The sequence below is a fragment of the Xiphophorus couchianus genome, chromosome 16 (assembly GCF_001444195.1).
Source record: "Xiphophorus couchianus chromosome 16, X_couchianus-1.0, whole genome shotgun sequence".
Taxonomy (NCBI): domain Eukaryota; kingdom Metazoa; phylum Chordata; class Actinopteri; order Cyprinodontiformes; family Poeciliidae; genus Xiphophorus; species Xiphophorus couchianus.
The window spans coordinates 7,955,371-8,099,549 of NC_040243.1; the positions used below are offsets into that span (position 1 = coordinate 7,955,371).

General features: G+C 37.4%; 6 protein-coding genes and 2 long non-coding RNA genes across 14 annotated transcripts; 6 read left to right on the plus strand and 2 right to left on the minus strand.

The window, feature by feature from the left end:
* Window positions 1-2,761: 2,761 nt before the first annotated feature.
* On the plus strand, window positions 2,762-5,438 carry psmg3 (proteasome (prosome, macropain) assembly chaperone 3). 2 transcript variants are annotated; one of them, XM_028042107.1, is made up of 3 exons: window positions 2,762-2,910; window positions 4,133-4,355; window positions 5,095-5,438. In XM_028042107.1, the coding sequence occupies exons 2-3, from the start codon at window positions 4,143-4,145 to the stop codon at window positions 5,245-5,247; spliced, it is 366 nt and encodes a 121-aa protein (XP_027897908.1). In that variant the 5' UTR covers window positions 2,762-2,910; window positions 4,133-4,142; the 3' UTR covers window positions 5,248-5,438. The 2 variants fall into 2 exon arrangements, with proteins under 2 accessions (XP_027897908.1, XP_027897909.1); XM_028042108.1 differs by having other exon boundaries at window positions 2,765-3,005.
* Window positions 5,290-9,601, minus strand: LOC114159871 (uncharacterized). Its single transcript, XR_003598675.1, has 2 exons — window positions 8,542-9,601; window positions 5,290-6,342 (listed from the first exon to the last, which is right to left on the minus strand). It is a non-coding gene; the product is annotated as an uncharacterized LOC114159871 (long non-coding RNA).
* A 201-nt stretch (window positions 9,602-9,802) lies between these two features.
* On the plus strand, window positions 9,803-31,396 carry tmem184a (transmembrane protein 184a). Of its 2 annotated transcripts, XM_028042103.1 has the most exons (9): window positions 9,803-10,160; window positions 10,308-10,511; window positions 17,369-17,534; window positions 18,319-18,409; window positions 20,692-20,767; window positions 24,355-24,446; window positions 25,369-25,538; window positions 25,658-25,855; window positions 28,241-28,470. In XM_028042103.1, exons 2-9 carry the CDS (start codon window positions 10,308-10,310, stop codon window positions 28,468-28,470), a joined length of 1,227 nt encoding a protein of 408 aa, XP_027897904.1. In that variant the 5' UTR covers window positions 9,803-10,160. The 2 variants fall into 2 exon arrangements, with proteins under 2 accessions (XP_027897904.1, XP_027897905.1); XM_028042104.1 differs by lacking the exon at window positions 9,803-10,160 and having other exon boundaries at window positions 28,241-31,396.
* Window positions 31,397-31,410: 14 nt separating this feature from the next.
* Window positions 31,411-42,096, minus strand: mafk (v-maf avian musculoaponeurotic fibrosarcoma oncogene homolog K). Its single transcript, XM_028042106.1, has 3 exons — window positions 41,709-42,096; window positions 33,762-33,840; window positions 31,411-33,677 (listed from the first exon to the last, which is right to left on the minus strand). The coding sequence occupies exons 1-3, from the start codon at window positions 41,870-41,872 to the stop codon at window positions 33,243-33,245; spliced, it is 678 nt and encodes a 225-aa protein (XP_027897907.1). The 5' UTR covers window positions 41,873-42,096; the 3' UTR covers window positions 31,411-33,242.
* Window positions 42,097-43,606: 1,510 nt separating this feature from the next.
* Window positions 43,607-44,855, plus strand: LOC114160347 (uncharacterized). The gene is made up of 2 exons (XR_003598749.1): window positions 43,607-44,112; window positions 44,193-44,855. It is a non-coding gene; the product is annotated as an uncharacterized LOC114160347 (long non-coding RNA).
* Window positions 44,856-48,353: 3,498 nt separating this feature from the next.
* On the plus strand, window positions 48,354-67,127 carry ints1 (integrator complex subunit 1). 4 transcript variants are annotated; one of them, XM_028042403.1, is made up of 48 exons: window positions 48,354-48,508; window positions 48,823-48,943; window positions 49,029-49,319; window positions 49,411-49,607; window positions 49,973-50,110; window positions 50,193-50,352; window positions 50,440-50,545; window positions 50,676-50,862; window positions 51,561-51,706; window positions 51,818-51,959; window positions 52,335-52,511; window positions 52,593-52,701; window positions 52,778-52,898; window positions 52,989-53,066; window positions 53,151-53,308; window positions 53,519-53,615; window positions 53,706-53,797; window positions 54,046-54,106; window positions 54,186-54,383; window positions 54,472-54,601; window positions 54,751-54,930; window positions 55,035-55,184; window positions 55,273-55,452; window positions 56,075-56,179; window positions 56,289-56,456; window positions 56,547-56,658; window positions 56,768-56,926; window positions 57,015-57,161; window positions 57,245-57,343; window positions 57,549-57,673; window positions 57,793-58,047; window positions 58,141-58,300; window positions 58,380-58,511; window positions 59,398-59,566; window positions 59,780-59,906; window positions 59,999-60,114; window positions 60,213-60,300; window positions 60,415-60,665; window positions 63,817-63,946; window positions 64,483-64,616; window positions 64,718-64,910; window positions 65,041-65,165; window positions 65,253-65,362; window positions 65,496-65,609; window positions 65,701-65,771; window positions 65,854-65,945; window positions 66,060-66,169; window positions 66,289-67,127. In XM_028042403.1, exons 2-48 carry the CDS (start codon window positions 48,889-48,891, stop codon window positions 66,402-66,404), a joined length of 6,561 nt encoding a protein of 2,186 aa, XP_027898204.1. In that variant the 5' UTR covers window positions 48,354-48,508; window positions 48,823-48,888; the 3' UTR covers window positions 66,405-67,127. The 4 variants fall into 4 exon arrangements, with proteins under 4 accessions (XP_027898204.1, XP_027898207.1, XP_027898205.1 ...); XM_028042406.1 differs by having other exon boundaries at window positions 59,783-59,906; XM_028042404.1 differs by having other exon boundaries at window positions 48,451-48,508; window positions 48,826-48,943.
* A 5,878-nt stretch (window positions 67,128-73,005) lies between these two features.
* LOC114160216 (short stature homeobox protein 2) lies at window positions 73,006-75,481 on the plus strand. The gene is made up of 3 exons (XM_028042694.1): window positions 73,006-73,779; window positions 74,069-74,226; window positions 74,937-75,481. The coding sequence occupies exons 1-3, from the start codon at window positions 73,443-73,445 to the stop codon at window positions 75,348-75,350; spliced, it is 909 nt and encodes a 302-aa protein (XP_027898495.1). The 5' UTR covers window positions 73,006-73,442; the 3' UTR covers window positions 75,351-75,481.
* A 3,673-nt stretch (window positions 75,482-79,154) lies between these two features.
* Window positions 79,155-90,091, plus strand: micall2a (mical-like 2a). Of its 2 annotated transcripts, XM_028041311.1 has the most exons (17): window positions 79,155-79,526; window positions 79,707-79,755; window positions 80,790-80,931; window positions 81,046-81,212; window positions 81,294-81,424; window positions 81,507-81,998; window positions 82,074-82,258; window positions 83,100-83,160; window positions 83,586-83,773; window positions 84,668-84,772; window positions 84,910-84,974; window positions 85,129-85,252; window positions 87,710-87,812; window positions 87,971-88,044; window positions 88,606-88,720; window positions 88,821-88,867; window positions 88,946-90,091. In XM_028041311.1, exons 1-17 carry the CDS (start codon window positions 79,384-79,386, stop codon window positions 89,023-89,025), a joined length of 2,271 nt encoding a protein of 756 aa, XP_027897112.1. In that variant the 5' UTR covers window positions 79,155-79,383; the 3' UTR covers window positions 89,026-90,091. The 2 variants fall into 2 exon arrangements, with proteins under 2 accessions (XP_027897112.1, XP_027897113.1); XM_028041312.1 differs by lacking the exon at window positions 79,707-79,755 and having other exon boundaries at window positions 79,437-79,526.
* The last annotated feature ends 54,088 nt before the right edge of the window (window positions 90,092-144,179 follow it).

A 144,179-nucleotide genomic window follows, 5' to 3' on the forward strand; every position in this document is an offset into this window, starting at 1 on the left:
AAATTAAGAAGTTCCTTATAGTTAGGGTAATTTTGTCCATTTCAGTGACAGATTTAAAGCTCTTAATGTGTGTTTTGGTGTCATTGTTAAGATGAGTACAATTCCACATGCCAAATAGAAAAATTGTGCCTTTTAAGCCACTCTGCAAATTTGCTGATGTTTAATTAATGTTTGTCAGCTCTTCTCAATCTTGAGATTTAACTATAGAATGCATAATATTTAAAAAAGAAGACTAAATAATTTTTTTCATTTATAAATCACATATTTTACATGGAAGTGCTATTCTATGTGAATTAATCATGAATAAAATGACTGGTTATGAGCTTGAACAAATGTATTCCTGAGATATATCTAAAGTATTATAAAAACAAGTTATTAAAATTAAGACCATGTCTCTGTTTTATTCCTTTGGATAAAAGGAATAAAACAGATTTATTATTTATTATTACTGAATAAATGGAATATTCAGTAATATAATTTTTCAAGTTAAGATGTAGGTACAGAACCAACAGACGCTTCAAATATGCTGCATATCATTACTGACTGTTGCTAAAACTAATTCTAAAACACAATTTGAACAAGACGATTTATTCACTTCTATTCTGAAATCATAGGAATATTTGGATTACAATTTAAGCTTAAGATGATCCTTCAAGGACACATATTGGGTTGTGAGGATGCAAAAGAATTGGTCCAACCAATTTCAAAGCTGCTGCCTGCTCAGAATGAGTAACAACTCAGCAGACCTGGTACTTTGACATTGTGAATGCATCATGTTCACAAGAATGCTTTCCCCCATCCTGTCGAGGAAGTCTGATGCAGCACTCACAGATTTCTGAGGAGCCTTACATCCACCTGAAAAAAATGTAATGCAAGCACTTTTCTATCAGTGAAAAGTCCTCAGCTGTCCATCTCTGCAGTTGCAGGAAAAGTAATTGATCTAGAGTAGTTTCTCAATTCATGTGTGTACTAATTCCTAAGCTATTTGTGTTACACTTAATTACCTCATTATTGTCTTCTTAAAATATTGAACTGATTTCATGTCTCCTGGGTTTAAAGCATAGAAGCTTATATTTTGTCTGATCTTCTTAAAATCGGAGGTCTGGTTAATCTGGAATGTACTGAAATTTGTTTTTAATCAAATGAAGACACAAAGATGAAAATCAACAGCCACACATCATCTGCTACTTTGAAAGCTTCATTGACAGCTATAATTAAAACACACCCTGACTGTATAGCTGCTTGCCTTAGAACAGCTGGTTCAGTTGACTTTATTTAAACCCAAATAAATTAAGTTTGCAAAATACTTTATGAAAGCCTTGTTTAATCTCTCCTGCTTTGTCAGTTATTTGCAGGGTAATTACTGCAAAAATTGTTTAATAACAGCCAACTGTGGAGGAGCCTTAAATTCAGTTTATTATGAAACTCAAGGGAAACTTAAAGTGCTTTTTATTTAAAGCATCATTATGTGAGCAGCTTTTGACTAAACAACAAGGGCATTTTCCTCTCTGTGATTATAGTAAATAATTAAGTATCAATTTATGACAAAAAAAAAAACAACAACACAATTTTATAAATACAAACTTGGGAAACTCATGAAACTACTCAGGAATGATGTGTCCTTGTGACAAAATGAAAGGAATAGAGCACTTTATTTAAAATGTATGTATGTATAGTTGATTGAAATGTCAGAACTGGGGTATAAGAAAGCAACCAGCAACCATTTTGCTGGTCAAACTGCTAACAGACCCACACTAAGCCAAAGGAAATATTCTGGAAGACCACTTAAATTACAGAACAGCACAGAATGGACAAAAAACCCATACATGTACACACCTATATCAAGGGTGATTTTAGACAGACCAATTTACATAAAATGTACATTTTTGGTACCTAAACATATATAGGCTGAGGACATGCATACTACACACTAATGTGCGCACACATTCATACATAAGGGCAACGTAAGATTGATTAAAGCAAATCAATTAACAGTAATGTTTTTGAACCGTGGGTGGGAGTAAGGCTACCCCACTTTGATGGGAAAACAAAAAAGACCCCAGGACCTTCTTGCTACAATATGATAACAGTACTAACTGTGACACCATCGAGCTCCATCCAAATAATTTTATCCTAACTAAGCCATTTAAAGGAACAAAAACAGATTAAATTGGAATCACAGCTATTGAAAATAACGAAAATCACACACTACTAAAGTTGAGCTCAAGCGAATGAATGAAAAAAAAATATTTAGTTCACATGATTTCTTCTTTTTTCATGGTTTTTTTCGGCTGGCAAAAAATTATCGTATGCAATTATCGTAAATTATCGTCTGACAGTATCAGAATATGTTAATAGTTCCATCTTCCACAATAATCACATCTATCTATATTTCCCTACGACTAAGGTACTATTTAATCCTGTATGTCAGAAACTCAGATGTGATACGACTTTCTTCTCTCCTCATCTCTCACGTCTTCCACTGAATAATATATACTCTCCTACACTTTCTTTTTCTTCATATTGCTTTTGCTATCGCGCCTTCATTTTCTTCTTTATGATCCTTTTTACTTCTGTTCGACTGAGTTTTAGATATATTTCAACTAAAATGTGTCTAGTAGCCTCCTTTGCAAGTTATTTACATTTAAAAGAGAAACTTAAACAGTTTCTGTCACTTCTGTCATGCGTCTCCAACTTAAAAAAAAAGAAATTGGACCCACTTTGTCCACGAACCACACGATAGGTGGAGATTTGGTGTGACGTTATCACGCAAAGTACGTACTCTCAACACAGCGGAACACGTTTGTTTCAGTTTGTTGTCATAGTGGTGGGAGATTTAGCAGAGCTGAGCTAAAACTAACAAAAGTCGTCCTATTCCGTACAGATAAACTGGATAGACAGAAATTTATGGTGAGAGTTTTATGCGTTTGTACTTCTTTTTAATAGCGATATTCGTTTTTCTACCGGAGCTCGTCGTAGCTGTGAAGCTAACGTTAGCTTCCAAGGTGAAACATCAGTCATTCTGATGAAGCTTGTCTTTACTCAAAATACCTTAAATGATCCGTTTGGCTTGCTTGTTTGTGGATTTGAGTATGCAGTGCATACTCCCTTCTGCCGTAGTTGTAGTCTATTTAGCCATTTCAGTTGCGCAATCTCCGTAAAGAAAAATACTAATTAATGTGGATGGGTAATCGCCGTTTTGGTCTGTTTCATGCCCCGTTATCTGAAAATATCCAAAGATATCATCTGGTATCATTATACTAGACACGTTGGGAAAATGTCTAAAAAAATGTGTAAAAAGCTTTTTTTCTTTATTTGCTATGCAGCATGTTGTTTATCCATCCTTGATTAATGATCTGTTCTTTTAGTGATCAGAATAACATGTCGGTTATTTCACTTGTAATAGTGTTTTTATTCCACCAAAATAAAAATATGGTAATAAATATATTTTCCCCATTAAATACTAGAACAGAGAATAATCTGATTTGAAAAGAAATCAATTAAATGATGTTATTCAAAATAAACATACAATTCTGAATTTAAGCTGTACATTGTTGTCGTGTGGACTAGATAAAGTCATATACAAGTACAGACAATTTCCCTCTTTCATACTAAAGGAAAGGTTAAAGGAGTATTTAATACATGTATTAAATATGCAAGTATACCAAAAAAAGTCACTGTCTGGCTCAAACTGTTGGCCATCTGAAAGTAAAACTACTTATCTTCAAAATTATTTTTAGATATTGTGCAGTGTTCAACAACACTTCTGCTTCAGGTCTGCTTTTTTAAGTATTTAAAATTATATATTTGACTGGTGTTTATGGAGCATTTATGTATGAAACATAGTTTAGTTCTAAAGCTGAAATAAATTATTTAAATTTCTGTACAAAAACAGAACCTTTAACTGGCCAGTCAAATCACTAGGTTTTTGCAATCAAAATACTTTTGGAATCTAGATGCTTGATAACATTAACTAGCACACTGTTTAATTAGTTTAAAATAAAATAACTCATTGTCAGTAAACTTAAATCTGTTTAAGTTGTTCAAAAATGTTCAATAATAAGACCCAGCTACTTTTCAGAAATATACATATATTAATTTAGCATCTTTTTTTATTTGCTTCTCTCTCCAGGATTAACAAAATGGCTGAGCCCATCATCAAATCGAGACAAGCACAAAAAGAAGTGAATGGAATCTCAACAGAAGTTGTCTGCACACAGTTCAGTAATTACATATTTGTGGTCCTTACCCAGTACGGCAAAATCGGGACATTGATTTCGGTCACACCTGACTCCCGATCTAATGATATCAGCACCCCCACGTTCTCCACTAAAGTGCTGCTGGGCAAAGATGAGGTACGCTGGGTGAAATTGGTCAGATTAATATTGCATCAGTGTGATTATAGACTTCTTGTCACATGGGGTAACTCATTTTACGTGGCGAAAGGCCAGATGAGATCAGTTCTGAACTACTCTGGCAGATTGTAGAGAAATGAGATGCACGGAGTTCAGCGGTCTTTTAAAATTTACTCAAGAAAACTAATTTCATCTCTGCTTGAGCTTGTCATTTTAATAGGCACACAGTGCATAAGGTGTGTCATCCGTGGAAATATAAATTGTTACAAAGTTTGCGCAAGATGTTGATTAGACTTTTAATTTATTTTAAAAGAATTATTCTGTCTTGAAAAGACAGAAGAAGATAAGGACATTTCACCTTTGTAATATACTAGATATATGCATTACACAGCATCTTGAAGACACATGTACAATTTAATTAAAACAGAATAAAGATAAATTATTGTTCTATTTGGAGATGTATGATAGCTGCTGTAAAACAGCTTCAAAAAGCAATTTTCCTTTGACTTGGTTTTTATTGAATGAATTATGCTATATTGTTGAAGACAGAATAATGTAACAAATTTTTAACAGCAGTGACCGGTTATTTGATTAGGCTTTTTCTCAAGTTACAATTGGGAAGTGGTTTTAAGTTAAGTTCTTATTTACCAGGTGTATGGATTTAGAGCTCTTGCATGCTATATTAAGAGTTTTATATCTAATTTGTGTTTTTGTTTTTTTCTTTTCATTTTTTCAACAGCCTTTGACTCATGTCTGTGCTAAAAACCTGGCCACGTTTGTATCCCTCGAAGCTGGAAACAGGCCGGTCTTACTGGGACTGGCCCTGAAGGATTCCTCCATAGACACAATACAAGAAATCAAAGAGATCATCAAAAGTTGTAAAGTGTGGTAGAAAGTCAGAGCCCCAAAAATAATGTCGGTAACTAAAAAGACCTGGTGAAATAACGGTAGATGCTCCTACCAGTGTCATATTTTGTAAAATGATATAAAATATTACTTTTTTGTATTTTGAAATTCATTAGCAAGGTTTTGTATTACTTGGAATGTTCAGAAATAAAATTCTTTAATGACAAGTTCAAGATACTATTTTAAGTCTAATGATTTTTTTGTTGCTTCATTTGCCTGTTATAAATGACGAGTTCCTTCCATACACATTGGACTGCGCAATGTGTGGTGACGTCTTTTTATTGCAGCACTCTTATCACAGAAACATGAAGTAAAGGTCAACAGTCATTTCTCATTTTCTCAGAGCTGGATATTGCTTTATTACTGGAAGTGGAGGAGGATTGTTTATTTCTCTAATAATAATGATAGTCTGTGAAAATTGAAGGATTTTAGTGAGCTTGGAAATGACTGACTGGAACCTTTTTGGTGTGAGACAGATGTTGATCCAACATGTGGTCGTCTTGGTTTATGTTTATGTTTCATTATTTCATGAGGATTGAGTTGATTTTTTAAAAATTATTATGAGATAGTGCAGAAAACTCAGAAATATACAATGCCGAACACATTTATTGATAGTGATATATCTTTAATGGCCGTAGCATAATCTTGCACTGATAAATTTAGAAAGTTCCAACATTGGTAGCCCTGCTGGTAGTCCATATTTTTGCACAGCCAACAGAACAGTAGAACAAAACAGAAGTTGAAAAGACCAGTTGATGAACTATCTTCAGTTTATTGGCACTCAGAATTTTATTTAAAATGGTCCTGGCAGTAGTAATATAATATCATGAATCCTAACAAGGTTCCAAGGGTCTTTGGAAGAAAACCACATCACATTTTCTCCACTGTTGGTATACCTTTCTACATATTTACTCTTTGTTTCTTGCCAAGGATACCTAGAGCTTAGGCCAAAAAACTTTGCCACAACTGACCAGAGCACATTGTTCTATTCAAAGTCTTAGCTGGGTTCAGCAAACTCCACAATCTGTGATAATAAGACAGAAAATGTTTTTTTGAGTGGGTGGAGTGGGGTCACTTAACCCTATAACGCCAAACGTATCATATATGATACATGAGTTTTTGAGACCTCCAAATTAGCAGTGTGACATTTTTTTCCCTAAAAAACCCGATGTATACAATTAGACACATGTAGTGCACTGATAATCCAACAGGGGGTAGTAACTTTCTCGCCAGAGGCCTTTCCACTGATACTACAAGACTGCCATGGCAAAGGACTGGGACACATGCGTTTTCAGCAGGAAAACTTTGCCAATTTTAGAAGGTTAAGGTAAGAAAAAAAAATTGTTTTGGGGTGAACTATCAATAGGAACACTTACTGAGTTGATGCAATGTAAAATTACTTAGTATTTTATCATAATTTATTTGTAAAACCGTGTTGAAAAGTGATGTATCAAATTTGATACAGTGGGTCAGTTAACTCGAAAAATCAGTCAATTGTCTTTTATTGTACTTCGTGTATTTTACATCATGTCAAGCAATGTACAGTCTTTTTTCATATAAACTAATGACATGTTTGCATGTTCATAATTTTGGTACATTTATAGCTTAAAAATAGATATGCAATTTGCACCTTTTGCTTATTTTCAATGAAAACTGACCAATTCAAAGATAAAATAAACACTCTTTTTTGTGCCTGTGTTTTTTTTAGATGGCAAAGACATACACTGTTGAAGATATTCTGAATATGATTATGGGTGGGAATTCAAGTGACATTGAGCAGCTAGGGGAGGATGAGGATGAGGAATGGACTCCTGCAAGGATTGAGGAACACCCAGATAGCGGCGATGATGACCACCTGAAGAATGTCACGCTGTTGACGAAATCATGGTGCCTTTCAAAGGAAAATCACATCTACGGTGCTACATGCCAGGAAAACCTCACAAGTGGGGGTTCAAGATGTGGGGACGTGGTGGGCAAAGTGGCTATCTATATGACTTTGATGTGTGCCAAAGGGCAGGAAATCTTGACCAAGAGAAATCTGATGTTGGTGCTACAGGAGATGTTGTCCTGAAAATGACCTCAACCCTTCCAGCAGGAAAGAATCACAAAGTTTTTGCTGACAATTTCTTTATGTCAGTTCTATTGGTAGAGCACTTGAAACAAAGAGGAATCTACTACATAGGCACAGTCCGAATGAACAGGGTGAAGAATTGCCAACTGATGGATGAGAAAGAACTGAAGAAAAACGGAAGAGGGTCACTGGATTTCAGAGTAAACCAGGAAAACAACATCATTGTGAGATGGTATGACAACAAAGCTGTGAACCTGCTCTCTTCTTTTGTTGGTGTTGAACCACTGGGCAGTGTGAAGCGTTGGGATTGAAAAGCCAAAACCCACATAATGGTTCCCAGACCGGCCATTGTTGACACTTACAACAGGTTCATGGGAGGCATTGACCTTCTTGATATGCTTTCTGCACTGTACAAGTTCAGCTTCAGATCTCGAAGATGGTACATCTACATTTGGTGGCACACCATCACAGTGGCAGTAATCAATGCATGGATCCGCTACAGAAGAAACCTGGAGAAACTGCATCCCGGGCAGAAACACCTGCCCCTGCGAAGGTTTCAGGCCTCTGTTGCCACTGCCCTCACAAGTGCACGAAAGGTCAAAAAGTGTGGCAGTCCTTTGTCCTCTCCGGAAGCAACGCCAACCCCTCCTAGGAGGAGGAAAACCACTGAGTTGCCCCCTGATGTGAGAAAGGATGGCCTCAATAATTTCCCAACATGGGGAACCCGACAGAGATGCAAGCACTGTGTGGGCCACTTTGCCCATGTGTTCTGTAAGAAATGCAGAGTGCATCTTTGTCTGAAGAAGGACAGAAACTGTTTCCAAGCCTATCATAATGCAAAATAAAAAGGTTGTGAGCCACAATATGTCTAGAAAATAATTGAAATGTTATGTTCTCGAGACTGCCACCCTGCCAGTTCCATTGGTGGATTTGTTATTGCTGCATTGTTGTAGCACTTTTTATGTTTGGAATTAACAATTTATCTAACTTATTTGTGTTTTATTATGTTTTTGTTTGTTCAAGAAAAAATAATCTTTGAGCATTGTGACCCGATGTATCAAATATGATACAAAATGAAACTCATATATGGAAAATGATATTTGAAAAAATTTTTTTTTGTTTGTTCAGAGGGACCAATAAAGGCTCCAGTTTCAAAGAATTGGAATTTTCTGTCAGTTATTTCATGGTGTGGGCTTTACAGGGTTAAACAAATGGCTGACTCCAACATGTCAGTCTTTGTTATGTTTTTTTTTTTTTTTTCTTGCAGTGAGCTTTGAAGATTTTAATTTTACCCCTCCAGACATCCTGACTGTTTGATTACAAGATAACCAGGGGTTGTCATCCAGCCTACTGGCCATTTGGATAAAAGAAATGGGCCTTTTATTTCTGCCATATTTATACCCCATGGAAAAAAACATGTGTAGATTATTTATTAGACATTCCTAAAAATGGCTGAACTTGAAAAGTAAAACAAAGCACAATTGAATGAAATGCTTCATTTCTTTCAAGAGGACTTTTAGGTACTCAAATTAAAGCTCATATTTTTCCTAGCTTTTTTAGTGTGAGACTTTGCTACTACAATAAAATCTGAATGTGTTTCAAAGCTGTCAAGTAGTTCCAATAAATTCAATTCAATTCAAAATTGAATTGAAATAAAGCTGACCATGCAAACAGTCACAATATAATTTTTTCCCAGTAAATGATACAGCAAAGATGAATGTTGCAAGTTTATACATAAAGTTAATGGTATCCAAGTTATTGATCAAATTAAGGCTGTGTATTTTTGGCAGCTCCAGGTAAGCCACAGATTATTAATAGATCTGGCAGTAATTTTTACACTTAACTTTTGACTGGAATCAATTATTTTTGAGTGGCAGAACAGTCCTGACTTGGAGCTGTGGAAGGAATACTTATATAAGGTGGTGTATATATGCTAGGATAAGGTAAAGTTATTCATTTTCTATTGTTTTAACCATATATTCACTTGACCTGCACATACAACTACGTATACCGAAAATAACAATAGAACAGTTTGTGTACAAACAAGCCACTTTAACATAATAAACTTTAAGTGTCAGTGATATTTTGTTTAAACCATCCTTGTTCTTCGTTTAATGAGATGTTTAGAGAAGGCAGAAATACTCAAGAGATTACCACTAATAATAATAATTATATATGGCGCAGTGAAACTACCACATACAAGTATGTTCCTTATAAAGTGTATATATAGTGAATAACTGAGTAAAGCTAAGCAGTTACTATCCACCTCAGCTCAAATGTCACGTTCTGATTCATGTTAACCGGAAATGCTGGCAATGTATAAAATGTAAGGATAAAAACGGTCTCGCACCTGACACGCCAGTAAGGCTACTTGTTGAATAAAACTGATTGCACGTTGTTAGTCAACGTGATGACGACATCCGTTAAGTCGAGACCACGTGATTCCTTTACCTGTGCCCAGCCTATTTACTTCTGCTGAGACGAGCCGCTGCGCACACATAGGTTTCAGTTAAGTGTTTCTTAGAAAACCTTTAGATGTTTATCTTGGTGTTCTGAACAGCATTCTGTAGTTCCCTTTATTGTTGTAGCCTTTGTTTAAGTTTTTCATCTCCTACTGTGTGGACTTCGACCTCCGCTACTGGGGCACCTGTTAAAAACAAGGAAGTCTATTCCTGCTCAACCCGTCTCGTAAATGCAATTAAAACGCGTTTTGTAGATGATCACGGTCGACAAACGGGTGTTTTGTGCTCTATGCTGATCCTTTAACCCTGACCCGGGACGATCACGGTCATCTAAACAGGATAAAGCTGCTTTCCACTCGGAACAAGGTGAGCCGCTTGTTGACAGTGGAGAGAGATCAAATGAGTGACATTTACCGAACAGCGTCTGAGATGTTTTTCAAATGTTATCTGTAAAATCTATCGCTGCTAGAATAAATTCACTTCACGGTGACTTTCTTTCCTCTCGTCTTTTAGATGAACGGCTCTTTGGACATGGATTCATTGTCCAAAAATAACTCGATTGTTCACCTGGATGAACCAATCCTTCCGGAAAACATAACTATCATTCGGACAAGGAACGGGTCACTCACGGAGGGTCAGATGTTTCTGAACACGATGACTGCTCAGGCCCTGTCTGGCATATTTGTCTGGTCCGCCTTGCTCATAACATGCCACCAGGTGAGTTTGTGGTGCTCTACTAAATAATTTTTCACACACCCCATATCCAGAAAAACAAAAATCTCATAATCAAATAACAGCAGAGAGAAATACACCCTTAAAGCTCTGCAGCCACAGTTATGTAAAAATGTAATCAGAGATGCTTGGGGACTCCTCCTTTGCCTTAAGTAAGAAATGTATACTTTAAATTCTGCAATAAAGGGTTGAAGCATTGTTTTTTTCTAAGTTTGCACCATGAATCTGAGGTTTAAGGTCACTTCTGCTTTCATACTGCTACTTATTTTACCGGTGGGTGTTTTTGTTATTGCCTTCAAGGGTGTTGCTATACTGAAGGCTGCACCAAGGCACAAACCCCGATGACGAAATGTGATTGAAATGAAATGGAATTGTTTTAGGTGCAAAATTTTAAGAAGAGCACAAGAGTTGTTGTTTGCCAAAACAACCAACTTTATCTGATGGAGCATTACTGAAATCTGTAAGACAATAAGTGAGACTTGATGTATTTCCATTAGATCATCAATATAATAGTTTCCAAAAACTGCAAATATTTTATTTATTGATTTTTTTTGAGGGAATCGCATAACTAATAGCATCATTACCAATATAGCGATTGAAGCACAAATTGGAGCTGCAGACTCCCATTTGAATCTCTGATATTAACAGGCCTAATTCCAGTTTTCATTGCTTTGCACTTTGCCACCGTATCCATGCTAAAAAAGCACTGGTAAAGGTAAAAAGGCAAAGATAAATCTCACAAATGATCAACAGCTACATTAAAAAAATGGCCCTTTGACTTACAATGGTGTACTTGATAAGGACTTGATGGAAATGTTTATTTATTTATTTTTTTGCATATATTCAAACCTTAACTTTAGCAAGTCTGGCTTTGTTGTCAGTGTGTTCCAAACACATTAACTTGAAGGGAACATCCATTTACTACACCTGCTTAAACCTTGCGTTGTTTAAAAATTGCCATGCATGCATACACTTAATTGTACCTAAGGGCAACTTAGAGTGGCCATTTAATCTAAAATGCATGGTTTTTTTTGAGTGTGGGAGGAATCCAGAGTATTCTGAGATATCTCGTGCATGCACAGGAAAACATGCAACCTGCCACCATGTAGCCCTTGAAGATTATACTTATTGCAAAATATACTCTTTTATTTAACTAATATACGATATAAAATCATATGCTTTAAGTTTTTTGTACATTATATATTTTTAAAGAAATATTTCCAGTTTTAAGATGGAACACCTTTGATCCCTCTCAGGAACTTGGTTAATTCAAGCGTGTACCTTGACAGGATGCCATCTGTCTACACCATAAAATGTCCTTGCTACTGAATGTTCAACAGTGAACTGTTGGTAATATAATAACAAAGTGGAAATGATTAGAAACGACAGGAAGTCTGCCACAAAGCGGTAGGCCATGTAAAATCCCTGAGTGGCTACCCTGGATGCTGAGGCACATAAAGAAAAGAGGTTGCCATATTTCTGCTGAATCAATAGCAACACACTCTATGCCTCTTGTGGCCTTTAGATTAGCTCAGGAACAGTGGAAAGAGAGTGTAATGAATGGAATAGGTTTCCATGGCCCAACAGCTAAATCAAAGCACTTACATCAAAAAGTGCAATGCAAAACATTGGAAGCAGTGGGCTCTTGAGTGACAAATTGTGTTTCTCTTAGTCTGGTGTTATCACTTGCCAGGAGAACAAAACTCTCCTCAATGCATTGTGTAAAGTGCAACATTTATTAAAGAGGCAATTCTAGCATGGGACTGTTTTTCAGGAGTTTGACATAGACCTTTAGTTCCAATAAAATGGAATTTCTAATTCTTCACCATGGCCTTGTGCTTATATTTTTTTGGAAAAATTATTGCTCGTAATGTTGTGGAAATGGTTTGAGGAAGGCCTCTTCCTGTTTCAGCATGACTTTACACCAGTGCACAAAGTGTTGTCCTAAAACGACACGGATGAGTTGGTTTATAACAAAAGAACTTAATTCTGACCTCAACCACCATTTGGAATGAATTAGACTGAGTCAAACCTTCTCGTCTAACTTCAGTGTCTGACCTCACAAATGCACTTTTGAAGGCATGATTAAGAATCCCCCTAAACCTTCTGAAAAACCAATTGCAAAACATTGGGATGTCACTCGGACAGCGAGTTGGTTTCTGTATTATATTGTGTTGCGTTTTCTAAATATGCTTTACAGTACATTATACATATTACCTTGATCTACGCAAACCGTACAGTGCATAATTAGTTAGCTTCTTTTTACTCTCATATGTCTTCAAAGTTTGCTTGTTCTAAACACAAAAGTGACCTTAAGTTAAAAAAATAAATAAATAAAAAATCCTAACTGATTACAAATAAACGGAAACACAGCAAGCCCTCTCTGCATGGCAGAAGTTGATGGCCAGGAGAAATAAATGGTTTACTGTGGACCACCTTTACCCGCTGCTATCTCATCATTGTTGTAAAATTAGTGTTTCCTCATGTGAGCGAATGTTGCCCACTGTGCAGAGATGATAGCTTATCATTACAATTTTATCATTTGCTGTGAATATAAAGGAGTGCTGTGTTTTGTCAGCAGGGAAATCAGTAGATACTGGGATAATGTTCACAGCTGTTTGAAGCTGTCTGACCTTGTTGTTTTTCAGGTCACTTTTTTTTTTCGGATTCAGCCAGAATATCCATCTTTTAAAAAAAAAAATAAAACATGAAAACATTTAGTAAGCAGCCACACAGAATTTCTTTAATGCTTGTTAACATGTATTTGTATGCTGTGTTGTGGAAATAATTAATGAGTAATCTGCGCATCAGGGAGACACAACAACGGCAGCAGCAACACCCTCGTTTAGGGATTTGTAACTCAATATCCTGCAAATTGGTTTCTATGTTTTTAATATAGTACGTGTTTGGCCAAACACTTGCTAGCAAGACATTTTAATTGAACAAATAAATAGCAAGTTTTCTGCTGGGGGACTAGAGTTTGCAACAGGCATCTCTTGTGTCACACTGGGGGAATAAAACGGTCTGTTGGACCAGCGTTATAATGCTGGCAGTGTTTCATCTGACTTGGCTTCAGAGAATGGCTATAAACTGCTAAATGCTCTTTCTGAATATTAAACACTCTTTGACCTTAAATCTTTTTTCTGTGATGTTGACAATTCAGTTCATACTGATATTTAAGTGTTTGTCCAGGGGGTCTTATTAGCCCCTTTGGAACTTGAAGTGTTGGAAATGAAAAAGAGTAGATATGTTTCAACTGCTCCCTGTTTCCTGTGCGTTGTCTCTCCATTGTCAGGTGGGAAATAGCAGAAATAAGAACTAGCTGGAAACAATTGCGCTGCTGTCGTCAGTGGTCAGCGTTTTCCAGTCAGAAGGAACTCTGGTTCTGTTCTGGATTGTTTGCCAAGTGGAGTCAGTCCACAGGAAAAGATTGATCACATTCCCAGTCTCGCAGTGATCGGGATTTAATGAGCAGCTTTTAATGGAAATTTAATCAAGCAGCTTTTGTTCATGAAATAATTTTTTTTTCATGCATTTAGAGAAAACAATCTGATTAATACAAAGGTTTGCATTAAACTAATACAAAAAAGAAATAACTTGTTTTCTAAATATGTAGTACTCCTCCCAAAAACCCTTTATTACAAATACTTAATGACTACTAATTATTGTAAACAATTGAATTGAAATGAATATATACTTTAACTATATACTTTGACTAGGCTGGAATTTGATACAGGACCATTGGACAATATTGATGAAGTTCATTGAGTTTAGAGTCCAATGTGTTCTAAAACAGCTTAAATATGATCATTTTCAGGACTAACAACAGTTGTTTTTTGTAAATGACTTAATGTCAATAGCTTTTAATTGTATGTCTTAAGAGATAAAATCTAAGTAAACATAAGCTTGCATTCAATTTTACCATGACATTTAGTCAACTACATAACCAGTCATTTATATGTTGTTTTACTCCAAAGCTTTTTTGTTATTTCTTTCCAATGGTTTTAACCAAACTTCCTTGGTAGTAAGAAAAATGTTCAATAAGAACAGGGACCACAGCAGTTTGTGAGCACATGGACTTTTATTTACAACTCCATTAATCTTCAGATGAAGAAATATTAGTATATTAGTCAGATATGTTGGGTTTTTTGCTGTTAAATTTAATTAGGCATAATCCGGGTATTTGTAATCTGTTAACATTGTGGCTGTCTTATTCCCATTTGTGATCGTAACTCTTATACAGAGAAGTTTGAAAAGCTGTAGTGTCAAAGTGGAATAATTTAGGTAAATCCCTGCGTGTCTGAATAATTTTATAATTTTTTTTTCATACATCCTACTTTATGTTTGCTAGTTGAATACCAGTATTACCATTTTATTAGAATATAACAAACATTTTTTGTTTGTATTTAATTTCTAAAATTCATTTCTTGAGTGTTAGTTATTGTAGATATTTTGTACAACCCAGAGGTTACTGTTGAGATCAATTTCAGCATTGCCGGACATTTGCGGTGTGTAATTCCCAAACTAGTCAGATGAGCCATGTTACATATATGGAGGCCAAAGGGGGCCACATGGGAGACTCGTGTGTTAAAACCTTAATCAGCCCATGGAAACAGCATTGGTATGCTGTATTGGTCTCTACTCCGGTGTGAAAATTCAATTGGAATTACTCTTGATGTAAACAAGGTGTGCCCTGCAAGTTTAAAGCACGAGTGTCGGGCAGGTTGTTAAAATGCGAGTTGGGTAATCTGTTTAGTCAAGACAATGTTAAAGCTTCATTTCATAATAGCAGACAAACAGTGGGTGGAAGTTAATCTGTGGCTATAAATTATACCTTCCTGATAAAATCCAGAGCTTTATAAATCTAAACGTTGGCTATGTCACAATCTTGTTTTTAGGGTTAGATCAAGCAAGCTTTTGCCCTTCTGCATTATTATCAGTCTTGATAATGATGTAGCATCATGTTCTTTGTATACAATACTCAAAAAAAACAACAAAAAAAAACATGACATCTGGCTTCTGACCGCAGTGAGAAGTTGACATGGAAATGCGGCATATAACTCGCCAGTAGCTGCAGGTATTTATTTGACTCAATTCAACAGAAGAGGCATTGATGTGAACACAACAGAAAGATGTGCAGAGATTTTCAATGAGGGTGCTGCTCGCTTTTTTTTCCTTACAGAAATATTGACAGTGAGGACTCGTACAATGGCTTTGAAACTGAGAGCTATAAATCATTTAAAGAATCCCAATAACTGGAATTAACCATTTATGAATGCCGCATATAAACGAGAGGAGTCCATCCTTTAATCTCATGCAAAGTCAGACAAGAACAAAGTAACACATAATTTTCGTGTGCATATAAATGCAATTAAAATTTTAAAATGTGTTCATTTCTTATTTGCAATTGACATAATTTACTGAATAAAAATTACAAGTGATGCAAGATCTAAATTGGGCCGGCAGGCTTTTGAATATTGATGCTTAACTTTGCTGATGTTTAATGATGGCAAATTACACCCATGTCTGATATCCTATAAAGTTACTGCTTTCTGTTCATGTTTTGAATTAGTATAATAAAATGTCTTTTTTTTTTTCAAATTTTGCCATTAGCTATTTTTAAAAGGCCAATTTCCCTTGTCACAAAGTTGTACCCCTATTTGCCATATCATCTCAATCTTATTTCACTTCATACTTGTAAACAAGCTGTTTAGTACCCATGTGCTTAACCATTACTTAACTGTATCATTTGATAAGATTAACAGATGAATAATTACACAACTAACTATTACTCTATATGGGCTTATGAAGATTTTATATTTCCATCATTTTGGTTCAGATTCTTCTTTGGGGGAGTCAATTCTTATTTGGTCCATGATCAGTTCTAATTGTCCAAGCAACTTCCTATTGATCGACCTCATTAGTTTCATAAATACATCTTTTTATTGTACTATAAAAACTAGCTGAAAAATGTTTTCTCGTTATTTTTTTTGTACACGTCAGGGATGTTTAAACCTTCTTTGTACAGACTTAGTTGTTTGTAGTGGTGTATTTTTGACACTGGCTTTCAAAAATAGTCTGTAAGGGTTGTTAGTGGCAAGAGTACTTTTCAGCACAGCTTTTATTTAGATCGAATACTTTTTTTTTCTCTCCATGTGACAGAATTTGCAAAATACTTTTTCAATGCAGTGTTTTCTCAAACTGTCCCTTTATTTTATTCTTAAATCTCCCATTTGTATGCTGTTTGAAAGCAGAAGTTCAATAAAGTAGATAAAGCTTTAACTAATTGGTTGACAAAGCAGGTAGGAAATGCCTCTAAGGTTGGTAGAAATTACAGCTCAGTTGGTATGAAACGTCATTTTGAAGAACCATGGATGTGTAATACCTTATCAGGATGCAAAGAGCTTCAGAGCAACTTTTGTTGCTAGTTAAGCAACAAAAGATCTAAATTAAACGTCATTTTATGAATAATCATCAACACTTTTTTGGGACCTAAAACACACCACTTTTTCTTTTTTTTATTGTCACAGAAAGTTTTCAAGCTTGCCTGAAAAGGCAGCTTTGTCAGGTTGTTGGTTGATTTCATTGCAGTATCAGTTAATAATGCCGTGATTACCAAACCCCAACTAAGACAGTCTGACTAAGGCAGCACATTTTCTTATCTGTTGTTTTTACAATGCTTTTCTGATTTCAGAAATGCAGTGGTCCGATTTTATTGCGGTGCTTTATTCCATGTTCAGAAGCAAAGTTCACACATTGTAAAATTCCTAAGCAAATTCGATGGTTTTCTAACTATATTCTTGTTTCTAACTGATGCCTTATGTTTTGTGTTTTTATTCTAGATCTACACACACCTTCGGTCCTATACTGTCCCCAATGAGCAGCGCTACATCATCCGCATACTGTTCATTGTGCCAGTTTATGCCTTTGACTCCTGGCTCAGCCTCCTATTCATCAGCAACGACCAGTACTATGTTTATTTCGATTCCGTTCGAGACTGTTATGAAGGTATATATACCACCAAAAGTATGATCTGGTATCTGGTAGATGTCTCCCTTTTTTTTTCTCTTTTTTTGTGCAAAAGGTGTTTTCCTGCCCTCATTGCAGATGTCACAGAGTGACCAAACTAGTTTTTCTTCCTCCAGCCTTTGTTCTCGTAACTAAAAACCTCATTATATGACGTGTTGCATTTCTTGGAGGAGTAATTTTAGTAGCATCCCTTTTTTTGGACTGTGACAGACTTTGCTTTTGTTAGTTTTGATAAAGTGTGACATGTAGCACTGGAGTCTACGATTATACATCTTAATTATTATTTGTAGACTAAAATATAAAAGTACATTCTAAGTTGCAAAGGTGATTGTCATTCTAATTTAAATAAAAGCTATTTGTAAGATTAGATTGTGAAGATTACAAAAAGCCCCATATTGTGACTGCACCAGATAGCACTGAAACTATTTGCAGCTAAAGCATAATGAACCTTCTTTACACCAGACCCATCTGCATTTGCTTCATTTAATCCTCCCTTAAATAGCAACAAAGGATTAAGAAGGGATTTTCGAGACGCAGAACCTTTGGAAAAGCCTTAATGTCAGTACTGAAGCATTCATTGTTCTATAAAGTCGAACTAATGATGATTATTATTTTTTTTGTTATGTGGGAGTTTATTTCCATCTCATGTTCTTTGACCTTCACAGAAAAGTAAGACTTGAAGGGGATGGGAAACTGTTCGCCAGCTGCAGTGGTGCAAAATATAGTTATTTTATTAAAGGAAAAACATTTCTTTGTGTTTCAGCTTTTGTTATTTACAATTTCCTGAGCCTGTCCTTCGAGTATCTTGGAGGAGAGAGTGCAATCATGTCTGAGATTAGAGGGAAGCCTATACAGTAAGTACAGACTGAATCACTTTACCTATTACATGTATTTCCTTTTCATTTTATATTTAAAATGCCAATTCAGGACAAATAAATGCATCAGCTGGGTTAGTGCAAATAATTCTATGGCTATATAAGCTGGAGAATTGTCTTTCTGGCCTTTATATTAACATTTAGTTTGAAGTTCACTCTGAAAGTATTAGTAGTAAACAACTCTCATAGGTGGCAGTTGCTTCATCTTTCAGTGTCTGAAATGCCCTTTATAGTCCGTGTTTGGGACACAGGCTCTTTGCCAGGTTCTAAAGACAGAGCTATAATGAGGAGATCTTTAGTTTAAGACTTTCTTTGTCAGAAACATTTGTTGTTTCACCTGGTTCATATGAAATGTGTAAAAAAAATGTCAATGTGTCTGAAGTCAACCCTGTCAGGAATTTCCTGCAAATAAATTAATTCATTTATCCCACAGATTTGGAATATGGTGGAATATCCCTGGCTAAGGATAGAAGTGATGATAAACTTTAAGTTTATTAGGATTTTAAAAGCTGTGCTTCAAGTGGAACAACTTTCGTAATGGACTGAAAACCTTTGGAGGCGGATGGTTGTGACTCAGCGGGAAGAATAGTTGTGTTGCAATTTGGGAGTGTGGATGGGTGAATGTGACTCATAGCACTCAGTGGTCAGCTTGACTAAATCAATACAATAGACAGAGGCTCTACAAACCACTGTTAAAATGCCAGGTTTTTGAAATTTAAACTATTTAAAATCTTTTTGAAAGTTTTTTTTACTCTGGGAAATGGGACAAAATCTTGTATATGTATGGAACATTTCGTACAAGATAATGTTGATCCTTATAACCACTTTGCAAACAATGACTTTACCTAAAATATGCAGGTGGGCTAGTGTCAACCTTCAAGACAATTGAAGGTTTAGTTTAGTTATTATAATTGATTGTAGGTGTGAATTCTTGACACCGAATGCTGTAAATGAATCTGAACATGGTGCACACCTTTATAACGAAGTTATGACAACTTTTTTATCTTGTACGTTGTTTATTGAATTGTTAAAAAATAAATGTCGCACATGTGGAAAAGGTTTAGAAATTATTAATCAGTCTATTTTTTGACATCACAGAAATTAGGCATTTTACCAGCAGTGTCTATATTTTGAGTCCTAAAACATTTACAGTATACTATTAATAATTATATATCATGACAACATCTTTGTCATGATAAAGTTCCATTTACATTAACCTTAGTAAACTTTAGTTTGGCAGTAGCACTGCTAAAGACTTAGCACTTTAAGTGGAAATTTCTTATTTTTTAAATTTTTTTATTTTTTTATTATACTTCACATATAGTTACACAGAGCTGAACTCTGCATGCTATATGCTACCGGTATCACACATTAATACATTCGATTTAATTTAAGCATCAAAATATTATTTTACAATTGTTTATGCAACCCCATTTTTGTTTAAACACAAATAACCTGTATCCCATCTCTAAATAATCCTGCAAGATGGATGGTATGGTGATTTTAAAAATATATTGACTTGCATTTTTATTTCTGGTAATGCAAAGGACTTTTTCTTACCTTTTTTGCTACTTTTATCATTTTTATGTGCTCAGGCCTACCCGTCAGGCTGATTGGCTGCCTAGATAAAGAAAACCCACAATAAGAGGTTTATTTGCACTTCAGCAGACTAATTTTCTTAATCTTTCCCAGACTTGAGGCCACAATAAAAGCTTAAACAGCTCATCAAGAAATGAAAATAAAAAGACTACATCTGTAAATGAATGAGTAACACTGCCATTTTGGTAGAGACAGGTATTGTAGCTCAACAGATATTCTGTTGATTTTCTGTAGATTGTTAAATTAGTTTTTGCTACTCAAACTTTTGTTATTCTCTTATATAAATTGTGTTGCAATAAAATGTTTGAAGTTTAATGTGCGCTAGTGAAGGGAAAATTGTCAAATGTGTGGGCGATAAACGATCATTGAAATAACTTGGGGTCATTGTTGACAGTAAATAAGCACGTAAGCAATACAGTAATCAAAATGAGTGCATGAAACGCAGAACTGCACTTAGAAGTGAATTAAGTGACAATTTTTGCTCCTTGGTACATTGTCAATATATCACGTAGCCTAATGGTATATATTAAAATGCTGATTTAGTCTTTGTTTTCTTACACATGTGCTCTCGTTTATGTGATAATTTACACTTAGAATTTGCATGCTGGTTTGTTTCCTGTTTGGCAATGCAAAATCAGTCCATCTCTGTGCTGTCTACACAGGTCAAGTTGTTTATATGGGACGTGTTGTCTGGTTGGAATGAGCTACTCCATCGGCTTCTTAAGATTCTGCAAACAGGTGAGCCTCAGTCCTCTCCTCTACTCTAGAGATAGTCCCTCTGATCTCTGGAATAAACTTGCTCATGCTGAAAATAAAAATACATTAAATTGTCATTATTAAATAAATAAACAAAAACCCTGAGCTGTTATTTAAAGCCTCCAAACTGCTTACAATTGACAGTTGTGGTAATTGGATGCTCTGTGGGTTTAAAAACATTGGAAAAGGAAAGCAAAAGCGGGTGAGGGTGGGTGAAGGCAGCTTGATGATGTACACAGAGAGAGGATGTGATCTGTCAGCACAGAGCTCCTTCTGTGTCTTGGGATGCTGCACAGGCTTCCTCTCTAACACTGATGGATATTGAAACTGAGAGATGTCTTCAGAACAAAATGCATGGTGAAAAGGACTATTTTTTTCCCCACAGGCAGATGATAAACTGTGTACTTTGACAGTGTTGTGTACACAGGTTTTAAATTGAAAACCTTTCAAATTCTCTCTAGAGGCATAACTGAGAGAGTGGTAAAGGATATTTCTCTAATAGAGTGGAACGTAGTACTTAATATTTAGGTTTATCACAAATAAAGTAATTCATTTATTTCTTGTAATTTGAGAATGAATACGTTGCAGTTTGAAATGTATTATTCTGCATAATTGTCACCGCTGTCGAAGTACTTTAGTGACATTAATAAATGCTGATTTGCCCAGCAGGACCAATGTGAAAGGAGTGCTGAAGAGATTCAGAATAATATAATAATTCTGCCTTGCATATTACGGGTGTGCCTGAATGAAATTGAATAGCATCCAAGTTAACTTATTTCAGTAACTCAGGTCAAAAAGTGAACCTTGTACTGTATAGTTTTATTATACACTGAGCTATGTATTTGAAGCATTTATTTCTTCTCATTTTGATGGCTTTGTTTTACAGGTAATGGAAAACTTGAAATTGTCTGAAAATTGTGATAGTCCATTTGTTTTTTAGCACAAAAAAGTAATGGCCTGCACAGTCATGGCCAAACTGCTGACTTGACAGTTGTCCAGCAGGCAGTCTATTGCTCCTTTCAAAATTAAGGAATACTGCAAAAGGTCATTGCTAAAGAAGCTGGTTGTTCTGAGGACTGTATGAAATTATAATAAGGGGGAGATGGGTGGAAGGAAAAAATGAGATGGAAAAAAATTGCTGAAGGAACAGAAGTAACTGCAGTAAAACCCATTCAAAAGTTTGGAAGCGATTTATAAGGGTCTGAACTGCGACCTAAGTTGGTGCTTTATGAGCAACCACACAGACGTATGCAGTAAATCAGTGGTCCCCAACCCCCTGGCCGCGGACCGGTATCGGTCCGTGGACCAATTGGTACCGGGCTGCGCAAGAAATAATTAAATACTTCCGTTTTATGTATTGAGTCTGGAGGATCTTTTATTTTGAAAATCCTTTAACCGGATTCTGTCGGTTACGTCTTGAGCGGCAACATTGAGCCCACAAGCAGCAGAATGATTTAGAAACAGCAGCAACAGCATCGGTGTCGGTCCGCAGCAAATTTGCAAAGTCTTGACCGGTCTGCTGCACTAAAAAAGTTGAGGACCACTGCAGTAAATGGTATACATCCATTGAACTCCTTGTGTTAATCACAAACCAGCGTTCTCAGAAGTGTCTGTCTTTATTCTGAGCTTTTTATGCCCTTATTTTAGAAGTAGTCCTGGAGTTCTGGAGTTTACAGGAACAAAATGGCACAGATGAGAACAAATCTTTTTAAAAGTGCCTTTAAGCTAAACTTTTTAAATCAAACCAATGCAGCAGATCCGATAGACCTTCCCTCCTATTTAAATACGGAGTGGGGAGGTTATTAACATGAGCAGTCTCTGCACATTTGGAAAACGTTTTAGGGTCATTAGAAGGCAGTTTACCAGTTCAATCACTGATATGGGAAAGCAGCTTGAAGTTACTGTGGGTTTTGATGATAAGGGTGAGGGTGGGCTGCTCTTACATGCTAAACTGCTTTTTGACATTTCAGTGTGTCATTGTTATACGCTTGAGGAAGGTTTTATTTTATTGGGCAGAAAAAAGAACCCTGCAGACCCCTGCAAGGGTCTGCAGGGTTGTTGTACAAGATCCAAATAAATTAGGAATTAAGTGCAGAGTTTTACTGTTTAATAGTTTATATTACACCAGAAAGAGTATTAACTAATGCCTGTCTAACCAACACAAAGTAGCAATTTCATGGGATGACAATCATGACAAAATGTAACCTAAATTTTACAGCTCTACATGTAGAGTAATAAAAATCAACGTTTTGCATCGACTTGGAGATGATCCTAATTAGGCATGCATAAGTGACATTTTATCATTTTTCATGAAGTGTACCAACATGTAAATTTACTATGAAGTTCTGATACATCTCCAAAGAGTGCAAGTTGCAGGTTTTGTTAAGTTTTGGGAGAAACCAAGAACATGCTTTGTATTTTTGAACTCCAGACATGTCAGCGTTTCATGTTGAAATCTTTGCTTTGAGAATTTTTAGAGTGACAGACTGGCACTGCAACAAGTTAAAGGCAAATAATGACTGTCAGCACTGGAAACTTCAAAGAAAATCAGTTTTTCTGCAGTTTGAATACTTGTTCGTGGCAATTTGCAAAGCACAGGAAGCTTGCCTCTGACTAATCAGACTGAATACTGCTGGCCAGTTACTTTCATGTGAGAAGTTCTGTTAGATTTGCTTATTCAGACTTCAATAGATGACACAAAGTACTACTTTCCTGCCATTGGGAATGCTTTGGATCCTATGGCTTGCATTTTCCTCTCTCCAGGAGTCATTGTTCTTCTAAATCAACATCAGACTAAGACAAAATAATTATTTTAAAGAAAAGACCACCTTAACAATTAATTTACTCACTAATATACTATATGTACAAAGAGGGAGCTTTGCCAACCATAAGTTCATACAAAACTGCAATTGGATGGTTTGGACAAAAACAATTTCATTCTGTCAGAATGGCTTAGTCAAAGTACAGATCCAAATTAAATTCAGAAACAGGCAAGAGATGAAGGTTGATGTTCAAATGGTTTGTAGCTAATCTGACTGAGCTTGAGCTGTTGTACAAGTAACAATCAGGTTTTAAGTCCTCAAAGCTGGTATAGACTAATTAAAAATGACTTGCTGTTGTAAATAATTCAAAAGGAGATTTTATAAGTATTTACTCAAGTAGACACAGCAAAACCAGCTTCAAATTGTTTAGATGCTTAGTAAGAAAACAGTTACAAAAACAATAGTTTTCTTCCAAGAAGCATGAAATTCTTTGTAATGCCATGCTTCGTTTTGTTAGTCTATAACATAAAACTTGAATACAGGGACATTTTTAATGATATGACAAAATTGGGATCTTTGGTATGAGGCATTACTGACAAATGTATGTCTATTAGTAACCAGCTATATTTGTGTATTTCAGCAAAGTAAAATCAACATGTTTTTGTTTGTGATGATGAGAAAAAACTGCTTGTCATTGAGCAATCCTAAACATTTTCCCAACCTCATTCTGATGCCCCCGTCCTTGTTGGTTTTGCCCTTGCTTGCTGTCTCTTGGTATGCCATTCTGAATTGTCGTGTATCCTCCAGGCGACTCTCCAGTTCTGTGCTGTCAAACCCATCATGGCGGTCATCACCATCATCCTACAAGCCTTTGGCAAATATCACGACGGAGATTTTAAGTGAGCAGCACCTCCATTTTTTTTTTTTTTTTTTTTTTTTCATTGCATTTCATTCTCTTGTGTATCCCACTGATGCATGTAGTTTCCTGAGGGTTTGTTTTGCTGCTTCTGTGAACATGTAAACAATTTGGAAATGGAGATAGGCATATCACCTCTTTGCAGAGAGAATGATAAAAATGGTTGACTTGAGCTCAAAGTTATGGAATCAAACTTTGCAGCTCAAGTCTGTTATATTTGGTCAAATGTGATATTGCAACTTTTGCTCTGGAACAAAGGGTTGTAATTACCTGGTGTACTTTAATTTGAAAAAGATGATTCCATTTTACACTTGTATATAATTCATGTAAAAGATGGGCATAAATTGCACTCAGAAAGTTTAGTAAAATTTCAAGGCTTCAGATAAGAGCAAAGCTCTTAACATAATAAGGAGGGTATATTAGTATAAATAAATTCTTCATTAGATATCTTCTGATCCTTCTCAGCTCAGTGTCTCTATCTGAAGAGTCAGCTGTATAAACACCTCTTTCAAAACTACATAATGGAAGCAGACCTTAATGAGTGCTTGATACATGAGTTTCCAGTTAGCATTCTTCTTCACCCTCATATCAAACCTAAAGATATTCTTAATTCATTCCTTCTCTTATTCATCCACATCCGCCACATCTTCCTCCAAGCTTTGTTGCAAAACCACAATGAATCACTCATTGTTTTCTTATGCTTTCATCCAACCATGCACTCTATTCTGCATTGGTTTATAAAGCGCCGTCACAGCTGAATCATCAGAGCGGCTCTGTTGCAGTGCAACAAGAAACAATCAAATGTGGAAGTCTGCCTGCTTCTCTCATGCACTCATGGAATTACACCTATGCTTAGGCGAATATTTAAATGCTGTTTGACGCTGTTCCACTTCTTCTCAATGCAGTGTTAATGGAGGCTACCTGTACATCACAATCATCTACAACTTCTCTGTGAGCATGGCCCTCTATGCACTCTTCCTTTTCTACTTTGCCACAAGTGACCTGCTCAGACCGTATGAACCAGTGCTCAAATTCCTCACAATAAAGTCTGTCATATTTTTATCCTTCTGGCAAGGTAAGTCCATCCCTGTTTTTTTTTGTGTGTGTGTGTTTTTGTTTTTTATTTAATAGAAAACTGGTCATCATGGTGCATGAAACCACAAATTAACAGGTAAAATGTTGCTTTTTTCATAGGAATGGTCCTTGCTATCCTGGAGCGGTGCGGCGTCATTCCCAACGCACTTTTTATTGAAGGACATGAAGTGGGTGCTGGAACCGTTGCAGCCGGCTGGCAGAACTTCATCATCTGCATCGAAATGTTCTTTGCTGCCATTGCGCTCCGATATGCCTTCCCCTGCACCGTCTACCAAGAGAAGAAAAACGACGTGCCAGGTGAGCTGCGTTAGTTGAAAATAGGCACTGCTGTCGCAACAAATAAACTACATTGAAGTGTTTTCAGGCTAATTGCCCTTCTCGCATTTCCAATGACATTCTTGAAAGTGTTTCTAGCAGCATTTCTTTGGTGATCTCGTTCTGCTGGCCCAGTCACACTGACCTTTAACTCATAGCTTGGCCTTTTAAACAGTGTTGTAAAGCCGACACGTTCTTCAAAGCCTGACAGAATAGTTGACATTAACTGAAGCTTTTATTTCTCCAGCTCTGATGTTGATGAAGGTAAAAGCATTTGAAAGATTATACCTTAGGGTTTTATTGCTTTTTGTTTATTTTTCTCTTTACGGCTGTAAGAAAATACTTCTGATTGTATGCCCTGAGAACACGAAAAGACTTCAAAGAATTTGAGATTCTCGCAAACATCCCATCTGTTCCTAAATTATGTCAAGTCTATTTCTACAAAAGTTGAGATGTTATTTTTTTTTTTAAACAAACAGCACTGTTTGGATCCATGTCACATGAATGGTGTGGGTGTCTAGGTTGGATCTTAAAGGAGCTTCAACTACATGAGTTGCATTTATTGAACAGTGAAAGGGAGAAGAACAGAGTCTATGTGAAGTCACAAAGAGGGTTCGTTCCTTTAACATCTGGGAGGCACAACAATGAAAAGATTTAAGGATTCTTCAGAAAATGACTGCAAAGGTTATGACTGTTGGGTGCAAAGGGCTGCAAAGTCTTCAGGCGCTATGAAATGTGTAATGGTAATTCTTTTGCCTGGTCTGGTTTGTGATTGCTTCTGCAGACCTCATTCTGCACAGCTTACAACAATGTGTCTTTATTGATGCTGTGTACCTTGATTTGCTCAATGCAAATTTTTTTTTGTGCAGCCGAGCTGAGGCCATTGAAGCCTTAGTACATATAATTTATTCTACGCTGTCTTGCAAAAGTATTCTCTCACCATCAAAGATCTGTTATGTTTTTCTGAGACCCCCTCCTTGCACCATAACTCCTCCATAAAATAAAAAGCTTTATGCTAGGATTTTTTTTTGTTAACAATCCAAAAACCAAAATAAGTATCTGATTTGTAAACTAGAAGAAAATTAGTTTGTACTAAAAGAAATATGTGCAAAGTGTGATGTTAAGGTCAATGCGTTGTAGAACTGCATTTCGCAGCAATTACAGTTGCAAGTCATTTGGAAAATATCTACACCAGCTGTACACACAAACTGAAAACTAAATTAATTTGCCTTGGAAAATTGCTAAAGTTTGATCAGATTGAATGGATTGTCCTTGATGAGCAATTTTAAGTCTTGCCACACAGTTTGGGCCATTCTAATACAAAAACATTCTTTGCTTAAAACATTCATGTCGTTGCTTTTTTTTCATTGTTGTGTAGTGACAAAATGTAGAAAATCTAAATGGAGTTATGAATATTTCACTTTTGCAATGTGCTGTAACAGAATCATTTAGTGGTAAAAAGAACATAAAGCAATGAAACCCATAAGCAAGCAACATTGGTTTAGATATGCTCTATAGACATTCGTAAGGAAAAGCACCGTTTTTAAATATATTTAACCAGAGTAAACCTTCAGAAGAAACTGGCTCACATACTAGGAGCCTGAGGGGAGCTGGGAGGTGGAAAAGAAAAGAGAGATAAAGCAAATTACCGTCCAAGCTGGGTACAACAAAACGATGCATGAAAGTGAGGCATGGTACGTAGGAGACTGACGGAGGATAAAATAAAGGGAAAAATATCTAGCATTCAAGGTAGTAATTATGGAAACGCTTTTGAAGGTGCACATTGTTCTCATAAGGATTACTGTTTTAATCCTATGAACAAGTCGTTATTACTGTCACTGCTAATTGTCAGTTATATTACAGCTGAGTGGGCTGGCATGATAATGAATATAGGATGTCTCAAAGCAGAGATGAACATTGGGCATGACAGTTTGGAAAGAATGGGCCGCAGAGACCAGCAAATGCTCTGAAGGCTGGATTTACCATCAGTCACAGATCAGGAACAAGCAGCCCCGGGGCCTGAGATGGCCAGTGACCGCACATTAGGACATCAAGCTTCAGTTTTCAGAGCATTCTTGGTAAAGGACACAGAAGAAATGTGGCGACAGAGAAAAGCACAGATTAAGAGGATAAAGAGGAACAACCCAGATAATAAAACAAGAAAAGGCAAAAAAACAAAAGATTGTAACAAACACATTAAATGTGATATAATGATATAATTACCATAATATTTCTGCTTCCAGATAAGTGACAAGCTTCTTGCTTTTTTTCACCTACCTTACCTTCACTGGTATTTATGCCATGCAAAAGTAACAGCACAGTTTTGTACATTAAAAAAATACTTTATTTATTGTTTTGTTTCTGCAGAGAATCTTCCCCCAATGCAGAGCATCTCGAGCGGCTTAAAGGAAACCATAAACCCAGGCGACATGGTTCAGGACGCCATCCACAACTTCTCGCCAGCGTATCAGCAGTACACTCAGCAATCCACACAGGAGGTCAGCCAGCCCAGCACTAATGGAAAAGTGGCCACGGGCAACAAGAGCTCTCGCAAGTCCGACAAAATCATGCTGATTACATCAGATGATGAGTTCTAGGCATTTTTCCAGCAAGAGACCCAGGTGTTGGTGCCCTTTCCACCTTTGCCTCTGACCCCCTGGGGAAAAAGCTGTGTTGCATTACTCGCAGAACTGGGTTGAACACAAGCGGTTTACTTTCGCAAGTACTTAGACAGGACTACCTGCTTTTATAATGATGATTTTAATCAGAGGATGTGCATGAAATTTTAAGTTTTAAATTTCGTCGCTGAATGTGTCGAGAACTGATCCGTCTCCATCTTGCTGCGGTAATCTAGAAAATGACATGTCATCTTCACTTCATCACACGAGTCAGGAGCCACGCGCTTCCCTTAAATCAAGCTGCCGGATTTTCAGCTGCGTCCCCCGATGCCGACTCCGTCTGCGCCATCTCGCCATTGCAGCCTCTCTGGCTGTCTGAAGTGTGTTCCATCTGAATCATGTCAGTTTCAAAGAGCAGATGATTAATATGTGACTCCAGGTGGGAGGCAGGGGAAGCCGGCAATGACTGAGAATGGCACTTCATGGACCGTTACTCACATCTGCTTGTTTGAAGTATTTGCTGAGCATTCCTCAGCATGGTTTCCTGACGAATGAAAGGCTTTTTTTTCAATGACGTATTAGTTTTGGAGCAGGCAATTCGAACTGCACTTCACTATCCTTTGTATCCACCATAGCAGGCACAAATTACATAAATCTGTTGTCTACAAAGAGGGAAGTTGGATCATCTCATTAATTTTCTCAGCATGCTAAAGAGTAGCCCAAATAGATAGCCAGATTAAGCATTTTTTTTTTTCTTAAGGAATATTCTCTATTGTGACTATTTTTTGTGTAGCTTTTATGATTTCATTTCGATGCTCATGTTATCCCATCTTGCAAGGGTCATGAAATGTGTTCACAAGCTGATTAGTGTTAATTTTACTGCTCAGTATGGTCTGTGTACAAATATGTAATTGTAAAAATTTTATTCTATTTATTGTGAAAAGTTCAGGCCATTTCAGTTATTGAACATTTATACATTTTACTTTTTATTCTCAATTTTTATGGTTAAACCTCTATATGTAAGTATAGCTTTTCAGGGACTTTTTTTGTTAAGTTATTTTTTTAACTTGTGCCAATGTGTATGTGTTTTGTTTTTTTTTTCTGGGAAGTCATTTATTATTATAAATGTACAAAGTAGTTCTAAATTAGCTTTAAATTTGACTTTTTTAAAACTTTAATGCAACAAAAACTGAACATTTTGATGAGGAAAATTTTATTTCGAGGTATAAAAGCACAACAGTACTATTAAAATGAATAATTGACCATATTTTCTTTTCTATCAGGGCAGAAAAAAATGTTTTATTTGTACACAAGGGTAGTTCATTGAGAAAACATGTAAATAAATGCAAAATAAAAATAATTTAGCTGTTCTTCTTTTATACAATTACACAAATCAATGAAATAAATACAAAACATATGAGCAGACTGACAAGTTTAAAGGGTAAGTAACTGTTATGCTACCATTTACTGTCCTCGTTCAAGGTTAGCATTGATGGCAACTAGTTGGCCTGAAATCTTTGCTGTGAGACTACAAAAAACTCTTATTTTTCAATCTAATTTGGCTAAAAAACAAACTGCAGTTACTAAAACCATATTTGATTTTTGTCATCCTTTCTGTATTCTAGCATATTCTCTACATGGCTGAATTTAAACAGTAGCTTGTAGACTGGCAAAGCTGGTGTTAAAAGCTTATTTAATCAGACATGTTAAAAAAAAATCTATAAAAGTTCTTACATTTTCATCAAAATCCAAGTTTTATTTATATTTCTATATATATGTACAATTCATATAAAAGTATTGGGCGAAGGGTAACTTCTGGATGTTGCCAAATATATTCACAATCTGTAAGAGGAAAGAAAAATGTCTGGACTAAGTTCAGTAAACATCTATGGCAGGAAGATAGCTGTGCCTCGTCTCACAAATAAATCCTTCTAGATTTTTGTCTTACATCCGTTCAATTTAAATGGAAAAACTTTTTCTACTGATTTGCATAAAAGAAAAGACCATCATGTATCTTGGCCTGGATACAGTGATTGTGTATTTAATTCACAATCACTGTGATTCAGAGAAAGGTTTGTCTCTTATTTGACTAAGGCATTTTTGATTTTACGTGGGAAAATAGGACACAAGACGTATAATACTAAGGTGTGCTCAAAATCAATCACCCCAGTCTCAGATTCAGTGTTCAAGTGTGTATAAATAGTTTTGAAGATTTACCACTAGAGGTCAGCATAATGCTTTGCAATTTATTTGTCATGAATATGTAAAAATTGACCTATGCAAACAGAACAATATTGGTTTTGGCTTTAGGACTGAAACACACCATCACATTAACAGGTCTGGGTTAACAGTGCTGAATACATAAAGCACTAAAAGCATTACCATCATGGAGTACACTTTAAAACCCATGGGGTCTGCACCAGGTTTACACATAAAACTTAGAAACTCTTAAGAAATGTTAAACCTGAAAGTTTAAAGACTCTCTGACGATGCAGTTTCATTTTCCAAGTTTTCACAACACTTGTCTCTGGGAACGTAAATGTGTGCTTTAAAATTTGCACTGAAGGACTCTAATTTGGTTTATTGTTTGATCACATTCTAGTGAGGTCCATTTCACATCTCTCTAACAATAGTACATTACCAATAGTTTTAAATGAGCTTTTATTTGACTTATCTGCAATTTCCACTGTTTGCAAGGCTGCAGAATATGAGCCATCTAAATGTAACCTTAAGCAGTTAATTGTCGAGCATAAATACATAAAAGTTTTAAGTTATAAACACAGTTGTCTCGTAAATGTGAGTACAATTTGAAAACGGTCAGCATCAATGTCACTAACTTCAGTGAGTGTGATTACACAGACACACCACTCCCAGTATAGTGAAAGACAGAAAAATAAGTAATATACATATATATATATATTTACGTATTTTGTATGTGTATTGTATAAAACTGATATCAGAAAAAGAACAAAGGACATAAAAGAACTGGGTGAAAATTCAAGGAGTAAGAACACAGCAATGCCCCTGCTTAAACAAAATAAAATCACAGCAGGTTGTACAGCAGCATAGTTCCCCATTCTGTTCTTTGCAGCTTTTGAACAGGGGAAGAACAGTCATGTCTTCTTACACAAGAAAAAATCCTGACATGAGCAGTCTCTATTGCATTGACTCCAATTTAGGAATGGATCCTCTGTAGGAACAGCTTGTTTTCAAGTCATCTTTATATTTAAATAATGCAAGATGTTCGTAGAGAGAAAGGCATTTACTGCATTTAATATATGTTTTTTATGAAGACAGGCGTCAGGAGTTTCTCTTGTAGAAGAGTGTGTCAAATGCAAAGTAAATAGCTACTGATTGTAAAAAATAAAAAAATACCAACACCGGCGGCAGCAGCACTTCTTGTGACCCAGCGGTAGGAATGATTTTTTTTTTTTATATGTCTGGACGGAGTTTATCAACGTAAGTGACAACATAACTAGCAGAGGATTTGTCACCTTTAATCTGTAATATACAGGAAGAAAGTTGATTTTTGTAAGGACTACTTTCATTATCACTATATCCAATATGGATTACCCACCAAACATTGCAAGTGCAGCAAAGTTTACCATCCTTGCTAACTTTAGACTTTCACTAAATATTCCCATCACATTATCATCACACATTAAAGCCCCAGTAAATACAAGAATAATTTCTGGTACATTGTTGCATCTTGTAATTTACTTTATACTGTATCGTTACAGTCATAAGTGCTATAATAAAGTAAACTCTATTATTACATGCAAATTTAGCTCAATCTGCTTTCTAAGCACATTCAAATGTAAAAAGTTAGTTGTAAGTTGAGTTGCGAAAAGGCTTAAAACCTGTTAATACTACCAAAAAAAGTCAGGGGGCCATAAAATAGCCATCAGAATTACATCCAACACTTCCCAAACAAACTTTGCAATGTCTTTAATACCTTTTAACCTTTTTAACAAAATAATCTAAAATGGCGAACAAATCAGAACCTTTAGGTATGTTTCATAATTGAAGCAAACATGGAGGAGACATCCTCTAGATTTGGCAATGCTTTCCAATTACTGTTACCGACACTAAGGTTTTCGAAACATGAAGCACAAATATATGGTTGTCAGTTTTCCCCTTAACAGCATATTTTATGGATTAGCATAAGCTAAACAAGCTCAAGAACAAATTAAAATCTGAGAAAACTTCAGTTTCATCCATCTCTTATATCACTGGAAAATCTTGAGAAACTTCTAGACTTTAATCCTGGGAAATTTAACACCTTATTGTGCTGAGCTGCATGTTAGTTGTAGATTACTTATAGATCTTTAAGGCAACAGCTTCAAAATGTACAGTTTTTATGTAAATTTACACAAATAGCAAATAACTATACTCCCATAAAGTCAAATCATTTGTATTTTATGTTCTGCAGCATCAAGTATTACACCAGTAAGACAGACTGTAATAAATCTCTACCATCAGTCACAGAGGTAGGGTCACAGAGGCCCAATACCCTGCCGGTGCTGGGGGTCGGATGGGGTTGTGAACAGTGTGCAGACAGTATAGACTGTGTAAGAGGCAGGCGAATGGAGACAAAACTGTGAATGCAGCATTACGTGACAGAGCTTGGCACCCAATCCTTGAGTCTAACAAACTACTGAGGATCCTCTCAGTACAGGATGACTGGGTACAGGATGCGTCAGAGCCAGCAAAGATCAGGCAAAAGAATGGAAACTCCAGTCCTGTCAGCACTAAGAGGGAGCTGAGAATGGGGTGGGGCTGGTGTTGTGGTGAGCGGACTTGACAATGGTGATGACGCTGGTGGTGGCCACTTTGCCGGGTGAAATTGGCCCCCGGGTTACAGTCCTGGCGAAACACTGCAAGGCCTCGTACTTAGCTCGCAGTGCATCCAGCTCCAACCTCATGCTGGCATTCTCTCTGGCCAGCTTGTCCACCTCCTGCTGCAACTCTGTCTTTTGTCTCTCCAGCTCTTCCTTCTGGGTGACACGCTTGATGCGACAGCTGGCTGCATAGCCTCGGTTCTTCAGGGTCCGTCGCCGCTGCTTCAGCCGGACGACATCTTCCTTCGTCAGTCCACGCAGATGCTGGTTTAGCTCCCGCACTGACATGGCCACCAACTCATCGTCGCTAAGCGCCGGGGCATTCTCGCCCGTCTCCTTCTTGACCTGTTGGAGGGAGGACGTGAGTAAAGAACAACTCCACATGCAAAAGCAATTTCATAAAAAATGTCTTAAATTCATGAGGCTTACCCTTAAAGCTTTGCTTGTCTTGAAATGAGTCGTCATTCCCTGCATGCAGAAAACTGACCAGAACCTCACAGTAGTTGCACTGAAAATGAAACGGATAAAAACAGACTATTTAACTTCAACTACCTGGAGAGCAACATGTTAAAGGTGATTGGCAACACATTTAGTTAACCCTATCAGTACCAGCTACCCGTTCCACGTTTGTCAAAGAAGGACAATTTTCAGAGTTGTCAAATCTGATTCATTTGGACTGAGAATCTAGATTTTCTTTTCATTTCTCACTCTTCCCAGACACATCTCACTCCCAATAATGAAAGTTGTCAATGAATGGTCATAACCACCATTTTTTGATGCCATTTGTTTTAGACTATTGCTAAATATCTGAACAACATACAATTATTTGGATAGATGAAGAAATACTGTTGGAAATAAAGCTTATTTATTTATATATCTGATTTTATATAACTATAAAATTCTAATATAACACCTATACAAGTCTAAAGAGCTTTAATTGTTCTTTATCAGCAAAATCCATCACATTGGTTAAAAGCAACACTTGTCCATGTAAAATCTTGTATGTTTATAAACTGGTTGCCATGTATGCATAAGCTAGGTTAATTAAAGTTTGGTAATTTCACTTTATTGTATAAAGACTGACAAATGCCCCAATCTCACTATAAGCTTTACTGAAGACCAGGTCTCCTTAGTGTATTATATATTTTTTTAACGTAATAATTTTGACAGTAGCTTGGCTACACATGCCAGCAGATGGCAGCAAGCCTCCACGTTAAACCTCAGTTTTTGACAGCGTTTTGTCTTTTCTGTTAAGAGTGATGTGAGCCAAACTTGTTCATTAGAACAAGCAGAAATAAAACAGCTAAGCCCCACCAGGTTTTTCTTTCACAGAACTCTTTAAAGATTTAAACTTTCAGTGTGTCTGCCAGAGCTGTGTTTTTAAGGCCCCTTGGCACTTATTATACAGCAGAATAGGTTTCTCAGGCTGCTCTTATGACCAAAGAACAAGAAAAAGAAAAGGGGAGAAAAAACTGAGCTAGTGTGGCACACATCCCCCCAAGGCTCCATTTCAGAATCTGCAGACCAGCCTGACTGGGAGTTCACTGTTCCATGCTCCACAGCTACCATGGAAACGCCCTGTGAATGGGCGTGGGAGCATGAGTCACATGGTCAGCAAAAGGGTAAACAACTCTCATTCATAACCACAGTATGGCCCTTAGATAGTGTTAACAAAAAATTCAAACTTGCTTAAATTTGATCATAATACTCTCTCTTAAACTTAGCTTCTGTGATATGTCTCTTAATTTTACCAGTTAGCTTGTATCTCATCTTTTGCAGAGTGTTTAATCTTTTAATATGATGTCTGTGGGTCTACAGTCAAGCTGCAGTGCTCCACTCTTTCATCCCACATCAGTTTAACATTTGCAGGTATGCTGAACTTTACAGAGGAGTACAGCGGTGGAAAATTCCAGGAGGGAGAATGTCACAGGGAAATAGTTTCCTTTACAGTCAGTGATGTATTTTTGTTGCGAGACAATGTAGTCTATCGATTTAAGGCCGTCTCTCTCCGGTTGGATCCTCTTACATTGGGCTTTCCTGAACTGCTCCATGCCCTTATTTAACTCTAGTGGATATTTTTAGCTCACACTGCTGACATAAAATTCTGCCAACTAAACAAATCTAGGAGAGTATGTGATAAGTGATACTTCAGAGAGAGAGAGAACAAATATCGTCTGCAGCACTTTGAAAGGTAGCTTTCACTGGAAAAAGCGCTCCGGGTGCTGGGGGGCTCACTTCATGATATTTATCATGTTTTCACATTTTAGGCCATAAATAGGTCTATGCTAATTCAGGAGTTTATAGAATGCAGTTGAAAACTGCAGAGAAGTGAAACTGAAAAACAACCGCGTTACTCTGAAACATCAAGAACTTCCCTTAGAATAGTTAAAAGGAAAATAAACAGAAGCAAAATACATGAAAGGTGCTAAACTATGTGTGTGTATACATCTGTTTAGAGTTTTGAGAACTATCTGGTCTAATGTCTCATTTACACAGCATTGCATTATTGATATTTCAGAAGCTTTAAATATTGACGGAGAAATAAAATAAAGTATTTCCTGAAACAAGTTAGTCTATAACAAGACAATTTTGAGTAGTATTGTGTCAAAAGGAATCCCTTGTTACATTTGTTGTCTTGAAAGTCTTGAAAAAGTGGTGTAGGGCCTCCTCTTCTTCAAAAGGGGCCTCCGGCCAGAATCCAGAAGCTGAGTTGTTGCCCTGAAATTCTTCAGCCATGTGCTTATTCTTTTTGCAACTTGCACTACGGTATGGTTTTCATAATCAAGTTTCCACAGAGGGAAAGTAGCAATTATGTCACACAACCAAATTCACTCGTAAAGACGAGACACAAACAAAACATGGCTTCTTAGATCAGGTTTTCCATAAGACAGTCTGAGTAAATTCCTCAAAGCAAAGCCGCAGATGGCGGGTAAAAAAAAAATTAAACAACTAAAAACTAAATTGCATTCCTGAGCGAGCACACATGTGCAAACCCTCACATGCATAGGGGTAAATCTTCTCAGAAGAGAGAAAGCATGTATTCTGAAATGTGTTTTATGATGTACTCGTGTATGGGATAGGAGTCACAATATCCCCACTCTTAGCATAATGGTTGCAAAAATTCCAAAATGTCTGGAATTCAAAAGGGTCTCACATTCACTGCTTGCCCAAACAAATCATCCGCAGCCTTTGCACATGTGTAAGCACTTCACCATCACTCTTTGAGGAAGGAAACATAAACAATACAGACCACTTTTAACTCTCAGATTCCTTATGGTTCATCTCTGCAGAAGCATGTCTAGTGACTAATAGCTAAGGATAACTTTTACTCAGCAGTACTAGAGAGAGCTGTGCACATTCTTAGTGGATGTCTTTAAACCTTTAAATGTATAACTAAAACTTTGTCCCACAGATGTCTGACAAATAATCAGCCTAACATTTTCTGTTATTGGAATTCTAGCATTTCTGTTTGCTAAAGGCCATAATAAAGAGCACGATTTTCTTAGCAGATTATTTCTTTCATTTATTTAATTTTGGAAGTTTAGAAATATTCAATTTTAATTTCAACAGAGAATCAAAAGGCCATACTTCCTGTATTTGCAACTGAAATCTGTCTTACTTTTTTGTGCTACTTTTGGAGTTATGGCTTCTTCTTCTGAGTGCTCTTTCAGATCATTCAGCACAGGACTTGCTACTCTGTGGATAATGAACTGATCTAGCCAATTTCAGCCAGAATCTTCATTTGCTTTTAATATGAGGTTGACAGAGCTGCATAACATATTGTTTCACAGTCATCGCAATATCAGTTAGTGCAACAGATTGCAGTATTTTAAAGAATGTTACATTCCATGCAAATAATGCTCCCAATAACATGTTTAGCATGTAGGATAAACTTTAACATCCTTTCATGCCCACACTACGTGTTTTTTTGTGACTGAGATGTTAAAGTTCACAAGGGGGTTAGAGATATTGAGATGAAGGATAAGAAAGAAATGTGTCAGGAAAATACAGGGTAAATTCTAACCTGTATCTACTGTCACTGCAGTATTCCATAATAGCATAGCAATATACTGTGCAGGATTAGTTAATATGCAACATTTTCACATTCATCTCTGAGGTGCAAAACAGAGATCCTTATAACTTCATATAATTGTTGGAATAGAACAACGTGGGCCCTTCAAACATCTGGAAATTGTACCAAGGGATGGTCCAGACTTATTAAGGTTCATAATTCTTTTGCCAATTCAATGAACATACAAGGAAACAGTACATTTGATGGTTTCCATGTAAATACATATACAGACATGTAATCATTTCACATAATTTAAAAAGAAGTTTATAGATCAATAAAATAATCAGCTGGGCCTTTCCAGACTATTTACAGGTATACTAGCAAATCTCAATTCCAAATTTGAAGTAAATAAAATAATAATAAAAACAAATCTAAAATAATTCTCATCATTCTGACATTTTTTGAAACATAAAAACGACCCCATCTAATGTCAGTGAAGACAAAAGGTTATGTGAATTAAAATAACTTGTTTCAAGTATTCAGTTTATTAGAAGGAAGAGACACTAACAGACTTGTGACACCAAAAAGCCTGCACTTAACATTAGCATAAGAAGGCAAATAGAAACAAAACAAATGAATCCAAAACAACTTGATTCAAAAAGAGGTTCTGTAAACCTTTCCGCATGATCAGTGACACCAACTATTACCAAATCTTGGTTACAGCATGATACTGTGGGGCCCAGTCACCTCCTAAAATAAACAGCTTATCAAAAGAGTTATGAGCTCATACTCCGGAGCTAAAAAAGAGCTGACTTGTCTTTGTTCTTTTTTAAGTCTGAAGTAAACAGAAAACAGATTCGTCTAGACTCTTCTAAGAAAGCTTTTCCCACACTTAATCAAGAATGCAAGGAGATTTTTACTCCCGACTGACGTGAATGGCACTCTGCTCTTTCTCCAGCACAGCACATTTGGTGGGATGTTATGCAAAGGAAACGGAGAGCATAACTGCATGGTGAGTCATGCTGTTTACGGGTAAAAGCGACGGCCAGTGGCAGGGAATCACACCCTCCTGATCTGACATTTCCTGGAAAATCCCGTTGTTTCACAGAGAGGAAGGAAAAGTACAGAGAACTTTGGAAATAGTTGCTACGATCAGCCGGAACCTTTGTGCGGAAAGGGAGGAGGACTCACGGAAAAGATATTCTCCCAGACACTGGGATAGAAATGTTAGGAATGCAGGGAGGAAACACGCACTTCTATTCACTTTTTTTTACACTGACATTAAATATGAGTGAGCAAGAAAATGATCATCAGCAGGATTCCATACATTAATTGTAGTGAATAGTTGAGAGGTTTTCCTGCAACTTTTAAAGACCACCACTTTGAATGCTTTGGATTATTTGTTTGCCCTGCTTATCACCTTTTATTCTCCCCACAGCAGTAAGAAGCCACTATTTGATGCATTCAAAAAAGAATGCCTCAAAATAGATAAAACCCAGGACCAGCCCGCAGCATAAGCATCACATGCGACTTCTGAGGGTCACCCAGTAGCTGGGGGAAATAATTTAAAATAGCAGTGAATATTTCGCAGGTCAAGTTGGGAAAAAATGCTATTGCCATAAAGAAACAGTGAAACAAGACAGCTGTTTAATGATTGATAAAATAATAGTAATTCTCTGAAACTGCTATGCCATTTTTGAGGTTGCCGTTTTTTTTTTTTAAGATGGTAAAAGTTTATTTTACTTTTGGCCCAGCATTGCTTAGCTAGACCTTTAAAGAAAATCTGATCAGTTAAGCAAAATAAAAGAGAGTTATGTACTGCTGGTACATAACTCTCTGCTCATGTCTGTTCAATAAAACTCTGTTTAAATATATCTGTACTCTCCTTTTAAGGTATTAGTTCAGGCTCATTAGTTACCTTCAAAGCAAGCTGTGGCAAACTCTGAAAGCAAAACAAAAACAAGCTCGCCATAAATGAGAAATTAGGAAGGTGCAATAAAATCTCTGGCCTGGACATGAAGATGACTGCTTTGAGCGTGACCTAACTGTTTGAAACTGTTTGAAAGTTTTATTTTCAAGTCCACTTGGAAAAAGTGCTTAAGTTATTCCTCATTTTTTTGGCTATTAACATGAATATAAATACTAATGAGGCCTAATTAAACTTTCGATAATTTAAATGGCAATTTTTTGATGCTCTGGAAAAAATTAAACCATAGGAGTGACAACATAGTAACATAGGAACAATTTATATGTAGTGCAAGAATACTGAGCTGGCCAATAGTTTAGCTATCAGCACTGAAGTTTCCTATTAACACATTGATCACCTCTAGATCAAACCTAAAATAGTCTCATTAAACATAGACTGGAAAATCCTACACCAAACAGATATTCCTTAAAGAAAGGAATTGCAAAATATAAACCAGAGACTCTTTAAATCTTTTCTTTTTTTACCCTAATTGAATATTTGTTTGTTAAGGCCCATGATTTTTTTAAACTTTTGTTTATGAAAGCAAAAGAATAATAAAAAAAAAATAGGATTCATAGATTCTATTCTTGTTCTCACAATAACAATGCTGTGTTTGGTCTTGTGAGCTGGATGTATTACCATACCCTTTGACATTAATGGGGCAGTGGTGGAAATTAGCCCCTGGGCCCCTGAATAACCTGAGACCGGCTTTGTTGAAACATTATGAGCTTGTGAGTTGAAAGGAACCTTTTAAGACTTTAAGAGGAAAAGCAGAGAAAAAAAAATCCTATTTGCAATTTTAGGTGGCAGAGAGAACTGTTTCAGGAAGAAAAACACATCTTCATTCAATTATGTCTTATTTTTCCTGTTTATACCCCACTTTGCACATCCAACAGTATTAAAAGTATATGATGTGTAAAGGTAATTATCAACAAAACTTCTTTTATTCCAGTAAGAGGAGCAAAACACATCACAGTGAACGTGTTCCATGTGAATCATACCATAAGTGACCACAAATATTTCACTTTCACAACATTTCACCACAATGGCCTGAGCAATTGGCGACACTGATTTCATCAATCACCAGACAAAATGGGGGGACTTCTCCGCGAGTGCTTTGGTGGCACAATGAGTCAGCTGTTGCAAGTTCTCCCTCCAAAAAAACACATCATCACTTTGGTGACTGAGCCACATGTTAACCTTATGACAGCGCAATACACACGCTACGCCCTCCCTCCTCCAGGCTGAAAGGCGCCCACCAGAAACAAGAATGAATCAGAACATCCTCCTGGCTTCGAATCTGTGGCAGATCTCAGTGGAATAAACCATTGAGAGACAAATATTTTCCATTTATTAATCACTGGACCTCAACCACAAGTCCAAAATGTTATGCAGAAGACAATGCAAAAGTAATGAGAATCATGTGCCATTATGTCATTGGCCCATACAGGACGTCTCCCTTATCTTGGCCCAAGAAATGACGATTTCTATCCCCCAGAAATCGTAATAAAACAAGTGATAAGATAACGGCACTTGTTCCATTTAGTGATTTATTGTTTGTGGAAATATGCCTCTTCCTTCCTCTCCTCCCTCCTGCAATGGACTAGTCAGCCCTGGTGGTCTCTGGTGCCCTTTCTCCCACATGTCTACAATGCAGACCACGTGTTGATTCCGATGTTAAAAACGGTAGGCTGGCATTTTGCATCGTAGGAACCTATTATAGAGGGCTGAGTGTTAGAAACAAACTAAAAGGTTGTGAAAAATGTGCGTGGAAATAGTTTCAGCAGAGACAGGTGGAAATTCTTGGATTATTTCACTTCCTTTTTTCTTAAAAACTTGATCCCACTGGCGATATTTTCATTGAAAAGCACGACTATTATAAAAAATTAAAAAGTGTGTTTTTAATTTGTAATGATATTCGAAGGTCTTGTCATTTGAGTGTTCCGCTTTGACGCAATGCTTTTATAAGCTATTTTAATATTTCATAGGTTTCAGACATACAAATTATTTGACTATAAAAAACTTAAGGATAATAAATTTAAGTATTTTTTATGGCTTTAATTTAGCAAAGTAATAATAATAAAAAGAGGGAAAACATCTTCAGCAGTTCTGATAATTTTCCCACTTCAAATGCAATCACTTTCTGTGTACTATTTTTTTTTTTTTCTTTTTTCTCCAGCACCAACACGTGTCCTCTCGGCTCAAATAATCCACAAAGTCAACATAAACTTCCAGAACCACTACCAATAAGCTTCCTAACCGCCCAGTGAATCCAAACACCAGCGTGTCTGCGCCTATACATCAGCGTGACAAATTTTACCAATTTTCTGAAGAATGTCAAAACATATTTCAGAAGAGCAAAAAAAAAGAAAAAGGAAAAAAAAAACAACAACCATACCTCTGTGAACGCGGATATGTGTAGACTGGGATGCGTAAAGGTGGCGGAGTAAGTTTCCTATCCAAGCGGCGAAGTGAGTTGACCCAGTCGGCGAGACGCGGCAGGAGGGTAGTGGTGTAGCCTCGTACTGAATTAACTACAAAACAACAACAATGTACCAACATTCCACGCTCTGCTTCCGCAAGCGCTCACGTCACCTATTCCTCGTGACCGCCCCCTCCATTCATGAAAATAACTTTCTGCTGACGTCAGTCTAGAGAGGGGGGCCCGGGGCGGGGGGAGGCCAGAAATAGAAGACAGATACTGCTGGCAACCGCTTTTGCTTACTTTACAAAACAAATCAAAGTCGGTTTGCCCGGAGACATTCTGGCTGTTTACCTGCTGTAATTGTTGCTCTCTCCGCCAGACGGGCCGCCTGTTCTGTGAGTGGACACTTTCATGGCCAGGTTTTAACTACAAGGTATTCAAAAATGTGCTTTAACGGAGGGAAAACAGCGACGCCCCCCCCCTCTCCCCATCCCCTCTGTCTGCCTTTTGGGAGCAGCAGCATTCCATTCCTGGGGAAAGTATGCAGAGTAGTAGCCCAGAAGTCACAGGATTTCTCTTATTTTAACTGCAGCATGTGGCGTCACTGCTATTTTTGGGTAATTAACTACTGACCTTAAATATGTTAAGCCATATAAGGTCGAAGCTTTTATTGATTTGCCGGTTCAGCTTTTCAGCTTAAAACAATCGGATTTATTTGACACTGGTAATAAGAAGAATAAAAACACTGTTTACACTTTAAACACCTATATATAGCTCACCCAAATTATAAGCAGACTTTGCGTCTACATGGGACCTTGCTGGCCAGGGGGTCCAAGACCACTTGAATTTACACAACAGCTCAAGGTTGCAACTTTGAGCTTTCATACTTTTTGACTGTCGGTCATTTCATTCCTGACTTTTGTCTCTTTCAAAATGGTTCCTTCATCCATACGAGAATCTATGTACATGAACCAGGTGTCAATTAATTTAAAGTAATTTTCTCTCTATTTGCTTATGACCTGCAGTGAGAAAAGAGGTTATGTGACGTTGCTAAGCATATTTTACACATTAGATTTATTTTAGTTTGATCAGGAGACAGATGTATTTAAAAAAATAAAAACTGAAACGGTCCAAACTTCGGTCAAAACAGCAATCAGTGCAAGTAACGTGAAATGAAGAATATTCAGTAAAATAATACACAATTAAATTAAACTATACATTGCCACGATTTATAGCTACCAGGACAAATTAATTGATTAGCAATGGTAATGGAGTTGAAAAGTGTATATATTTTTTTTACTGGAATGGCAGCATAAGTGATGAAATGACAATTTCTTGCAATGAATATGCTCAAATGCACCACCAGTGATTTATATCGCACATTAAACCACCTTTAGAATTTGAAAGTTGCAATAACATGTCTACATTTGATGCTAGTTTATTCATTTGTGTTTCATGTGTCTCAGCTGGGGGGGGGGCACAGTTCATGAACACACTGTCACTGTTTGTTGGTGTAGATCAGTGAGTAATAGGGTTTGTTTGCCCGTGAACTAAACATTAAAACTTCCTTTATCTTATGATGAGTGTAGTTGGAAGTGGACCCCTAAAAGGAACTCTGCTCTGGGCCCCAAACAACATTTGGCCTGTCTATGGGGGACACAGTCAAAATTAACAAAGGAAAGGATTATCCCCTCTTTATAAACGCTAATAATTGTACATTACTTTGTTTATATAAATATTTATCCTTTAAACTTGTGAAATAATTTATGCACATTGTAAAGCATCACCTCTTTACACCTTGCAATTCTGTAGAGTCCTCGTGTGTGTGGGTGTGTGTGTGTATGTGTTCATTTGTCATTGACCATTTTAGGTCAAACACTGTTTCATTATTGAACTTGTTTGCTCTGTGATGCTTAATTTTTTTTTTACAACACTATGTTTAGCAGCAAATGAGGAAATGCAGAAAAAAAATCCGTCACAGTCACATGCATGATGTTATCTTAACCTTTAGATACTCCTTGACTTATGCCTGATTAGTAATTGCTGAATCGAATTTTGTAATTGCATTTATTCAGACAAATAGAAACAAAATAAGTGTGTCTTTTACCTGTGATTATGTTCTGTTTTATCCAGATTACTTACATTAGAGGAAATTATTCATTAGCAACGAGATTTTGAACTCACAAAGGAATGTTTGTCCAGTATCCAAAGGCACATTCTGGAGAAACTGACTCAGATTTCTTTTAATTTACTCTGTCTTTGCACCATACTGACAGGTTGTAGCATTAATGGTTACTGTCCCGGTTTATCTTATATGACTCCGAAGAATGGTATCTTTCTCTAAATCACACATGGAATCAGTTGTTTGCTGAAGATGGTGAGTCTGATTATTGCTTGTGTATTGCAACAGTCAAATGGCTCTTGAACCTGATGACTAACAGTCTTTTGTTTTCTCAGGTTGTATCACCGCCTCATTAACCACAAGCAGCACCACAGCATTTCCTGTATGTAACAGTCAGGCAGATGCATGGGTTGAAGAGCCAATCCACCTCTGCTTTTTTTTTTTTCAACATAGAGTTAAACGTAAGAACAACAACTCCAAATATTTAGATTTGGAATCTGAATCAACTTCATATATAGGAACTTTATACATGTTTTGATAAACAAACATTTTCTCGCAATTATGCTGATAAAGCGATAGATTTTATGTAGATGTTAAAGTTCATAACAATGTGAGCACATCCATTGTAAGATCTGTTGCATTATTCCATAATTTGAGCTGGGAGAATAATAAATATTGAATGAAAGTGGTCTGATAATGGAGCCTTGGAGAACTTCATAGCTAATTGTTGTGCACTCAGTTTTATGATTGCCAAGTGACCAAAGTAATCATGGGTATACCAAAGCTGCTGCTGCTCCTTTGCATCAGAAGGGGTCATTCTGACACGGTTTAAGTATCAAAGCCTCATGAACTTCTACCTTTGGAGGTTTTCTACCTCTATTCCACAAGGAAGACAGAGTATTGATTGGAGATTAATACATCCCTTAGAAAAAGCTTTAAAGTGTTGTTAGAGACACTGAGGGATTTGAAATGGCCTTGTTAACTTTACAGCTAGACCTCAGACAAGCAGAATATGTGGAGGAATGGAGGAAGGAGATCAAAGAAAATAGCATACGATCTAGATGAAACAAAGAGGAGATAAGATTGCATTATTTTCCACATACTGATTTAACATAGATTAGATGACATAAAATCAAAATAAACAACATGAATTTCAAAGTGTATGGGTCAAATGGCATCTGATGGGATCATAAACAATTATAGGCCATCCAATATGAAATTTTATTGTAAAATACACCAAATTTGCTGAGGAAAAACACTAAACCTGGAGCATAAATACTTGAATGAGATTTATTTAAATGAAATTAGCCCAGGCTAAAGATGAGTTCACATAAACTGAAAAGAGGTTTAGACTGATGTGGCCAAGTCATATTTAAATCTAATGTTGATTAAAAAAGCTGAGAAAATTTTGAGAAACATATAGACTGAATCTGAAGAAACACGCAGAGTCAGCGCATCACAGAAAGAGATAAGATCAAGCATCTGTGGGAACATTTCTGAAATTCTGCATCAGTCAGATATCCAGCTGCTCTTTCAATTGAACACTGTCTTGCTGGAGTAAGCACAATAATGGGACAAAAATAAACAAATATGTTCAACACGTAATGCACATTGAAAAAATCTGCTCCAGAATCTACCTGCTTTTGTTGTTTTTTTTCCCCCTGCTGGTTTCTCTATCTGTGGGGTCTGCTTTCCTTTCTGCCAGTTTTGGATTACAGGAAGTAACACTGACTCACAAATCTTTTTTCTCTCTGACTCAGACTGTTGAAGGCAGAAATCTGATCTGGTTGAAAGAGGCCCTCTGTTGTAAAGAACTCTTTTTTTTGTTACTTCTGAGGGTACTAGATTGAAGCAAAAGACCAATGTTTAACTTGCAAGAATTCCTAAGCTGATTAAAGCATTGAAAATGAAATGCGTAACGTAAAAATATTTTTTTAAAGTAAGTTTTGAATAAGTTTTCTCAGACACAGCATGCTTAAAAAAATACTTGGCACATCAGAAGGCTGCCTCTGGCGCACCATGAGCCGTACGTCATCCAAGTTGAAGAATTGTTTTTTTGCACACTTGTAGACTCCCAGAGTGACACAAGATTTAATTTGGAGCACTTATTAGACATTCCACTGACTTCACCAAAATGTGTTTCATATAAAAACACTTTACGTAACCAGCTGGCAGTACAGAGCTGCATGGAAAGGAACATGGTGGGGTTACAGTAGCAGTGGTGGCAAAAGCAGCAACTGGAGAAGCCTTTGTGGATTGATTTCAGTGCTACAAGGTTCTGCTTCATCACAAGTATTAAATTAACAAAGTAGAAGGTTATGGTATTGGAATCTTCATTTACGCATTTCAGTGGGAAGATGGGAAAATCTTTCCATACTAAAGCGTCTTGTCACAGCTGAGTAAGCCCCGAGGAATTAACAAATCACTTCCACTGACCAAGGGTGGGAATAAATATGAACATGAAGGAAAAGAAGAGCTCTGATGCTTCGGTTTTGTTTTCCCAGAACAGAGGCTTTTTTGTGAGTAATGCATGAAGGTGAAAGCTCTGTTAAGAATTTGTAGATATTGAGTGTTTTTTAGATGGAAAACTTTTTTTGAAATAATTTTGATCACTTTTGACATAGTGAAGTATTTTTGCTTAGTTTAGAAACTTTTAGATCTAGTTTGGGTCTTATCTCACTGATGTTAATATAGTGAGATATAGTAATATAGTCATTTCTGTATTGAATATCTGATTCAATTCTCAATATATTGTGATATGCAGTGTAGGACAGTAACATAATTTTAACAGGCTGATATGCTAAGTAAAAATGCTACTCTAGAGCACCTTAAATGATATAACTAAATATGGCTTTGCTTCTTTTTGTAATAATATCTGGTTTTCTTTTGCAACAGAAGTCAATCAGAGATAAATACTCTGCTGCTCCATAATGTTTCTCATTCATAAGGAGGTGCTTTTATAGATGTGAAGATTCAGAGTGTGCTCTTTTGTTCTCCCATAAAATTATGGATGCTGTTAAAGAAATTCTTAAAACTTGGATCTTTCAAACAGAAATTCTAGTTTTTGTCCATCAGGCAATGGACCAGTTAGCAGCTTAAATAACTTCTTACTCTGATTTAAGTTTGATTACCTTCAATATTACTTGAGAGTTAAGTTGTATGTAATAGATTCATTCACAGAAAGTGTCATTTGGAGGTGGAAGGAGAAAGATACATGTATTGTTTTTTCTTCAGATAATGATCTAATGAGTATGACATTCATTTGAGTTTAGGCCCCTTCGGACAGTCCTTTTGAGAAGTAACATTTTTCTATATTTACAGGTAAAAGCTTTTGCCTCCATCAGGTTTGCTCATCTGGAGAGACTGAAATGAACTGTGATCACCTTCCATGCGTATTTTCAAAAGAATCATCCCCATGCATAAGGCTGCCAACACCCTGTTTGATTGTAGCTTTTTTTTTTTTTTTTTACATATGCTAGTTATATGCTAAAATAATACATTTGATGCGTACATTGTAATCTGTCAGTTATGAGGGAATCAAGTGTGTTTTACATATGTTTAAGAAAGGGATGCAGAAAGCATCAGGGAGAGGGAGAGAGACAACGGTGACACAAACAAGATTGATTTCAAACTTTAATTGTGACGTATAAGAAGCTTTTCCAAGCTCTGACTCAATCATAAAAGTAATCGCATGATTCATGTTTTGGGGCGATTGATGTAGCTAAAGTGATTAAGGGCACCCCTGCCCACACAAATTATAGGAGGGGCTTCAAGAGGCTCTGAGTTGAACTAGATTACTTGAATATGATTCTGTACAATATTCTGTACAAAGATATATATATATGGTGCACACTACACTGAGGAAACTGATGTTAGCCTTTTAGAGATCTCTTAAATGTATCAATATACTATGTTCTGTAGAGAGATGTGCTGGAATTTGAAAATCTTTTCTGTCTTTTGTGTTGTTTGGAATCTATTAAAACCATCAAAATGTAATTGGTGAAAAAAGAGAGGGAAAAAAACAACCTTTTCGACAAGTTTTTTTATTCAGCCTTCCTTACATTGTCACAAAAACATACCAATTTAAATCCTAGCATAAAGGGATTATTCATCCTGCTTACTATGCTTACTATACACATTTGACCCCAAGTATGTTTTAATTATGTGATCATTCAAGATAAAAAAGTTGATTTATGTTTTTTCCATCAACATTTTATGTTTTTACTGCCCTCTTGTGTTCATTATGCATAAGTACATTCATTTTGTGAACATCATAGTACGTCATTCTGTGAGCGAGTCTCTGGGCATGAGGATGGGTAAGTCTAATACTGCTACCTGGTGGACACATTGAGTAACTACACATTGAGTAACATTATATTTTGAACGGTTAAGCTTAAGGTTATTTGGGGTTTCTTGGAATGTATTTCAATGTAAACGTAAACTGGCTGTAATATTTATCATTATCACATCATTACCAATATTATTAACAGTAAAGATTAGTAAAAGAGAGCAGAAAACCGGTCTGCGCCGCTTTGCTGTTATGACACCACTTTACGCAGGATGGCGGTGTTGGTAATTTTCTTGGATAATGAAAAAGTTACAACAGAAGAAGCCACCATCGCTTACTGTTTGGGGTATCTTTATTGAGACGGTAATTTTTATTTTGACATGGAATTTTATTCCTTGTCAGAGTTAGTCATTTTTGTAAAGCGTTTATCTTTTTTGAATGTCTTTCTGGTTTTAAGATAAATTAAAAATTGCTTTGATTGTCGTTGATGCTAAAACTTTAGCTCGTTAAGTTAGCTTAAATTGCTAAAGGTAACTGGCTCTGCTTGTGTTTTGTTGTTACTTTGCCACTCCTGTGTGTAATGTGGATGTAATAGAAAGTATAAAGGCTTCATATCGAAACTATTTTAAATCTGTAACACAACCGTGTGCTCTTTGTTTTTGCTATTTTATCATTAGAAGGCTCCTCAAAGACAATGTTATTAGCTCATCCTGCTGTTTGAGTTCTTGCACCGGTCTATCAACATGAATCGTCCAAAACCTACAACACTGAGGCGCCCAAGTGCTGCAAAACCGTCAGGTAGCACAATTAAAAAAATCCAGCCTCGATCTGAATTTTGTGTTATGTAAATTATACATGATAAATGTGCCATCTTTTTTCTCAGCCCATCCTCCACCAGGGGATTTCATCGCTCTGGGATCAAAGAGCCAGTCAGGAGAACCCAAAGCGCCTCCTGTCCTCCTAAAACCAGCATCAACTGGTGTATCTGCTGACCGTAAGAGAGAGACCTCCTCTGCTCTGCCCTCCTCATCCAGCTTGTCCACTCTTACCAAGAGGCCCAAATTATCTACTACACCTCCTGTCAGTGCTCTGGGACGCCTCGCCGATGTTGCAGCAGTGGACAAGAGGGCTATATCACCCTCGATAAAGGAGCCTTCAGTGGTACCAATTGAAGGTAAACCACTTGTTTTATGTCGGCACATAATCTGACAGATGAACAGCTAAAATTTCTGTAGTTCCTAACAGATTGCTCCTCATTTGTGCAGTATCTCCAGCCGTTCTGCTGGATGAGATCGAAGCTGCAGAGTCAGATGGAAACGACGATCGTGTCGAGGGATTGCTGTGTGGAGCAGTGAGGCAGCTGAAGATGAACAGAGCCAAACCGGATATCACTCTGTACCTCAGCCTAATGTTTCTTGCCAAAATCAAGCCCAATGTTTTTGCTACTCAAGGAATTATTGAGGTGAGACTCTAGGTGTACACTGTCCAGAGGATCTACTGAATGGAAAGATGGTGTAAATAGAATCATGCATTTCTCAAATTCCACACAGATGAAATGATAAAATTTGGCAAATTTTGAAATTCTGCACTCACACAATTCACTTTCATATCTTTGCCAGGGTGCATCATCACCACCATGTCAAATGTATACAATTAAACCAGAAATTGTTGTACAGCTTGTTTTTTTTCCTCTCTAATTTTCTCTTTTAATTCTAATAAATAAACCAATTATTCATTCAGAAAGTAATTTGACTGTAAACAAATAATCTTATAATTGTTACATTTGGACTAAACGGTTTTTTTTACCTGTCTCTCCGTTATCACCAGGCATTGTGCAGCCTCCTGCGTCGGGACGCTTCTATCAACTTTAAAGCAAAAGGCAACAGCCTGGTGTCAGTTCTGGCATGCAATTTACTCATGGCAGCCTATGAGGAGGATGAGAACTGGCCAGAAATCTTTGTCAAAGTGAGAACATTTGGAAATTTAACTAGCAAAATATAAATATTGACTTAAATTCTTATTGCATGTAATTAGCTGCATTTTTTAGGTTTATATTGAAGACTCGCTTGGAGAAAGAATATGGGTTGACAGCTCCCACTGTAAGACTTTTGTCGACAACATCCAGACGGCTTTTGGCACTAAGATGCCACCAAAGAGTATGCTGCTGCAGGCTGACAGTGGTCGCACCCCTGGGGATCTTAGTGCAGGTGGCGTAAATACTCTTTGACCTGGCCAGATCTATGGGTTTTTTTTAACTGACTTTTGATGTCATGTTTTGCTTTTTGATCTGCTAGGTAACAGCCCTCATCCATCAACACCAGATGAAGATGACAGTCAGACTGAATTACTAATAGCAGAAGAGAAACTTAGTCCTGAGGATGAAGGCCAAATTATGCCGAGGTATGACTGATGGCTGTTTTTCTTTGTTTTTATTAGTGTTTTGCACTTAAATAAGCTAAAACATTATTTAAAAAATCTCTTAAATTGCTATGGTTTTGTTGTCTTTTTCTGATCATGTCTCATTTTATAGGTATGAGGAGCTGGCAGAAAGTGTGGAAGACTATGTGCTGGACGTCCTGAGGGATCAGCTGAACCGCAGGCAACCGATGGACAACGTGTCCCGGAATCTGTTGCGTCTGCTTACCGCAACTTGCGGCTACAAAGAGGCCCGTCTTCTGGCCGTGCAGAGGCTGGAGATGTGGCTCCAGAACCCGAAGGTAAGAAATACGCATGAATGCGGGGTAATGTCTTTCACAAAATGAGTTATTTAAAAAAAAGCCAAAGGACATAGACTCTTCCTGGTTGAATTGTGATCATTATTTGCTTTGAAGATTTCATTTGTGATGCTGTTGATTTTATCACTTTCATCTGTGAGTCTAAAAAATGTCTGGGCCATTTAGCTTTTTCTGAAAGTCAATGTCAACTCAATATCAACTGTGATCTGGTTATAAAGTTTGACATTTTGCTTTGATGTCCTTAAAGCTGCACTATGTAACTTTTATAAACAATTTTTTTTTCCCCATATTTGTTAAAACAGTCACTATGTTGTGATAGTATAATATGTGACAGATAAGTGAACAAATCAAGAACCTCTGCCTCCTCCCTGTGGCCCTACTGCCATCTACAGAAATACACCGCTCAATCAAAAACAATCAATCAGAGCCAGGCAGAAGGTCTTAGTGATGTGTACAGTGGGAGGATGTGCTGCACACATCTTCCCTCTTGCTCTTGGCTGTGCTACACAGACTTGTGTCAGCATGTTGTTGACAAAAGTTACATACCGCAGATTAAACCATCAAAAGTTATTGAAAATGAACAAACCACTGTTATGAGTACAGTTGTGTCAATATATTAGAGGCACTCCATCGTCGTTATTTGTAGCTGACCGTTGCTTTTTTTCATCTTGTGCACAAAGCTAACTCGACCCGCTCAGGACCTCCTCATGTCGCTGTGCATGAACTGCAGCACACATGGAGCAGACGACATGGAGGTGATCTCCAGCCTCATCAAGATCCGTCTGAAACCTAAAGTTTTACTGAATCACTATATGCTGTGTGTGAGGTGTGTGTAACTACTCGCTGTCATTCTTTTGACTTGTTACAAAAGTGTCAGTGTTTTTATTTATTTATTTTCTTTCATTTCTTAACATGTGCTTTGGATGCTCTTCGCCAGAGAGATGCTAAACGCACATAGAGACAACTTGGGCACGATGGTGAAGCTGGTGATTTTCAACGAACTTTCTAATGCCAGGAATCCCAACAATATGCAGGTTCTGCACACAGTGCTGCAACACAGCCCAGAACAAGCACCAAAGGTGAGATTAGACTCATTTAGAGTCACATGGAAACAAATTGAGGGTTCCTATGAGGCAAGGAAAACTACATATTTTTATGTAATTATTTTCATATTTCCTTAGAAGATAAAAAAACAGCTATGTGTATACATGTTACAACATGGACTCCTGTGGCTTATAGACAAATACAGCCAACAACTTTTTGTTGTTTTTGTTAAAGTTAGTTGGTGTGGCTTATAGTCAGAAATAGTCCAGAAATTTACGGTACTTTAAAATTCTAAAATGAAAAAAATTAGAATTTTGAACCTTGAAGGTATTTAATGTTCTTATTTATTTGCAATCAGTTAAAGTTTATTACCTCAAAAGAAATTTATTTTCTTGTCTTTGCATGTGCAGTTCCTGGCGATGGTGTTCCAGGATCTGCTAACCAATAAGGACGACTATCTGCGAGCCTCTCGAGCTTTGCTCAGAGAGATCATCAAACAGACCAAGCATGAGATCAATTTCCAGTCGTTTTGTTTCGGTTTGATGCAGGAGAGAAAAGAGACCAGCTATGTGGACATGGAGTTCAAAGTAAGCAGACGTGACGATCGCCCCGCTCTGCTTTACTTCAGCCGTTTTCTTTATTTATTTAACCTCCATCCTTTGCTGTAGGAGCGCTTTGTGATCCAGGTGACGGATTTACTCACAGTCTCCATGATGTTGGGCATCACTGCTCAAGTTAAGGAAGCTGGCATTGCGTGGGACAAAGGAGAGAAAAAAAGTATGGATTGATGTGATCAATGATGTGTGATCAGCTTTTTGTTGACTTGAACGATTTTTTTATTTTTTTTTCTCAGATCTCGAAGTCCTGAGGTCCTTCCAGAATCAGATTGCTTCCATCCAGAGAGACGCTGTGTGGTGGCTCCACACGGTGGTCCCTACAATCAGCAAAGTGGGCGCAAAAGACTATGTCCACTGGTCAGTGTAAACCTGTCTGATATGTTTACTGTCAAACTAGCTTTGCACTTTACTTTTGTTTCTATTACTTTATCTCCCTCTCGTGTGCAGCCTTCACAAAGTGCTTTTCACCGAGCAGCCTGAGACTTATTACAAGTGGGACAACTGGCCTCCAGAAAGTGACAGGAAGTGAGTTTACTTTCAGCGTTTCTGAACGTCTTTTTGTTTTCCAACTGTCTTTAATTGATTTAATGTTTTTTTTCTGTTCCTCAGTTTCTTCCTCCGCCTTTGTTCTGAGGTGCCGCTGCTCGAGGACACGCTGATGCGCATCCTAGTCATCGGGCTGTCCCGTGATTTGCCTCTCGGCCCGGCTGATGCCATGGAGCTCGCAGATCACCTGGTCAAGAGAGCCGCTGCGGTTCAGTCCGATGGTGAGCAAAGATCCGTTCCAGCTGTTTATTTTACTCTCTGTCATAATGTCTGGACAGTACTTTAAACACTTGTGTCTCAGCGCAATGTGCCACTTGACTTATTCCGAGAGGAAACTCCTTCATTCATGTTTTATCTTTGTGAATTGGTTAAGTGGTGATTGTGAAGCATGAGCAAAGCTAATTTTGTTTATCTGGTTTCCTGATAAATAGATCTAGAGGTCCTGAGAGTGGAGAGGATCCAGCTCATTGATGCTGTGCTGAATCTGTGTACATACCACCACCCAGAGAACATTCAGCTGCCAGCTGGGTAGGACATTGGTCTTTTATTGGCTTTGAAAGACACACACTGGGTCACTCAAACACAAACTAAAAATAACTCATGGCTTTGTTGTTTAAGGTACCAACCGCCAAATTTGGCAATATCCACTCTCTATTGGAAGGCATGGCTCCTGCTGTTGGTGGTGGCTGCCTTTAATCCTCAAAAAATAGGTAGAGTAATAGCATGTGTGTAGCATATTGCAAAGTATTCATCCTTGGACTATTTTCTCACAATACAATAGCAATAAATGCAGGCTACATTTTTCAGATTTTTATCTTTCAGAAATTGTAAACTATGTATTTTTTTTAAATTTTCAACTATGCACTAGTTTGTGTTGATTTATCACATACATTGAAGTTATACTCTAGTAATGAACTGTAGTTGTTATGCTCCAACATTTCTTTTTTTTTCTCTTCAGGCTTGGCTGCTTGGGATGGTTATCCTACCCTGAAAATGCTTATGGAGATGGTAATGACAAAGTAAGTAAAACTTGTAATTTGTAGGAAAATCATTTCCAAGTGAACACCAGCTAAGACTTTTTTCTCTTTTATTTCTCAGTAACTACACTTACCCGCCATGCACCATTGCCGACGAAGACACAAAGACAGAAATGATCAACAGGGAGCTGCAGATCTCCCAGCGGGAAAAGCAGGAGATTTTGGCCTTTGAGAGCCATTTGGCGGCTGCCTCTACGAAGCAGACCATCACAGAGAGCAACAGCTTGCTACTGTCTCAGCTCACCAGCCTGGACCCACAGTAAGATGTTAATTGAGAGATCCAGATTTTTAAGCTTACAATTTTTTTCCCCCCTTCTAAAATCCATAATATATGTTTTTGTGTTAAGGGGTCCTCCGCGTCGGCCCCCTCCTCAGGTGCAGGAACAGGTGAAAAGCCTCAACCAGTCACTCCGCCTCGGTCATCTCCTCTGTCGCAGTCGCAGCCCTGACTTTTTGCTCAACATCATCCAGAGACAGGTGATGGAAACATCCGTATGACACTCGCTTCTGAGTTTTCTGCTGTCTTGAGGACGGTCATAGATCTTCAGCTGCTGCTGTATGGATAAACGTAAGAGGAAATGTGAGTTTTATCTGATTGTTGAAGTTTCTGCTTTTTAATCTGAAAGGCGTCCTCTCAGTCCATGCCCTGGTTGGCCGACCTGGTCCAGTCCAGTGAGGGTTCCCTGGATGTGCTTCCAGTTCAGTGTTTGTGTGAGTTCCTTCTACACGACGCTGCGGATGACAGCCTGCCAGTGGAGGACGACGAAGATGGAGAGAGCAAAGAGCAGAAAGCCAAAAAGAGACAAGTACTTATTTTTCTTTCTTATACTTACCATCCTGGATTTAAAGTTAATGCATGCTGGATTTTACTAAACACAGATTCTTAACTGCTCCTTATTTGTTCTCGTAGCGACAACAAAAGCAGAGGCAGCTGCTTGGACGGCTCCAGGATCTTCTCCTGGGTTCTAAAGCCGATGAACAGACAACCTGTGAAGTTCTGGATTACTTCCTGCGCCGTCTTAGCTCTTCCCAAGCTGCTTCCAGAGTCTTAGCCATGAAGGTACCAAACTAAAACCCAAGTAAAAACTCTTTCTAGTCGCATTGTGTTGGGGGAACAAATTAAGTTCTTATATTTTATGTATACGCAGGGTTTGTCTTTGGTGCTGAGTGAAGGAGGCTTAAAAGATGGAGAGGAGCGAGAGCAGCCCATGGAGGAAGACTCTGCAGATGCCGAGCTTCTGCCTGGTTACCAGTGGCTCCTGCAGGACCTCCCGAAGCTCCCCCTGTTCGACAGCGTCCGTGGCATGACGTCCACCGCCCTGCAGCAGGTCAGTCCAAATCAACGACGAGCTTGTGTCATTTGTGGAGCTTTTTTCCAGATTTTCATTAGTGCTTGAAATTCTTAAGAATGCTTGAGTTTTTATAAGATGCTTTCAAGGTTTGGAAAGCGCTTGATTTCTGTAGATAGTCCTTGAAAGTGCTCGATATTCCATTTGCACCGTTTTGAAAAAGAAAAGACTGTTTAAAGAAAGTCAAGTGATGATTCATATTGTGTTTAAGCATTTAATTTGAGAAGGTAGGTAATTTATCTCAACACAAACAGATTTGTTCAATGTAATGCATATTTATTATTATTCCTAATGACTCAAGTGATATGCGTATAAGAGAGAGACTTTTCAAAACATAACATTTTGTTATATTTTAGTTTACCGTACTTTGTCCATGCAGTGTGGAATACCATCACAAGACATTATCAGCAGTAATAACTGTTGTCATACAATAATGAATTGAAATTGTCTTCTTTAAAATGTATTGTTTTTATCTCCAAAGTGTGGTGCTGGAAAAGGTTGAAAATGCTTAAAAAATGCCTGAATTTTACACTATTTGGGAAAAGTGTACAAACCAATTGTTTTCTCCTAACAATTGATTTTTTTTTTTGCTTTCTTAAAGGCCATTCACATGGAAACAGATCCTCAGACCATCAGCGCATACCTCATCTACCTTTCCCAGCATGCTCCGATAGAGGAGCAGGCAGCTCACAATGACCTCGCGCTGGTAATCAAAGCAAGTTGCTTGCATCTTCTCCTGCCTCCGCTTCTATTTCGCAGAGGAGTGCTGACAGCTTTTTTTTTTTTCCCCTCTCTCGCTGTCTTTCTTCTTCCAGGACATTGCCCGACTCATTGTGGAGCGTTCCACCATCATGAACAATTTGTTTTCCAAACACTCCAGCAGACCTGAGTCCAACGCAGTTCTCTCTGCTTTCCTCACTATATTTTCTACGTACATCAAGAGGATGAGGAAGACGAAGGAGGGCGAGGATCTGTACAGCTGGGTGAGACGAACAATTAACACAAAGTGAAACCGCTTCTTCAAACTTTGTAACAGATCTCAACGGTGATTTTATTTTAATTTTCTTTCCCAGTCAGAGTCTCAGGACCAAGTGTTCCTCCGCTGGACGACAGGAGAGACGGCCACGATGCACATTCTTGTTGTCCATGCAATGGTGATCTTGCTAACGCTGGGACCACCCAAAGGTAGACTAGCTTACTTTAGGTTTGCTTTGTTAAAGAAGATAGAAGAACAGAGTGTCCGTGCAAACAATTTTTACATTTTTGACTTTGCTTGATTGTAATTTTCCTACAGGAGAGAGTGATTTTTATGCTCTGTTGAACATCTGGTTTCCTGAGAAGAAACCTCTGCCTACTGCCTTCCTGGTCGACACTTCGGAGGAGGCTCTGCTGCTGCCGGACTGGTTGAAACTGAGGATGATCCGTTCAGAGGTCTCTCGATTAGTAGATGCAGGTAAAATGTAAAATTACAACATTACCTTCCACGGGAGAGTTTTTTTTTTTTTACATGAACCAAACATTGTGGTGGTTTTTTTTTTCAGCTTTACAGGACTTGGAGCCTCAGCAGCTGCTGCTGTTTGTCCAGTCATTTGGCATTCCCGTCTCCAGCATGAGTAAACTCCTGCAGTACCTGGATCAGGCCGTCTCTCATGATCCAGAGAGTCTGGAGCAAAACATCATGGACAAACGTAAGGTTTTTCTCCAGATGTTCTTCTTTTCAAAAGTTAATGCAGTTAAAATTGTCATAATGTGTTTATTTCTTCAACAACAGACTACATGGCTCATCTGGTTGAGGTGCAGCATGAGAGAGGGGCCACTGGGGGCCACACTTTCCATGCTTTGCTTAGCTCATCCCTTCTGCCACGCAGAGGTCAGTTACTTTATCTCCCAGATTCTTATTGTTTTTATGCTGGACATAAAAACAATATGTTCAGCAAATTATTACATAGCTGTAATAATTTGAGTTTAATCAGCAAAACTATATTATGTCATTAAACTTCCACATACTTGGGTAATTTATAAACCACAGGATACAAATTAGGTTTTGTGATTCCTAAATACTTTCTTCTTGGCAGATTCATTGGAAACTAACAAGGCAAAAGTTACTGTGGAAACGACTCACAGCTCAGTAAAGATGAGAGCGGCCACTCAGCTTCCTCCAGTCGGGCCTGAGGATGACCTCACTGGCATGTTGCTTCAGGTCTCCTTTCTTTTGGTTTTCTAAACATCTTCCCTAACCACTTTTTGTTTCTTTATTGTCGTCCATGAAGTTGTTAAGTACGTATATAAAACTGATTGGTTTATTTGTGTCTTCGCCAGATTTTCCCGATAAAGGTGGACCCTCGTTGGCACGGGCCTCCTCCCAGTCAGCTCTCTCTCACCTTGCAGCAGGCGTTGGCTAAGGAGCTGATGCGGGCCAGGCAGGGGCAGATTCAGCAGGGGGGTCTGGCCTTTCGTCTCTTGCAGGCTGTTGCAGCTCTGCTCACTTCCACCCATGCAGGGCCGATTGTGATGTCAATGCACCGCAGCCATGCGCTCTCCTGTCCTCTAATGCGCCAACTACATCTGTACCAGGTGAAAGATATGACCACACCAGACAGTGTGTAACCGTCTTCCTGCTTGATATAATAGTTTTGTCTGATTTTGTTTCATCCTGTGCCGCTGCAGCGCCTCGTTTCCCAGGACATTGTTTTCTCCTCTCTATTCCTAAAAGTCGTCGTCGAGATGTTGATGTGGTTGGACAACCCGACTCTGGAAGTCGGACCTCTGAAGTCTCTTCTCAAGACCTTCGCTGGTCAGAGCACTCACATACAGCGACACAGTGATGGTGAGAATACTTTGTCTTTTTTTATGCTGGTGGATTGATGTTTGCATGAATAACTTTATGCGTGTTTGCTGCTTTGCAGTGAGAACAGGTTTCATCCATCTGGCCGAAGCGTTGGCGTACCGCAGAGACCCCGAGGTGCCGCTAAGAGCTGTCATGGCGATGCTGAAAGCCGGAGAACGATGCAACGCTGAACCTGAGCTCATTGGCAAAGGTATCAATGGAGCTAAGGGACAATAAACGGATCCTTAAAGCTGTTTATTGTGTATACACAATGCTTTGACATTGTCATTCTTTCGTTGGAGCCTTTATATGCACAAGAATTTTGTCTGAATTCTGGCTGAAAGTTGAAGTTTATCTATTACTCACTTTGAAATTTTGCTTGCAATTATTTTAGTAATCGATTAATAAATTATTCTGATCATTAATCACATAAAAAAATCATCACATTCAGCAAACATTAAAAGATGAAAATAAACAATTGGATTCCTTTTTTGAAATAAGAATTAATTTATTTTTTTTGCCTAAAATGCAAAACAACATTCTTTTGGTGTGAACTTGATCATTTGTTACCAAGGGTGCATCCACTGCTAAAAAATATTTTTAACATCAACATGTGAAGAGCTCAGCATTAATACAGTGTAGTACTCTTTTTTTTTTTTGACAATTATTTGGATTAACTGATATTTGGGTAGCAAAAGGTGCTTAATAAGATTGTTTTTACATAATTTATATGCCACCTGAGTTCAGGATAGAACATATTTACAGACAAATGTTTTTCATCTTAACTGCAAAATGTTTATTTTTTTACACAGTTTTGGCCAAATTACTGCTCTGACTGTGTTGTTCAGCAAATGACCTTTTTCTGCTTGTGTGCACTCCAGTTAATGATCAGGCAATAATTAAAAGAGCTGACAATTATTTCAGTAATTGATTTATCACAATTAATCGTGATTTATTGTTTCAGCCCTAATGCAATTAATAGAAGAAGGCAAAGCCGTAGTCTAATGGCATCTCAAACTTATGTTTAATTCCATGTATCAGGTTAAAGCTTAGTGGTTGTTTCTGTTAGTTTAACCGTTCTGTCCTATTTCTGTTAGTGTTAAAAGGGCTGATGGAGGTAAAGTCACCATATTTGGAGGAGCTCCTGTCGCTGCTGATGACCGTTGGCACTCAAAATGGGGCAGCTGGCCCTGTTGCCATGGTGATATCCCTGCTCCTCCAGGAAGGCGAAGAGAGACCAGGGAAAAAGGAAGTGGAAACGAAGAGGTGAGCACTGTAGCTGTTTATCCCGTTTGGTTTCCATAAGAAATGTTTATGTCTAACTGAACCAAATGAGAGACACACCTGATAGAGACAGAACCAGCAGAACTACACCTGCTGTGTGTCTTCTTGTGCTTTTAAGCTGCTATTGGGTCTTGCCTAATTGATTTAACAGATTTATAAGTTTAGTAGCTAACCTCTCCGTTTGCCCTTCCTCAGCAGTTGTGAGGTAACTAAGTCAGGACTGAACTCCGGCCTGCTGGTTGATTGGCTGGAGCATCTCGACCCTGAAGTTACTTCAGTGTGCCCAGACCTGCAGCAGAAGCTGCTTTTTGCCCTCAACAAGGTAAAATCAAATTTGTACTGGAACTTTCCTACTTTTGGTCAAATGACAGAATAATATGCTGCATTAATGATCCATTTTTTTGTGCGTTTTAGGCGCGAGGCACCCCTGCTTACAGACCTTATCTTTTGGCCTTGCTTACTCACCAGTCCAACTGGTCCACCCTGCTGCAGTGCATCAGCGCTCTTTTCTGCAAGCACAGACACTACAAGTACAATTCATCTGCAATATCCTTTGTGACATACATAATATATAATAAATGTCAAATGACTAAAATAATTAGATCTTTTTATTTTTTATTTTTGTTAGACTGGATCCGTCATCAGCCCTAGACTTCCTCTGGGCATGCAGTCATATTCCACGCATCTGGCAAGGACGTGACCAGAAGATTCCTCATGTAACTTTAAACTGTTGCATTCACACTTTCCTGACGACTTCGTGTTGTTTCTGTTGAAAACAAGGTGATTCATTTTTATCTGCTGAGGCTGATGACTTGTATTTGCTTCTACAGAAGAAAACAGAAAAGTTCGTACTGCGACTGAGCTCCGAGGAGCTCATCAGCCTGGTGGACCTGATCTTGTCGGAATCAAAGCTCAGTAGCGTCAACTTGCCCAGCGATGGTAGAAGCGGTCTGGACCAGGCTTCCTGTTCCCTTATCCAATCCAGACTTCCTCTCCTTCACTCCTACTGTGACGGGTCCCTCGAAAACATCAAGAAAGTATCTGAATACCTCATTAACTGCACAAAGAAGTGGGATGACAGGTAAGGTTTAATTTCACACCTGTAGTTTTTTTTTTATTTTGTTGCTTTGGTTTGAATCAGTTAATAAGTTTAACTTGTAACTTTTTCCAGTGGTTCAGTTTGTTTTCACTCAAAGAAAACTTTAAGCAGACCTAAATTTGTCACTAAAAGCAAAGTGTAAACGTTCAGTCTGTTTATTGGTCAGATGTGTCCAGGGTGAGAGAACCAAGTGTAAACACAGAAAGCAGATTCTGTCTTCTAAGCCAGTGTAAAACAAAGAAGTTAATTTTATTGTATTATTTCAGGCAAAATTGTCTGAGAAGACATTTTGAAAGTTGAATAGGGCTTTATGCTTCAAGGAAAAAAAATGCAGAGTCATTGTTCATTAGTTTGTTTTGTAATTTATTCTGAATGCAGCGCAAACCCGGCCACAGGAAGGCGTTTTGCTCAAACTTGCTGCGCAGATTTGGGAGCTGAGTCAGATCCGTGTTGGTTCATGCTCGCTCTCACTCTCACTCCTGGTGAGAACCAAAGTTGGTTTTAAACTGATGTGATACCTTGGGTATAAAAAACACCTAAAGAGTTAAAGTGTGTGCGTATTTAAAGAGATTTAAAGAAGAATCCTTGAAATACCAACTGTTAACTAATAATTAAACACAAAAGTCAATGGATGTCAAAACTAAACAGAAAAATTTATCACTTAAGAACATTTACTGAATAATTTTACATTCATAAAAAATGTTTATGATGGGTAATATGGGGGTGCTGTGGTGGCGCATAAGCAAAGCACGACCCACGTATTGAGGCCTTACTCCTCATGGCGATGGTCGCAGGTTCGATTCCCGGCCTGGTGACATTTGCCACATGTCTTCCCCTTTTCTCATTACAACAAAACCTTAAAAAAAAAAAGAATAATATAGCTTAAAGAGGCAGAACTTTAAGGTAATTCCTCAAAGTTTTGGTAAATGTTGACATAATAGCATCATGATGCTAATTTGCTGTTCATCAGCATCCAAACTGTTTTCTGTTGGACTGAGATCTGGTGCCTGTAGAGGCCATCAGAGTGCTGTGAACTCCTCATCATGTTCAAGAAATCAGTTTGAAATGATTTGAGCTTTGTGACACGGTGCATTATCCTGCTGGATGAAGTCATCAGCAGAGGGAACAGTATGGTCTGTGGTGTTGAGGAGCCTGTAGTGTGCCAAGAAAATATCCCCAACACCATTACACCACCCAGGCTGGACCACTGATACAGGACTGGGCGAATCAATGCTTTTGCTTCAAGTTCTGATTTTACAAGTTTAATGTTGCACCTGAAACCGATATTCAGCAGACGAGGAAATGTTTTCAATCTGTAGTTGTCCGATTTCTCTGAACTTGTCCTCAGCAGTGCTTTAATATTGACTCAACTTTTGCTCATTGGACATTTTGTCTCTTTCAGAACAATTTCTGTAAATCTGAGAGATGTTTGCGTATGAAAGTACCAGTAGAATAGAGGTTCTACAACACACACAGCAGCCTGTGTGTATCAACAGCCATACCATCCTGGTAGCCATGTATGGATGGGGAGAACATGCAAAGAACATGCAGACTTAATGCAGGGTGGGATTTAAATCAAAAACAGTTCTGGCAACTGCACCACCATGCAGCCTGAAATTTGGCTAATTTGTTTCATAAAGGCAAAATAGTGCAGCGGTAATTAGTGTTTATTCTAGTGCTCAATCAGTTCCTCAAAATATCTTCAAATAATGTGAAATGTTTTATTTTCTTATGTTGCACTGATAGACTTGAGCTAAATTGCACCAGATTTTCCTTCTCCGCACAGATGAACTTTTTAGACTCCCCCTGTCACCCACAATGCTTTGGACCAGGGAGAACTCGATAATTAGGTCTATTGGTGTGAAATTAAAACCAGCAGAAGTCGTCTGTAGTGTGATCTCTTTAAAAGCTCAGTGTATTATAATGAAGGCAAGAGGATTAAGGCTGAAGCTCTAAACTTGCCTGTGTTGTGAATTCCTGCTCTGACTTAGCTGTCAGAGATCAGGGTGCAACTCTTTGTGGAGGCAAACCCTTCTTTCATGAACATGTCTCTGCTTATTAAACCACTTTAATGAGGAAACTTTGGCCAAGGTCAGGCAAAATTAGCTTCAGAATTACAGTATTTTAAGTAGCACTAAGCTTCCTGGTAAAATACTTGCAAGTGGGAACATGGCAGCATAAAAACACACTGAAAGTAAAGAGGTTTCAGCCTTGTGTTGGCTAAACATTTGAGCCTATGTAAAGCATTCTTATTCGGGGAGCTTTCTGTCAGATAAGCTGGTGTTTATTCCAATTACACCCAAACTGGTAACAACCAGCAAACTCTTTGCTCCTGTTCAAGGTCACTGTGATTTGCTTTAAAGCATGGCTGTAATAAACTCCTCATTTAGCAAAGACTGCATCATACGAGTGTGACAAGGGCCTTATCCAGTAAGAGGATTTGGTGGAACTGCAGTGACTTAAATGGAAATACTTTTGAATTACATTATGTTATTTATTCTCGTTGCGTGAATTGATGTTGCTAGTCGACCGAAACAAAAAGGAGGCTTTGTAGTGCTTCCTGATCTCTGGAAAATCAGATCTGATTATTGTTCATTTTTAAAAGATAAAGCTGAGTAAAACTTTAGGAAAAATGACTGTTTTAATTGTTTGGAGGGTGTTCACATCCTTTAACGCATCTTCGTTGAATTTTGCGACTAGAGTCAGATGTTAACTAGCTGCTAATATATCCTAGCTAGATACCATTTTTTGCATCTATCATGTGTACGGCTGGACAATGTTTATTGTTTGCCACTGGTTCACTTCAGTTACCAGCCCATATATGAGCCAATGGGATCCCCCAGTTATCTCCTATATTCACAGTTTTTTCAGTCTTAAATTTAATTCAAGCTGGCCTTAAAAAGTTCTTAAAAAGTCTTAAATTTGACTTGCTAAAGTCTGCAGTTGCCCTGATTCTGAGGTGTCAGTACATCATCAGCATTAATCCCATTTGGGTTATTGTAGCTTTGCTGTTGATACTCTGGCAGACTCAGTTTCTTGTAATGGAACCACAACAAAGTTGCTTGTTTTGTGTTGATTTATTTGTCTTCTAAATGTAGTGGACAGATCTCTATTTGAATTTTTTTTTCTTCAGTGCAATGAGTAAGTGGTGCCAGAACCTGCTGCTGCAAATCTATCTCCACTTCCCTGAGGTCATCCAGCATGTGACCCTGCCTGGAGACACGTTCAGCAGCGGCGGGGCTGCAGATGGTAGCAGCTGCAAGGTAAATATGTCCCTCCTGCTTCATGTGCTACAGATTCAACAGTTTCTTGAGCAATTTTGTGCTAGGTTTGTTCTGCTAAGTATAAAAGACTCCTTATGTACTGCATTAATATTAACACAAATGTGTTGATGTACTCATAGAAACTGGTTCTCACACAAAGGCCTACACAATTGGAATTAGTGTAGTTGACATCAAATACTTTAAGAACCCTTCAGTTTTTACTTTATTTGAGATTACAACCTTAATCATGGATCTATCAATGCAATTTATTGCCTGTGATTAATATCTGCTGAAGTTAACAGTTAATGTAATGGAAAGTTCACTCAAATAAGTTTTGTGTTGTAGTCAGTGGAAGACTACAACACAAAATCAGCAGATTAGGCCTTACAGAAAATCAGAAATCTCAATCAACCTGTAAAAACTTGATTGGTGCATTTCTAGTTTTTCTTGTTTGCTAAATGCTTTCAATAATGAATTAAATCAATTTTTAACCTCTGTACTATGCCATAAATGCTTTGTGATTTTCTGTTTCTCAGCTGGATGTCCTGGTTCATCGCCTTGTGACGCTGCTTGCTGATGTTGGTGACTCCAAGTCTGCTGAGGGTCGTGTCTCTGATGCCAACCTTGCCTGTAGGAAGCTGGCTGTGTCGCATCCTGTTCTTTTACTCAGGTAGGTTAAAATAACACATTTTTAAATCTTTTAGATTTTCTACTTTTTTAAAGGACAGTTTGAAATGGTTACTGGTCCCATCTGCTCCGTTTGTCCCACAGACACCTCCCCATGATTGCAGGACTCCTACATGGTCGCATTCACCTGAACATGCTAGAGTTCCGTCAGCAAAACCACATGACGTTCTTTGGCAACGTTCTTGCCATCCTGGAACTCCTGCAACCACTTGTTTTCCACAGTGACCACCAGAGGGCGCTTCAAGACTGCCTCCTGTCATTTATGAAAGTCCTTCAGGTGCTCAAATCATTTATTTTCCCTTTAAGGGGATTCCAAAATTATTCCAAAAAATTCCAAAACAAAACTTATTTTAGTGAATGAAATGTCTTCAGGTTTTTTTTATGTCATGTTTTTTTTTTTTTTGTAGAACTTTCAGAGGAGTCGTTTTCCGCTGATCTTCATTAATAAGTTTCTGCAGTTTACACAGAAGTACATAACACACGACGCTGCAGCTGCCATTCCTTATTTACAGAAACACTCTGACATCTTGCAGTAAGTCCGAAGTGCCTCTTATAAGACGATGGTTTCAAACACTGCTGGAGATCTTAAGGAAATTTGGTTTTGCTTCCTTTTTTTAAGGAGTTTGTGTGCAGAAAATCCAGATCTGGTTCAGCTAAAATCTCTACTCGCTGGACTCACTTTGCCAGTGAAAAGCTCCTCTGCAGACGTCACAACAGAAGAGAAAGATGGTGAGCACCTTTGTGTCCAATTAGGTTACTTTTTAAAGAGTAAAACATTTACTAATTTTTAAGCATTGGATACATTTCCAGCTCAATTTTTTTTGCTTCTCATTCCTGACTGATTTTTCTGCTTACATTGCAGATGACTTGTCTGCCGGCTCTTTGCCCCTGGTCAACATATCTGCTCCGTTTACACTGAGCGCTGCAGATATGACCATGTACTTGAAGAAGATGTCAAAGGGAGAAGCAGTGGAGGGTGAGAACCATACTGCTGCGGCGGTTTCACCCGAACATGAAGAGTTTTCGTCTGTAGTGACTAATCGAGTGAATTTTACCATCTGCTGCAGATGTGCTAGAAGTGTTGACAGAGGTGGATGAGAAGTCGAGGAGGAGTCCAGAAATCATACAGTACTTCACCGTGAGTCACAAGGAAAAAGTCAACTCTGATCCGTGTCGCTGTGTGTAACGCGTCAATCACAGCTTTGTGTGGCTGTTTGCAGAACGACCTGCAGAGACTGATGACATCGTCTGAGGAGTTGAGTCGGAACATGGCCTTCAGTCTGGCCCTGCGCTGCATTCAGAATAATCCCAGGTGAGTTTGAAACATATCTGTTTTTCATTGAGTAAGCTTAAGAGTCAGTTGGTGCTGTTTTTTTTTTTTTAAGGTTTACTTTGAATAAATATAGTTTTTCTTTCTTCCCTGTAGCTTGGCGACAGACTTCCTGCCAACTTTCATGTACTGCATAGGGAGTGGTAACTTTGATGTGGTGCAGACTTCTCTAAGGAATCTTCCAGAATACGTACTAGTCTGTCAAGGTAACGAGCTAAAGTTTGTAGGAGGTGGTTTAGAAGTTTAAAAACCCGTCCAGCCCATATTTGAAGAAAATAGTGAAACTTCTATCACTGCAATGAACTGTTGTCTGTTGTCTTTGCAGAACATGCTGATATTTTGCTCCACAAGGCCTTTTTGGTTGGTATCTATGGGCAAATTGACACCAGCTCAGTCATCTCCGAGTCCATGAAGGTGCTTCATATGGAATCAACAACTTAACTGCAACTTTCAGTCTGTCTAAAAATAGCGTCATTCTATCTCACATTAAAGATTCTCCCCTAAATCATTTAAGTTCTGAATAAATTGTTGACCTTTTGTGGTTTGCTGTAAAAACAGTGAAAACAATTGAAGTGTTAGATGTAAACCACTCCACTTTCATTTTATATTGCATATTTTAGGCAATATAATAAATTTGATTTTAGTATTGATGATATATAGTAACTATAATTCAGTCCTGTTATTTTACACTCCATTGAAAATCGGCTACAACTCAATTTAGAATTGAATGTGAAAAGGTAAATAAAACATAATCCAGTTAGAGGAACTTTTTGCCATTTGTGAAGTTAAGTTGAAAGCAGAAACATTACTTACTTCCTCACACCAATTTTGCTAACTTTGTTTTGGCTTCATATTTTTAATAGGTGGAAAATACTGCACAGTAAGTTTAGATTACCACTGGGTAACTGAGCAATGTGACTTTTTATGTTTTTATTATTTTAAATGTGGAATTTATTAAAAGATTATTCTGAATGTGTCACAAAAAAGCTTTTATTAATTGACACATTCATTCTACTAATCGGCACGTTTTCAAACATGTCTGATATCCATAAAACTAAGAGGCCAAAATAGAAAGTATTACCTTTCAAAACGATTTTGTAAATTAATCTGAACTTCTATATGTGAGCCGCTTTGATGTGAATTAAAACATTCTTGAAATACCGATCTTTAATTTTTCTTATTTCAACAATCTAAAAGTGAAAGGTGTTACATTTCAGAAGATAATTTTTGCTCTGTGAAAACTCAAACTTCTATTTTACTATTGAAACAAGAACCCATTAATTGTCCTGGATAATTCATCACCTCAAATTTGACAATTAAATGACTAAACATTTAGTTTTATTCTGATCCTGATAAAAAAACAAAACTGAAGACGGCTGTCAGTTTCAGAGACCAGCTTTTCAGCTGGAGTTGACAAATTAAGGGTAAATGCTCGTGGTGTAACGGAAACCACTTTGCCATGAAAGTATGGGTTGTTTTTTCTAAGTCTGAGTAAAAAAAAAAAGCTTCATAACAAAGTCAGAAGAAACAGTTAACTGTCTGCTGTAAGCATGCGGGTGAACACAGAAAGTGGATCTCACTCCATTGACGGTTAATTAACCATGGCGATAACTGGTGACAATCACACAGACCAAAATGGTCTTTGGAGAGTGTAGCGTTTCAGAGCGCTGTGATCCTGGTGTGGTATGTAGCAGGACATGGAGACGAAGGCCAAGCTAAAAAAGATGTTGACGTTCCCAAACCGGTGGGTCAGTGCATTTTGACAGAAAATTATTGCGGATAAATACATCAGATGATTGAAACGAGGATTCCATCGTAGTATATTCTGTTAAAAATGCAACTGTGAACACATTTAAATGATGGGAAAAATCTCCCTCTAATTAAAATGCATCTTCAGATTCTTTCCTGTATATAAAACCCAATCATGTCCTTCACAGCCGTATCTGCTCGTCTCTCACCGCTTCTTTTGTTTCATGTGTTAATTGCACCTGCATGGTGTCCAGTGACCAGCCAAAAAGCTCTGTTTATGGTTATCAATCAACCAACTTACACAAGTCGTAGCAGCTTGGGGCCTTGGTGGGGCGCCAGCATCCCATTGGCTGGACATCAGTGAGGCGGAACAGGGATGAGTGACAGTTAACAAGGAAGTGGAAGGGGGGTCACAGGGGTGCCCAGACTACTGACAAGCTAACAACCTCTACCTTTATTTATCTTAATAGGGCGGATGCCCTCAAATGCATCTGTTTATTTGTCTACGCTGAACATATTCATTGGCAAGCGTACGTGCTTCACGTATCAAGTGGAATTTATGAAGTAAAAAGAAAAGACAAAATGTGAAAATTTAAAAGCCTCAAAAAATTTAAGTTTCAAATGATTTCAAACGTGAATTCAGAGCAATTGAAAGGCAGAGAGTTTTAAACTGGAAGTTGGTTATAGCAGTAAATATCTATGTTTTTGGTTCTTTGTCGAGGTCTTCTCTGTTTTAACAAACTAAAAGTTTAAAGCTGTTGGGGCACATTAAGTATCTCATTTTTCTTAAAACTGAAGTTACTTTGCTGAGTTTACCTGAAGTGTGAAAATGGACAGTGAGTGAGCAGAAAGCAGGAATGCGACCAGCAGAGGCTTCTCTGCGTCTCCAGAAGGGGCCCTGATGTGCCGCTACCTGCCCATGCACATCTGTCCGCTCTCCGTCTTCCTCTCAATGGCACCCTCGCCTTAGATCATCTCCTCTTCCTCCACGCTTGAGTTGCACTTGGATCGGATGGAGAGAAAAAAAATGCAGACCAACTCTCGCCTCTCTTCTCTCTGGCACTTTGATGTTTCAAGTGTGATTGCCCTTGGATTGTGGCTGCTTTCCCTTGAAGGTTTTGACATGAAAAGCAGGCTGGGCTCTCAGGTTTATCTCATGGCCAGTGATCCAGGACTAAAACAATCAACCTGCTCACTCTGGGATACTATTACCAGGGAGAGTGAGGCACCAGCCATAGGGGCTTCCTCAGCCATGAAATACATGTTTTGTCCAACTTACAAACACATTTGAGGTGTGTTGATTGAATTATACCAATTCATGGCCCAACTAATAGATTTTGGGGTTTTTTGTTCACGCATTTGATACAAATGTCGATTCAAGCAACTAGAGTGCAATGTAGATGTGTTTGCATAGAGTTGGACAAAAACGATCCAATATTTGTAATGGATTAAAAAGAAATGAGAGCAGTGATTGCAGTTGAGATTGACCCAATCTGATAAGTATAATGTGACACATCATTAACAGTAGAGGCATAAGTGACAACCCTCAAGCCTCACTTATACTTTCATTAAATATTGAGTATGTGCTCATTGCTGCTCCAGCCTGAAAATTACACCACACAGATAAATTCCCATGACAGCGGCTCTGACGATAATCATCCATCTTTGCATGACATTTGGCAGAACGCTTCTTTTATGAGATGAAGGCCCATAGTAGTAGATGAGAAAGAATAATAATCTGCATTGTTCGTGATCACTATTATATCAGATCTTATCATACTGAGGGCAGATAGTTAATCCACTTCAGCCATGCCTGTCAGTAGGGGGGGGGATATAGACCACATAATTTAATTAAAAATTAATTTTCGCCTTCACATTGAAGTAGATTTTTGCATTAGACTATGAATTTTAAAATAACTTTTAAATGTGGATATTTCGATCTTTAATCCAAGATCAGCAAAGTGTTGTAAACCTGCTGACCTTTGTCAACTATAGTGTTTTTGAATTCAATGGCGACATGTTATTGCACATTAAATACACACCCTGACTTTACAAACCTTTAAATAATCTGTTTTGTTTTAGTTCCTTTTTGCAGTTCAGGAAATGGTACTTATACCTGACAGCTGTTGTCAGTGAAATGGTTTGAGATTTTTCTTTTCCTCTCTGGTTGGAAATAAACAGTAAACAAAAAAACTATCAGACATTTGGGTTGTTTTTAACAGTCATTGATTTATTCTATATGGGGGGAAACCAAAGTGAATGAATGTCACAATCTTTGATTTGGCATGATGTTGAAACAAGTTTTGACAGGGTTTCTGCATGTGTTAATTACCACTTTGACATCAGCTCACATTGGTAATATGACAATAATCTGCTATTTTTTTATTGTCTCAGGGTAATGTAAGATTTTAAGGTGTTACACAACCGTTCTTTTGTAGGCCCGAGATATAGAAGCTACGTACTTAAAATACTTAAAAGAAAAATAGGAAAAGCCCAATTTATTTGACTATTGCCTTTGCTGTTTCAATTTTGCTGTCCCCTTCTATATCTGTAATGCATATTTTTTTGGTATCAGAACCATCCAAGACTCATGTGACATGAAAATCAAATCAAAAAGCGATACCATATTGCAAACATCTGACTTTAAAATCCAAACCTTTACACATTGAGACTTCAGGTGGACAATTTTCCTAGTTTAAACTTTATGAAATGTTTAAATCAGCCTATTTTAAGTTTGTGGCAAGTGATCTGGATCACATTTGGGTTTGGCCAATTCCCAAGACAGTGCAGTCCGCAGGTCATAATCTGGAAGTGACTTCATGATTTTCATTCAGCAGCTGATCCAGAGAGTAGAAATACCAACATGAACAGGCATTAGCAGCAAACAATCTTATCTTGATGCATCGTTAAGTTATCCACCAGAACGACTTCTGATCAGCTACTGCCAGAACCAATCCCTCTAGTTTTTGTCAATTTTGGCCCCAATTATCCAAATCAATGGACATTAAAGGATTATGGTCTGAGGTGTATTTAATTTTAAACCAGAAGTCACCAATAAGCAAAACAGGGACACTTATTTCATAAATCTATAACATCTCAAATTAGTCCAGACTTAAGTATACCAAGCAGATGCTGAAAAGAAACCAACCTCTCAGCTCCACCCAGGCCCAGTTTTTAGTTTCAACTAAAGATTTGAAGAAACACAAACTGCTCTGCAGCTTATTTCCTCCACTGAGGCATCAGTTTGGTGTTTGAACAGGTGCAGATGAAAGGGCCACAGGGGTGATGGAGTTTCAAGCCTTTTTTGCTACAGAGGACCGACCGTCCTGTGACTCACCTGAGCTCTGGCCAGCTGCCTGTCTGATCAAAGCCACCTTAAGTTGCCTGTTTTATTGGTGACAACACCGACAGCTGGATGTTTCCCCCATCATCTGAACAGTCAGCGAGGTGTGTTGTTGGCTGATTTGTGTCTCTGGATTAATTGACACACCTGGGTTTAATTCACACAGACAGAGCTCATCGTCTCATCAGAGATCCGTCAGCGCTAAGCTGCAGCTGTCTCGCTCAGAGATGAAAAAAGTGTTAATAATCTTCCTGTCCTGACTGTTAATGTGACGAGGTGTAGACATGGAAACATTCTTCATGTGTTAGGCAACACTTAATTGCAAATAAAAAAAAGTTGTGTATGACAGTTGGATGATGATCAAAACTCAGTTTTGTTTCGCTCACAGATTTTGATCAATTTCAGAACTTTTCAAAAAACGCTAATGCACTAGATTTAATAGAAAAATGTTCAATGCAGATGAGCAAAACCAATTAATTTAATCATAATTATGTTAGCTATCAAACCAGTAAAAATAAAAAAATCTTGTCAAATCTGAGAAAAATTGCTAAAGGGATTTCCACACCAGTTCTGCCAGACTTAACAAGCAGGTACCTCAAGCAGGTAAAAAACATTTTTGTAAACAAGCTGTAATGCTTACAACGGTATCATAGCATTTAATTCTCTTGAGATAACGTCACGATAAGAACAGAGTCAAGGAAAACTTATCTTCCACTCTTCATGCTATTTTGCAGCTACACAGTGGCACAGCTGTTTGTACTGAAAGTGCAACAGGAAACTTCACGGTCCTTCTACATGCAGTTTGCTTGATTGCATGTCTGATAGGTCGACTGGTCATTCTACGCATATGGTTGTGCTTTCTCTGTGTTGCTCTTTGATAGAAGAGCGGTGCAGGATGTACCCTGCCTCTCACCCAATGATCTCTTGAGATTGACACCAGCGACTGGGAAAGATTATTTAGATAATCAAAATTCATTCTTTACATGGAGTAATGTTGCATGCTTCAATGAATTTTAACGGCTTGGGTGTGTCTTCTATAGACAATCATGTTTTATTTTTCTTCTGAAGACATCAAATCTCAGGCAACATTGATTATATGCACTTAATGTAACATTTTGATATGGTGATATGATGTGGCTTTTTGCCCAGAGTGGTGCTGTCAAGGGGAGACATAATTCTATCGGTTTTACCCCATACAAACTAGAAGTTGCTTATTCAGTGAATCCACTGAATGGAAAATAATAACAATGTCCCTGCAGATATTTCTGTTTTCTATGGAGCCTGGATGGCATTTTTGAATTTAACCATGAAGTTCAAAATCTTGCTTTTTTAAGAATGAATTCTATTCCATAGATTTTAGACCTATTAAACTTCACTTTAAATGTGAAAATAATTTCCCCTACATATTTAATGTTCTTAATATAATTTTTTTTTTCTAGTTCTTAATATTTATGATATGTTGCATGTTGAAGAAGCTGATTTTTGTTGTGGGAGTGAGTGTGTGTTTATTTTCGTGTGGGAAAGCAGAAAAAGGGGGCTTGCCCAAAACCCAGTGTGTGCAAGAAGCGCCACTGTGTATGCATGATAAAGCTACGTGGTACCAAAAGTTTTAGTAATTTCAAAAAAATAAATTAATTAATTCAGTCGGACATTTTAAATGAGAAAATCACCTGAATTGACACAAATATAGTACTCAATGTTGGAAAGGTTACAAATATGCAGATGCATGAAGATGAAAAGGTTCAGGACAAACAGAATACTGGCAAAGATTTAAAACAGCTGACAAACTCAGAGGTTTGTTAACCGGTGTGTTTGTTTTGGGACCTGTTTTTCAGGGTCTGCTACTCTTCTGTTTGCCTTTCATCCCACAGAACGGAGCAACGGTTTTCAAGACTTCTCTGTTGCAGCGGTTTGTTTTTATGGTTCTTGACATGGTTTAAGCTGGTCAGGTGATGGCTCGGGTAGCTTCTTGGTTGATCACGGTGCCTTTGGTCTTACTCACTGACACTTCAGAAGCCAAAGATGTTTCAACTTGTCCCAGAAGAAGTCTGAGAACCAGGATCATACGCTATATGTCAGAAAAAGATTGTAGGATTTATGTTGTTGGAAAAGCTACAACAAATAAAGCGAGTATGGATGGTGTGACGGTATTTAAGAGGTAAATTAAAATCCATTCCCATAAACTAAGCCCTGTGTGTTTGGTTTAATGTGACCAGGTAGGAGGGGGAAGCCAAGGTGAGACCACCTCCTACTCAAGCTCTACCTTCACTTTTTAAGCAACACCTTCTACCTGCACTGAGTGCCACAGCCACATATAGCAGCAGCAGCGCCTGTAGCAAAGTGGATACATCGTTGCAGTTATACTTTTTTTTTTTTTTTTACCGTGGATGCTGGGATGCATGTCGCCATTCAAACAGCATCCCACTAGAAGTCACCTTGGCCCTTATCTGAGGAACATCATCAAAAATTGGACTCTTAATCAAGAGGACATGTTCAGCCCCAGTCAAATGGTGTCCACACTCTTCCCTGCAGTTTTTCATTCTCCTGCAGCTCACTTTTTCCCTGCGTTCCCAGCCAGACTGAGCACTCCACCTCAGTTCCTGATTCCTGGGCCCTTTTTTAGCTACGAATCCCTGAGGAATTACCTTCAGCCAGAGGCTTGCAAAGAATCTTTGCTGCTGGCCACACAGGCGGTTGGGATAGGACCACTAGCAGAAAGCGAAGGTGAGTTCTAACCTCAATTAATTTGGCCAAAAATAATTCTCTTTCTGTGGTTTTGGACTTACTGAGATAGAGCGCAGCCCGAACTGGTACCCACAGCTTTTGAGACAGTCTGTGAGAATGAGTGTAAATGTTTACAAAAGACGGTCTAACAGCTCGTAACTAACAATCAATTATCAAGCAGTGTTAATGTGAGTCTAGTGATTGCCGCACTAATTATCCAATCTAGGGCCATTAGTTCCCCGTCACCCGTTGGCAGTTGTCTAATTGGTTCTTGTCCCATACTTTCCAGATGAACAGAGGCCAGTGAAGCAACGGCGGGCACGAGCCAACTACAGCAGCTGGCAGCTGGAGGAGCTGGAGAAGGCTTTCAAAACAACACACTACCCAGATGTCTTTATGAGGGAGGCCCTGGCCCTCAGACTGGATCTGATCGAGGCCAGAGTTCAGGTAAGTGGTGCTCTGAATGTCTGCTGGAACTGTTTCACGATCATATAAGTGGTGAACATTTGAGAGTCAGGCTGCACATGAAGCTTTTTTATTCCTGCTTTTTGTATTCTGTCAAAACCATTCAGAATGAGGGATATTATTGCCTTATTCAATCACTTTGTTTTAGATTTTATTTATTTGCTTTTTAAGAATCTGAACTTTTAAAAATGTGTGCCTCCTGCGTGACAAAATAAAGTTTTACACATTACTCTCAGGACGATACACAATTCAAAATAGCCAAATTTTCCAAGCTTAGCACTATGTTTAACTTTATTCATCCTGCACTTTCATTTTGGACAATTAAACACTTATTTTTCTCTTGAAATAAAATCAAAAAAGTGAAAAGTGTTTAAATGAGATGAATAGAAGCTGATCATTTTGCTCTGTCGTCTTGAATAGCATCGGACATTTTTAGTCTTTAAATACAACTTCCATATTTATTTTCACTTTATACACATTACTGCATATTTAAAAAGACAATTACCAGACTTTTAGAATAATAAAATTTCAGATTTTTTTTTCAAGAAATCAACTTTAAAGGTTATGCATTTTAAAAAATTGTGAAATTTAATACTTCAGTGTCTTGTCAATGAATTTCAAGTTCTTTAAAAAAAATCTACATTTTCTCACATTTCATGTCTGCTAATGTATTTTCTTTCATTTACGTAAAGGTTTGGTTTCAAAACCGTCGAGCCAAGATGAGGCGGCAGTTAAAAATCCAAAGCCAGCTCGCTCGGCCTCTCATGAAAGGAGACGATGGCATAAGTGAGCAGAGGAGCCCAGATTTCACACAGACAGAAAGTTGCAACAGTGAGCCTTGGGAGAGACAACAGGAAGAAGAGATCTACCCATGGACAAAAGCGTCGGCTTCTGTGTCAAGTGTACGGAAGCAGCCCGTGACCCTGAGGTTGGGGAAGTGGGAGAGGCCGGAGGGGCACAGCTCAGAGGAGCTGCGCTCCTGCAGCATTGCTAATCTGCGGGCCAAAGCCAGAGAGCATGAGGCTGAGATCCATAACACTGTAAACATGTCAGGCAGCGACTTACAGGCACAAACGCAGGAAACCGATGTCATTCCCAGTGACTAACAATGTTCCTTCTTCCTGTTTATACAGAAAAACTCTGGACATCATCAGTGTACTGAACTGTTTGAACTTCTTGGCAAACATGTCGTCACTTTGCCTTAAATAACAGACCATTGACTAAATAAATTATATTAAATGTATAATTTCTACGAAATCATTACTTATCAGATATTTTACCATACAAAATGTTGTTTAAAATGGATTTATTTTTTCCTCCTAATTCATGTAAAAAAAAAATCTTATTATTAATCTTTATTAACTTTGTGAATAAAATTATACTAAAAATAACTTTTAACGTTTAAAATAAGTATATTTTTGCTCAAAAAGATTTGAATGTATCCATTTATTTTTTTTCTTAAAATTCTTCTTTTGACATTCATTCTCTAAAAACACATTGAATGATACTGGATAAAATATAAATTTTAACTCCTTATAATTAGTTGCCAGATACAATGGTTTTTAATTATTTTGCATTTTACATCTAATTCCATTAAAAATGCAAAGCAACCCAGATTTGTGTAGTTTTAATTCTTACATTTAGTGTGGAGGTTCCTGCATATAGCACGCTTGTGATGAAGAAATAATATGACAATAATACTCACAAAGGTATTATGTACTTAAAGAAGTAGAACAATTAAAATTCTTTGATTCTTTTCTTTGTATTTGGTACATTTATTAAGAACTAAATAAAATGTTGAGCTTTTGTGTTATTCTCCCACAGAAAAAATGTTAAATGGACCTGAAGTCAATCAAACAAATTTAAAAAGAGTGCAAATTGTTGCACAGATTTTGTTCAGTTTTAACGCTGAACAAAATCAGTGTTAAAACTGAAGTGTGAGACTGAAAGGAACCACTAAAAAGCTTTGTGTGGCTCACCAAAACCAAAACTCACAACTAAATTTGAGTTGTGTTAACTTGTTATTTTGTTTTTTTTATTAACTTGTGGAGGACAAAAAACTCACAATAGTTATAAAAAAATCTGCAATTACTTAACAATCTATTTTTTTATTATTAACATTTGAAAATAAATATATATAATATGCAATAGAAATGTCTTGTTAGTGGTGGCGTGTGTTGGGGTGTGTGTGTGTGTGTGTTTGTGGAGAGAGTGTTTAGCGAGCACCATAGGTAAACATTGGGGGCACAAACAATAAACCAACCCCCACTACACCCGCCGGCCTTTCGTCATGGCACCACTGATTCTTTCAGTTTGTATTTTCAGTGTAACATATCACAATTGCATCTGTTGAATGAAGTTAGAAATGTTCCATTTTATTTAAAATCTGGTCGTTTTATTTGCGCTCTTGTCTCTGAATGCAGTTTTCAGCACATCTTAAATGTGATTGATGGTATGTTAATAGAAGACTCCACTGTGCTGAAGCTCTATCAGATAACAATGACAAATGACAAACGCTAACATCAGGGCAATGCAAAAATGGGATACAGTCAAGTAATTTCTAAATGAGTTTACTAATGACATCCCTGACCTCTGAGGTTACAGCCAGGATGTCTGCATGTAAGAACACAGTCCTGTCAGGAAAAGGCGGAAATAGCTAAAAAATGAAATCATGAATCCTGGTCCTATTGAACAGACAAATTCCACAGACAACTCTTGACTATTCCAGGAGCTGTTAAGCAATTAGGTTCTTATTCTTGTCTTTATTGTTAATTCCACACTTTTCAAAAACACCTGTAAAACTACAGAGGATAAGTCTGATTTTACCCTTAAGTAAATACCAACTTACATCCAATTTTTTTTTTGACTTCAGAATCACAGATTGCATCTCAGAATTACATCAGTATTAAATCTGTTTTTTTAAAGTCATACTCTAGATAGGATAAAAGCATAAGCAAGAAAAAAAGGCACTTCTTTTGAAGATTTGCTTTGCTGATTCTAGTTTGAATCTTCTTTAAACAGTCATCTTTAGGAAAGTCCTCGAACAGTGCAGTGAGATACTGCCCCCTTCTGGGCAGTAAGATGCTCTCACAAGCAGAAGAGATGGGGTTTAGATCAATCTGAAATATTTACATTCACTTAAAATAAATTTACAAAATCAAGTAGGTTGTATATTTCTTGGCAACGTAAAACTATTTGCTTTAGCAGCCATTGTCTAAATGTGGTACAATAGACAATAACCTATAGCGGTGACAGTTTTTGAGTGAGTGAGGTCAGTCTGGGTTGCTCACATTTTATAGACTCAAATTAAGCTCTGGTCTCACACTAATTACATTCCCTGAGTCAGAGGTTTGAACTTTGTCTGACAAGATCAGTGGGTCAAATTTTTCTTTTCTAAATGGGTTAGGTCCAGCTTTTTTATTTCATGTTAATGTGGAATGAATCTGCCCCTATTCTAGCCATTTTCATATCCTCTATAATGCTTATATACCACACTTGTAATATAAGGATTATTATAACAGTTTTTCCTTATTTATGCAGTTTAGGATATGATAATAAATGAAGAGGTGCAAAAACAGCTGAATTAGTTGTAAAATGCTAACCTACTAGACAAGTACAATAATGGTGAATGTATAACTCCATGATCTCTATGCTAAAAAAAAAGAAAAATCAGTTTAATCTTCATAAAAATGAAGTGTTTTGCTCTGATAAGCAAACAAACAGATCAATTTATTGTACTTAACAAATTGATCTGAAGAATTAAAAGTTGTGAACTGATCTGATAGCAACTAATCTGAATTATCATTACCCATACAATATTTGGTCCCACAAATGTGAATTTTCTCATATTTGACCCAAATTATGAGAGTTTGGTTTAGGTCTTACTGTGAGTAGTTTGTGTCATTTGGCAATTATAAATTATGCAAGCAAAGAACATGTGTGGAGTTCCACAATGCTCCATTCTTGGGGCTACTTTTACTGAATATCTATGCACAATCCCTATCACTAAATGTGTCCATAGTGAGAAAAAAAACTGCAAGGGAAGAGATCAGCACTTAGCAGATGTAATTATTCTAAAAATTGCACAGCATGCAAGAAACATAGCTGCAGATTACAGAACCAGACTTGAATTTCAACATTCACGTAATAAGTAGACATGAAACCTTCTTAAAAAATACATCATGCCAAACATCAGAAAGAGCTCACATCACTTATTCAATTGCTCCACTATAACCTCCAAGTTTGTATTAACGTACAGTTTAAAATGAATTACCCTAAAACTAAATCAGTGGTGCTTGTTGGATATGAAATATCTAATCAGGTCAGAGACATAAAACTGTTGTTTTCTCTAGAACAGAAATTAAAACATTATTGTTTACAATAGCTTTCCAGTAGGCTAATTATTTTCATAAAAAATGAACAAGTGGTTTACAAGATATATTTTACATTTTCCTTTTCATAAGATGCTTAAAGTTTTTGAATCATTTGCTGTACTTCTTGTTATTGATGTGTTTTTTGTTCCTTTACTTTCCTGTAAACTACATTACATTATTCTAAATATGAATACCTGGCCTTGTCTTGTCTCAGAAAACAAAACATCTTTCCAATAATAAGGCTGTAAGAAATTGTAACAACCCCTAAATGTTGAAATTCCATTGCAATGAACTCCAGCTATGCTGTGAATATGATATTAATAAATGTCTGCTCCGCTTTGTGTTGGTTTTAGGTTGAACAAAGTCAATTACATACATTAAAACATTCAGCAGTTAGGTGGAAAAGTACATAAATCATTAATAGAACGTTATTCTTTTCTTTCTTTTTTTTTTTTTAGTCCACTTAAGGGCAAGTTTTAATCAGCGGCTGTGAATGACGGACTACCATGCCTATGCCAATTAGTGTAATGAGCTGAGAAACCCACACCACTACCGGCAGAAACTCTTCCCGGAGAGTCAGCGGCTAGTCAGAGTAAAAACGAAGGAAACAGGACGCAGCTGCAGCGGCACAGTTCACGGTCAAACCCCCGAGCAGGGAAACTTTGTTTTTTTTTTAAACTCCCCTTTCCTTTGCTTCCACCACAAACGCTCAAAGCTCCGCCGTTTTAGTCTGCTCTGAGTCTGAGGGAACCGCGTCGCTGGAAGCATGGCAGCCATCAAGGCGCTGGAGCAGTGGTGTAAAATTCAGTGTGATGGTTACAGAGATGTTGCCGTCACTAACATGACGACTTCATTCAGGAACGGACTGGCGTTTTGTGCTCTCATACACAAATACAGACCGGATCTCATGTAAGTAATTAAAATGTGTCAGATTGGATTATTTCTTTATTTTGTCTTGAACAAAGACGTTCTGCTACACTCAACAACTGAATGGTTTGTTGAGCTGTCCTGAAGATGAAACGTTTAAGAAAATATCTTTACTAGTTTTCTCTAATTCATTTGTTTTGTTTATTTTTTTTTCCCCCTCAGAGATTATGACTCACTAAAAAAGGAGGATGTGTTTGAGAACAATAGATTGGTAAGACGTGAAGTTGTTCAACATTTAGTTTACAAAATGAAGCAAATTTTAAACTGAAGCAAACCTGAAACCAGCTATGTGTTCCAAGACACACATTTTTATTCAACCCGGATGCATGACTGCACAGGCAGTAGTGGGCAATATTTGTTCTGTCCGTGGCATTTCTGTTGCTCGTTTAATAATTAGCTGTTGTTACATTTTTAATAGCACAGTCTACATTTTCTCTTCAGATTTTCCTGCATTTATATTCTTAAGTTCATTTTATTTGGATAACCTCTGGGTGATAAAAGCAGAAAGGTTGCTCATTTAGTCCTCTGCCATGGTAGCGGTTTCCTCTGAGAGTTGGGTCTCCTGCAGAGTACTACTCTTTGTATTACTTCCTTGTTGTCCTGGATGATTCTGGCAGTCAGCAAAAAACCTGATCTCAGGGGAATGGCTGTCCAGCCTGTTCATTTTGAATGAAGCTTGCCGTCATCTGCTATTTGATCCACATCATGATGGATCTCTCTTTACTCTTCAGTGCCACAGGACAAACCAATTTGAGGTCAGGAGTAGAATGTTTGATTAGTAGGCTAAGTTTTAAACTTCTGTTAATACCCCCCCACCCTGTGCTGAAACATGAGTGAAGTAATTTACACTCCTCTATATTTCATGAACAGTGTCATGTTGCTTTTGGTGTTTTTTTTTTATTTTTTATTTTTAATCTTGAGTCAAAAATTTGTCAGTTGCATGTGGTAAAGGTAGCTTTGTCTGCTTTAATTGTTACCAAAGCAGGTCCGTCTAGACTGATAATGAACAATGCTCTGGTACAATTCCCCACAAGCTGGCAGGAAGTTGCATTCATTATTCATCATCCTTTTTTGACCTTTCTGAACCTCAGTACTGAATGCTTCCACTCTATTTAAAGTCACTTTGTTATATGTTCAACTTACTGAAATAATTATTCATTGCTAGGATAAAGTCTTGCACTGTTTTTGTGTTGTGTGGTAAGACTGGCTCTTACATTACATTTGCAACATTTTTTTTTTCTTAAGGCCTTTCAAGTTGCAGAAGAGAAGTTGGGCATTCCAGCTTTGTTAGATGCTGAAGACATGGTGGCTTTAAAGATCCCTGACAGGCTCAGCATTCTAACTTATGTGTCTCAGTACTACAACTACTTCAAAGGACGACCTTCTAGTGGGTATCTTTTCCTTGGAAATTCTTTGTTCCATAAAAAATGTCAAACATTGGTCATATATACAATTTGTTGGAGTGTATCTTTCTCTTTAATAAAGTGTAACTTCTCCTTAGTTGGTGGAGTCAAAAGGCCAGCAGAGGGCTCCAAGGAAGAGCCATCAGAGAAGAAAAATCAACCAGTGGTCACCAAAATGTTGGAGTCTAAATCTGGCATGGAGAACTGTTTACCTTCCACTGTCACTGCTCGCAAATCACCAAAGGTGGATGGAACTGCTGTGGAGGTTAATTTTGTTTGTCTTTTAATTAATTATCAAACACTAGATATTTGTTTTTTTTCATTTGAGTTTTTTTCTTCTTTTCAGAGGGTGGTTTTGGCTGACAGTGTAAATAAGACTGGAACTCTTAATAGCAAATGTGTTGCATGCAAGAGTCACGTCCACCTGGTGCAGAGACACTTCGTAGAAGGAAAACTCTACCACAGAAGCTGTTTCAAGTAAGGGAAGTCTATTAACGGGAATGTTTTTTGTAATATATATATTTTTTCCATTTGTAATGTAAATACTAAATTTCCTCAGGTGCACTGAGTGCTCCTCCGTACTTCATACAGGAAGTTACAAACCTGGGAAGAATCCTGGCACATTTGTCTGTAACAACCATCAGAACAGTTCCAAAACCTATCTCTTGAATGCAACTGGATCATGTAATTCGGCTGTGCCACCAGACTGTGCTGTGAAGACTCTTCTGGCACCACCAACTGCATCCTCTGTGCTATCAGCCCCAATCAATGCTGTGCCAAAGTCATTAAGTCCTGCTCCGAATTCCCAATCTTGGACAGCCTCAGCCCAGAAGACTCAGGCAGCCAGGCAGAGGTTTTTCCAAACTGTGCCGCATGTTGCAGGATCTTCAACTGGAAATGGGAAGCCCATCATGTCCTCGGGAGATCCAAAGGTCCCTCTGAGTTCTGGTGATGGAAACAAGGGTAGGCAGATGATCGGAAAGAAACTAGGTGGGGAAAACTGCAACAATAACAACAAGAACCTGTTCACTATCAGATCTGCAGAAAGTCGGCAAGTATCACTACAATAGAGTCTGTTTCTATGAATATGGACTTTATTTGATTGCGAGGACTTTTTCCTTTGTAGATTTTGTGTTGACCCAGTTTCAAAAGACTTCCCTGGTTTGAGGACGAATAAAGGCAACCAAGACGCAGCAGGAAACCGGGAAAGACAAACCGGTACCAGCCGAGCAAACAATGATGAATCACAATGTCTGAAGACTATCAACAAGGACAACACCAGGCCAACGGCGGTACACACAACGGCCAAAGGTACGCTCCATGCAATTTCAGATTACTTGTTCTTGATCCACTATTTGACATGTTGCCAACACCCCCACCTCAACATCATTCTTTCTGTCTGCCTCAGACATTTATAGAAAACAAAGCTCTTTTGTCATTGCTGCCCCATTTTACACAGCCAGAGCATTTGGCAGGCTTTTAGCTGACATTTCTGTCTCAAACTAATGAACTTTTATTGAACTGTCATTCTCCTGGGATGGATGCATGTGAATAGTTGTCAGTGGGTTTGAAGACTGGCACATAATTGTTGAATTTAATTGTGAATGCTATCAGAGCTGTTTAATATTTAATTTTTTTTTACAGTGACAAGTCTTTTGGACTTGAAAATTACCTGCTTAGTTATATGTACCTTGAGAATCCTGCAAATTACAAAATGTGGTTTGGATCTCTTTCGGGGAATCTTTGTGTAGAGGATTCGTCAGTCTCGTGAGTGAGATTTCAAGACGCTAGCTGCTGGGGGGCGGGAAACAAAACAAAATCATTGCAAGCGTGACAGTTTAAAAGATAAAGACTTGAGATGATGGCAATAGTCAAAATTTTTAAGAGCTATACTTGATATATGATACTTGAGGTCTGGTGGCTCAAAAAGGGATATGCTAAAAATAAATGTTTGTTCTTTTTTTTTATCGCACATGTAGTAGCAGTGTGTGGCAGGTCTTCTGTTGTAATTTGTAGTGCTGCCTCTAGATGACTCTATACTACAGTTTTTTGTTTGTTTTTTCCAAAAACGGTTTACTTCTGACCATACAGACAGGCTGTTTTAATTACATGTTTGCTTTTTAACCATTTTTTTCCCTCCTTGTTTCTACAGGTCCCATCTACCAGGAGTGGCAAACAAATCTCACACCAGTGAAAACTGAGCAAGGATTAAAGTAAGTGTTTGCAAGTATATTAATATTCACTAATGCTAATTAGTTCAGACACAAGTCCAGGGGTCGCATTAGTGAACTAAGTCTTGGAAGAATGTATGTGTCTGACCTCTCAGCTTATCCACTCTCTAGAATGCAGACTCGCAGAATTTCCTCCATTCCTCTTGTTGACTGGTTCAGAGTTCAGCCGCTTGCTCTGTCTCCCATCTTAACAAGCCCCAAGGAGTGCCTGGCCTGACTGTCTCTCCGCTAACTCTTAATTTTACCCTCTCTATTCAATGTTTCATCTTTCTCTACATCATTTTAGTATTACAAAATACAAGGTGAGGCAGTCTAATCTGTTTTCCATTCTTTAAAAACTTTAAAGCATTTGTTGTTTTTGGAATTTTTTGAATTGTTTTATTTTTTTAACTGTTTCTCTTCTGTAGAGCTTGTCAACCTGAACATCCTTCACTTTGCTACACAACCACAACTTCATGTAATGTTCCCATTGGTGCAACAAGGCCTCCCGCAGGTCAAACACCTGCACTACCTCCAGTTGCCTTTGGTCTGTCTGAAACCATCTGCTTAAAGGAAGTCAATCCCAGGAAACCCCTGCCTATTTGTGAAAGCGTCGGTGAGACTTTTATTTGCATAATGATTACATCAAGCAATTATAACACATGTTGTGTTTTTGATTTATTTTAGTTTTTTTAATGTAGCACCAATTCACAATTGATGTCACTTTGAGGCACTCAGATTATTTTGCCTGATTCAAATTTGTCACGTTCATTTCAGTCCGACACAATTGTGGTTTTATCCACTTACATACAGTTCAGTTCAAATGTAATTGATTTCAATGCACAGCTTCATTGACTCAATGCTACTATAATAAAATGACTCTTTACAGCCTCTGGAAAATTTATGCAATCATGTTAATTTTAAAATGAAAACGTCAAATCAATATGAATATCACCTGAAATCCTGTCTAGCTAAACATAACAGCAGTATTCTGTGGCATAAACTTTATAAACTTCTGTACATTGTCTTGGATCTGATGTGGGATTTTATCCTATTATCACATGCAAATTGGAGGAAAAAAGAACAGGCAATGGACTCTTGACTATTGCACATGGTCGGTATTTCTTGTCTAGCACCTCTGAAATCAAAGTGGGTGTTATGAGCCATGTCAGAACATGAAAAGGTTAAATTCTAATTCTAATGTACCTTTAAGCTACAAGTACAAATAGTACCGCACAGATATTAAAACAGCTACATTAAAGGCACGAGATCAGATTTTTATCAGAGAAACACAAACCTCTGCTCAAACTTTCCTAAAATGTTGTCAGTTGGCTTGTAGTTTCAACCAGTGGTGTGAACTGAAGAGTGATACAAGAGGAACATCTGTTCCATCATGGGCATAGGCAGATGTAAATGTTGTTACTGAGATGAATCTCTAGGAAGCAATCTCTTGCAAGAACTTCTGAACTTCCAATCTGAAATGTGTAAAACCTTCTGTTCTTCCTCTTAGGCTTAAAACAAGCTAGTTGCTCACCTGTGAAATCCCCACTCAGACCTCCAGCTGTGGAATCTATTAATTCAACAACTGCTTTAGACATTCTCGAGAATCCTTCAGGTTGGTTTCCACTTGCTTTTAAAATGATCAAAGCCAGACAGTGTGTAGATCTTGAGTTTTTGTAAGTCAATTTTGACAATGCTGTCTGAAAAGCTGGCATGAAAGGACCATCTAATCCTGTTTTATCTACCTCTTAGCTGCTAAAAAGGGAAAGTATTTGTCACCCACCGCCGCCTTCAGGACTGAAATGAGGTCACCCTCTGTAAGTTCCTCCATTAAGTATCTTAAGAGATTAATTAACACTTCCGCAAATATGCTTTCATTACATTCTTAGTGAAAAATTGTAGAGCTTCTTTAGGTTAAGAGTAAAAATGTATAATTAAAATAATCTTTCATTTTTTTTTTCCCCCGATCAGTGGATGTTTCATCACATTCCGGTAGAGCAAATTGAGAAGGAGCTGGATGATATCGAGATGAACCTGGTTCAGCTGGAGAGGGAGGGCGTTGAGCTGGAAAAGCAGCTCCGCAGCTTTGAGGAAGGTTGGTTAGCCTTTTCCAAAAACTGACACTTATTGCACTTGTTTTTATAGAAGAATAATTTCAGGTTTCTGCTCAGACGCTTTCAGTGTTGGATTCTTTTAGAAGATGCCATTTTATGTTTTCTATTAAAGAAACTTCACTAAAATGTTCATTAATTGCATCCAATAATTAGCACTCAGGTCTGTATCTCTATTCTTTAAGTATCATGTTCCTGCTGTTATCTAATGTTTTTATGCTGGCATTTAAGATGAGCTTCACTTTTCGTGTCTTCTAGTCAGACATTTGTTGGTCTTGGAGATGAATAATCCACTGTCCACTCAGTGGCCACCACTCGCTTATTTTCAGCAAATGAAATATACACCCAAATATATTTTACATTTGTATGGACTTCTGAATCCCAGGGGGATATCAGAGTTGTGCCCCGATTGCCTCACACATTCACTCACTGTCTGCAGGGTAAATTACCTGCCATCCCTATTACAGTTATTGCTGCCAAATGAGGTGAGAGGCACAGCCAGCCCACAGAGATGCAGTCTCTCCTTTGTGGTTGTGGGAGTGGGGGACCTGATTGCTTTGCTCAAGGTCAACATGACTGGATTTTTGCAACATTTAAATATTAAACTTTCTAGCTGTATAAACTCTCTATAATTAATGTATATTGGGATTTGATGCACAAAGGATCATACGCGTCATTCAGGAGGTGACAAAATGTATTCAGTTCTAGGTAATCCCTAATTACAGCACCAACGTTTACGCTGAATTGTAGGTTTATGTGAGTTATGAGCTCTAACTTCCTGGTCACTGCATCAGGTGTGACTTATTGGCAGCAGAGTCCATCCAACTGGTCCATTACAAAGTGTAAATGTCTGACCGCTAGACTTATGGTATCGTACAATATATTGTGCACAGTGATTGCAATTATGGTTACCATTCAATATAAAGACAGTGTGTTACTTTAACTATTATAATTTTTTATTACTTCATTTAATATAATTTGTGCCCCTCTTTATATATTTGGTTATTTGAATTGTGAGCATGTAGGATTGTTGTTGTAGGGTTTGGGGTAAGGGTATTTCTAGACTATCAGTTATCTCTGTCAACTTGTATTTATTGTTTTACTTTTCTGGTTTTATGTTTTAAGGTTTGTTTCAACAGAAAAATATGATTTTGCTTCTTAACTAGATTTGGGACCGAGTATCAAATTGGAACTGGAATTCTCAAAGTGCATAGGAACCATTGACTAAACAAATGTATTCTGGGTCAAGACAAGTACTTCTTTTGGGGGACAAAGTGTATTTTATTTAATCTACAAGTTCAACTACAGTCAGTCCTAAAGCTTTGACCTATAAATGACCTGATCTAGATTTTAAACTGGTTTAATTTTAATTTCAAGTGTGGGAAAAACCACATGGCACAAAGTCTACAATGTCATTCTTCATTAAACAAAGATGAACAAAATGTAAGAGTTCAGCTCAAACGCTAAAAATTCTCCTCACCATGACTGCATTATCAGGCTGGGAAGATGAAGCTATTATTGAAAAGTATTGTGCCTCTCAAGACCATTGTAGGGGGCTCTGTAATGGCCTTTAACTCATGTTGATTTCCATATGTCTCTCTTAATCTCTTTGAGTCTTCCAGTCTTTATAAATATTTAAACAGATCAGTTCATATTTTTTTCTTTTTAAATATCTTAAGTTGGTGATCAAAATCAAATCTGAGCTTCATTTTGGAAATTTCTCCCTTGATCTCAATGCACTCCTGCTCGATTGAAACCTTGCATAACATTTCATACTGCTACGAAACCGTATAATAGTAGATCTTTATAACTGCACATTTTAGAGCAGCTTGTTATGCTCTAAAGTGTTCAGATCAAGTAAGAACGTTAAGCACTTATGTTTTATAGGGAAGTAATTAATTTTACAGAAAAATGTTTTGCACATAGTGCAAAACATGTTAAATACTAAAATTGCCAAAAGTGACTATTAGATTTGCATCTTTAACTCCATCCCAAAAGGTGAAGCACTCCTGTCCCAAACTTAAAATTCACAGAAATCTATCTTGTAAATGTCTAGAATAAGCCAATCATCTTATAAAAAATAAAATATTCTTTGTGCTCATTTTTAAATTTATTCACATGAATCTTTGATGCTGTCATTGTTCACCTGAAGAGCACAGTTCTGAAGATGTACATAAATGCTTCATTTGTCCTTGCAGGATTTCATTTACTCCAGTTGGACACATTTAAATGAGATCTGTTGACTTGTATCAGCCACCCAGAACGGACGAATTGCATTTACAAAAAAGTAATCACTGGAAGTTTTGACTAAAATATTTTAGAACTTTAAATGAACTTCCCCTGATTGCTGTGTACATATTAATGACTGTGAGTTGTACAACTACCAATTCCAGAATATTAATATCTTCTGAAATACATCTTGTATATCAATCTGTTTGCAGAGGGAGAAGGGGACATATTAATGGATCCACTGATGGTAGACTGGTTTAACCTCATTCGCAAAAAGCAGATGTACATCAGGAAGGAATCTGAGCTGGTTTACCTGTGAGTAATACTTTTTAGATGCACTTTTTTAATGTGTGTGTGTACGTACATGTGAACTTGCTTCAAAGCTAAAAATACCAGAGACTTGTGATCTGTACCCGTAAACACAAACTGCATAATTTAAGATGTCTGGTAGCTTAATGAACATTTTATTGCAGAGCCAGGACTCAGGAGCTGGAGCAACAGCAGCCAGGAGTGGAGGTAGAACTTCGGCGGCTGCTGGAAAAGCCAGGTAAAAATCACCAAGATTTTTAACCTGCTTCCCAACCAGGCAGGCCTTTGTCCCAATTATGAAACGCTTTGATCGCCAGTCACCATAAGCTGTGGGCATACTGCTTTGATATTTGATAGACTCCTGAAAGTGTTTCTGTTTAAAAGTAGGAACACCTTCCTATTCCTTTTCAAACAGAAAAGTAGTGGCAAGCTCATTTTTGTTTTTGTTTACATGTTTTCGCTTGTCTTACTGATTTCTTGTTTTTAAAAATAAATGAAAAGTAATTATCTACCATACAATATATTTTGAAAGAGTTGGCTGTGGAATTTGAGATATAAAGAATACACTAAATGCATGGTTAGTCTGCTTGGTTAAGGGAAATATTTTTAGTTTGCAACATAACAGACTGAAGGCATGGAGAGAGAGAGCTCTTTTCCATGCAGGCGAACATGATGTGAAAATGTCAGTGTATAACAACTAGCTAATATCCAGACTCAAACTTTTTACAGTTTGAGTCTGGACTTGAAAACGCCTCGCAACAACATGAGAGTCACGACTGTCTATATAATCCAATCGCAGATCACTTGAAGTCAAGAGACGAGCAACACAGGGAGAGGAAGCTGCTGCAGCAACTGATGGAGATTGTGGATGGTAGAAATGCGATTGTGGAGGTGCTTGACGAAGACAGGTTGAGGTAACATAATGAATATTTAAGAGTACTTTTAAGAATTTGTCAAATGCATTTTGTAGGTTTATGTGGAGCTTATTTTTATTTATTTATTTTTTTTCATCAGGGAAGTGGAAGAGGACAAACAGTTGAATAAGATGATGCAAGATCTTGGTAAGCACTTACCCATCAAAAAATATTTTTTTTACAAGACACCTTAATAAGCCATTTTATTTTTTCCGGGGAGAACAGGAGTGAAGACAAGCAAAACTAAAAGGAAATCCTCCATCTCAAAAATCTTCAAACGAAGAAGCAAAAGGCGGGTTGAATGATGATTGAGGAAATGTTATGTATAACCTTTCAGCATTCTTCTAAACAAAAGTCCTGTTTATAAAATTGAAATGAACTAAAATTGAGCAGTGGTTGACGTGTAAAGTGTTGGTTTAAAATTTACATTCAGTTCTTTTGTTTGTTTGTTTTTTTTTTAAAGAAGGCTTAGGTTTTTCCTTCCAGGATTTTTCTCACACATTGCTTCACTGTTAAAATATTGTTTTAAGCTTTGTAAAAAAAAAAAAAGAAGTTTATTCTATCAGAACACTGCACCCAAAGCCTTTCACAATTTAAGAATTTGTTTTAGAAAAGTATGAAATTGATATTCTAACTAGAATTTGATGTTTATTGCATTTAGTTAAACACTATCTTGTATTTTAGGTTGTGACCAACATTTTAAAATCTAAAGTACAGAGAAAGTCTGGCTGCTCTTGTATGTGCATGATCCTTCAAAAGTCTTGGTCCAAAATTGAACTATTTAAGTATTTATTTAATAATGGATTTTAACTAATTTACCTAAAGGATATTAGAGGTCTTCCTCATTAACTTCGAATGTGTCTGGAGCCGCACATGTTGAGCTGCTGCAGGTTGTGGCTCATCTCCCGCTGTACTGTAGGTGGCAGCCTGGGTATGCAGTATCACAAGGCAAGAACTTGGGGAAATCCAATTTGCCACAGTACAGACAGTTAATTTCTTTGCTAATTTTATAAATGCCACAAAAAGTGTTCAGCTGTGCTGATGCAATAACATTATGTGAAAGAGGATTAGGCAGAGCTGTAGCTCATGGCTGAGGAAAGGCTTACAAACTATAGGTTGTATTAAGCATTTTATCTCAGAACCAGGTTTAATTAAACATTACTCTTTGCTGATATCTGCATCAGAATGGCTCCATACCTGAGCTATTAAAATGTTCAAAGGACATGTGGAGTTGCTCATCTGTGAAAATGTCTTTTTGCTGTGTTTGTGATAAAATGTTTTATAATTTTACATACACTCTAAAGGTGCTATTAAACCGTATGTACACTTTTCTATTTGAAATCTATTCAATAAAAATCCTTCTAAGACTGCTATGCATAGTGACTTTTTTATTATTATTTTTACCCAGATTATTAAACTAAGGTGATCCCTTCCTTTTTAAGAGTGTTTTGCGATTTGATCCCAAAACGAGACGCTCGTATGGAAGCAAACTCCATGCATCAAGGCCAAGTGTTGACTTAAAAACAGCATTACATTTTGCTTTTAATAAAGCCTTTTTAAAAGCAAAGTTAAAATGAATGCAATAAACCGATGACAGTAAATTAACACTTCTCTCATTTTGAGATGCATGAAATCGTAACCACAAACTTGGAACAAAAATTTTTCTAGCTGAGCAGAGTTGGGGATGATATTGGTACAAAAAAACCAAAAAAAAACGCCATGCGTGATGCGGGTGACAGTCAAGACTGAATGTGTGATATTAGAGTTAATTAAAGCTTTGCGCCCCATCTACTGCGAATGCTTGCACTTCTGCAATTAAGAATCAAAGGCGAGGGCTTAGTGTCGGGTGGGGTTTGGGTGGTGGGGGTGTCTAATACACGGCTTTAACAGGAATGGGGACCTGATTTGCCGAGCTCCTAGCGACAAGCATTAACAACAGCCTCAAATTAGAGGTACATTAATATTCATAAGTAAAACAATTCATCCTGTGAATGTGTGATGAAATGGAATCCTCTGAGGTGAGCTCTCGTGTCCAGGCTGCCATCATTCATTAAAATATGCCATTACCCATGAAGTGCTTAATCTTTATGAAAGGGTGGTAAAAATCAGTTTGAGGTAGAATCTCTACAACTGTTGAGCACATTTTTATATTGTTAATCTTGTACATTTTTAGGACTGTTAATAAACTGATAAAAAACATTTGGATTTTTTTTTTCTGAATGAAGATACATGAATTATTAGAGGTTTAGTCAGTGTAACGGTTTTTATGGTCTCATGCAGTATGATCTAGATTTTGCTTCCTCTTATTTCAGCCCCTGCCAGATTCTCTGCCACTAGCCTGTAATTATGATCCTCGAGGTAATTTTATCAGCCTCATTAGCTCTGATGAGTAAACGAGAAGCGTGCTCCTAATTTATTGGCCATTCAGGATAGAGGTTTTATTCTCATCAGAGAGATCATAATATTTGTATAGAGAGAAAAAGGGAGGGAGAGATGCACACAGTTGTCAGTTTCACGTCTCTTAGACCAACACTGAAATCGAGGTTTGGAATGAGTAGTCATTCTGTTAATAAGTGTGGATTTTATTTACCGGGAGCCATTGTGACGAGCAAGCCTTAAAAAATCAACAAAAAACGCAAGTCTCTTGATTCAGGCAGTGTTCTCAATGAAATATATTTAAGTTTATCTTCCTGCGCAAAAATGAGATTCTCACACTTCTGAAAACAAAATTGCATTGTTTTCTTTTTCTGTGGCGCACTGTTGAGTGGAGATTATCCATTTACTGTTGGAGAATGCGTTGGGAGAGCGGGGGTAAATATGCTCACAAAATTCGGTGAGTGTGTGTAGAAATTTGCATTGAGGGGAAATTATGCATGCTGGCTAGTGGAAATGAAATGTATAAAGTCCATGACTGGTAGGACTTGACAAGTGCAGCTTTCATCCATCTCAAATGAATAATTTTCACTTCCCTTAAACATCCTTAATCCAACCATGTTATCAGCGGGCATGCAGGATCCTGCCAGACTTTCCTCCTTAACGGCACAGCAACTTTCAACTTGCCAGAGATTCTGCTCTGCAGTTTCTTACCACATGGTCTTAGGGACTCGCTCTTATCCCTTCCTGCTGGTTTTGTGGATCAGTGAAATTCCTTCAGAACACAATATATACATAACGCAAGTCTTAATAGATAGCGGAATGTCTCACTCTACCCTCCTCTGTGCTGCCTCAGAGGTCGACTTAATGCACTGTATTTTACCTCTGATTCACACTGGCAGGGAACTCAGAGGAAGGTGGCTAAAAAACCTATTTGCTCAGTGGCCCTTTGTCCTCTATTTCAAATTTCAGTGACAGACCCTTCCATGCTTGTATAATGTGGTCTGGAATTTCGTTTGGCTGTAAAAGGATAAAGGAAGATATTCATGGTAAATTACTCATTTACAACCCAGCATTTGGACTTATTTCCAGGGATATTTTCTTGTCGTCTTTGCTGGGAAAAAAAGGCTCTGGAAAATACCCTGCTCAGCATCCCAATCCTTTTAATTTATGCGATGTGACACATTTTCTAAACACTACCAACAATAAACAATGAAATGTGTAATTGCTGTTTATGCTGCTAATCCGCATGATAGCCTCTAATATGAAGGGTTACCTGGCTATTTTCAATATCCATGCTCTCAGAAGCCTCGGCTTGCGATAAGAATATTAACCTCATCAATTTCAGGTAACTTTCAACGCTTTAACATCTTGTCTCTAAGACCTACGTGTTAGCAGGAGTCTCAGCCTTGGCATTTAGTGACATTTTAAGCCTTTTAACAGAATCCAGGCAGGGATTTGCTGTTTCCACCAAAGGAAAATAATTTATATCCTCCTTTCTGAGAAACTGTGGGTAGAAGGATTAAATGCACCAGAGAGATTTGTATGTGGTGCAAGTAAAACAATATTGTGACTCAGTTAATACATTTCCTCCCTTCTACTTTCATACTTTGAGCAACTCTGGAGCTGTTACTCATCAGCCCGAAGTTGGCTTTGATGCTTTTCTTGTATAATTTTCTCATTTTTGAAGTTTTAAGTGCACAGGTCAGGGAGATGACAGTCCTGTGCGCACTTTATGCTGCTGAATAAGACTCTGACCAGAATGAATTGTTTTGCATTTAAATGCTCTTAACCTCTGGTACTGAATTGTATTTAAAAGCATAATGAAGTTACATGTGCGAGCACACGCTCAACATTTCCGAATGACAGTTTGCAACACAAAAGAGCTTTTCTGTGTGCTGGATGAGTTGTGGACTGTGTATCTGCCTGTGTGCATGATGACTGCTGTGTAGCGGAGACATGCAGGGCTCTGTTCTCTCTGTGAGCAGGCAGCTTTGATGCACTCCCTCTCTTATCTCATGCCTGGCAAGGTTAATGAAGTGGTGGCACTTTTGGAGGAAGTAGAAATGGGATGAGTAGCAAAGACCAGAGGAAGCTTGGAGATGAAACGTCCGGCTCTTAGCGGCTGTAAGTGGCAATTTTTGGTGAATTACATAGACAATAAGGAAAAGAGGTTGTCATCCTCTTAAACACAACAGCCTTCCAAATCTGAAATGGTTGATTGCATCTCTTTCAGCCTGGGCATGTGAAATTACATTAGCATTTAGTCATCACTTTTAACTTGATCTGTCAAACATCTCCATAGAAGGACATGTTCAGAGCTGGCCTGAGATTGCAACAGGACCCAAAGCAGAATTTTAATTGGGGCTCCACTTGTCAGTCACCGCAGCAGAACCAGCATCTCATACAAATGCTCCAGTTTTTAAGAATATGTACTTTGAGTCTGAAAGAAATGGTCAAATTTATGAGATCAAAAAACAGGTCTAATCTCATACCTGCTTTCACCAAAATGCCCTTGATAAACTCTTGAATTTAACCAAAACCTTCTATTCCATGTCAATGGCATCCCTAGCGGGGCTGCACAGTGGTGCAGTTGGTAGCACTGTTGCTTTGAAAGTCCTTGGTTCGATTCCCGGCCCGGGGTCTTTCTGCACAGAGTTTGCATGTTCTCCCTGTGTACGCGTGGGTTCTCTCTGGGTACTCCGGCTTCCTCCCACAGTCCAAAAACATGACTGTCAGGTAAATTGGTCTCTCCAAATTCTCCCTAGGTGTGAGTGTGTGTGTGCATGGTTGTTTGTCCTGTCTGTCTCTGTGTACCCCTGCGACAGACTGGCGACCTGTCCAGGGTGACCCTACCTCTCGCCCGGAACGTTAGCTGGAACGTCAGCACCCTTCCTGACCCCATTAGGGACAAGGGTGCTAGAAAATGGATGGATGGCATCCCGAGTCATCAAAATGTCAAATCTGTTATGACCTTGATGAGTTAAGCTTAATAGAAACATTATTCCAAAATATATCAAAGTATCTCTTACCTAACTCATCCCACATTGCCAATAAAAAAAGCCACACTTGTTTTTTTTCTTCCCTTTTTGTTACCCTTCAATCTTATTACAACCTTGATTTGCATATATTTTTATTTCTTTTCTACCTGAAAAGATGTTTTCAAACTACTTTGAAAATTCAATATTGGCATTTTGTTGCTGCAACTGTTAGAGGAATGACAGTTCGCGATCCTATGGGATATGTCTCTAAAGGTTAGGCACATCTGCTTTTTTATGCTTGTTTACATATTGTTGTAAAAACATGCTTTGACTTTGCCATTGCAGGCTGTTTTATTTTGAATAATCGCCCTCCACCACCAAATTTACAAACTCCCCTCCTCCCAAGAAGCAGTTTATTAAAAAGTGAAGGTAGGAATACTTAAATCTAGTGCCACTGTGTTTTGCTTATTTACAAATTCATACAAATTATGAATAAAACCTTTAACTTTATGGCTAGTTCACATTGGCCACACATGGTCCAAATCAGAAGCTTTTCTGACAGGCTGGTCAGGAACTTTCATGACTCCTTCCTTAGAATCTGCTTTCAGAAGTTGAGACACAAAAGCAAACCAGCAAAAATAAAAAAAAATATTTCCAAGGTGAATCAGAAAAAAGTCTGACCAACTTCCCAGATTCAGTTGCAGTAAATATTTCTTTCTCGTTGTCTTAGCAATGCCCCAAAACGTTTTCTAAACTTTTATTTCATTTTCTACTCTGATGGAGCATGTTCTGTCACTTCAAAGTTGTTGGAACAAGAGGTTTAAAAGTTGGTAAACCTCTTGTACTCTAAATAAATTGAGTACTGGTATTTTCTTCAGGATTTACTCATTTGTTCTGCCATTTTTAGCTAGTACGCAGGATCCCAATACAATCTCAAACTCAGCAATTCAGAAAACATCGTAGAGTTTGGTTTTTTTGTTTGTTTGTTTTTTACAGGTTCACTTTTGGCAAACCTGACTATAACAGTGCAGCTTTCAGATCCAAGCCCCCATTGCAGCTCCCTGGTGGCCTTTGGGCCTTTAGAAGGGGATCAGCTTGCTTATTTGCTTATTCCTTGGGTTGCCTGGTGTTTATCTGTGTAAATTAAGTTTTGAGCTTGAATCATGATGCACAGCAGAAATGCTAAATAGGAATATATTCAATCTTTGAGCCACATAATTTCAAATATAAATCAGTGTGCCGCCCCCCCCCCCCCCCCCCCCCCCCCCAATATTTGCCCCGATCACTGACAAAGCTTCTGAAAATTTGCGGTGACTCTCTGCGTGACAAGACACAAGCAAAAATATTGGCTTATTTTATTTGTGGAATGTCACCGATGTTGGCTCATGGTCACATCGTAAACAAAGGGCAAAAAATGTCCCTCTAAAATAAATGTAATAACAGCTTATGTACTGCTAATGTTCCATATTCCTTTGCTTATTCTGGTTTTTAATATTTCAATTCCCGTTGCATCTATGAGAGCTAATAGGTAAACAGTCTTGAATGGAAGAAATGAGGCAGGCAGGCCTACATGCCAATGAATTAGCATATAGATGAGTTCATCTCGTACAAATACTGCTCTTTAGCCCAGAACTCCCTGTGCTGAGCAAAGATCATGTATGTAAAGTATGCATGCAGGAAATGTAAATTAATCCATTTCAATCATCATTCAGTCTAATAAGATTTTTTTTTTCTTTTCCATCCCATCTTTCGTTTGTCCAGTATTGCTCAAACGGCCAGTTAAACTATTGCCCCTCAATGCATCTTAATTGTTTAACAGAATAAAAACAATTTATAAACAAAAATTCCCACATAGCAGACATTAAACTGGTGTCGGTAACAAATTAGCATGAGGGCTGTTGCTTGTACCTCAAACGACACCGAGGTGGCCTATTTTCTTTTTACATAAATAAGCCACCTCCAGTGTTTCTATGGAAAATTACAATGCTTTCTTTCTGTGGAACATACATTTTATAAGTACCATTGACAATATGTTGTTTTATCCTCATTATTGTAATTCTATAAACAAACACCGCCTCTGTGTAACCACGCTATTTCATTACATAGCTAATGTTAATATGCTAAAAGAAGCTTATAGAATTGGGTCAGCTAATTAAGCAATTAGCTTATTTCAGCTCTGTGGTCAGGCTATTACTAATCTATGGCATTCTGAGCCAAGATCTGTGAAAACCGAGAGCTTGTGTCTGTCTATCCCATCCAGTCTGACAAAGGATCATGTTGGAAGCCTTCCTTCCCCTCGACGACGTGTCGCTTCTCACTAATGCTCACGTTTCTCATGCAAATCCCCAAAACTGAATAGGCTGTTTATTGTCTAGTTAAGATACTGAGACATTTATGTAGTGTTGTTGAAGTGTTTGCTCTCTGCATTTGCAGCTGTGTTAACACACATGCAATCCCAGACAGATTAGAGTTTTAAAGCCACGATGACTGCTGGTGGCTTTCAGCAGAACCCACCACAAGGTTTCATGCGGGCCTGAAGTGGAACAGCGGAGATGTAAATTTATCACTGGTGTCATAATGAAAAATTCTCTCTGAGAATCAGTTTAACATTCTGATTTCCATGTCATTTTCTGGCATGTTTTCTCACTTCATTTCAGCAGATATTTTGACAATTTGACATTTAGGATGTTCTGAAAATTAACCTGTGAATCTCTTCATTCAAGTGATTAGTTCTTATTTACAAAGTACAATTTATGTTTTCCTGCTTTGATTTTCAGCACCAATATTTTATACAAAAACATTAATGAGCTTGTAAGTACTGCAGTTATTACATACACTGTTAAGAAATAGCAAGTAACTGACAATGTCTGTCTTTTGCTGCCTGAAGAGCCCTGACACAATTGAACATGGACTCCACTTGACCCTGCAGGTAACCTGTGGTGTCTGACCAGGTAGACGTACAGAATAATGACTTTGCCTCCTTACCTACTTTACTGTGTGTGCTGAGAATGACTTTATTTCAGCCTTTCCATTCAGAAATATTTTCTATTAAAACAAAACAAAAGAAAAAAGAATTCTAAAGATGCTTCAAACTTGGTTTTGAGCAAACCCTGCATTAATTCTTTGATTGTGGTAATAAATGGCCACTTCAAATTCAACTCATTTGTTCAGTGTTAATGAAATGATATTGATTACCACCTCTTTTAAAGCTTGATATATTGGTCTCAACTTCCATTTAAATGTCTACATACACATAGTATCAATCTAACTGCAGCAGCAGTCTTAAGCTCATTATGACTGCCATTTTTGCTGCTAAATGAAGAATAATTTTGTCATTTACAGAAGGTAAAGGGATGTGGTATTCTAGATGGCTGGTATACTTCTAAACTATAGTATGCTAATAGCATTTTGATGAGAAATCTGACTGAGGAGTGTGCCTAATTGAAGCAAAAGGCTTGAAATGCATTGTTAACGGGTCAGAGAGGCACCACTTACGGTCATGATGATGATGTGCAAGGTGTGAAAATGCATTTCCAATCTTCCTGGCTTGAGCCCATCAGTTTCCATTCGGAAGTGTGTGCACTTGTTCATTAAGCTTATGCATATCATCAACTGGCGCACTCATTCTATCAGGCAGATATGGCAGGGATAAAATGATGTGAAGGATGGAAATTCAAACAACCATTCTCATTTGCAAAGGTCATTAAAGCCCGGCATACATTAGAAAATCTGCTAATTATGAAATGGCTTAACTCCACATTCAGTGGGATTATGTCTGCTCATTCAGAGTATGTTGATCCGCTCCCTTATTTGTCACAAGACAGTTGATGTATGGGACTTGTGGCACAGAACTAATGTTCCCAGTGCTTGTCGGTCATCTTAACTGACTGTAAGAAGTCTGTAAAAGTATCCATCTTTCGCTAAATGAGAATCTTCATCAACATAGCAAAAAAGAGGGACGTTTTAGGGGTTGTGTAATGTATTTTTATTGGTGATTGGGTTTAGCCACCCATTTACATTTTCACATTAAACAGTCTGAGCAAATAAAGGATTTATCAGACATAAGATATTACTCAAAGTGATCAATAAAAGCTTTCAGCTGGCTTTATAATCAATATTTAGAGTTGCAACATGAGTACCTGAAATGGGTATACTTAGAACTCCTCGTTTCAATCATTATATTGCTCGTGTAATTGTTATTGAGAGAATTGTGAAATATATATAAAATATATCAAAATTAGTGTGGCCCATTGTTCATCTGTATTATTTAGATCTGCTTTTAGTACGCCATTTCTGTGAATTTCTGTGGAAGTGTATATTTTGGCGTTAAGCCATTCAGTGATTTTTAAACTAACTCAATCACACTGAGCCAGTGTAACTACGGTGATGTACTCTGTCTTCCAAGTTTTAGTGCAAATGTGAGGAGCAGCAATCTAGATCGGCTGTAGCTGGCTGTTTCGGATTTTAGGGAGACCTGAAGTAGTCAATTTGACTCAAGATAAACATATAGATGAGTTTTTTGGTTTTTTTTTTAACTCATCTTGTTGGGAAATTATTCCTTTAATCTTGTCTTTAGAGGTGCAGGTCTGGCTCCATCGCTGCTCCCAGATTTTGGGCCTGTTCAGTAGTTTCCAGCTGCAATGGCTGAAACTGTTTTATCTTGATTGTTTCTATTTCAGTCTAAAAATATTAACTTGTGTTTTTGTTTCTGTTGAGCTGTTATGACACCTCCTCACACTGATTTGTTCCTTGCATCTACTCAGTGTTTGATTGGGTTCATAGTCACCTGGTGGCATGAGAGCTGTGCACTGTGTGAATGGTTATGGTGACTAATCTTATTTCTTTTTATAATTGGAGCTAACAGGAGCATAAAGATATTAAATAAGAGGGGCCCTAAGATGGGACCTTGGGGTGTCCTACACATACAGCAGGAGTAGAGTAATAAAATAGCATATGTGTCATTTGAAATGTCCTGATATATCTGAGTCTGTGTTGTCATACCTCACAACATCATAGCATTCTCCCATATAATTATGAGTGGGGAAGAGGTGCTTTACCATTTATTTGTTTTTTTTTTACACTATAGCCACCAGGAGTGTTTGAGACCAAAAACTAATTCTCATCCCTCATTTGAGCAAAGCGCATAATTGCTGTTAAGGTCCAAATTTATTGAATTATGCACATTTACAACTAGTCAGTTTCTAAATAGTGTCTATTGGTTGTCATGGAGGCTAGGTGACACAGGTTTGTGGTTTCTGATAAGGTTTTTAAAGGTGGAGTTTTGGAGAATCTTTTGACGCTCTTCTCCATCACCTTTACTGTGTATGGTGAGGACAAGACAAAATTGTTTGGGTTTTTTTCTCAGGAAAACAGAAAGTCGTGAATTCTTCAGGGATTCTAAGAGATATAAAAAAACAAAAAATCTTAAAAAATCTTTAGATATATTTATTTGTAGGTTCACAGTGTGAAATGTAATCCGAGGGGAGAAAAATATTTGAAAGCTTTTTACACATCTGGCAAGCAATGCCAGATGTTCTGATCCTAAAGATACATAACGTTTCAATTTTGAAACTTAACTTTGAAACTAATTCAGACTTTTCTGATGAACCTGTCTGCAGTTAAGCTGATAAGATCTTTATTCAAATTTTACTCAATGTTCACATCGATAGGATGAGTTCATTGTCCCAGAGTGGATCTTCCAAAATGTATTCCTCACTGCAGAGACCTTGATGGATCAAATCACTTTGAATTTGGTCTGTTTAATAATCCAATTGCCATAAAGACAGGCGGTAATGCTTAGATCTTTAAAAGGTTAATAAGCCTCAGCTGTGGCTTGTTTCTCTTGGGTAAATGTCACTTAGACACAGGCCATCGTGGGTCAAGATCTCCCACCAGATCTAAATTTAATCACACAGCATTGCCTGGCCCTGTCCTCACCCTCATTAGTCCTTGGCTTGTGGAGAAGTACAATCTGCCCTCGTTCAGCTCTGCCACTCTCTGTCCGAGCCCTAACTCTGACCTGGACGAGCCAGCAGACACAAACTCAGAGCTGACATCAAGTCCGGCAGTTCAACAGATCTACTGTAGATTTGCATGACATGTGGGTCCTGCTGAAGAGCTCTGCACCAGGGAATGCTCCAAAATTCGCCTTCTACTATCATATCATGTGCTTTGTTGGCTCAGCTGTCACCTGGTGCAGACTCGTGCCACCTGTCGGCTTGCCCCAGATAATGGGAGAATGACCGGAATGAATCAAGCAGCCGTCTTGTCTTAATTATCTCCTCTGAGTTTAATTAACTCGCTCATCTATTGGCCAAGGATGGAAAAAAAAAGAGTCTTGAATCACTTCAAAACACAGCCACTGAGATTGAACATATCATCAAAAGATTATTTTGTTTAAAGCTCTTCAAACATATGAGGTGCACCATGACAAACAACTCATGGTGATGGGGTTGATCACAATGGATACATTTCCATATTGTTTGTGGTATTACCGTCATTCTACTATCCTGCATACTGAAAATATGTCATAGTGTAAGGGCTCCATATGGAACAAAATGCAAAATTATTTAGTTCTAAATGTTAATACAAATTACCCACAAAATGGGTAATAATTCCTCTGCCCTACAGAAATGATTAACATAATTCTGATAAATAGGCAGATGGCAGAATGTGTGAATTGAGGTAGATTTATCTTAATTAATATCTTGAACCTACTTGGCGAAAGGTAAATGGCTCCACCGGGGCCGGGGATGTTCCTCTGTCTTGTGTGCGTATCTTTCTCCTGGCCTGACATGTAGTAGTGGCCCGAGGATATTAAGTTGCTCTCCAGGTATGCATCAAACCCAGGCAGCTTGCTGATAATGAACATATACCCAGGCAAGCAAGCTAATGCACACACTCACGTATACACACACAGACATGCACACATACAGAATGTACACGTCATAAAATTCTCCATTTTTAGTTTTTTTTTTTTTTTTCAGGGCTTATGAGCTTTATGTGGCTAACATTAATAATCATTTCCTCAAATTTCTTGCTTTATTGCTGGCATCAAATAAAACACACATTTCTTTATACTCATCACAGATTAAAGCAATTAAAATGTTAATTATTACTAGTAGAAAAGGAACAAAGGAATTCAAATAAATTGATGTATTGACGTTTTTTTTAAATTAATTTAATCGAGTTCCTACTGTGTTGGGTAATTATGCTTAAGTGTTTAATTACATATTTGGATGGGATCCTCAATTACTCTGGCTTAATAAAATATCATTAGCCTGTCTCCCAGGTTTTAAGCTGCGGAGACGTACAGTATTAGTTGATGTATTTAAATAAATTGTTAGATTAAAGGGTGGTTGGCATATGAGGCAGGTCTCCAGCTCTCAATCTCAACTAAATCTCTGTTAACCTGGAAGCCACTCTTCACATCAAAGTTTGACACAGCAGCAAACAAACAGTGTCAGATTTACATATTAATTAGTGACAGGGCTATTGGTGCAGGATGAATTCAAATGCGGGGCCCCGTTGCCACGGCCCCTTTGCTGCGAGCCACAGTGCCGCCTTGTGGGAGGCTTCAGCTCTCAACCCTGCAGAACAATGGGAGAAATTACTCAGACCCAAAGGCCATCGAAACCCTCCCCACCACAGACGTGATAGGTATTATTACCAGGCGAGTGTAAATATTCAATATCCTTTCACTGGCTTTGTGTCTTACAAATCAATTTGCAGGGTCACAACATCAACTGCAAATATATGCAAAGCACAGATAAGCACCTAGTTGTCACCCATCCAGTGTTGCTCAGTCAACCTCCTCTGTCAGAATGCGTATAAGGAAAGGAAGCTGCCATCTGGTCGCCGTATGAAATTATCTTGTTCAAATCCTCTGAAAGGTTATTGCAGTTATGCAAGTGATCCATCAGCTTTCCTGCTCATTGTTGCAGAGCAATAGGATGGCTGAACACATTTACCCTCTGTACTCTGCAGATTTTAGCACCTCAACATGGATTTTTTTTTTTTTGCATGTTTTACATTTTCTTGAAAGGAACAAGGCTCCGTGCAATGGCTCAAAGGAAAGATCCTATAATTAGAACAGGGTTCACTTGGTTAGCAGGTAATTTACCTTTAGGGTGGAAGTCTAATTATTGCCTTTGAAAAGCTAATTTAGCATCAGACACTTCAGGTGTCTTTTCTCTTTACCAAAGGGAAAGGTATCCTGGAGCACTGTCTCGTGCCTGGCGCTTTCTCTGCTTTATGTACACATGGAGGACTTTTAGGGAGAAGGAAATTAAAAGCAATGCAGTGTATCTCCTCCTTTTATTTTCTTGGGCAGGTGTGTAGAAAGACAGCACTCCATGACCCACTGATAAATGCTCTAAGCAGGCACACCTGATTTTCTGGCAGATGGTGTTTGTGAGTGACACCAGTTCCCAGCAGAAGCAGGGCCCGGGGAAACGATCACAGTTGAGTCTCTGCAGAGCGAACCAGCTTGGTTACCTGACGGCATATGCTCTGCTGTGGCCTGCACCTGCTGAAGGATGGCGTTCACACCACAGTCCCTGGATTCTGCCTCTGAGAGGGGCTGTTAATCACAGCTCAACACTCATTCAGGCACTTTTGAAACCAGTAAATGACTCACCAACACAGAGCAAGTTCCTCACTTGATCTTCCCATATTGACACTTTCTTTGAAGAGAAATGAGATGATGTTTTTGTTAACACCATTTAGGAGAACCTGAAAGCTGCTATTCCACAACAGAATTATGATTCCTAAGAACAACATGGCCTATGTAGGATTTAAAGTCTGAGAAACAGTTAAAAAAAACTGCAAAAGCCCCAAAACTAAATACAATGCGAGGGTCCAAAACTATATAACATATCAGTTTAGTTTTGCTGTATTTTCTTTAAGAGATTAGATGCATTAAAGCACAATTCATGGTGAAACATTAAAAGGGAACAAAACACTTTTTAAATTGCCAAATGTGTATAATGATACCAAAAGCTTCAAAATTGATGGATAATGGTAAATAAATATATTCAGGTAATGAAAAGGGTTTACAGATTTTTACCAATTTATGTAAAACCAAAAAGTTCATATAGCACTAACCTTAGTGAAGGCATGACCCCAGCCAAAATGTCATAATGTACTGCTTGTATTAACAGTATTAACATTTTAAATTAATCTGTAGCTATTTCAGAATGTGAGGATGACATTAAAAAAAATTCTCTTCTAACTTTATTTATTCACATTCATAACTCTTATTGTTTTGAATTATATTGAAATTACAGACAATATAAAAACAAAGTAATAAATAATATAAAGGGTATGTCTCAATAAATAGCCATATCAAATGTTATTTTCTGTAATTTGATTAAAATTGAGAAAATATTATACACAACTTTATTCAAGTGTTTTTTTTTCTTTTCATTTTGACCCAAAATCCTGCAACGTAAAAAATAGAGTAAAATATTAGACAAATATAAAAGGAAGTTACAATTCAGAAATGGTATGTCTTGGACATTGACACCCTCTTCAAAGAGTAATTCACAAAAAGTCACTGCTAATGAAGCTGGGTGTTAACAGAATACTTTATCAAAGCACATAGGTGGAAAATTGAGTGGAAGGAAAAAGTGTCTTATAAGAGGCACACAAGCAACAGGGATAACTACAACAATGTCAGGATTTCATACACATAAAATGTGTAAACTCTATATGAGAACAAACAATTGATGTCCATCTTTCAAAAACCTTTTTATATTTTTAACTGCAATATAAAAATATATAATAAAATTATAGCAAACAAATAAATGATTCATCACAACCTTAAATATAATGTTACCCTTTGTAGCTAATCATCTGCTATTTCCTGTTTGAGAAATGTTTTCCATGTTTGTTCTTGTTTTTAGACATATTATTATTGTGATTAATCTAATTCAAGTTTAGTTTAATTCAGAAAAATAACACACATCCTCTATAATAATATTCTGATTTGCAAAATGTGCCTGTTATGTTTCTGAAGATGGGAATTATTAAGATAGGTTACTTGTTGGGAAATTCAAACCAAACTTTTGGCATCCAGAGCAACCTACTTCAGGTGCTAATTAGCCACATTTATATGCCAATTACATGTTTACATTTGTAATTGTAATGCAATGTGGACATTTAAACTTTTATCAAAATCTGCAGATGGCTTTATTTCTGGCTCTTCGGGAGTGTTTATCCAACACTGTGGAACATTCCAGCCACACCAGCAGGGACTGAAGGACAACAGTGTCCACAGAAACAGAGATCAGTAACAGGTCTTCTGCTGAAATATGTGCAAAGTGTCAATAGTCTGGAGTCCCTCTGTCCAACTGGAAGCCATTGAGCTGCTAAAATAGGACTGGTGATTAGGACGCAGTCACCCTAGTCAGTGCCAATTCAGACGTCTTAGCAACCATGGGCATGGCAGTTTGATCTGCCTTGCTGTCATTGATTCACAAGGCTTCCAGCTGGAGCAAAGATCCCCGTTGAAGCGTGAGATAGAAACCTCTCCATCTTGGCACATCCTGACTGGCTCAATCCCCTGCAGGCCATTAGGGATAGAATATGTTGTTTTCTATTTTTCCTCCCTCCCTCCAGAAGAAAAATACAGTCTGTCTTCATGGTATAACAGCCATTACTTAATTGTGCAGGATTTTCTGAGCAGAGTGTTGCTTTAATTAAGCAGCTAATTGCTATGTAGCTCTTGATTAGCTTTGGGGGATGGGAATGTTCAGACAGCCTGATATGTTGTGCACACTTCAGAATCATTTACAGAAATTGAAGCTAATTTCGCTCTCTGTCTATTGCTGCATTAATTTAATTTGGGTTGCTTTTAGCTCATTAACACTTCTAATTAATACGTTGACATCACTATTAAGATGTCTCTTTGAAACTGGTGTCTCCTGATAATCAGGATGGAGGAGGCTGACTGATGAAGTGAGAAACTGGCTGTGGAGACTGTAAAAAAAACTGTCAGACTGAAGAGGAGGAAGACACCATCCTCATTTATAGACCCCCACCTAATACTTTATGATAGTGGACACTAATAAGAGACTGTGGCAGGTGAGGTGACCTAATTGGAAATGAAAGGAATGCTGATTGTTTTAAAATTTGACTCTGCTTCTTGTATGTGTGTGTGCGTGCACATGCATGTGTGTGTGACGCTCTTGGGAGTTGGGGAGGGGGCGGAGGAGCATCAGGGCCAGATGCCATACACAGCTGAAGATCACGCCTGAGTAACTGTGTGTTTGGGTTTGTCATTTTAATGAGCTGAATTTAGTGACTATGGGCTGGTTACGCCGTGTGAGAAGCCCAATCGCATTATTATCACTTTAACCAGCCTCCACTGCCTAGGACATATGAGGTGTGATTTTCTCCAAGTATGATGTTAGAAGTAAAATTCTTTGGCTTCTGAATTGGTTTAAAATAGTCCCTTGGATATTTTATTTTCACAGCAAAGGTGTCGTAGGAATATACATTTAAAAATCAAGCTTTTTTATTCTAAATATCAAACTGCAAAATGTCAGTAACTGAACATTTCTTTCCCCATGAACATTTTCGCTAAGCAATATAACACCTCAGTGATTGACTTCCTCTCCCAGTGTCTTCTGTTTGTGTCTATAAATTGAGAAATAGGCATTGACTAGAGGAGGATTTGGTTATTTGGGACTACAATCAATAGTGGACCTTGTTTTTTCTTGTAGAGAAGTGTCTTCTTTGCTGGGTATTCCTCAGGACAGGCCACACCGTAGGAAAGCCTTCTGTTTAGCACTTCATTAAAACTCCCTCTAATAAGAGCCACCAGGGAGACGCTCCCTTTATCATGTGTAAAAGCGATCAACATCTGCATCAATTAACCTCTTTATCCCCCAGGGGCCCATTAGGAAGAGAAACACCCTTAAAGGCTGCATATGGTTTTTAGCTCACAATAGAGTGTGAACAGATATAATTGCTTGTTTACTTTATTTTTTTTCTCTTTCTATCTCTCTATGTATTCTAAGAATATTCTGATAATTTTGCCAAATTAAATAAAGCCTATACATCCAGATCCAGACAGATTTAGAAGTGACAACATAGAGCTTAATATGAAACAATAGTAAAGCTTAAAAATAGTCCCTTAAGAAAAACAAATTATTTTAAGATATCCTAATTTGTGTTTAGGATTATCATTTGTGATTATTTGACTCATGGCTGCAATCCAACATTGTATGTTTATAAAAAGATTTCAAGAAGCTTATACCCACCTGATCTGTCAGATTTATGCACCTACTTACTTTATGTTCAGTGTTGCTAACTCTGCAATTGTGTCACTCAAAGTTGATGCAGGAGAACTACAAAATTCACTTAAATGGCATTCACTTCATTTTTAATAATGCATTTGATATGAAATAGGTTTTAAGGAAAACTCTTACTTCAACAAGTAGGCCTCAGTTTCTCTGATTTTATGAATAGTGGTATGCCACATCCGCTTTATCACTTTGGTAAAGTAGCTGTCTAGATAGTTATGGATGCATTCCAATCTTATCAAAGGTTTTTAAAAAAAATGTGCTTGATATTTATAGAGGCCTGTCTCGTCATTTAATAATGGGATTTGTTGATGTGTCTAAGTCATTTGATGAAGTTAACCACAAAGAGTGTTTCATTAAATTGATAAATAGGAGAGTTTATTTGTGTATTGTGAGGATTCCCTCCCTTTGGTAGACTTATTGTAAGATGTAGGGGGAATGAAGGCAGTATACTGGCGCCCTTTGAAGTTAGTAATGTTGGCCAGGGAAAAACTTTACTGAAGTAGTTAGCACTAGTTCGAGTTATGCTGATTTACAATATTTTCTTAATATATTTTCTTACCATGTTGTGAAATATGATATAAAATATCAGGCAAGACAAAAATGTATAAATAATTTAATTTCCCTTAAGGTCTGTAGTAAGGTAAGGTGAATCACCATAGTCATTTCATCACAGATGACAGTGAATGATGGTGATGAGAGGCAAACATCCTTTTACACAATTTTGCCTTCTGTCTAGTTGGAGTAAAAAAACAACAACTTTGTTTTGAGTATCTTATATGCTGCTTTATGCTGCAGGGAGCTGAAACTGTAATGATGCCAAGAGAACCTTAAACAGGGTGAAATGAGATGTTTATGAATGCCAGAAGCTGCACTTAAAAATGTTTTTTTTAGAAATCTAACTTTTGATGTTATACAACATCTGGATGGTGCAATAAATGTTGTTTTTAATGCATTCAAAATTCTGCTGTTCATTGTGCCTGCTATGTATCCAGATTGAGGATGGACTGTTATAAGTCTCTTTAGGTAACATTTTTTAGTATAATATAGTTTAATTTAGATTTCCCATATACCATATATTTACATATTTGTTGTTTTATGGTTTTATAGTGTTATTAGTTGTATTTTTGCACTGATGGACTTCAGCCTGCTACACAACTTGAGTGAAGTTGAACTGAATTAAAATAATGGCAAAACGGACTCAGAGTCAAACTGTTACTAGTTTCCAGCAACTTGAATGATTTATTTTAATTGAAGGAATGCATTTAGCTTCATCACACTGCAGCAACAAAGAAAACACAACAAAAAAAAAATCCATTTTCTACATTTGAATTTAATGTGATCAAATGCAATGTTCTCCGACTTGCTGTCCGCACCTGCCAGAAGTGTTTCTCCTTCAGTAAACAACGACAGCTGAGCCCGTGATATGTTTAACAAACCCCAAACCAAATCAGCAGTAATAAAATCACTCATTTCGGTTAATGAGTATATTAACAGCAGAGGTAGTGTTTAAGCACAAACAAGAACAACAACATTAATAATTGCAAATCTCTAGTGGCTGACTGATGTAAGCTTTAATAATTAACAAGTCTTTGTCTTTTCCCCGGGAGGCTCTTTTCCTATTATCCAACTAAGTTACAAACAAGTAATTACGCTGTCACTGAATGGTCACAACAGTTTACCTCAGAATATCCCCTGGTCCACATTTAATACCTACTTCAATCTGCGCAGCATTTACAGCTTACCTGACAGATGCCTCAGTTAAAGGCGCAGGGTGGCATTTCAACTTATTTATTTCACTTTTTTTCTCTTCTCATTAGAGGATTAGTCCTCTTACCTCCTGTGTTTACATATTAGTGCTAATCCAATTGAGTCAACAAGGGCACTTAGTGCAGGGCATGAACTGAGTCTGCAGGACTTAAAATGGGAGGGGAGGGGATATTAATTTACTTCTTCAGATTTTAGGCTTCCAGGGAAAATAGTTTTGAACATCTACTATGACAAATGAAGCATTGCAAGAGAGCAGGCTGTCAGTGAGACTCATCTACATGCAGTTGGAGTCAGCACATGACCTGTAGAGGGAGCTCCTGGTTCTGAGTCAGTACATGAACTAATATGTCACAACTCTATAATGTAAACTGCTTGACTTTTTGGAGGCTTTAATAAATAATATTTAGAGGAGACATGCAGTGACTTTTTTTTAATGTAATGCACACTAGAGTTTATATAGTTCAGATTTGTATAGATGTAAAACAAGTGATTAGGAGAGAATATGTGTTCAGCTAAGGTTTCGCATGTGATTTGATGCAGGGGGTACCAATTTCTGGTTAATGAGGATTCTGATCCCTTTGCTCCCCCCTGCTTTCCTCCTTCTTCGCCATCATCTCCATAACATCAGTCATGATCTTTGACCTGAGGGCCATAGCCCGTGTCCGCTGAAACTAATTAGCCTTTGATCGCTGGTGAGTGCACACAACACGAGTCACACCCAAGAGGTGGGTATACCATGGGATCTGGTTGCTACACCGACAACGCAAAATACCCTTGTGTGGAAGTCAGACAATGTCTTTAACTAAGAGCCATAATTCTGCTTTCCACCAGGTCAGGAATACATTGAGAAACAGTCACATTTAGCCATTTAACAGGACATTTCAAGAACAACCTCATATGTCAGACTCAATTAAAATGTCTTCTTCAACATTGGCTCATTATAGTGCCCGTATTTGTACAGCAGAACCATTTATCTTCCCCTAATTAGTTATAGATCAATAAGACAATTGATTTTGTAGTATGTTTAGAGATTGAGTGGAGGAGTTAAAGAGTAAAAAATGCAATACAGCCTAGCCATACGGGCAGAAACATGGCCCCCAAGATTTCCCTGTAGACTTTACACGGTCAACTCTAATGTGTGTCAAAATCGTCTCATCAGGTATTGACAGTGGTGTGACAGATTATTGTACAGATGCAAACCGCGTCTTAAATATATTAGCCACTGGTATATCTTTTGTCCAGTAACTAATGCACAATGACAGTAAAAACCCCGCTGTGTAATACAGAGTAGATTTATATTGCATATACAACATATCTTAAAGTGCACAGGAGAAAAAAAAGGAAAATTATTCTTCAGGTGTGACTGGATTCATGACATCACAACAGGCACAATAGTCATGTTGATCAGCTGACATTAGCAACACAGACGAGAAACGTTTAGAAGATTTGGAAATAGATTCATTTGAACTTGAGCATCACAATTTTTTGGGGGGGGGGAAATAGTAGCTTCTCTCCTTAATTATCCCATGTAGTTAAATTTTTTTTTTTACCTAACTAAAGAGCTGAATGAGACTGAATTTTGTGGTGGAGCTTTAGCATTTCTCTGCAATAAGAGAAAGGAAACTGTACAGTTTCATTAAATTAAACTCAGACAGAACATAAAGAATCACTGCAGATACTATTGCATTTGGCTGGGCTGCTTAGATTTAAGGTTTTACACAGCAGTCATTCTATTCAATAAGACATACATATATTTATATAGCAATTTATACACCAAAACAAAATTATTTTTCAAAACAATATAGTGAGGTCACATAATAGAGGTAAAAAGACTTTCTCTATATTATAAGTGGTTAATTTGACCAGATATAAAGTCACGGGAAAGGCAGGTTGAAAATAGTTAAATGAGTGTGAAAGTTCAGATTTAGTTTCAATTCATTTACATTTATTTATATAGTGCCAATTCACAGCACCCCTCATCTCATAGCACTTTTTAAAAAACATGCAAAACTATTTTAATCCAATTATATATTCCAGCTGATCCTAACGTGGAGTCATGTTCTATTCATTATTAGGCTTTGTATGAACTGTAAACTTCTATGAGCTTTTCTGTTATCAATTTTTTCTGAAATCTTCAACTCTGTCCTTGTATAGTATACAAAATATTTTACAATTAAACACCTTTGAAAAAGGAATTCGAATTAAACATTAAAATAAAGATTGAAATCTAACCATGACATATGTCAAGTCAAGTTAATTTGTATAGAACATTTCAGCAACAAGGCAGGTTCAAACTGCTTTACATTATAAAAACATCATGTAGTCACCAATTGTGAAAAAAGTAATAAACATTACATCTTGTCAAATATCAACAAAATTATCAATACTGCAAGTATGCTGATCAATGTTCCATTTACTACTAATAAAAAGCATCTCTAAATAGGTGGAGGTTTAGCCTTGATTTAAGGGAACTCAGTGTTTCGGCTGTTTTGCAGTTTTTCTAGTTTGATCCAGGTTTGTGATGCAACTGAACGCTATGTCTCCATGTTTGGTTCTGGTTCTGGAGATGCAGAAAAGATTAGATCCAGAACACCTGAGTGGTCTGAAAGAATGTCTAAAGTGAGTTTGATTAATTTTACAGAAATGTACAAGAGTAATCCAACTTCTGAATGGTTTACCACCAAGAAGAGCCAGGATTCAAGTGGGTAAAAATACTATTAATCAGAGCAGTGCTGTCAAAAGAAATATTTTCAGGGTCCTATTTTTTCTTAACTTATTTTTTGTCATGTTTTTTGGTACTGTAATATGTACGGAAACATGTTGTTGTTGTTGTTTTTTCAAATTCATAAGCTGAAAAAGACAGAGTGATAAATTATTCTGCACGAGCAAACATGATGGTTCAACTTGATTTACAGAGAGCTATGAAAAAACTGGCAGCTTGAACAAAAACATAATGGACACAAAGCCTCTTTACTCAGGTGCTGAACTGCTAATGTTTGCATTTTGTTTTAGCATCACTCAGATTGCTAGAAAGTGTGTTATTTCTTTTTTTTTCTAACTCAAAGGTGCAGAAATAACACTAAGTGAATGGGTTGTTGCACGTAGTAGAACCAAGATGGTAAAGTAACACCCATTAAAACCCAATTTGCACCTTTAGGCAGTTCATTAATATAGCAAATGGTAAAAGCACACCAATATAGTCCGTCCTCACCTTAGGGCACTATCTCTATTCATCAAAGTGCACACATTTCTCATTTTCGCTAACATTAGTCACCATTGTGAAGCTAAGGAGCAGCACTTGGGAGACAATAGACACATGTAATGTCCTACAGTCACTGCCAGCCACCCTGAAAAGACCAATTTCTTGTCATTATAACAGCCTTTGGCTTCTACACAGGATTTTATGTCAAATGTCTACTCAACACTCGAACATGAATCGCTGTTGACAGCTTATAAACATCTACAAGAAATGTTGTCACTTTTTGCATTTTCATTTGATGTAATTCCATATTCTGAGGTTCAGATGCATCAGCTGACCACTCAGTCAGTTTTACTAAACTGTTGGTGATCTTTGGCTTGGCATCCTCCAAGATGAAAACCCCACATCAGCAACTACACCCCAAATATAAACACACACCCTAATGCAGTTCTGTTCCCCACCAGCAGATGACCAATTCTGCATGCTTTCCCCAATGGACTGCCCTGTCTGGGTTCTCCATGAATTTCCCTTTCTTTTCATCACTCTCTGATGTCCAGCTGCTCCTGTCAACACCTTCTTACGGGAAGCAATTCATTGCAACATACTGGCAGCTGAGACCCCTGTGATGAACTTCAATCTGCCGTTTGCAGCGGGGGCTTCACCCTGAGTTGGGCTAATCAAGGGAAACACCCCCTTCCAAGAGGGAGGGCGTCGGCAGACAGATTGAGCCCAAGTTGCCCCATAATTACCCTGCCACTGCCCCTCTTCCGCAAGCTGCTGCATCTGAACTGACTCAGTAAAGGAACAGACACTTTGATGATTAGTTTCCAATCTGTTTAGTGGTGAACAACATCAGCCAATGAGCTTCAATTATGCTCATAAAACACCAGTTTTTCCTTTTTGTCCTAAAAATATTTTGAAAGGGTCAGAGCACTTGGCATTTTGTTATGCCTCCTACGGTAACACAGTGCAAATGTCTTTTGCCTCGGGTTTCGATTATTTCCAACTTGGCACAGTCCCTGGAGGGAAGTTCTCAGGGCTTTCTGAATTTTATTAAAGCCTCCACAGCTGATTACTTGGAGTGAGGTGCACAGGTTGGCGCATTTTAGGAGTGGAGTGGAGGCCTGACAGGGTCATGTTTAACATGTCCACAGGCAATCAATTCACCTTAACCCCTCCTGGTACTCCAGGCCTCTCCACCTAAGCTGTCCTTAATAACCAGGCAACGGTGAATTACTGATAAGGCACCAGGGTCTCTGACCTATATATCCCTCCTTGTATGTATTGGAAAAAATTATTTATAATGCGTAGAAATGGAAAAATTAAACAATCGTTCTGTAAATAGCTGTGAAATTCACTACATTCTTCGGCTTTGTGTGCACAAGAAAAGTATTAGATTTGAGCTCTTTTGTTAAATCAAATCAGCATGTAACCGGATGTAGGGATATCAGTACACAAGAACTGAATTAAATAGTAGTAGAAAAACAATAACAGTCAACTTCTGTAATTAATTAAATCTCTGATTTCAGAGCTTACAGAGTGATTTTCACTCTCATCAGAAATCTCCCTATTGTGGAGTGGGCAGATGTATGCAGCACGCCACACAATATTTGGAAGCCCAGCAAAGTCTTGTAAGAAGAGGCAAAATTAATTAATTTTCTTTTGTAGAAGCATCAGTTTTACAACAATTTCCTCTGACAATGTTATATAAAGATTTTTCTAATAACTGCTTTACTTAGCTGGCATGTTTTATTATCATTAACATTTTGAAAATGGATAATCGAAATTGGCCTTTGCGATATGTCGCTCCCCAGGAAAACAGTAAGTCAAGGATTAGTGATAAAAGTTTATAGACACCAAGAGTAGAAAAAATAAGTGAATCTTAAATGAAAAAAAAAATGCTAATAATTAATTGCATGAGCCGAAATAGTGATTGCGGCACTAGGGATCTGGTAGAGATCTGTTTAGGTGGCTAAAGATTAGCGTGATGGCATGGAGGTCTTCCAGGTTTAGCTCATCCCCAAAGATAAATCGACAAATTACCAGCGGAAACATAAAGAACTGGTTAGCAATTATAAGAGCAGCGTGATTGTTTAAAGCAAATAAATATTTTTCCTTTTTTTTTAAGGATTGTAAATGAATTTCAAATAACATTTTTGAATAAATTGTAATTGTAATTCTAATTTATTTTCAAAACTGATTCTCTTTTCGTATTACTGCATTACCTTTGAGAAACCCAAGTCACATTTCCTATCAGTAACAAACTTCTTGTTTGAGTAAAGAAAAGTTTAAATGTAAATCTGCCTGTCTTATCAGCAATTTTGGGCTCACTTGTAGATTAACAGTTTAAACAAAACAGGTTTATTGTGAGCCTGAAGTTTATTTTACAGTAAAAACCTTTTATAGCTCAGTGGTTGCACTGCATTTCTCTTACATGTCAGCGACCTCTGTGTAAGTTTTTACTTAACAAGCATGCAAAAGGTTCTACATTTGCCCTCAGATGACAGTGACTAATTGCCCTGAGGATGCGAGCTGCTTGTTAGGCTAAGGAAGGATTCACTCGCTTCTCAGCTGGCTAAATTCATTATTTCTCCCTTTTCAATTCCCTCCACCTCATCTTACAAAGGTTAGATACCAGATATGAAGTTTTTTTTTTCTCTAATTGTCTTCTTCTCATTTTCCATGTGGATCTGTACTTCATAGGATTCGAGAGAGAAGGACCTGAAGCAATTTAACTAAGCGTTCATTTATGACAGCTTTTCCCCAATTTGAAGCATATTTGATATCAGAAAAGACGGGGTTTTTTGCCAAGATTATGTTACCATCTGAATACACTCAGGAAGGGGTCGCACTCTCAGGTGTTTGGCTCTGCTTGATGTTGTGCTTTCCAGCTGTCTCCTTCTTAGGGTTCTTTTTGTTCCCTCACCGAGTTACCTGTGCAGCTGCCGAGGTCACGGCTGTTTAGACAATTAGGAATGTTAGACAGAGGGGGTTAGTGAATCACACAGAACATCAATCTGGCTGGACATTGTGCTCTCACTTTACCACCCTGCTGTTTTGGTATTTATGCACACTGTTTACACGGAGCACACAGAGGGGGTCTGCCCAATCAATCCCATTATCTTTGTCAAACAGTGCCGATGCAGCTCCACCACACTCTTCTCTTTTAATGGTAAAAAATTTACAGGAACTCTGTGTTTGTGTTATGATTATCTGCATTTACCCTCCTTCCTCAGAACCGCCTTACGTCTCCAACACATATAGACTCTCAACTACCCTTCCTTGTGTTCAGCACCATTTCCTCCCACCTTCCCCCAACCTTTGACGCCCCTTTGCCTGTCCCTGGATAGGTTTCAGCATATAAATTTGAAAATGATTTGTCCTGCCCTCTTAATAATAGATGAGAGAGCAGAGTCAGGGTCCCTTCAATAAACTCCATCCTCGCTTTAATTAGTGAACAAAAAAAAAAAAAAAAAAAAAACCGTCAGGCCTGCTGAGGACTCTGGCTTTGGCTCCGTGTTAGTAATTAAAACTGAAACCACCAAAAGGAGAGGAGAGGAGAAGGCTCTATTTTTAACGGGCAGGCTGTTTGGTGCTGAGTGCCCGTATAAGGTTCTGCAATAAAGAGTGATAATGAAGGTGTGAGACCTCTGGGGGCTGACTGGGCGTTCGCTACAATGGCTGCTCTCACACCAGACTGAAATACAGGGAGCAATTAGAGGAGGCAGCGTATAGACTGGCCACCAGAGATTAGTTAACACCTCAGGAGCTCCGCTTCAGGACAGGCACATGCTTGTTTTCTTTCTCACTCTTCTACTTTCAAGATAAGGCCGTAATGACGAGATTTATTTTATTCAATTGTCAACTTGGAGATAAAAGTACAAATGGTCTTGTTGCTCGGTTGTGTTCGTATAGATAGGGTCATTGATCTTTTCAAGATTTGTAGTTTTTCTTTTGAATTATTCACACACACATAAAATCTCTATCTTCTCTTTTTTTTCTGCACAAATGGACTTTAACACTATGACCAGTGCTGCTCGTGATGGAGGAGACCTTAAGCCCAAGAACCAATCAAGAGGACATTGTTAATAGAGGCCACATATAAGCCGTTAAGCCAGTATATGCATAATGTTATTTAATTGGAGTCATAAAAAGCCAATTAACCCCCTCCCTCGTGCTCTGTCTCTCCCACTCTCTTAATTCTCTGCCTCTTTCACTGTCAAATCACGGGGAACGTGTGAGCATGTGTGACACAAATCTGAGTGTACGATTCTATTGTACGGCTGGCACGCTATTATTTTAACGTAATTTTTAAAGCAGAGAGAAAGATAAGGAAGATGTCTCTAAAACTAGACTAAAACACGCCCTATTGAAATGTTCGTTCAAAGGTGAAGAGCTGCATGTGGTCCCTCTTTCTTTGCCTCCTTATTCTCCACATAGAAGGATTTTGACAGTGTGTTTGCTCCCAGGAAAATAGCAACAGTGGGTCGCAATATTGGATCTGTCAGGCTTGGGCCATTTAAATTTCAATGCCGGTAAAGTGGAAGGAGAGGGGGGAGAAGCAGACATTGTTAAATATGATGCTTGAATGAAAATCTAAACCCTCCAATACCTCTAAGCAATGTAACTCAATGAGATGAATTAACTGTAAATGCCTCATTCTCTGTGTGAGTGTCTTCCAATTTAAAATCTCATTATTCATATAAGATTCTGAACAAGGTGACTCTTAGGATAGATCAAATAAGTGAAGATAATCTTACCGGACAGTTCTATGCAAATAGGAAATGTATTGAATCAACTAGGAGGAGAATGGGGAATCAAATAAGCTAATAAAGTAGAGTTAGGATGAAAAACACCATGAATAATGTTTCCCCGCTATCTCAGCTCAGTGCTTATACTGCCTGTGAAGTTACAAAGTGTATTAATTCAAAGGATGCTGTCATTTAACGTGCATTCTCTTTAGTATTTTTTGAATGGTATTAACAGTCTGGTTCAATAAGCTTTTCTGCACCTTTAAATCAGCAAGCTGTTTAATCTCTTTCACCATAATCTTCGAATCATCACAGCCACAACATCTTAATATTTATTCCTAAATTATAATACATTTCCTCTGAATAGTGGTGCAATTTACATCTCAAGTACAGGTAATAATGGCGCCTTTTACAGCCTGGCACAGCTCAGTTTTCTCCAAACCAACCAAAGACAGTCTAACTACTAATAAATGTTTGTCGGAGAAGTCCGGCTGACAAGGATTGATTACAGGCCAGCCTGTTCAGAGCTGCACAGGTCTGCACGAGTACATCTATAATTCATAGTATAAATAATGTAACATTCATTACAGAGAAAATATGAACTTTTTTATGGTTTGTGTATTGTGGACATTTGGAATATAAAGCTAACATAGTCTGTGCTTTAATTTGTTCTTCACCCCAGGGATGAAACCCAATGACAAATGCAATGAAATAATTATATAACAGCCTCGCCGACTGGCTGGAAGATAAAGGAACTCTGAAAAGGCTGCATGCTCTGTTAAGAAGGAATATGTAGTATTTATTAACCTGTAGGATTAACCTTGTCCAGTAACTATACGTTAGAAGTCAGATTTGTTTACTTATTAGCATTCAGTCATGTAATCTAAAGGGAATACTGAGTGTTATTAAAGTTGCTGCTGAAGCTTTGATTGCTGACTAACAGTTTGTACTCCAAGATTCCCTTTCCTCTTAGAGCTGAAACATTTACTAAGTCCTGAAAGGTTTTTTATTCACCCTTTTTTTTCCTTTTAATACATTTTCCAGATCCTCCAGCACTCCACATGAAGACTCTTATGAACATGAGTATCCTTCACTCTGTGTTTGTGAGATGCCATGCAAATATACTGTACATGGAACATGCAGTTATACAAATCGTAGTAAACATTGGTTAGAAGAAGATAACAGTGTATGAAGAGGCTTTGGCATATGAAAGAGATTTTGTGCCAATTTCAGAGTCAAAAATCTAAAAAGCTCAAGATTTGCTTGAGCTTTTCAGATGAAATGAATGTTTGTGATCTTTTATGTTGTCCCATAGCCTATGCTCTTTGTGAAACCTCTCAGAAAGAAAATTGCCAGGCCTTCAGCCAAAGCATAAAACAATTTTACTCATGTTTAGAGAATTGCAACAAAGTTTCACAACAGGGCTTTAATTTGGGGAGAAAACAGACATGCTAGATCCAGCAAGTCTGTAAATCTATTTAAATAAGGAAGAATTTTTGGTGAGGAGATGAAGCCTCCACTTCACCCTTTCTTTTCTACAATAACCAGGTCCATCTGGCTCATGGCACCTCATGCAGAGTTGTTACATGCAGCCCCCTTCCCTCCCACAAACCAGTTTCAACAACTCCTAAACAATATTTACCGTGAAGTTGCAATGATATCGAAAATCATTTCTGCATAAAATTCTGAACTTCTATTTTTTAGTTTAGTAATCAACAAATAAAACAAGCCTTTTGCATTTTAAATAAAGTGTATTTTCCCACATTGGAGCTTCCTGGCTGGCCATCCCATTTGATTTGATGGGTTATTAAACACTTCTGTCAATAAATAGCGTGGTTAATGCTGATTTCTGAACCCCCCCCCGTCAATAAATGACCATGAAACCAGCACAAATTAACCTCCAAATGTCATGGGAAAAGCTGGTTCCACTATCATTACACTAATACTCTAAGGAAAGCCTGATGACAGACCTCTGGCAATATATACACACTACAGGCATATGAGTTTGTGTTTGAAATCATATGTGAAAACCAAAGAGTGCATTATGTGATTAGGAGTGCTGGATTGACAAAATTCTTTTATTGATAGAATTATTATTGTCTTATTAGACAAATGATGAAGCTTAATACAGCAGAGTTCTGGAAGAAAGCCTATTAGAGGTTGAATGGGGAAAATGCTGACCTTCCATCAGGATGACGGCCCTTTAAATAAAGCCAAATGCACAGTATAGATTTCTTACTTTTACATGGAAAGAAAATTGAAAACCACCTACCATTTTCCTTCAACTTTTCAAAATAAGACTGTTTTATTGGTCAATCAAATAAAATTCCATTAAAATACGCAGAAGCTTATGGTTTTTAACACGACAAAATATATATATGGACTACAGGATGTGAATACTTTTGCAAGGGAATACTCATACTTTCTTACTCCTTGGATGTCTCTCCCTCTCTCTGTCGATTTATATATGTGTATATCTATATACATATACTTTGTTAAAAATAATTCCTCATTTCTGCAGCCTCTTCATGCCTGAGCAGGACAATGACTGAATTCAAACATGTTTTTTTTCTTTTTATCATCAGCTGGGTTTCTTAGCTTGCCAATGTGAATATAACACCATGGAGAAATATAAGTCTACATGGTTGTCCATGAAATTGTTAAACCTGGCTGATTTTCAAAGTCTTTGTTTAGACAAAAGTTGTAAAAAATATATGAGCTAAACTAATTGTTTTACTAATGTATTTTGCTGGCTGAACAAACTGAAAAAGTAGCCTGTGGATGTCCAGTGTTTGGAGAGGAATTGCTGCCATACGGTATGACACTTTTATGGGAAGCTTCATGATGATAACTATAGACACAAAGATGTGGAGCCATTTGTCCTTTTGAACTGTGTGGAACTCGCAGTGGTTTCTAATTATAATTTGAGCCAAGAACCTGGTAATCAAATATATATGCAGAAAATGTGAGGCTGTACAACATCAACATCTTCTAACTTCATATAAGGGATCCAAGTAACACAACATCTGTTACTTAGTGACTTGTAATATGACAAACATAATTGTGGAAAACCATTTTTTGTTGTGCATGTAAAACTGACTCAATGATTGTCTCACTGTGTTTTCAAGGTACAATAAAAACATTGTAAATACCAGTGAAACATTTACTGGATTAAAATAAGACGTGGCATATTAGTGACATTGTAGAGAAACCTTCTGACACTTGCAAAATATTATCTTAGTCCAAGTAAATTCAGGACTTCTAAGATCTATGTAATAAGATGTAAACGAGCCGTGATTTGTTGGAGCAGAATATAAATCACCACACACAGTTGAGGGAAAATGCTCTAAACTGAGGATTTGTCATTTCTAGTAATAAAAATATTATAAATTCATAGTCCTCTAAGTTCTGCTTTTAATGATGCTTTGTATTCATGAAACATAGATTTCCAAGCACATATGATTATGCATGCTTTCGTGGAATATTCAGTAAAATAAAATCCATTAGACCAAAAACAAAAAAGAGGGAGATGGAAAAACTCTGGTTTTAATGCAACAAATCATTTGCCATTAACCTCACCTGTTATTTTATGGAAAACAGGGTCTACGCCCTTCTAATATGTCTAACAAAGACCAATCAGATTAGGATCAGATGGTAACATAAAATAACATTGACACTGTGACTCTCCATCCATTATCCATACTACTTTTTCAAACACATGTCTATAATTGGGGCTTTTATATTTTGCATTTTTGATGCTTCAGCTGTTCCCTATGTCAGCTCTGGCCACACAAACTGTGACGACAGTGGGCAACAAACCCCCAATGCCTGATGTGTAGGAAGTCAGTCTGTCACAACAGGTCAGTATCACGCGTGCTCATTCAGCTGCAGATGATACGGTAAGTTCCACAATCTGAGCCAACAAAGAGAAGAATTACATTCCTGTGTGTCCTGCAGGCTCCCCAAGTCTCTGTCTGTGCTGTCCTTTTCACTGCCAATATCAACAGAAATGTCAACATCGGACATCTGTCAGCACCCTGTGTCAGATAATCACAGGAAATGGGACTTGTTATGGCTGGGTTTATAATGCTCTCACATGTACCTCGCTGGGCGTCAAGTAATGCAAGAATATTGTCTGATAAGCCAGCACTGCTTACATGAATATGAGTTGCAACTTATTCAAAAACAAACATTGCAGCTCTTCCTTTAGATGAAGAAATAATATTGATTTGTGTGCCTTGACATTTGAAGGATATATTTTTGTGGTTTTGAATGTTAACGGCTGGAATTCGGTAATAAGAATCAGTTGCCTCTTATATCTGAACACAAAACTAGCAGTTTATTTGCAGAGTCATTTGAAGTTTCCTGTCATATTAAATTTAAGATGCTTATGATAGTTCAAGAGTTGTATTTATTTATTATTTTTTACTTATTCTCATGCACATTAAGATAAAGAACAGCCAGCAACATTTTACATTGTGGAAATGATCATATTAATGTTTTCAGTTGCAGTCCTGGAGTATGTTTCTTTGAGGAGTTTCCATGAAACAAGGTTGCAGCAGTTGGAAACACATTTTATTAATCTGATGACTTGTAAAATGCACATACTGTCAACAGTAGATACATAACATAATCAGACATTTTGCATCAAATGTCTGAAAAATGTTTAACATGTATATTTGGCCTTATCCTTCCCTTGTTTTGTCCATTCATCAGCTTTCCAAACTTTTTTGGTTTGTCCAAACGTAACTTTGCAAAACACTTTGCTGTTCTGCTCTTTTCAGCATACTGTTCTGCACAACATCCAAACAAGAGGCACTATTTCTTCTCTTTCTCTTTTTCATATTTTAAAAACTTTGAGATGAATAAATGCTAATGTTATTTCTCTGAGTATTGGATGTTCTGATCTTATTTTTTTTCCCATAGAAGATATCTTTTTTTTCCTCAACATTGTATTGGATGTGAAGGCTAATTCCTCATTACAAGCAAGGGATATTATTAATACTATCATTTTTTTGTTGCTAATCATTAGATCTTTAAAGGGCAAGTTTTTATGATGCTTCATTTGTTTCTAACTGAAGTTATCTGTGCTGGAGAAACAGAATGTACAGAACGGTATGGGTGCAGGTTATTTTTTATTAAAAATGACTCCTACAGTCCCAAAAGAAGAGTATGTCATCTGCGCTCTCACAGCTTGCTTGTTACCTCACAAATCAGCTTTCTAAAATGGCCTTGTTAACATTTTAAACCTACGGATTCATAAAAGGCGAATCCGGGGACTTTTGGACACCCTTGTGCCCCGTCACAAATAGTACACTCTTGATTTGCAATTCCAAATCTACAACATAAATAGGCCTTCACAGCACCAGCGTGAATCCAACTAAAAAAAAAAAAATCCCTGAATAGATTTTGAATTTTAAAAAGTAGATCAAATGAAAATCACACAAAGGCAGCAGCAAGTGGAATTGAAAGTGTGATACGGATGAGGGGGGTGTGTTGAAGGGGTACGGATGAAAACAGGATTAGACTCCACAGGCCTGGTTCCCACAGATTGCCTGAAATGGGGAACAGATTTAAAGCAGGTACTGTGTGTTGACAGGTTTGAGTTTTTTTTTCTACACACAGGCATTTCCCTTTTCCTTTTTTCAGCATGTCTTACACATTTAACTAGACCCATGTCAAAACCTGTTTACATGTCATGAAAAGAAGCGGAACATGTTCAAATCGGGTAAGCTATTGAAGAAAAAAACTTGGATGATTTGACAGTTTGAGTCTCTTTAACATTCACCACTTTGAGGAGGCTGATAAGTGATATGCATGTTTAGGATTTCCCTCTCACTGAGCTTTTTAAGCGATGTAATTGACGCTGATTAAAATTATGCGCCAAGAGTAAACTCCAGTCTTGTTTACATGTGTGACCCGCGCACAGAGGAGCTCCGCGGTTCAAAGGGCGCGTTGTCGCACCTTGATTTCTTCTTCCTGCAAAATCAAATATTCGCCGTATGCTTAAGAATTTTCCCTGTATGTCAGCAAGTTTTGGAGATTAAACTGTTTCATGTTTAATGGGATAAGAAGGAACATGAGCTTCTACCCAATCCTGGCCAAATTGAGTGTTTTTAATGCAATTTGTCAACTCCCTCTGCTAGTGGGATTTGTTCCATACTGTTAGATGTGGAGTCAATTACATAGTATCTCGAAAGAGCATTTTGCTTGAGAGATTGCCCGTCTGGCAATATTAAAGCTACTTAGTATACAGTGTGTTTAGCTAGAATGAACGGAGTGTGGTTAAAATGTTTTTAAATTTCTAATTTTTTTTTTCATTGCATTAAAAAACGATTTACTTCTTGTATCAGTGAGCATTAACATAGATAATATATGTGACAGTAAAATATGAAGAGTCTGTCCCAAACATTCACTTAAGTAAGAATATGACTCTGAAACGTCCGGCATGATTAATTACAAAGACCAAGCATTGCAAATGACTCACCAGTTAATGTTAACAAATATTCTCCCTTAAGGGCCTCTGCTAATAATTTAATATTCTTCACAAATATTATTCTATCCACCTGCTCTGTGCACTCCTATTTTTTCCCCCTTTTCTCCCCCGTTTTGTGATCATACATAATTTAGTCCCCAGCCACATCTAATAAATGATGTTGACACATGCTCTTGCAGAGAGCGCTGCCTGGAAGTGTTGGTTGATAAGCCTCTTTGCATTCCTTCTGGATCCAATTTTTGCCCTATCAGTACAGGAGTGTGTGGCCCCACTCACACAGGTTCACCAGACCCCCTATATGTCCCGGAGATTCTGATTTGTGAAAACCCCTTAGAGCGGGTGAAGAGATTTTTTTGTAAAATTCTCATTTGTCACCAATAGCAATGTTTTCTCAGTGCTCCTTTTTTATTAGTATTCTTGCTCACTTGCATAGAGATTTTAATATCACATTTTTCTGCTCTTCTGATTTTTTATTTATTTATTTTTTGTTCACGTCATATATATATATATATATATATATATATATATATATTCTTTTTTTTTGGACTCAATTCTGTGCAAAAGAGCATCGACTATATTGTTTTAAAAGTGTGTGCATGGGGGGTAGGGGGTGGAAATGGCTGTGGGTGGGGGTCATGAGCAAAAACTCACTCCCACGTTACAGTGAGAATGCGGTGAACAAACTGCCTCCACAGAGTCACCAGAATGTGGAGATGGATTAAATATTGAAATTGCTTTAAGCGTTTATACCCAAATATTTGTCCACTCTCAGCCTGAAATGAATTCCTACAGTTCCAACTTGGCGCCGCCGCCCCTGCCTGTTTTTCCCTCTTCTTCTTCTTTACCTGAACATTTTTGAGAGAGAATCAATTAGATCAATTTCCCTCCACCAATTGTTTGGTTTATATATTATTTTGCTGACCACACCTTAAGGATTAATATTTGATTAGCCTTCAGGAAGGGTTGGAAAGTACTTATTAACCTTATTTGTCAATCTGTCAGTGCCACTGTGTGAGTTTCGCCTTGCTTCCGGGCTGCAGGGGGGGAAGGGATCCTTTAGGGGAATATCATCTTTCCAATTGCTGCTCTCTTCTGGATGTTTCATCGTAATTATCCATTTTAGGTTGCTGCCACAAGCATGACAGTCATTTTTTGCATTTTGCCGACATTTGTTAATTGATAATCTGATACCTCCTCCCAGACTTTATGAGGACTAAAAGCTATTTAGCTGCTCTATTTATTTATTTATTTATTTTTTTTTTTTTTACCATTTACCCAATTATGCCAACTGCTTTTCTTGAATTAGAAGATAGGTTTGGGGGTTTATGTTTTTATGTGTTTGAAAAGAAAATAAAGAGAAAGTTGCCATTTGGGTCATTCTCATTACCTTCCATAAAAAAATATGCATCTTCTAACATTAAAATTGACAAATAAACTTTCCCACTGTAAGCAGTTCTTTTTTATATTACTGAAAGCTGGAACATTTTAATTAAGTCTCCACCACAATGCTGAAATTGACTTTATGTATAATTGTTCATTATACGTCTTGTTTTCAACAGTGGGGAAATTAAGGGGCGTCAAATGAATGAATCTCAGACATGATTAGTCCTCTTCATCCCAAATGGATAATTTTCTTTTAATGCCCAGCACGAGCTTTGATGCAAAGTGAAATTGATACTAGATGCATGAGAACATTTAATGAATTGCCAATTTTGTTCTCAAAATCCAGCTAACAGAGGTTCTATGGGGAAATTTAAAATCAGGATATGAGTTGAACGTTCGACTTTTGGAATGATAGCATCATGTTGATTTTTTTTTATTGACAGTATAAACATATTTTTGTATATTTGATGTGTTGTTTGAAGATAAGTGCACACAGGTCTGTCTCTGCTTTCTTGAGTCTGCTTTTCTCTGAGTGAATCTCATCTTCAAGCACACTGGAGGCCTTGAAGATCCGTCTCCTCAACCTCTGTGTTATCTGTGATGATACGCCCCCACGCTACCGAGCTCAGTCAAAGACCATCCCATGGTTTGCAGTGTTAATTACAGATCTTTTGATGTGATAGAACACAGCCCTGTAGAGATTGATTACTCTTTGAGCTAAGTTGTCTTCCAATTACTTAGACAATTAGCCAACTAATTAAAATACTTACCCTGCGCATTGAAAAAGGAAGAGGAGTACCGCTGTGAGGATCTCCCTTGATATATGAGCTGCCAGCGATTCTCAGAGTGTCTCAACTGAAAAGGAGAAGGCCTGGTGTGATGGCTGAAGCTCGGGAGAAAAAAAAAAAGGCCTGAACCCAGCGCAGAAGACTGGGAGAATAATGTGGATCGAGTATTTGGAGGCGTTCATCACTTCATGTTGATTGAGGATAAGAATGTTTGACAATCAATCATTTCAGAGATGCTTTGACTGCCTGACAAATAAGAGACTCTCAACGGCGAGCTCAAATATTGAAAATTTAAATAGCTTTTGGTTCCACTCAGCATTTGGCTTGTTATCTGAGTGGTATTTGAATGGAAAAGCTTAAAAAAGTCGAGTGCATGTTCAGCTTGAAGTTTTTTCAGACAAATAATTATTCACCAGACTTGAATCCACTAACATATATTGTAATATTTACATTCAAATCACCTAGTTGGTTTGAAAATGTCAGATTGGGTCTTAATGAATCATCCTCAGATAATAAAACAAAAATATATATTTTTAAAAAACCCTTGAGGCATAAAAATTATTGTACTGTCTGATAGAAAATGGCTAGTTTTTAATTTTTCTTATCAAAATATTGAATTTGGTGTTCATTCAGTTTCAAACAGAAACTATGTTTGTTCCTCTTAAGTCCCAAGTGTCCAAGACAACTGCAGTCCCTGTGGGTCTGTGTGAAAATTTTGCAGAGAAGTGCTTATATGAGATGGCACTTTTTGTCTAAATGTCTTTGTTAATCAGGGTAAATGATAAATCAGCTTGTTTACTTTAGACTTATCTGTTGGATCATTCCAGATAAAAATCAGGCAATTCATGGAAACACCAAATTTATTATATCCTATTTTAATGTCTCACAAAGAATAAATACAAACTGGAGCTTTATTTGGTTTTATTTATTAAAGCTGCAGCATATAATTTTTATTAAACAATATATTTTTTACATGTTTGTCACCATATCGTGACAGCATAATATGAGACACATACAGTAACCGAGCTCCTACTGCCATTTGTGGAAATAAACCCCTCTGTCAGAAACAACCAATCAGAACCGGAGGAGCGCATTAGTGCTGTCAATCACCATAGTGTACATGATGTTCACACACTCCCACTTGCTCTCTGCGGTACTACAGAAAGTTTCTCATTCTGGGGCCTGCTGTGAACGCTAAAGCTAGTTAGCATGACTGCCACAGCAACTGAGAAATTTTCCTGTAAGGATAAGTTGTTTCTCTGCCATTAACACATTGAGCAGTGCCTCTTCCCATTTATAATTGTTGAAAATGAAGTTTATATATAGTTACTTCTTTATTACTGAGAAAAACAATAAGAAGCCCAGAATTTAAATACATACTGAACTGATATCGTTTTTCTCTTTTTTAAACAACAGAGAAATGCTTTTGAGGAAGTTGACTTTGAGAATCCCTGTCAAATATTTTAGAGAATGATCTAAGGCACACAGTAAGGTCTAACACTCAAAGTCTGGATTTAAATGAGATTAAGGTGGTTTGATATTTTATTGCTTAGCATTTGTTTAGGATCTGAAATCCATCTGGAGCATCTGAAATCTTTCCTGTCTTAAATTAAATTGGCAACACACCTGCACTTCATTAGACCATACCACAACATAACAAGTTATAACAAACAACAAAATCTAAACAGAGAAACAGGAATAAAGTCATTCATCTAACTTACAAAGTCATTTACATAACTTAATGGTCTGCAAAATAAAGCATGTAACACAGGGCAACTCAAAGAATCATTTTAAAGAAAAACATACAATACAATAAAGAAACCCCTTGGTAGAAGTTTGGTATAGAATAGAATAGAATAGAATTACTTTATTCATCCCAGCAGGGAAATTATTTATAGCACCCAGTGATGCAATCAGTGTTACAACCATTTAAACAGAAACTGCTAGGCCAGCTCCTCCCATTCAGATTTGGGCACACAAGGTTAAATAGTACTCTTAAGTTAATTAATAAACACAGTACAGGTTGTTGTAAATATTGTGGAGAGATGGAAACAATACAGCATGTATTTTTAGAATGCAATAAGTATGTAAGGGAGAGAGAGACGTTGGTTAATGAGTTGAATAATTGTAAATCAGATTTAGAAAAAATATTTCAGAAATCATCAGGAGATATAATATTTGAGAGTATTTTTTAGATTTCTAAGAAGAACAGGTATTATGGGGAGGGTATAAGCTTGTGATCCATACTCCAACCTGGAAGGTGGCGGTAATGCACCTGTAAGTTGTTTGCCAACCGCCATAAAACAAGAAGAAGAAGAAGAAGAAGAAGAAGCTCCTCCCATACACCTACTCAGAATGTAGCATCTGAAATGGACAAACAATGGTGAGTAAAAAAGAAAGATAAACAATTTACCATAAATGTGCCTTGAAATAAAATAAACCAGAAGTGTTTAACTAAAACATTTACATAGATGTAAACTGCAACACAATGCTAGCACAAACAAACCTGGGATAGTGAGTGAAGCAAAGTTGCAACAGCAATGTTAGCATTGTGACCAACTAAGGAAAAATAAAGTGAATCAGAAATAAGAATATGGGACAAGTGATAAACATAAAATGAACCACTTTATCAAAGAGGAAAAATATATATATTTTCAAAGTTAGTGGGTGCGGCTTATATTCTGGTGCACTCAATAGTCCACAAATTATATGGTGGTGAGTAATTCCTGCAAAAGAAGGCCCAACCAAATGAACATTAATTTCAGAAAACTAAAATTTATGTTTAGGAAGAAGAGAAAAACTAAATGATTCTCTTTGTTTAGTTTTTGAGGCCTATGACTGATTAAGGGTTGACTGAGGCTTATTGTCACGTTCCCTCAGCCCCAGCTGGGCAGCTCCATTATTGCCCTTCTATTGTAATGTTAATGCAGTGTTATCTGTGCAGAGGACAAATATGCACTGGACAATGGGGGTGCTGACATGCATTTAATTTATGCATCCATAATTACTTTTGATGATGTCGATAATTATGTTGTACTTTTGATGTGGGTTTTTTTTTCTCCTGTGCAAACAGCAGAAGCACCTTATAGCTTTCCCTTTTTCTGATCAACTATGCAAATATGTTACAATTTTTTTAAACCGAAAAGTTAGTCTGAAACAGTATTTGTTTGATTGGTAAAACTATTTTAGTGCATCATTGAAAGTCTATTCAATTTGTGGACTTTGTGCTATTTTTGAACTGCCCCAAAAATCCAAAAACAGATAATTTCATATCAGTTTTAGTTGGATGATTTTGTGCTGGCCATCTTTGCCGTTTAGAACAATCTTCAATTTTTATTTAGTCATTAAAAAATAAAATAAGAAAATTGATCACAAAAACCTAAATTTAAGTCTAGTGCACATAAAATCCATTATTTAGTCTTTGGGACTTGTTTAGAACTAAAAGGAGTAGGGAGCCTTCTGTGAGATCAGGTCACACACACAAAAAACTGTACTTTTCAACCTCAAACAGCATCATCTTATTTATCTTTATGATTTAAAATTTTAGTTTAAATAAATTAAAAATGCTGTGTTTCACATTCCATCAAAAATACTTTATCCTAGGTGAAAATGTATTCAAGTTAATTGAATCTTCATAAAAAAAAATTTATCTATCAAGGCATTTCTTCAGTCCAGTTTTGTGTTTTCTTCTTTCTTCCCACTGTCTGTTTCCAACTCAAACAGCGTGCCCTATTGAAGTCGCTGGTGCAGGATCTAAAGCCCCCCTGTGATTAGAAGGTCAGCAAGTCTGGGAGATCAAACCCTCCTTCCTCATCCTCTAATCACAGACTATATAAAACAATCTTAGCACCATTTAACCTGCACAGGGCTCTTGATATGGCTTGGCATGCTCTGTCTCTATTAATCAATCAGCTTCATGCCTTCATGAAATCTGGGATGCAAATGTGTGTTATTGCTGTAGGTCCTTTCTCTGGGGAACTTTTTTTTGTTTGAAACATTCAGCTCTCTGGTGAGAAATTTTCTCTTCTTACATGTAGCTCAAGTTGGTGGTTATAACTGTAATTAGTTGCAGAAGGACATTACTCAGTTTTCATGAAGCTGCAAATACTAGAGATCTTTCATTGTTTTACTGGTAATGGTTGTCTAAATGTAACAAATGACATTACATTCTGACAAATATTACAGTAATCTGCTAATTTAGCCTCATTAGATGGCAGCATTTATGACAATATGGGCATAACTGAGGCAGATCTAACTCTGCGTGTTATTTTCTGTGGATAGTTTTCTGGACTGAAATATTTTAAACTGATTGCAGATTCTTTAAAATGCAGATGGGGATTTGTGAAGGCACAAAAACAGTGATTCTGAGTTTTTTCTAGATTTTTGGGGGAATGATCTTGTCTGTCTCATTGTTATGAACTGAGTATTGTTGTACCTTGAGCTGGGTGTATTGCTCCACCTCTGGTGTCCTGAGAACCCCTCAGAATGGATCAAGGAAATTGATATTCAGCAGCAGGAAGGACTCAAAGTAATGGATCGGGATGGATCCAGTATGACTTTTTCAATATTCCAGTATTGGTATCATACCAATACTGGTACCAATACTTTACCAGAAGGTCAAGTATTGGAATACTTAACCTGCTGGTATTTTTGTCTGTTGGAACAGACCAAAACTCAATAGAAAGGCAAGTTTGGTGAACATTTACCTATACCCTTATTGTCTTTAGCTGACAATATGGGTATATGTAGTACAAACTAAACAGTTTTCTTTGTCTGTGTGAAGATTTGGCTTTTGTGGTAGCTTTGTTTTGAGGAACTGCATGCTCCTTGAATCAGTGGCTATTTTACTGTGGCTAACCACATAATGTCCCTTCCTGCTGCTGTATATGATCTGGGAGCTGTGTCAAATGGCTGCTCCATCGTCTCAGGCTGGCTGGACTGCTGATGAGAGCAACATAAACTACCACGCAATATCCCATCATCTCTGGCCACTTAGTTCCTATCATTGTCAGAGGTTATTTTGCCCTTATGAGGGGTAGAAGGTTTTCAGTGTCAGTAGTGGATGATTAATGGTTTGCTGTGGCTCCCTCCCTCTGAAAAGTGCATATCATTCGTCTAGAATAAGATTTTCTCCTACCTGCGACCCTCTTAGCAGACGCCTGTACGCCAGGAGAGGAATTTTTAATTCCATGGAGACCTTTGTCCCCTTGAACTTATTTAACACATTTGTTCTTCTGACTCAAAAAAAAAAATCATAATTGATTTTCAAGTGGAAAGTCACATTTACATCTGTCTGTTCCCTCGTGATTAATCAAATCTAATTAGCAACACAAGTGGGGACATAACGTGTTTGGAATCAGAAGGTAGTGATATTGTTGGCTGGTGATATCAGTAGCATACATTCACAATTTATTGGACATACCTGTTCCACTGTTTGTTGACACAAATAGCAAATCAGGCAATGACAGAAACACGTGACTTGCCAAAATTCAAACTGAGCATCAGAATTTGGAAGAACGGAAATTTAAATAACTTTGAAAGTGGCATGGTTGTGTTTGAATGGCTTGAAATGACAAAATATTCAAAAAGTCACAGTTGATCAGATAAGGTCAGAAAATGTCAGATAAGAATAAGCCGACAGGTTCAAGATGATAGAAAGGCAACAGTAGCTCATTAAATCACTCTTTACAGTCAAAGGAACTAGAATACAATGTCTTAATGTGCAATTCATCAAGCCTCGAAATAGATTGACTACAGCAGCATATGACCACAGGGGGAGCCATTCCTACAATCTGGAACAAATTAAGGCTATGATTTGGGTAGTTTTATACACCACTTTTCATCCTCTGACTAGATTTTTGCATAACACACAGGCTCTGACACGACACTACCATCAGACTCACGGAAACAAGAGTATATACCAGACGACCCACTGGTGTCCACACAAGCCGGTTCGGCAGTAAACAGAAAGCTAATCGAGTAAGATCGCTGTTTCACTCTTTCATTTATTCTCTGTGCTATTCAAGACATAGCATACCACATACCAAGTGCAGTACTTTTTTGTGAGTAAATGATTTTAGTTTGTATTTCTTTTCTCACTCATAACATTCTTGTCAAATTGCTGGTATATATTGTTTGGACAGTCTGAGTCATAGGGAATCTTGAGCAGCTCAGCCCAGTTGACTTTGACATATTCTAATTTCTGTGTTCATCATCTGACCCGATTTCCGTTGGATCAGATCCCAAACAGATCTGGTGTGTTTTGGGTCTTACATCGGACAATGAATGATTGGAAAAGTTTGACACATCTTGCCATTCATCAATTTGGTGTAACCAATAAAAAAACATTTATCCGTCCTGACATTTCCTAATGCTTCAGGCAGGTGGTGTAATGGTATGGGAGATATTTTCTTGTCATGCTGTGGGCTGCGAAACTTAAACCTAACATTATTTAAATGCCTGAAATAACCTGAAAGTCGTTGTTGCTAACCATGTTCACACCTTTCTGTTCACAGTGTACCCATCTTCTGATAGCTATTTTTAGTGTAATGCTGCACCATATGACAAAGGTCAAATCATATTCAAATGGTTCACCACACTTCACTGACCTCCACAATCACTAGAATTTAATCTAATAGAGCACCTATGGGAAGAGGTTGAATAAGAGATTGGAGCATTTGGTTCTAATAAGATATAACTAATAAAATTACCAGTTGGTGTCAGTTTTAGCGCAATTGTAGCAAAATGACTAACTCTGAGTGAAAGCTTAAGAAAATATCTCCTTGTGACATGAATTTGTGATACTCAATGGAAGCAAAATATTGAATATGTTGGTTTGTGGCGTTATTTCGCCAAGAAACTGACATCACTGTGGAAGCCAAACAGAAAGCTGCCTTTGTATCATGACCTTTACCATAGAACACTGTTCTTGTTTCGAAATCCCTTCGAGTGCAAGAAACAACCAGACTCTGCTGGGGCCTATATGACTCAAATTATATCATTTGTCCAATTTGCTATTGTTTCATCCATGTCAGGATAATTTGCTTTGGGTTTCCCCGTAATGTCTTGGGTTTTAGCTGCCCCCCCTGAGAGAGCTGCTGTACTGCATGTGCCCTAGATAGACTGTTTATCAAGTATTCCACGTTCTGTCAAGTTGACTTTCCGAGCATGATGCACGGATAAAACGTGCGGCTTCATTTCACCAACAGTCTCAGGAGGACTGAGGCTGTGACCGTAGTGGGAACCTGTTTACCTGGGGCATTAATTGGGTCGGAGTCAAAGCACGGCGGCAGACAGTCTCATTGAGGATAAAGACAAGCCAGCTATCATTACTCAACACCTACTGTATTATGACAGCTTCATTTCTCCCTCAGTAGCTATCTCACTTCCAATTAATCTCATCATCTCTCCCAATAGTTGAAAAGTCAGAAGCCAAACAGATTCAACATATGTTTTCATCAACGTTATGCTGTAATCTGTGCGCTGGCAAGAATCTGTCATGTTTTTTTCATGCAACCTATAAAGATCAGCTTGAATTTATCTTTTCTTCAATGTTACATTTGTCATGATGACAGAAGCTGATGTGTTAAATTGCTCTAAACTCTCTGCATTCAAAAAAATTATTTAGAGATTATTTTTTTGGTGCTTCCCAGTAAGTACGAATTTGACATCCGGATGAGAAAATTTGTTAATCAGCTTGTGGGTTGAGTCACTCCTTGCCTGCTGGGTTCTACAAGGACAGACAGGGACCGCAAGCAGCACCAAACATCCGAACAGCTTTGTCTAACTCTTCTAAATACAACAGACTGTCTTTTTTTTTTCTTTTTTCTTTTTGCAATGACTAGAGACTCTTCACACAAATAAGGGGAGACTGGCTGTCTTAGCCATTAAATTTACAGAAAAGTTGAAACATCATCTTTCTGCCTCATCTTGTGCAGGCAGGGTGTCATGCTTCTCCAATTAATTGCCTGTTTGCCAAATGTATCTTCGCACAATATCTTGTTATATCTTTTGATTGCATGTGCTTAATCCTTATCATAATTGGAGTTGCACGCTGCCGCTGGGCCATTTGTGTCTCATACCAAATTAGGCTTAAAATTGTTTACTGAAATTAAGATTCTGTTCACTGCAGCTAAGAATTTTATATCACAGAAACCAATTATGCCGCTATATTAAAAATTAAGAGTAAGGGAAAGAAACATGAATATAATGATATTTTGGATGGCAATCTGTTGTTCTTTTTTATATTCCGACAGGAGATGATGTGCCTTTACATCAAGGGGTCCAGACTTCTTGTTTATTTTATTGGCTCTTGATAGCACATCAAGAATTCCCTCAGCAAACAAATCAGTCCGCTCAACCATCCGGGAACCAGAAGATCAGTGAAGCCAGTCCTCCTTGGAAGTATTTTAGGTCTCAGGCAGAGGAGGAATAATAATCATAACCATGAATGGGCTACATGGGCAATGGAGCACTACGTCTGTCCCTGTTTGGTATGTGAGGGTGTTGCCTTTACGCAGGTAAATGTGAGATGTCTGTGAATTGTACAGGCATTGAGAGGTCAAGGCAGACTGAACAGTCATTAGCATAGCTCATAGATGATAAATCAATTCAATCAGAAAATGCAACTTTTGTCTTATTGACCAGAAAACAACCTATTTTCCTATGCAAAAGATTAGACAAACCCACTTATTCAAAAATAATTATGTAGGAGTGTCAACATTTTTCACAGGTTCAATATATTTTCTGTGTCCTTAGATAATCCTATGTGGTAATAAATCTGACCTGAATGTACAGTGTATGTCAGCTAATTACAGCGAGGCTTATTTACTCAAAAGATAATATTTGTATGTGATGTATCAACTAATCCTAATTAAATCAATGTAAAATGGTGAAATAAAATGGATTTGGCCTCCAATTATTATGCATACACATTATATATATATATATATATATATATATATATATATATATATATATATATATTTATTTATTTTCTTTTTACATTAGTTGGATTTTCATGTTACTGACAAGTCTTTATCAGAAACTTTGAATTGATTTATATTTATTGTATGAATGGTCAAGAAAACTGTCTGGACATGTCTGGAGGAAAATTATGTTCATATGTTTAGAAGTTTAATGTTAAGGGACTCAGTTGTACCCTCCAAAGAGCCATGCAAGAAGTTTGTATAGTTGGTCTTTTCCTGAAGCGTCTTCAGATTATTTAGATTCATGTTTTTTATCAAAATCACATATGAATGTTGACAAGCCTCTTTCAAGACTAGGCATCTTTTTAATCATGATATACTTTCAATAGCTCAACAGATTTGGGATCAGATTGATGTTGTTCATTGCTAATCCTATCTCTAAGCACAGGCTGTTTGCATGTAAAACATGATTCTGCTAAAGGCAATTGTTTTGCATACTCTGGTGTTTCATTTGCAAATAGAATTTAAGAATATGTCCAAAATCCTAGTCAAAATATGTTTATAGCTTTTTAAGAGAAGGTTAGATTTCTGATAAAATTCTTGCTATTACCTCGTTTATGCACTTCCTGTTATCGACCTTATGTTTTTCTAAAACTAAAGCTGCTATCACAAATTTCTCTTACCTCTGCCATATTTGTTTGCATGTTAAAAACAAGTATGGTAGTCAGTCTGAAAGTATGAAAATCAAGTGGATTTTGTGGAACATAAGGTCCTATCACACCACAGGTAGGTTTTCATACACTTAAATTTTGAATGGAGCATATTTATTTGGATCAAGATTGTAGAATTCTTGGTGTTTTATTATGTCATATTTTCTTTTACATATTTATGGGTCAACCCTGAGATCATCTTGAAATGTCTGAGCACTCAAGTTCTCAGACACTAACTAGCCAAATTATTTAGAAATTAGGTAAATGCCATAAAATGATTCAGTTTTATTTGAATTCTTAAAATTGTTATTCTGAGAATAAATATATTTTTATAGTATATTCCTCTCATGGCTTTCATTAAGTCAAGAAAATTTATTCAACCGACAGATTTTGATGTAGATTTGAGACTAATAACGTAATATATAAGACATAATCAGGACGATGTGATTTTAAGGCATAATAGGGTAACATGTACGATTAACTGAGATATATTTTATTTCACTGGACTGCAGAGAAGCTCATTCTGGAGCAGTAATTGCAATCAGCTACTTTTTTTTCCCAGTGTAACTGAAATACAAGGTGGACCAGATTTTATCCAACTTCAGGGTGTGCTAACTAAACCAAACTAAACAACAAGCATAACTCAGACTAAATCTGGAAGTAAATCCCATGTTTAAAAGATAGATAGCAAAAATAACAAACACAAGTGCCAGTATTCTAAATTCTTCAGCAGATCATCTTTAGTTGAAACATTTGGATCTTGTCATTTGTTCATACAATAAAACACCTGAGAATGGCATCTGCTCCATTTGCTTTAGGGGCTTTTTGTTGAAGCAGCAGGTACATGAAGGCATCCTCGCCTCCAGATTTTGATAAAATGGCTTTATTTGACTCCTAAATGAGAACACCCAAAATACAGTGCAGAAACACTGTAAATATTATTTTTGTAGATTTTGTGTTTTTTGTAAAATTAGAAGAAAATAAACCAGAAGTTAATATTGTTTTAAAATGTTGAGAGGACAAAGGTTGTGAGCTCAGCTTCTTTCTTTGGCATGTGTGCAGGGATGAGTTTGTGCTTCCACTGTAGAGTGGGAAAATAATTTTCATCACATTGTGTTTTATAAAGTAAGTTTGGCCAAAACATGAACTGGATTGGAGAAGAAATACACCAGTATCTCCTGGGATTTTTTAGTTTATTTTGGCACAACAAAAGCAGAAAAGAAGAACAGCGATAAAGTCAAGTGAGCAGTTTTCCGAGAGAAATTATTACAATAAAGAAGATTTTCGAATTTTCTGCTTTCTTATTGTTTATGTAGATCCCGTCTACCTAATTTCCGAGTGCAGAATTCTTTAAAGATATTAATCTACCAGTTTTTAAAGCAGATAGACAAAAAAAACCCTCACAGTCCAGCTGTTGGCCAGTCTTTAAAGACAGTATTGCAGGTTCCTGTTCTGCAGTCTCTGTGGAGGCATATTGGCAGACTCTGTTTGCTCTGTTAATTAAATTTCCTCTTTGCAGCAAATGAGGTCATATCCACTATTGGTGTAATGTCTCTCTCATGTACAACAAAGGGAATGCAGAGAGTCCAGGAATCTTTACTGAAACAATCAAGTATATCATTGTTTGTCTGCGGATCTATACTTTTGAGGAGCATCACCATGGTGAAATGTGATGCCTCTGCTTGTGGTTTTTATTGCTTCAATTTTACAGACAGTTGGGATTAATGTTGGGCTCTGCAGCATCCAAGAACAAAAAGAAAAGAAAAAACAATATAGGAGATTTTTTTCCATTATTCTGAAGCGAATGAAATCATTTGTTCTTCACTGAGTTTGTTGTTGAAACTGTAAGTATGTGTCATTTAAAAATGTTTATCATGATTCATGACACGTTGGCTTACACAGGAGAGGCAGGGGATTTTCAGGGTAGCTGTTTGTGCCAGAATTGTAATTTCAGATCTTTAAATAAGCATACTTTTTACATTAAAACCCAAACTCTCTATGTATGTTTTTCCAGCATATATTTTTTTTGTAAATTTGCAAATGAAGTTGTGGTATGCAAGCAAACTTGATACACTTCATGGGGTCAAAAATGGACTTTGCTCAGTGCTTTGTTTGTTTACTCTGACACAAGCTGTCAAGACTGAATACGACAGTTAAAGGCTCGCTTTTAACCTGAGAGGAAATAGTTATTTTCTTTAATTGGAAAATGTTCACTTCGAGTGAATGAGTTTGGCTGCAAAGATAAGTTAAGTAAAAGTGGCCATCCAATTAAACACCCTGGGAAATTTCCATTTTGATATCCACAGCCTGTCTTTGGCCTTGTCTCTTTTGTTAAGAAACATCCAAGCTGAAATGAAATCAAAGGTTTTTATTTACCTGTTCTTAGCCATTTATAAAAACCGGGGCCCTGTATTATGCAGATATGACAATGTCATTTTGCAGAAAAACCATTCAGCGTATTTTAATTAGCTGAGAATGTAGCATGACAAAAAAGATATTTCAGGGTGCCTGAAAGCTGAAAGGTCCAACAAGTGTAAATAAGATAAAACTCCAAATGTTTGGAGGGTTGAAACAAAACAATTTATAGTATTTATTAATCCGAGTGATTGGAATGACTATCATTCTGAGTTGGTTGGTTTATTAAAAAGTTTCCTTAAAGTTTGGGAAATGATTCACAGCCTCATTAACTCTTCCTCTCAACCCTGACATGTTCTGACAGCATAAGGGGGAAAAAACTATTACTCTAGAACAGAATTTATGTCTGATATTTTTAAAGGTTTTATCATTTATTCTCTACTTAATATGAAGTAAAAATGTGAAATCAGTTCTTTTGTTTACTGCATTTATGCATAGACAGGGAGCGTGTGGGGGTATAAGGTCCTCTGTCGTCTTCATTCATTTACAACACCAGTGTCGTGGCGCGTGTTCATATGGAAGCTCATTAATATGCATTCATTCAGTTCTCTCAGGGGAGACGGCTGGTACATATGTGACTGCTGCAGCAGCGCTGTGGAACTGCATGATGAAACAACAAAGGGTCCGACAGGGCCAAAGCAAATAATAAAGAAAAGGACACCGCAAGACAATGTAGATTTATTGTCTTTGAATAAAAGCAAATAAAGTCTTTTTTTTTTCGGTTGAAATAAGAAGAAAAACATTTTTTTACTTCAGCTGTTTTTCTGTTAAACAAAATTTGAAACACCAAGAAGGAAAAAAAAGTCGCAGTCATTAGCAAATTAGTGTTTTGAAAGACATTTTGGAACCCCATAGAGTTTGTTTGTTTTTTTTTTTAGTTTCTTCAGACGTCTACATTGATGAATGTCTAAGAAATGTAACATTGTGGGACACTGTGGGACTTTATTTTTTTAAGAAAAGAATGATTGGAATGACTTGGAAAAACTCTTTACATGTTTACTGGTAACTGATTTCAGAGATAAAATCATACAACCAGTAAAAACTGCTTATGATTTCACACTTGATTTTTTATCTAACTTTAATCTTTGTGTCCTTTTTGTGATTTAACATTCATGTAAAGTTTAAATCTACCATATATGTTATAATACTTTGTCTCAAATAGTTAAGTTTTATTGTAAATAAAATAATAAAGAAGTCTTTTATTTACTTGGAAACTTGGACCAAACAAATATAAAGTCTTTTCTTTTGACATACATCCCATCATCTCAGCACTTATTGATGTTTGACTTTCTGACTCACAAGTCTGCAGACATACAAGATGGTTTGTGCTCTGTCAATAGTGGGTGTGTGGCACTGAGTATTATCCAGTCTTTGTTTATGACTTCATTTTATTTTATAGTTTAAGGTAGTAGTTTGTTTAGCTGAATATAACTAACATCAATAATGACTCAAATATTTACAGCACAACAATCAGTATTATTTTGCCTTTTTGTCATACTTAAGTCATTCAATAAATGAAACAGATTAATATCTGATAAAAAGCACTGTAAAAACTGGAATTGTCTTTATTAATAAAAAAAGCTATCCAAACCAGCCTACAGTGAAGAAAGTAATTAATAACTTAACCATGTTTGACACTAACAGCTTTTCATCAAGCATTTACATCACATCGAGAAATTTTGCCCCACTTTTCTTTTCAGAATGGTTTTAATCTTAAACAATCTGTCAAATATGTTGCCAATGTCTTAATTTAAATATGTGCTTTGACTCTGCTACTCCCAAACCTTCATTTATTTTCCAACAGTATTTGTTGTTGTGCTTCAGATCAATTTCCTTTTAAGTATCCCAACTGAACTGGTTTTCTTTCAAGGTTTCTGCAAGAAACATAGTTTATGGTTCCACCTATTACCTTAAGTTGTCTAGATCCTGCAGTAGTAGAGTAGGACCATAACATCCCACTTTTTTGTAAAATGCTGTGTAATTTTTATGACAGATATATTAGGATGTACACTTTCCAAAAAGGTCCACCTTTCTCTCATAACTCCACATTTTCGAAGCATCTTTTTTGGTAAATGTATGAGAGGCTCTTGTACTTTCTTTGGTCAACAGTGATTTTAACCTTGAACAGCTCTTTTGGATAGAATTTGCGCTCAGTCTCTTTCATATTACTGAATATAAAACATTAATCTTAAGTGAGGAAGTGAAGCTCTGCAATGCATTTGATGCAGATATGAGTTTTTTTGTCACCTACTGGATGAGTTGTTGATGGTGGAGTAATTTTGGTATGCAGGCCATTTTTAGTCTACTTCATGATGTCAGGCAGGTTCAATATTAGTCATTTCTCGATTGTGCAAGTCTGGCAGTAATGAGGTGTGGGTATGGATTGTGAATTTAAATGCACCATTCCAAAAAATTGTTCATAAGAGAGCAATTATATTTTTTTATGTATAAGGCCTAGTTAATTTGAATATTTTTCCCCTAAATAAATTCAATTATTGGTTGAAAACTTCATTTTGTATTTTACCTGAGGATGCTAATAGTTTTACCCAGCACTGTAAATCATATTAGTCATTTTGACATATGGTTGCTCCACATGAATCATGTTTAAAAATCGGAAAGTTTATGCTTATTTTGGGATCTCGATGTTAAATATTGGTTTTGGTCGGGCCAAGAGAACACATGGAAGATTAAAGTGGCTGATAGGAAGTCTCTATTAAATTTGCATTAACACATTGTGTAAATCTGCTCATGATTGCCTCACAGAGACCCCGTGGTTCAGCATGCCATCCCTTGCTTCTGTACACTGGCCAGATGGCCACTTCAGAATGAGATTGACACACTGTTTCAAACTGATTTCATGGTATCTCTCCAGAGAGGGAGAAAGACCATCCGCTCTGTTGGGAATCGGGATTACAAAATAGCCAATTAAAAAGGAAAGTGGTGAAATCTTGGCCTGATAATGTGCAGATTAAATCAGTTATAGTTTATTAGGCAAAATTACTTATTAGAAACTATCCCCCTCCAAACAGATTTCCATTAGAAGTCCAACTCTATTTTTTATCCACACTCTTTTATCTGATGGATGCACTCTGTAATTATGAATCTTCCAAATAGCAATTATGACACCAATTTGACAGCATTTCCGTGTATGTTTCATTTATTCTTCATTATGGCTTTGAAATACTGAACATCTAAAAAAAATTAAAGAAATATAGATGCCGTTTATTTCATATCTGCATATAAAACAGCATAAAAACTATTGTTATACGAAGGGATCTGACTTAATCTGTTGTCACTGAACCCTGTAAAACAATCATGTCAGATTTCTGTTCTTGTTTCCCAGCATCCATCATGTGCCCACCAGGTGTCAAGTGTAATTACTCTAAGAGAATGACTGAGCAGATGCAGAGGCTGTGGGTGAGACAGAATCGGGAGACTCCAGCGAGTATCCATGTCCCAGGATAACTGGTGCTCGCTCTGCTTCAGAGGCATCTGTGCCGCACCTGTGGACAGAACGGCACCCCACCTGCTACCAAGCATCAGCTGTTGGTTTTTCAGAGGAATCTCCAGACCTACGCCACAGCCCTTCTCCCATGTTGGTCAGGTTCATGAGAAAAGCCCCCTGCAAGCTCTGCTCACTTGCATTTAGTTTCTGAACACTAAAGAGCTCCTGGACTAGTCTAAGGTTGATCAGGTACCTGGAACCTTTTCTGACCCTGATGCTGCTTGGCCTGCCTCTTTAAACATTGTCAATCCCACGCCGACCTGGGAGCCCAGCAGCTATTGGCTAACTGCAAAGCACACAGTCAGTTTATTATTATACCTCCCCCCCCTTCCACTGAAACCAAACACTGAGCTCATATCTGAAGGCGACTACTGAATCCCTTCATTCTTCTCTAAGAGCCTGCAAAGTCTCTGAATCAGATTGATATAGATTGAATTCTTACCGTTCCTATTGTGAGCAACCATTTGTATTCATGAAATCAAAGTATTTACCTGCAAGATGAGCATCTGCTGTGTATTGGTACATATATTGGTAGCTGAAATGTTGATAGCATGAAGCAATAAGACCTGACTGCATTCACGTTTCACCTTTCATCTGAGAATCTAAAAGCCCCTCAATCTGTAAGGAGATAATCAATCCTCTGCTGCTACTACGCCTGATGCAGGCCGCTAAAGATGCTTTAATTTTGTTTAGACATTTAACCAATGTGGTCTTGACAATGATTTTAATACATTTTGCTCCAATTGCAATGGCAGGAATATAGTATTTTCTATCATTCAGTCAACATCAATCGCTGTTTTGGCGCATGTGATTATTTCCTTTAGGAGTAAGGGAGATAGATTATGTATTTTGAATGAAAAGATTTGGAAACCTTGTGGCTTTAGTGAAACCTTTGGTGAATCAAAATGTTTAATCAATGTGAATATTTTTGCTCAATGGAAGGTACAAACAGTCAAAGTCAAACAATTTTACTGCTTTTACTGCTATTAGAAAACCGTTTTATTTGACAAAATTAGTAGAATGTGCAGGCCAAAATTCTAAAGATCAGACCTTTTATTGCTAATCTTGTGTTTTCTGCCCTTCTTTCAGATGATTGTTGCCAGCAGATAAATGTTGGCAGGTCTTAAAAGTTGCAGTGTCAATCAGGCTGTTGGCCAATCCAGTTCTAGCTGAAAAAAAAAGCTTCATCTGTTGTCTCCACTAAACAAAATGGCCTATTGAAAAGCTGGCTTTGCTGCATTGTGCCATCCATGGCATTACAGCATATGTGATGCTGGTGCCTCTGGTAATTTTCATATGCATGTTCATATGTTACTCCATGCAGAGAAAATAAGGAGGTGTCAGGAGCAGAGGCTCTCAGTGCAGACATTGCACAAAGCGTTTGGATGAGGGACACTGGGAGAACCTATCTTATTTCATTAGAAGAAAAATTAGATGAGAGTCTTGATCTTGGAGGATATCTAGCTGTGCCTCTGGCAAACTGGTCGACACAAAGCTGTTTGATTTGCAGCACAAACAGAACAGCTGACTAACAATGCAAATATATACCAAACAACAATCTGTTAAACAAATGACTTGTTTGATTAGCAAGACCAGAAGTAGAACATTACAGTGTTTCACACACACGTGGTGTAATATATAACAGACCAGCAAACACTCCACCATATGGCAATACATTTACAGGACAGTTTGATTGTAATTATGATAATAATAAATGTCGTACAAGCCAGATTTTCATCTTTACACATAAAATAACTAAATGTTATGAAAGTCTGTTAATAATAACAGTGGATAACTGTAGTTGTTTATGACAGACACAAACCAGAATTTTACACGTGGAAAAAGACACTTGCCACAGAATATTTTGTACCAATTGCATATCAATTTATATCAGTATTTTTTGTGCCTTTCAAGTAAACCTTTCATACCCACATTTACAGACAGACTATGGTCAAAAAGCACGCCCTGACCCTAACCCTATGTTAAAATGTTACCAGCTAATTCTTTAAATTATGAATACTGTGTCTAGTAAAAACAAATAACTAAAAAAGCTGAAAACATATTAGTACACTGTAACAAGACATACATTCTATATCTTAGAACTTATGGCCTTTTCTCACCCAACTTTTTTTTGATTACGTGACATTTCCTACTTATGGTGTGCAAATTTGTACCCATGTTTAATTTGTTTTCTCCCCACTTTCCATTTCAATTAAAGTAATTTCCCAAAATCTACTCTTAGTTTGCGCTAAGAAAATCTGCCACATATGATGGAATTTGTTTTTTAAGAAAACCCTTTGAAAAGTATGTTTAAAAACATGGGCACTAAACTATTTAAGAGTCAGAAATGGAAGTAGGACGAGATGAAATGGGAACACTTGGATATAAGAATATGAATTTGACCCAAGGCCAAGACTAATTTGTCTGTTTCCAGTGCCAACAAAGACACATGTATTTTGCTGCAAAAGAGCATTTTTTTAAATCATTTCATTTAATTAATATTTATCACCATGGCTTAACAAAAACAACCAACAGAGAGAAATACATAGTGTGGTAATTATATTTGTACACATGGTAAAGGATGTTGAAGATTAGGCTTGTGGGTACTAATTCCTTTTTTTTCTAGATACCAAATGGTAGCAGGTGAGATAGAAATGGCAATCCATGAGCACAAAATAAAGTTATGAAATGGCAAAAAGGTGAATGTTGACCAGAAGCTACAAGAGAATGATGATGGCCTTACACAAGCACTTTAATTCGATACCTGGTTTTTTTAAAAAGTCTTGTTTGTCTTGTAGAAAAGAAATGAAGGACTGTATGTAGCAGAGACTAGTACTGCAATGAAGCTATCTGAACTCAGAAGATTTAGAACTGGAAAACAAAACCTGATACATGCATAATAAAAATAGCATGACGGTAAATATTTACTGCTATTTGCTGGAATTTGTAAACTAAAAAAAAAAATTGCCTTATTGTTAAAAATATAATGGTTCACATTGTAAAATCATCTTAACCCCTTTGTTATCTTTCAGTCATAAGCAGTTAAAAATATATTTTTATGCTTCTACTCCTGGTGTTGTCTTAAAATAGAGAAACCAATTGGATAGGGTGATGATAATAATGTTATAAGTTTATATTGTAATTAAACATGAAAAGTATCACTAGGCCAATTTATTTCCTTTGACTAAAGCATTTGGGTAAAAAATGCACTTATGCTTTTTTTTACTCGTCTTCCAAACTTAAACTTCCAAAACCCATATATTTTTTTCAGATTTTACAAATTTTATTACTGTAAAAATAACACTACACATCAAAAATTATGACAAAAATCAATAGGCAATGCCTACATTTCCTTACCTTGACAATGTGATTAGAGCTTTGCAACATCACTCCTAGTGATACATTTTTAACCTTATGGCACATCCCATGCATGGTGCAGAAAATTGCTTCTTTTTGCACAATTACAGATTACATTTGCCAGACCCCTGGCCCAGATTTGTTTTCACATGGCGTTCTGGTGTGAGAAGCTGTCGGGGTCTTCTTTACTCATCCGTAGCTGACAATCATACTTTATTGAGAATGGAAAAGTGACGGCTAATTGATTTTACAGTGATACCGATGGAGAGACAATGAATGTGCCATCAATTCAATCCGCTATTTAATGGTTCCCATTTAGTCTGTAAACGCTCACTAAACTAATTTCACTGGGTGCAGCAATCTGAAAAGCTATCATATCTCTAATCTCCTCCTATATATTCATAAGGAAAAAGGAATTTAGCCAATTCCGAGGTGTGAAGATGATCTGTTAGCGCAGTGTAAATGTTTAGAACGCTGCAATTGAGTTCATTTATAA

Excerpts from the sequence above, each read along its gene's own strand:
- mafk (XM_028042106.1), bottom strand. The coding sequence starts at position 41,872 with ATGTTGGTACATTGTTGTTGTTTTGTAGTTAATTCAGTACGAGGCTAC. Across the intron at positions 33,841-41,708 it reads ACATATCCGCGTTCACAGAG|TGCAACTACTGTGAGGTTCT; the intron begins GTATGGTTGTTG and ends TTTCATTTTCAG. Across the intron at positions 33,678-33,761 it reads AGACAAGCAAAGCTTTAAGG|GTCAAGAAGGAGACGGGCGA; the intron begins GTAAGCCTCATG and ends TCCCTCCAACAG.
- LOC114160216 (XM_028042694.1), top strand. The coding sequence starts at position 73,443 with ATGCTGGGATGCATGTCGCCATTCAAACAGCATCCCACTAGAAGTCAC. Across the intron at positions 73,780-74,068 it reads ACCACTAGCAGAAAGCGAAG|ATGAACAGAGGCCAGTGAAG; the intron begins GTGAGTTCTAAC and ends CATACTTTCCAG. Across the intron at positions 74,227-74,936 it reads TGATCGAGGCCAGAGTTCAG|GTTTGGTTTCAAAACCGTCG; the intron begins GTAAGTGGTGCT and ends ATTTACGTAAAG.
- micall2a (XM_028041311.1), top strand. The coding sequence starts at position 79,384 with ATGGCAGCCATCAAGGCGCTGGAGCAGTGGTGTAAAATTCAGTGTGAT. Across the intron at positions 79,756-80,789 it reads TGTTTGAGAACAATAGATTG|GCCTTTCAAGTTGCAGAAGA; the intron begins GTAAGACGTGAA and ends TTTTTTCTTAAG. Across the intron at positions 88,721-88,820 it reads CTTGACGAAGACAGGTTGAG|GGAAGTGGAAGAGGACAAAC; the intron begins GTAACATAATGA and ends TTTTTTCATCAG.
- ints1 (XM_028042403.1), top strand. The coding sequence starts at position 48,889 with ATGAATCGTCCAAAACCTACAACACTGAGGCGCCCAAGTGCTGCAAAA. Across the intron at positions 50,863-51,560 it reads TGTGGCTCCAGAACCCGAAG|CTAACTCGACCCGCTCAGGA; the intron begins GTAAGAAATACG and ends TTGTGCACAAAG. Across the intron at positions 58,048-58,140 it reads GCCAACTACATCTGTACCAG|CGCCTCGTTTCCCAGGACAT; the intron begins GTGAAAGATATG and ends GTGCCGCTGCAG.
- psmg3 (XM_028042107.1), top strand. The coding sequence starts at position 4,143 with ATGGCTGAGCCCATCATCAAATCGAGACAAGCACAAAAAGAAGTGAAT. Across the intron at positions 4,356-5,094 it reads TGCTGCTGGGCAAAGATGAG|CCTTTGACTCATGTCTGTGC; the intron begins GTACGCTGGGTG and ends TTTTTTCAACAG.
- tmem184a (XM_028042103.1), top strand. The coding sequence starts at position 10,308 with ATGAACGGCTCTTTGGACATGGATTCATTGTCCAAAAATAACTCGATT. Across the intron at positions 17,535-18,318 it reads CGTTCGAGACTGTTATGAAG|CTTTTGTTATTTACAATTTC; the intron begins GTATATATACCA and ends TTTGTGTTTCAG. Across the intron at positions 20,768-24,354 it reads TCTTAAGATTCTGCAAACAG|GCGACTCTCCAGTTCTGTGC; the intron begins GTGAGCCTCAGT and ends TGTATCCTCCAG.